Below are 127598 nucleotides of genomic sequence, written 5' to 3'. Positions count from 1 at the left end.
TATATTTTTTTCCTATCAAGCTGTATTAAAAATAATTACACATAGCCGAAAGTTTTAGAAATATTTGTACGTAAAATAGAAAGTTTGATTCTCTTTTCATTTCATTGTCTAATAAAATTATTATTTTGCAGTAGCTAATCCCTCTAGCTAGTATTATTCACCATCTAAAAGAAAAATAGTTTTGGAATTACTTATTCAAAATATTAAAACTGCAATTTACTATATCAACTTAAATTCTTAAGAAGAGTAAAAATAATAAACAAAGTACTCAATCAAGAGTCAAGACTAGACTACATTATTAAAGGAAAATATTAGGTGCTTAAAAGACAAATAAATACATAATACGGTTCAATATGCAAATATGTAAACGTTAGGGACTAATTATTGTAATTACCCTAGCTTATACCGGAAAAGCAGTGGGGCCGTTGTGCAATGTGTATTTCTTTTTATCATGAAATGGTGATGTGTTGATTGTGTTCAGCTTTGATTTTTCTATAAGAAAACAACAAATAAAGTAAATAAAGAAATATATATTTCTTCGTTTTGTTGTTAGATTTTGAATTATCCTTTGCTTGGTGTTCGATTATATTTTTCTTTTATGATTTGATCAAAAAGTATGAACTTGATGTCAAATCTAAGACACTGTTCCATTAGTATATTATTATTCTTTTATCAATAATTTCTGCTTGGTAACTTGGTACTCTTCACTTGGCTAAACCTCAATTTATAATTAGAATTGTTATATTTATATAGACTGATTATGAAATTAAAAATGCAAAATGCATGAAATCAATCTCACCAATTATAGATTATTTTTGAGTAATATGTGTCATAAAATAAAATATTTGAACCATACTTTTAAATATAAGTTAAATTTTTTAAAATATTACAAAATATTTTAAATAACTACAATACATACTATTACATCAAAAATTAAAATTAAGATCATAATAACTACATTTGAATATTAAAAATAGAAAAGGGTACACCTACTTTTATTAGGAGTTTAAAAAACACTCTAAATTTGTAAATCATCTATATATAACATGAAACTTTTCTGTTTATAAGAATTAAATGAAACTTATTCTTTTATAATTTATATTTATATTTATATTTCTGTCATGAAGTATTAATTCATCATTTTATATATATATAGGCTATATTTAGTTAAATCCAGAACTTGGTACGTACCAGAAGCAACTTGGGATAATTCCAATTAATATTATTATAAATACACTGCGCTGCAATAATATATAGCCAATTTGTATTTTATCGTAATTACATCAAATATTATAGAATAGAATAGGGGAGAAAAAATAAAAACCCTTAACATATAAATCGATGAAAACAATAAAAAAGTTGTATATATAATTAGTACGTAGTAGGTATATACATTATTGCTAATTAATAATAATTTTAATAGTTACCAAGCCATAACCCATGATATAAAGTTTTAATAATGTTATAAATGTGAGATTTTATGTATAAAAAATAATAATTTTAATAATTACCAAGCCTAATTTGTCTTGTATAATATCTATATATCTATATTTGTTTATTTATTTGAAAGGTCTTTGTCGACCTTGTTCCCTCTCACACGTTTTCGGGGTGGAATTTTGTTCTTAATTATCAACTCATTTTTGTTTGTTTTCAGTCTTCTTTATTATTTTTTTTTTGTAAGGATTACTTATTTTTTATTATTACTTGTTGCTTTTTTAATTTATAGCTCCGATCACAAAGATATATTTGGTAATTGGTATTGAACTCAGTGATGAGTGATGCATATCGTATTTTTTTTTTTTACTTTCTTTTTTCTTCTTTTCATTTTTTAAAGCTCAAACAATGAAAGATAATTTATTAAAAAAATTATCTATAATTTGTAGATTATTTTTAAGTTAATTTGTTTAAGAATATTTAACTAGTTTATCCTACTTAAAATTACAGTGTATTTCTTTTCTTACGCATCCATGATTTATCCATATAACGAAAATCCTAACAAAAAATTTCAAATATTTAATAATTAATTATAATTAGTTACTTGTTACATAATGTAATTAACTAGTTTCTCACAACTATTTAATATTTATATATTATTTTAATTCTTATTTTAAATTATATCATGTTATTATTATATTACTCATTTTAAATATTGACGGATGATAACTAGTAACTAATTGTAAGTAGTTGCAAGTTATATAAGTTGTAATTAACTAACTAGTTTCTTACAACTAGTAACTAATTATTTGTGTTATGCGTAACACTTTTTCATTTAATATTTATGTATTTTTAGTAAAATTTATTTTAATTCTACTAAAATTTCGGTAGCATAACGACTGTAATAAGACGTTCCTAAAAATTTTAAACATGCCAAAAATAAGAATCAAAACAAATAATTAAAACAATACAAAATAAATTAAACAAAATAACATTAACAATACAAAAATTATTCACCTATTCAACTGCAGTACATGTATTCGCAGAACCTACTTCACTACGGTTAAATATTTAAGATATTCAAATTCATCTACCCATCCGACCGCAATTCAATATATCACAGAACCTACTTCACTACGGATGAATATTTATGATATTCAAACTCCACTAAATATTGGTAATTAATTAATAACAAAAGTTAATGAATGTATATACATGTAGGTAGTTAAAAACTAATCAACATTAAGTTATTCGGAACTTTGAAAATTAGCTCACAAACTACAATATAATAAAATACAAGAAAATTAAAATTTTAATTTTTTATCTACTTACTAGTTATATCATCTATATGTAACTAGTTACTAATGAGTAACTAGTTAGTAAATTAGTAACTAGTTAATAATAAAAATATATGAATATGAATGAAAAAAATAATAATTAGTTACTAGTTAGTAAAAAATATAAAAACACATAAATAAAAATAAAAAAAATTAAATTCAATAAGTAAATAAAAATAAATAAATAAAAGAGCTATTTTTTCTCACCTATTTTTAAAAAAGTTTACATATACATATATAATAAATTATATCTCACACTACCAATATTTTACAAACTTAATTCTAAACTAATTAAAACTCTCTTATCTCATTCTCGTTTATAATATTTAAAAAACCGATTAGTTTAAAATATTCAATATATACATATACAATACTTAAAATATATACAATACAATTACAATATTTTTATAAATACAATGTAACTACAAAATATGTATACACACAATACATACATATATACTATTAAAGTTTGAATTTTTACTTTATTAGCGTAATTCGGCGACCATGCCGACAAAAATCCGATCACCATGCACAACCACAACAACATAATCATAGAAAAATTCCTAAATAAATTCACAAAAAATAAAGTAATGTACATTACTAAAATGAATAAAAAACATAATTATACTTTAATGGACATTGAGATTCAACATTTTTTCTACTAAAATTGGTGGCCGGAGTAATAATCACTACATTACTTCTTGGCTTTAGTTTACACTTAAAATAGGGTAAAAATCTAAACTTTTTGGGTGTATATGTCTAGGTATGGAAAATAGAAGGGTTTTTTTTTTTTTTTTTTTTTTTTTTTTTTTTTTTTTAAATGGATTCAAATGGTGTAAAAAAAGGTGAAGATATGGGTGGCTTTCGTGGTGGTTGACGAGGGTTTCTTTTGTGGTCTCTCTCTGCTGGCTGTTGGTTTGGCTTCGTGATGAAGAAGAAGAAGACAACAAATGGAAAGATGAAGTACTGAGGGTTATTATAAAACCCTACCCGTCAATTATTAAATAACTGATAACATAAGGCACACGTACGTGTCAGTTATTTCATATGCCTATGCCCTCAGTTATTTCTTAATAACTGACGGGATAGGGTTAATAAATAACACTTCAACATTCCAAAACCCCCCAACTAACTCTTTAGGTGTAGTCTAATTCTATACCTACAGTTTTTATAAAATAATAGCCTATAGATGTCAATTTTTTATTAGCAGGTATTATTAGGAGGCTTTAGCTTTCCTTTTTAATTAGTGTTTTGCCTCTATATAGGGTATTTTGTAGCAGTGTACTCATGTTTGTTCAATTGGAACATTTTTTAAATTTACTTTTCAGATTTCATGTTAGGATCATAAATCATGTTAAAGGTGAGAACATGTATTAAAACGAATATGCACAAATCACAAGATTTAAGAAAGAAGAAATGGCAAATCACATTAACTTATGGAATAACATCATTTAACATTCATCATATCCCTAACTTAAAAAATTAGTATAATCTCAATATTCAAATCCATGTTTAAATTAAAGATAGAATAAATATAAAGAAATTAAAAGGAGAAGGAAAGAAACTAGATGGAGAACTCGATCGGATTGCGACGCTTGCTCTAAGAGTCTTCTTTGTTTCTAGGGTTTTTCTCTTAATATCTCATTTCTAATTCGCGACCCCTTTTATATAAAATCAATTTTACAACTCAAAATTGCAAAAAATACAAAATTGCCCACAAATTGATCGCACAACGACATTGTCGCGACACAAATATAGGGCACCACAACACTTAGAGCTTTTTGAAAACTTAAGTCCTTTCTGTAAAATTCACACATCATGACACCTCCAAGGTGCAATTATGTAATGCCCTTACTTACGTAAAATAGATGCCATAAATAAATTGGTGTTAAGATACTAATGTTGCCTTTATTTTAAAAATAAAATAGCAACAATATTCAAAACATGGGTACCCAGTTGAAAATAAAGTATTACTACTTAGGTAAAAGTAATAGAAAATTTAAACGACAACATCCTCGATAAGTTTAATAATTTTTTTTGTTAAAAAAAGACTTTCAGCGAAAGATGGCCAAGACCACACGCAGTTACATGATCTCACGAGATACACCCCATGCTGCCCAGACTCAACTTGTCACCGAAAGCTTACAGGCTTACTTATCTGCACATAGGGGGTAAATAAGGGGTGAGCTGCAAAGCCCAGTAAGAAAAAACAAAATACTATGTACCAGCATTCACACATCATAGCACAAACATATACATCAAACATACAATAAACTAATCATAAGTATAAATAGAGGCACCCACACCAATACTAAAATAACAAACACTCACACTCCAGCTTCCATACAAATCTAGAGCATCTTACGTTCTTAACTAGAATGCAGTACCAATGACCAATGCACCCTTATGTACACTGCCTAACTTACCACATCACCATACATGTGTGGTTTTCAACCACTTCCAAGTACTTGGAACATGATTAAACAGCCATATACACTCCATCGACAAAATACTATTTCACCGAAACTATTACATTCCACAGTTTCAATACAATTTATTCAAGCAGTCATACTAGGTACTCAAACCATATAAAAAGTAAGTATAAAGTATAATTATTTTTCCTCACCTCAACTCCGCTGTAATTAACTCCTACGATACATTCCACAGTTTCAATATATTTATTACTCTTACTGTACAACAAGTTTAGCCTAGAATTTGACTCATAAAACGTTTGAATTAGAAGTCCTACTGTTCACAAAGTTTTTAGTTAATCGAAAGACCTTTCTAACGGTATAAAGATCATCAAAATCGGAGTTATAACCTAGGAGTTATGCATGCTTTCTCAAAATAGTTTCTTTAAAATCCTGGATCATGCCGATTTCTGAATACAGCCCAAAAATAAAAGTTTTAAAAATAGTTACATCCCAATCTAGACAATACTTCCTTCATAAAAAATGTAGCTATTTTCCTAAGCTTTAAAACGAGATAAAGATCTTTTAAAATGGATCAAAAGTGAGAGAGATATTGAATTTTTACTAAAGACACTTTTTCTGAAACAAGACTTAAAATGAAATATCCTAACCGAACAAAGATACTGACTATTTGACTGGTAAGAACTCCGAATTAGGGAAAGGTTTCTTCACAGAAAATATGGATTATTGAATTATCTTTCTAACAGTACAAGAATCGCTGGAAAATAATATATATCAAGAGAGATATCACACTTTTACTAAGGCAATATCGGAAAGAAATTTAAAAAAAAAAAACTGTAATTCGACAGTCAGTGTAAAACATGAATTTTTGACATCGAAATATTCAGAATTAGGAAAGAGTTTCTTCATAAAAAATATAGATCATTAAATTATCTTTAAAACGGTACCTAGATCACTGAAAACGGACCTATAGGGAGAGAGATATGGTAGTTTTATGAAAGCCTATTTCTCTGAAAACGAAAATAAAACACAACTACGAATTTTACCTGAAGATTTCGAAGACACGGAACGATGATCGGTTAATTGCTGACCCCGAAGCTCTTAAGATTAAAACAATTGATTTGGTGCAATAGAAAGGATAAAAAAGAAATTGAGAGATGGTGAGAATAAAGGAATACGATTGTTAGGGTTCTAAGTATATACGTATATAACATATCGTATAATAGGTTTAAATTTAAAAATAAAAATCTAACTAATCAGATAAAATTATGTTAATATAATTTAAATTTTAAATTTTAAACTAACTAAGGTGGCGTTTGGTAACACTTTTTTAATCAGTTTTTTGTTTTTAAAAGTGGAAAAGTAAAAATATTTTTCAAAAACATGTTCTATAAAACTGTTTTTATTTTTCAATTTTAAAATTAGAAATCAAAATTTTAAAAACAAAAAAAAAAATCACTTTCAATATTTTTTTAAACAGTTTTTTTTTCTTAATCAATCTTTTGGATTACGACCAGATCCGGACCCAAATCCCCTCCCCACGACCCGGCTTCTGACTTGAACACGAATCTGACCCCGGACTAAGACCCGACTTAAATAAAATCAAAAAATAAAAATAAAACTGAACTTTATAGAACACACTTTTGTTTTCTGTTTTTAAAATTGAAAAACAAAAGTGGTTACAGAAAGCATTTTTGTTTTTCAAAAACAAATTTTTTAAAAACAAAAATTTTACTTTCATTTTGTAATTAAAAAATTAATAAACATAATTATTGCCAAACGGCACCTAATCTAATGCCTCACTATTTATTTATCTCACTATTTAATATATATATCATCATTTTTCTCACCCACCCACACGCACAACAAAAAAAAGAAACAAAAAAGATATTAATAATAATGATAATAATAATAATAATAATAATAATATAATTGTATCACACTTAATATACCAAATACCAATATATGTATATAAACTGAATATTACAAATTACTGCCACGTACGCTGCTAGTGTTGGGCACCACGTGCGACACTTGGCAAAAAAAAAAATAAAAATACAATTTCATTTCTTTTATTTGATTCTACACTATATTTTAATATTTAATAAATGTATACATTTTAAGTGTAAAAAAAAAAAAAAAAAAAACTTGCGTTGTTATCTTCTAAAAAGTCACCGAAAAGAAGAAAATTTTATGATTAATGATTGTGAATTATATAGAACCGCATATTTGAGTTTTTATTCGAAAAATACGTATTACTATATATTTGCATAATATTATATATGAGTAATTAACCATTGTGGATTGTATAGAGAGCTATATAATTAAGTGTATGTCTTTATATATAAGCAATGCATATTAAATCTTCCTGGAAGACTAGCGAGTAATAATAATAGTACACTCTATTATATCGACCAATATTATTTTTTAAAAGCAAATCGACCCATATTATTGAATTAACTAAATATATATTTAGTTATTATTGATATCGTCATTATTAATTATGACATATGTCGACAAAACAAATTAACTAACTAATTATATATATGATAAAATAATTAATAACTTCCGTCTGGAAAATTTGAAATAAGTGGTAAGTGGTGACTCCTTCCAATAATTTAAAAATAAATAAATAATATTAGTTTTGTTTCCTATATTACATACAGTAATGCATAGACTGGTGGGCACACGTAACATGATGTAATATTGTCGATTTAGCCCTCAAACTTTGATTTGTGAACATATAATAAATGATAGATGAAACTTATGTGTATGCTTAATTGCGCTATAGCTTTTCTTTTAATTTAAAAAGAGAAATGCTAATGGGTAGTAATGGTGTTTAACACTTTCTTACTTGTTAATATTGTTATTAGTCCAACTAAGTATTAAGTCTTATATAATTTAATACAATAATTTTTAGGGAGTATTGCTAATCAATCGCAAAGTGACACATCTAGAAAGTACTAAGCACCACTAGTATCTAATAGCATTACTCTTTAAAAAAAAGTTGTGTATAAATTAACTACTTACTCCAATTATCAAGTTTAGTAAAAATTTAAAAGAGTCAAAAAAGTGCCATGTCATTTTGCGTGTTAGATTTATCACAACTAGTTTTGCGCCGTTGCCGGGGCTATTCTAGTTAATATCAATATAGTTGAATTCTATTCTAATTTGTTTTTTTAATTTAATTTTAACATTAATGTGTTTGACCTAAGGTAAATCTAAATGCAATATCAAGATCAGTACCATGTGAATTTTACCTAATAATGAGTCATTCTATTCTGCTTGTGAGAGATTAAAGGGGTTCGGAGAGAGATGTTATCACTACAAAAAAATCACTTTTTACTGGCAAAATTCCTTTAGTTTTGCTGACAAATGTAGGTGAACTTTTTCTTCCAATTATCAGGTTGAGCACTTATGTCGGCAAGTTGTTTCGTTGGCAAAAAGGAGTTATGTTGGCGAAACAAGTGCATCATATGACACTAAAAGTGTATCAGATGACTGATAACCATCTGCAACATCAGCAACTCCATGCCTTTTGGACTTATGATGATTTTCTCTTTTCAATTTAGCCTTCAAAGCTAAACAATCATATCTAAGGTGGCCCTCCTTCTTCCAGTAATATCATTGCTTTCTTACAGCTCTATTAGAGCTTGGCCCTATTGTAAAGTTTCTAGAATTGGATCTTGAATAACCTTTATAGCCATTTGAGTTATGAATTCCCTTGTATTCTCTCTTGGGGAATTTTTCCTTAACAATGAGTAATCCTTCTCCATTGGTCTCTCCTTTCTCATCCCCGGGGCCCCTTCTTCTAAATTTCTTTAGAATTCAATACAGCCATGACACACATGACACAACTTTATAACCTCTGTCATGGCCAAAGTTTCTTTGCTATACAAGATTGTATCAACAAAGTTCTCATACATCTTGGGAAGTAAACTCAACAAGATTATAGTCTGGTCTTCATCATGATCAATGTTCATCGCCAAATTATTCAGATCAAGAATGATTTTGTTATAATCATCAAGAATGATTTTGTTATAATCATCAAGAATGATTTTGTTATAATCATCTTACAAGAGATTTCTTCATGTAGATTGAAACCAGCTTGTTCTAGAGACCTAAGGCCTTGTCTTCATTTGAAACTTCTCTCAAAACCTCATCACTAAGACTGAGGAGAATGACATTGTGTTTGGCTACAAATCTCAAGTCCCTTGGTGAATTAAAAAAGCCTTCATTTTGATTCTCCATAGGTTGAAATCATTCGAACTAGTGAACTTGTCCACCTCAAACCTTGTTGTAGCCATTTAAATTAATCAGGCTCTTGATTGCTTGAATTCTCAAAATGTTGAAGATGAATCTTGATTGGTTGAATGTGATTCTTGAACTCTAAATTTCGAGCTCTAATACCATTTGTGGTAAACTTAGCTTGAGAATGAATGAATCATAGATCTTTATTTATTGAATAGTTAGTAGTAAATAATGAGATATATGTAAAAGAATACAATTCAACACAATAAACAATTACAAAAAAATGTCTCAAAATGAGAGAAATCACTTCAAGAGTGATACTCCTATTACATTCCTCCACACACATTGTGATATTGGATTCTCTCTAAACTTGACTCTGAAATTTGAAGTATGAGCATTTGAAGATTTCTTGAGAGCTACAGTACAGGCACGTCGATCTATTTATATATGTTGGTGGGGCAATAAAATCATATTGTTATAACTCACAGTAATTTTTTTTTTTAAATTCATATGATAATTTTGACAAATTAAGTGAGTTTAATCTCATCTAATAATAACAATAATCAAAATATAGTCATTTTCGAGCATTAATGTGTTCCCATCACATCCCTAGAATATGTGAAATTATATATCCATCATGCAATTAATTATTATATATTCTCACAATATTATTATAGAAATATTAACAATAAATACATAATCGTGTCCACATATGAAAAAACGACCATGGATCGTTTGTAATCAAAGGAATTACACAATGGTGTCTATCACACATTTCACACTCACATGTATGCCCAACAAATAGCAGCAATTTGCAACTTTGAAAATGAAATAAAAAGAAGAGCGGTATAGATATTCCTACTCCCAATTAATAATAATAAAAACATGGTGTCGATCGTACGTACATGTTAACATCAAATATATGTAATGTAGTATATTTATTTCTCATAATTAACCATGCATTAAATTATTATATATATATATATGATTATCATCATCATCTCAGTCCTCAGATTTATTCAATCATAAATCAGGTACGTCATATTGGCGATTTTTGAGAGAACATTAATACATCAATATATCTATAGCTAGCATCAATTTGATCTTTATTAAATACTTCTTTTTGTTTTTGGTGTGGCAAATTTATTAGATACTTTAATTCGATTTTATATATGAACTTGTTCTTTTGGTTAAATAATTTACAATTAATCGGTGTCGATGATTAATTAAACCAGAAAAATGCAGAAACTATAGGGACCACTCAGAAAGATATATACATAAGAGATTTCGGCCACAAATACATTAGCTAGAATCGATCGGAAAAGGAACAGTGAAAATAGTTTAATAATGCTTGAGTTGCTTGGCTACACAGTTTAATATATTATATAGCTTAGGGGGCACACATTTTCAGTAAATTAAACTCAACTATAATTATTAATGTGATATAGTTTTATTTTATATAAAAAAAAAACTTGCGTTTTTAAGTACTACTGATATATATTTATATGTTAATTGTGATGCATATCACATATATATATTATACATATATAAATAAAGACATGCATATAGTACATTAATTTTTATTCAGTGTACAAAATAAACTATGCCTTAATAATGATTTGTTGATAATTGATATAACATTTATATGGTGGATCGGCCGCGCTGCTTATAACTACATAATATTAATAAATATAATAAAAAGACGAATTATGCATTCATTTATTGAATTTAGGAAGAGAGTTCATTTTTACATATTATAAACGTTGACCTCCTGGAAAAGTTATGAGAGAGCCTGCAAAGACATAAACTAATTATTAATAATGAACTTTTTTTTTCAACAATAAATAATGAACACTTAATATCACACGTTTTCTTAAAAATTGTGTGTCGTGTGCATGGCCTTTCAAAAAATAAAAGCTTTATATAGAATATTGCAGAGACAATTATGTATAATTTTAAGTGGCCGTGGATCAAAAATATATATATATATTTTTTTTTTAAAAAAAAAACTTAATTAATTAAGAATTGACAATGCATATTGGGCGTAATTGACCCGTATACTCACCAATAAATTTTAAAATTTCGACCTTGGAAGACTACAAATGAATATTTGGAAGAAAGAAATTAAGGGGAGCAAGTTGCAATTTGTAGTTTGATATGACAGGTTTGAGATCGATTGAAGTGATTAATTCTTTGTGTTTTGGGGGGCTTTAATTCTAGCGCTGGATTTTGGGTAATTAATTTCCGATCCAAATAAGCTGGCATGGTCATGCATTCTATTTATGAATCATGATAACTATGCATATGTCCATCTCGATGATTGGGTTTGACAAATTGAGTTTAAAATCTCACACACCAACGTCTCTTGGCATGTCAAATTTATAATTTAGGGGTACGTACATACAGTATTTCATGCTCTTCTATATATATATATATTTATTTATTTCTTCAAGTCTACATAAAGGAAACACATTGACCAAACTTCATGCCTAAGCAATCAAAACCATGCAGGCTTCTAAAAGCATGTGCTCAATTGCTGGCTTTCATAATTCTCTGAATAGCATTATTGGACATATATGCCTAAACATATTCAGAAATTAAAATAGATAAATAACACCAATAACAAATATTATATGACTGAAAGTGCAATGTCTTCTCTATATATGTTAACGACGTTATATTATATTAGTTGACAAGAATATACGATTTTAGTTTCAATATAGCTCTTAAATAATGTTGCATAATATATATAATTTTAGCTTGTAGCTAGAAGTGTTCGCAGACTCACGACCATTTTTAAGAGAAATTTTGAGTTAATTTGTTCAGTGGGAAAGAATTGACCCCCAATGAATTCTGCACAAGTTATGATAAAAGAGTGCCTATATATGTGCCAACCATATACATATTGGATTCTTTATTTTTATTTTTATTTTTCAAAATTTTGAGAGAGAGAGTCCCATGGGGGGTTGGAATATAATCTAAGCAAAAGCACATGAGTGGTCCGGGGCCAGCGCCCAGGGCTATAGTTTCGGATATTTGACTTTATGACTTGGCATGTGACAAGTTCTAGATTACATGTTAAAGATTTTCACAGGCTATATGAACCAAGAATATATACATCTAATTGGTGGAATATAAGGGAATGTTTCTTTTGTACATGATTTAGAAAAGAATAAGAAAGCTTTTCAAAAAGAAAAAAAAAAAAGTTTCTGCTGTACATGATGTGATCGATAAGAGTGAAATAATGAATATATGTAGAGTGATTTGCTTAAATCCTTTCGGAACAACAATATGCTTTTTGGGCTAGTATTATGGGCTACAATTACTAATCTCGCTGGTTGAAGAAGCCCAACAAACAGATTACTTTGTGAGCCCACGTCTCAAAATCTGCTGTGGGTTGTGAGCCCATGCCCATGCCTTGTTGCATTGCTTGAAGTTTATATATTTTCACTTTCCTCAAACAAACCATAGTAAGCTGTTTTGTTTGCACTTCGAAATATTAGAAATGTTCTTGATACTCTTGAAATGCATGAAAAAAGAAGTACCATCATTTTCTTGAGATGAAAGTTGATGCATGATTGATTTTTTCCAAAAACATCGATCCTCACTTTATTTATTTAAGTTTTTCATGTCTGCATTGGTAATTTGGGATTCTCAATGCTTACAATAGGAACTTGTGCTCTTGGAAAATCACAATTACATTGACAGTTCAGTCTCAACCATCTATGAATACTACAATGGTTAAGATTAAGGGATTGAACACTCCACCAAAATGAGCCGCTTGCTGCAACAAGAGGAGGCTCTACAAAATTGGCTTGTGCTCTTGGAAAATCACAATTACATTGACAGTTCAGTCTCAACCATCTATGAATACTACAATGGTTAAGATTAAGGGATTGAACACTCCACCAAAATGAGCCGCTTGCTGCAACAAGAGGAGGCTCTACAAAATTGGGCATGAGCAAATACCCATTCAAAGTCTTTATTGTCCTATTTTTACAATCCAAAAAATCTATTAATTGTTTGAGAAACACTTTTAACTCCTAACATATAAGTTCAAAAACCCAAAAAGGGTTTTTAACACTCTTCTCTCTCTTATAAACTATTGTTTTTTATAGATGTTCAACCAAAACATCAACTATCAATTGCTCAAACAGACCTGCCTCAATTTCCAAAGCCAACTCCTCTTGCTCAACCTCAAACTTGCTCCATTTTCCATCTTTATGCATCTCCCTGATATATACCTCCTTATTGTAGTCTAGCCCCCACCCAAGTACCCCCTTTTGTTCCCTATTCAACCAAGATTTGGCCAAATTCACCATCTCCAAATTGTATTCATCATCACTCTCTTTTGCCTTTATTTCATCTCTAAAAAAGTCAAGTAATACTTGGTCTTCTTCACTCATACATTTATGTGATGAACTCATTGTCTCCTTGACATAAACAACCAACTCTCTTGCCATTTCTTCTACCAATAATTCATACTCTTCTTCTTCATCATCTTCGCCATTGTTGTATTCTTCTTCGTAGAGATTATCAAATTGGTTTATATTCTGAACAAGTGTTTGTCTTCTCCCTAATGAAACATAATAATATGACATTAATTAGTATTAAACGAATTGAGATCTTTATCATGATGCTTGTAAGTATTGTGTTGTGAATATAAAATGAAGGAGAATAAAATAGAGAACATACTCTCCACATTGGCAAGACTTTGATCAAAGGTAGTGGAAAAGTATTCTTCATTTTCTCTCAACTCAAAATCAAAAACTGAAACTGGACTGTGCTGTTCGTCATCTTCTTCGTAGAAGAGCATCTCTCTATCCTGGTATTTTAAAAATCATCATCAGTCACAATAATTAGCAAAAATGAAAAATCCTTAAATAATAATGACTCAGCAAGTAAAATGTTCTTCTTAATTAAAATGTTAAAACCAAAGTTAATTTGTTGTTTAACCAATGTGTTATCTCTTTTTTTTTCTCTCTCTCCATATGATATAATTTAACATTACATAAGTATACATTCTTATATTTAATTAAGAAACAGAATTAAAAAAAAACTTGTTTCTTTAAGGAAATAATAAATATCAGTAATATGATTATAATGTTTCTAATCTAAAAAAATATAATAATAAAGACAATGGTTTCCTAGTAATTTCTTTCTTGTCATATTCGATAAACTACAACTAATTTATAATATTACAATATTAATATATGTTTCCAAACTATATACGGTGCACGAACGAAACCAAAAACCGACATGGTCAACCAAACCTCAGACTCTCACAGTAGACAGATTACTATTTTCTAATACTATATTCTAAATCTATTATTATAAAGCTTCCAAAAAATAAATAAATAAAAAATCAACAACAGACACTTCAATAATACAAATATATTTCATTTATACAAAACTCATTAAAATAATAATGATGTAGATATGAGAAGATAATTTTACCTCTGCCGGGTCCACATTTGCTGTATGTGTAATTGCATCCACAGAATCCATGCCGACACAAGATAAGTCTTTTTTACCCATCTTAACTTCATTGATCTCCTCAGAGTTACCACTCCAGCACGGTAAAAGCTCCTCAGTAAAATCACTCTCGCACCAACTTGACCCATTGTCACTACTATTGAAAGAAGAGTCAATTGATCTAGTGGTGGTGGTGTAATGATGAGGTGAAGTAGTGAAATTCAACGGTGAAGATATCTCCTCAACTAAGTCACGGAACGATGTCCACCGTAAGATGTCTTTGACTTTCACTGAAATTTCGGCTTGATGATGATTTTCCTTCTCTTCTTGAACTTCCTGCCTTTTGGACCTGGAGTGGCCTCTCTTTGTTGACAGCTTACGAGAAAGGCTTCTGGGTAAAAATGAGGGAGATTTTACCGTGGTAAATGGGATGTTTTTTACCGCGTTGAACACAGCTTGAATGGCTGACATTGTTGTTGATGATGATGATGATGTTTTCGAACGGGTTTTTCTGCTTGGAAATTTTGTGGTCACTTCTGAGTTTTTGGAATCAATTTGTGTAAGATTGAAGGGTTGGTGTCTTGGAATTGAGTTGAACCCACTTGAAGAGCATGAATTATTGGTGTCGTTGAGGAAATCTTTGAGGAGTTTAGGCCTTCGCTCGATTGAAAAAGGCTTTCTTTGTTGTTGTAGATTATTCATGTGACAAAATGAAATGCTTGAAGAAGCCATTTTTAATTATATTGACTCAAAAGAAAGAACTGAAATGGTGAATTAAGAGAGAGATTGATGAGAAAAGTTAGTGAAGAAAAGAAGTGATCAAGACCAAGAGAGTGTGATGAATGAAGAGAAAAAAAAGTGAAGCTTTATATCTAAAAAATGGTGAAAGGAGAAGAAAGAAAGAGGTAGTTTCTAAGTAGTAAAGATCTCCATATAATAATAATAATAATAATTTTAAATGAAAAAAAAAATGACAGATTAGATGCCAAAGAGTGGATGGTTCTTTTCTCTTGTACAATTATTGAAAGGACTAGCGAGTGAGGCTGTAAGTGAAAGATTGAGATTTGGGGAAGATCTTATGGGGTTTGTGTTGGGACAGAAATCACAAGAAGCATGTCCTTTTGGAAATTCAGTTGACCCTCTCTCTTACTTGCAAGTTACAATTTCGCAGGGTTTAATAATGATGGAGTTTATATGTATTATTGTGGACTAAAAAAGATACCTTGTTAACTATTAGAATGTTTCTATAATTGTCAATACAATTTAACGGTGGTGGTGAATGGTGATATATTTACATTTCAGTTATATCAGCTTAGATATAAATAAAGTTTCTAAGGCCATTGCGAACACCCCATATATTATAAGGGCTTAAGTCACAAATTTCTGCTCATATTAAATTTTATTTATATTCTCATTTTTTAATTATGTACGTCTGTGTCTTTTACACTATATTCGGTAGAGATGAGAAAATGATGGATGGAGAAAAGAGGTGGAGGAAGAAGTAAAAAAATTTAGCATAAGTAAAGAATAGATTCTTCCTTCAAAATTTTAAAATTCAATCTCTTAGTTTTGGAAATAGTAAAAAAAACAAGTAAATTAAAATTTAAAAAGTAATAAATATTTATGAGCAATTACTTCTCTCATTTCAAAAATAATAATTAATTTTCAAAATAATAATAATTAATGGTCATTTTTCTTCACAAGGTGTATCCTCTTTCCAATTCCAAATAAACATAGCAAGTTGAGATACGAATTGATCCTAATAGCAAAAAGGAAAACAATATATTTTTTTTTTGTAAGTATAAATATTTTAATTATAATAATGTTATAAAATAATATAAAGTAGATGAGAAGAAAGAAGAAGAAGATGAAGAGAGAAAGAGAAAGTGAATGAGAATTTCTGAGTTGTTTATTCCAATGGGCTGAACCACTATTTATACAAATACAAGAGTGAGATATTAAGAAACTAAGAAAAAGAGGAATATTGATTACAATTAATGGTAATAAATAAAGATTTGGACATCCACATAATTATTAATATTTATAACACTCCCCCTTGGATGTCCATAATAACTGCCTTATTAAAAATCTTGCTGAAAACTTGATCAAAGGAAAAAGAGTATAGTGTAAACTAACTCCCCCTCATTTAAGCATTTGTGGAGATCTTCTAATCGACGAATTTCGATCTTATCTGCCGTCTTCTCAAATGTTGATGTTGGTAATAACTTTGTGAATAAGTTTGTAAGATTGACACTTGATTGAATATGTTGAACACCAATATGCATTTTCTTGAAGCGTATAAAGAAAAATTTCGTGAAATGTGTTCTAACTCTATCTCCTTCAATGTACCCTCCTTTTAGTTGAGCGATGCAAGCAGTATTATCTTCATTATGAACTGTTTGTGTTGATACTTCTTTATAGAGTGCAATACATATGTTTCCCGAATATGCTATTTCAATGATCTCACTCACACACATTCTCTACTTGCTTCATAAAATGCAAGTATGTTAACATGATTTATAGCTGCCTCGTTAAAAACCTTGCCAGAAAAACCCAGTGGGACAAAATCTGAGCTAGGGAAAAGAGTACAATATATATATTTCATATTCATAATTATTTGCAAGTTGCCTCGTTAAAAACCTTGCCAGAAAAACCCAGTGGGACAAAACCTGAGCTAAGGGAAAAAGAGTGCAACATGAATATGTCTCCCCCTCATGCACATATGATCCATAATTCTTTTGGTGATAATAAATCTCATAAGATTATTGTTATCACTTTTAAAATATCACCATATACAATCTTTGATCATATATTTTCTATAACTCTTCCAGAGTATGTATGGACTTCTAAATTATAGATGAGGGGTTCGTGGAACATTAATCTTTATCCAACTAATTGTATCATTCATGTGTGTACACAACTTTGTTCATACTAAAATTTAAAATTTCAAGTAGATATGAACATAACACATTAATGGTACTATAAATTTTTATTTGTGACAATGATGGTACTCCGAGACCATATATTTGTTCCATCTTGTTGTATGATCAAATGATCATATATCTATAATTCTTAATACATATGAAGTACTTCAGGACTTCAATACTAATGAACAAACTTTATACATTTAATATTTCTCGATATTCAAAAGAAATAAAAGTTTGTTTTGCAATTAATCAAAAACTCTTTAAGAGTCTATCACAACGTATAATTTACGTATTTATATTGCATAGACAACTATACGTATTTTTCAAACAATAATTTACTTACATGTCTTTATTTCATACAAAGATCTTTGTCATATAGTGCGCGTGACTTTGAATTTATATCACTTAAGACATGTATTAAATTCTTCTAGAATTTTTAGATAAGGCTTATTTCAAATTCTCACTATATTAGGAGCTCCAAATAAATAACCTTTTGTTGCAACATTTATGTGACGCTTATAAATCCTCATAAAATATATTCCAGGCTATAATCAAATCATGATTATATTTTCTCAATATTTAAGCCTTACTTCAATCAATCTCATGTCTATGCAAACTTTGTACAACAATTCATTATGTACAAATACATATATGCAAATTTCTCATTAGAAATATTTATTTGCACACCCTACAGGTCTTACTTCACTTTATGTGAGTAAATTTGCCTGGACTGCGTCATAATATTTTGGCCAAAAATCAAAATGTATGTCGATAATTCTCGACAAATCTAATACAATGATCCTTGTTATCTCATGTTGGTTTATTGCATGTGCACACATTCAATATTTATTGTCGACAAAAATTTCAATAAATGATAATTTCCTCCCATATTGACATAACTTATAGAGATCTCTTAAAATTACATATTTTCAAATATGTTTATCATTTATAGGTACCTATAACGAATCACTTCAGGGATTCAATTATGATGAAATGTGTTATGTCTAACTTCTCTTGGGAGTCTCTTCGAGTACCGTTTTCATCACGGTTATCATTTTAATACTTTATAACATTAAGGTATCTCCATGAGTACCTCTAGATTTAACAACTTCAGGGCAAATCAAATGAACATTTACTAATAATTTTTATATTGTTCATTTACGCTTCAGGCGTTTTCAACTCATTCTATCTCAACTTTAAATAATATTGATTTGCAGTTGGTATATATCATTTTGAACTATATTGTTCTTATATACTTTGTGCAAGGATCATTTTTCAAAAATTATCATCGATCCCAACTGCTTCTCTCCACCTGATCGAGAGAATTTTTAAAAATTGTGATATCTAATAATATTAATATACCTGTAGGGATTTCAGTATATCACAATGAATCAATATTTGTTTAAACTCATATATACTATATGACATTGAACTTCAGGTTCAATAAACTTCAGTTTCAAGTTCAATACTTATGAACTTAATTCATTTCTAAGAATGAGTCATACGTGTATAATTAAAAATACATAAAAAATTTACACATTTTGTAAATGCATGATCATATAATCTTATCACATCGATAAGAAACTATGCAATAAAAATCTAACAATGGCTCAAGATTGTTAAAGAAATATAATTTAAATATTTTCTATGTGCAAATATATGCACATTCTTCTTTTGAGCCTTATAAATTAACAATGAGAAGAATCTTTTGGTTCTTCAACAAAATTTAGTCAAATCCTTTGACAATTTATTGCATATGATTTATCATGTCAAAATAATTCAATTAATGAACTTCAGGTTCACTATAATTTGTATTTCAATGAAACTTTCACAAGGTAATGTAAAATCACTACAACATATAAGTAATCATAAAAAGTTTCATTTTTATATACACGAATAATATAATTATATTATTCTCCAAAACATATACACTCTTCAGGAGTCACTATTATGTTCATCAAACTTTATATTTCTTCAGGAATTACTATCATCAATTTAATGATGTGTATAATTTAAAGATACATGACAACTTCATCATGTTATTGTAATGGTCAAATAGATATAACCATAATATATCATTCATTTTTCCTGGTATATTTTTAACAAGTCGTCTAATTTATTAATAGACTATTCATTAGTCTAATTATCATGACTTGATATATTATATATTTAAATGTACAACCAGTACATACAATAAGCTATTTCTTATTACTTTTATAACTAGATAAAAGTTATACATCTAGGTACATACAAATATATTTTACTACTCCAAGTAGCAATTGTATGTAAGACTTCTTCAGGAAGCTTTTCAAATAATCATTTTGTGATTCTTTATCACTTTGATTATATTAGATCACTAACAAATATTAGTAAATTATATATCCACTTTTGGAAATATGCAAACTAAATTATATAGTAACTATATATATATATATACATATCATGTACTAACAATAGTTTGAAACTATTGATTTTAAGAAATAATAAAATATGTATATATTAATTTGCTTCTGGCATTACCAATATATGTGAAATCTATATTCTTTGAAATAGAATTTCATGTCTGTTCATTCTCTTTAGGTAATGATATTTAAATATTCTAAATGTACAATAAGTTTGTACAATTCACATTCTATTAAATAATCAAGTATACTTTTATCTTGATTATAAGTATGTCCGTACTACAGGTACGCGACCACTATTATTCAATTCCACACATGATATATAAATTTCATGCACTTTGATTATGTGTGGTATCTCATCTTTTAGTTGTTTCCACTTTTTCTGGAAATATTTGAGTAGTAAATAATGTCATTGATTATTTAAAATCATTACATTCACTTCGGGGAATGACGTTGAACAAGTAGAACATTATTATAAATTTCTTAAAAATTTATTACTTGTTCATCTATAAAAAATATAAGAAATTATTCAACAATTTCTTTTACGATATTTCAAAGAATATATGAATGTAATTTTTGCATAGTCTCCAAGATGTATGCAAAATTTAATGTTTAACATATGTCAGATTCAATAATTTCCAACATTGCAAGTAATAACAATGTATAATAACATGACTAATACGAGGAATCTTTAAAAGTGATTGTATCATTCTCTGGAGAAAATGATGAACAATAAATACTGCCTCATGTATTTAAATAACATTAGTCATGCTCACTGTTATTCTTATACTTTGATGTTTCAATGTAATTTTCTTAATATTCTTTTTAGGTATTCAAAACCTACTATAAAATTTCATCAATAATAATCATTTTTAATGATTCTTTAGTTGTATTCACATAAATGCAATCATTTTTTTTTTTGACAAATATAAAACATTTACTTCAGGAAATGTTTGTCAAAATCTATATCGATATTAGATTACTTTTCATTGTCCTCAAAGAATATAAGAACATATATATAAATATGTATTCATCTCTTTCATTATATATCCATTAATTATATAATGAATATTACGTTTGCATAATCTTCAGGATATATGCAAGATTTTATTGAGGACGCATAATCTTCAGGATATATGCAATATTTTATCGAGGATGCATAATCTTCAGGATATATGCAATATTTTATCGATGATGCACAATCTTCAAGATATATGCAATATTTTATCGATGATACATAATCTTCTGGATATATGTATAATTTATACCGATTTTCTCTATCATATCATTGACACACATATATTGTAAATATTATAAATGATAAGAACATAATATATATATAAAATCAATAATAAACATATAAAAGTATATACATACATATATAATATAAAGATATATAGATAAAAATAAAATTAAAAAAAGAATTCTTGAAATTATTTCAGTCAGATCAGTATATATATAAATATATATTTAGTGTATCGTGACTTTGAAACAATTCAAGAACTTTAACAAAATACTTACATTGGATTTTAGACAGAGACTCATGCTTGAAGCTTGGGCAGAGACTCGTGCTGATAACGTGTTATAAAATAATATAAAGTAGATGAGAAGAAAGAAGAAGAAGATGAAGAGAGAAAGAGAAAGTGAATGAGAATTTCTGAGTTGTTTATTCTAATGGGCTGAACCACTATTTATACAAATACAAGAGTGAGATATTAAGAAACTAAGAAACAGAGGAATATTGATTACAATTAATGGTAATAAATAAAGATTTAGACATCCACATAATTATTAATATTTATAACAAATAAGAAATATTTTAGTTTTTGAATATAAATAATTTTTTTTCAAAGCTCTAAGTAAAAGGATTATAATCGTTGTCTAGCCGTTTATAATTTAAATGGTCGGATTATGTTTTTATTTTCATTTGTTTGTTATAAAGGAGGAATAAGAATTAGAGAAATTATTAGTGATTGTATTTTTCGGATTTATTTTTTATTTTATTTTTGTAAAACTTTGGCTCATTCCTCCAGTGAGCAGTGAGTGTTTAATAAGCATTTTGCCAAATAATATATAGTGATTGTTTTACATATAATTGGGCCTCTTGTAAAATAAGTAACAATCCAAAATTTTTAAAATTTCCCATAAATAGATGAAAATTGGGCCTTTAATGCCTTGGCAACGGGCCGAAGAAAACGTCTGTCCAATTCTCTCGGTAATGTTTACAACGGTCGAAAGACTAAACGACGTCGTAAGTTTCCTATTTTGGTAGGAAAATTTCTTGCTCAGACAAAACAACCAGGCCAGGCCAACTCTTTTCATAAACCTCAAACTCTTTCTCTTCTTCTTCGTTCTGCCATGGATGCTTTCGATTTTTGATTTTGAAATCCCCTTTGTAGTTTCCTTTTCTTTCCCTTTTTCTTTATCTAAGTCTCTCTAATTATTTGTTCAACTTTCTTTTCGAAACCTAAAAGCAATGGGCGTTGGAGGCAAATTCTGGGATTTGCTTAAACCTTATGTCCGAAACGAAGCCTTCGACTTTTTGAGGAACAAGCGCGTCGCTGTTGACCTCTCCTTCTGGATCGTTCAGCACGAGACCGCAATTAAGGACAGTGTGCGAAACCCACACCTCAGGCTCACTTTCTTCCGTACTATCAACCTCTTTTCTAAGGTTTGCTATTTCACTTTATACATATATATTAACACTTGTGTGTGCTTATGTAGTATTGTATTGCCCGGTTTTCTGTTTGGTTCTTGAGAAAAATAAATCATATTTAGCAGCCCGCTTAAGCCATTATCATTTGTAGCGTTTCTAAACTGGGCAATTTGTAGAACAACTACAGAATGGACATTACATATATGTATTTTTGTAACATAGATTTTTAGTTAGAATATGGATAATGGGTCTACTAAACTTGCAGTTTGGAGCATTCCCGGTCTTTGTAATTGATGGAACTCCATCTCCGTTGAAATCGAAAACCAGAATTGCAAGGTTCTATCGTTCTTCTGGAATTGAGTCGTCGAGCCTGCCTGTGCCTGAAGATGGTGTTTCGTTTGAGAGGAATCGGGCATTTACGAAGTGCATTCAAGAGTGTGTGGTGGGTTACTTTTGACATTATTTATTTTTTGCTGTTATATAAAATATGGTTTACATTTTGACTTTTGAGTTTCAAGTTTCAATTGAATTGTAGCGAAACGATTTGTGTCGTTTCATGTATTGTTTAGCTTTTATTCTAAACTGCCTAATTCTTAAGCTGTTTCAAGCTTCCTAATTTCTTCCATTGTCGTTTATGAAATAGACTATCCCTATTATGAGATGAAAACGGGAATAGAATTTCATGATATGTTATCATAGAACTTCTAAGAGCAATCATATTATTATCTATGCTCTTTTGAAACTAGGATATGCCCGCCTAACTGTACAATTTTGGGGAACCAGGAAACTATAGCAACTGCACAACAGGTGCTTGAATATGCTACTGTATAGTTTTAGAAGAAACGGATTTCAAATTCAATAAGAAAATATCTTTGGTTATTTCAGCTAAAATTTTTACGCAACTCATAAGTAGGCCAACGTATGAGACTGATGCCTTTCTTGTGATCCTTCACACGTTGTGGTGTTGTGATTATCTTATTTATTGGTGATTCTCGATGAATGATTAAACTAGTTAAAAATTTGATTCAACAGGAACTACTTGAGCTCTTGGGGATGCCTATTCTTAAAGCAAATGGAGAAGCTGAAGCACTGTGTGCCCAGTTAAATGCTGAAGGACATGTAGATGCTTGCATCACGTCTGATAGTGATTCATTTCTCTTTGGGGCTAAGTGTGTTATAAAATCCATTAAACCAAACACTAAAGTAAGTGATGTTTCTCTGTAGGTTCTTGCATTTCAGGATTGATTATGACTCTGCTTTCATTTGAGTCGTTGACTGATTCATCATTGTTAAATCTTCAATTTTTAGCTGCTCATATGACTATTAAGTAAAACAAATAAGTGGGACCTTAACCTAGTCTAGTAATTTTTTTAATAAAATGATTTTTTTACTATAGTAGTGGTATGCGTATTCAGTGGTATTGCTCATTTTTTATGGCATTGTAAAAATATTATGATCAAGACATTTTCTTTCTTGTAGTATTTGCATTTCTAATTGCATGTATGTAACAAGCACAGTGATATCTTTTTCCTTACATATAATATTGATGTCTTCCTTGAGTTAATATATGTCATGAATTTAATAAACATAAACTGCTATCCCGACTCCATCACTGCTCTCTTTCACTAACGTACACACATTGAACCAAAAACCAATAGCATATTATTTGAAAAGCACATTGATTGGATAATGAAAGTTGTTGCAGTTAAGGAGAAAAGCTACAAAATTCAATCATCTGAAGATTTCTGCATTTTATCAGAAGTGCATCTTTACTCTTTTGAATCAAATATTTGATTGTATCATTGGTTTTTTTTTTCCATTTCCTTTTTGAGATTTCATTTTCTTGCAACATTAAGCTTTCTCATTTTCTATAGTTCTATTTTCCAAAGCACCACCTTTGCTGCAAGTCTGAAAATTTCATTGTATGCAGGAACCATTTGAATGTTACTATATGTCAGATATTGAAGCTGGTCTTGGTTTAAAGAGGAACCATTTGATAGCAATCTCTCTACTAGTTGGGAATGACCATGATATAAATGGAGTGCAAGGCATTGGGCTTGAGACGGCTCTTCGCTTTGTCCGAAATTTTAGTGAAGATGATATATTGAATAGGTGCGTTTGTATGTTAATTCTATGATGAATTTGGAAATCTTTCTATATTGTAATATTAGGCTCAACATTAGATACTTTGTGAACTAAAGATTATGTTCTGCAGATTACATGAAATTGGCAACAAGGTTACACCTCCGTTTCAGTATAATATTAAACCTGTCGATGATTTTACATCCAATCCGGAAGCAAGCTCACAGAAGGCAAAGTCTACTCATTGTTCTTTCTGTGGGCATCCGGGTAGCAAACAATCTCATGTTGAGAAGTCATGTGAATATTGCTCTGCTCCTGATGGGGGCTGCAAGAAAAAACCTGAAGGGTTTAAATGTGATTGTCTTTCATGTCATGAGGTACATTATCGTCTTGGACTTTTTCATAGATAGTTGTTATAGTTTTTCATTTAAATTCTCGGCAATATTTCCTTTCCCTATATTTAGTAACAGTGTTCTGAATGGCAGGATCGGGAGGAAAAGGAGCGGAAGAAGCAAGAATATTGGTTATCAAAAGTTTGCTCCAAGATTGCTGTGGAACCTAACTTCCCTAATGACGAACTCATTCGTATTTATACGTGTGATAGCCATGGTTCTTTCACAGGTGTGTTGATTTCTTGGGATAAAGTTGCTTTATTTGTTTAAACTGCATAAACATACTTAGTATCCTTTCGAGGTGGGTTAGCACTTAGCACTACTTGCACAAGATCTGTAATTGATTTTTGTAAAGCCCTTGAATCGCTCATGATTAGGTCAATGATTGAGCAAGGCCAAGATTGTATAACTACCCTTAGTTGAGTAAACTTGTGTGCGAATGTTTTTGTTATCATGATCAATGATTTCTTTTTGAAATTTTATATTATTGTTTACAGGAAAGAATGACCAATGTTTAACGTGGGAAAGTCCTAAATTTGAATTGCTGATTGATTTCTTAGTATTTCATCAACACTGGATTCCATCGTATGTTCGTCAAATGTTATTTCCCATGCTGTCCACCATATTCTTGAGAGAAACAGCCAACCATTCAATCAAAAGTTTATTGTATGGGCAGTTTGACTTTGACTCTGTGGATCGTGTGAAGATAAGACAAGGGCATAAATTTTATGTTGTCAAGTGGAGAAAAGATGTATCCCTTATGTGTAGTGCTACACCGAGTTCCGAAGAAGCTAATAGTGATATTATGGGTGTTGATGAATCTATTAGTTTACTAGATGAGTTAGATGCACCAATGATTCGTAATGATGGGGGGTGTCAGTTTTTGTTGACGGACGAAAATATGGAACTTGTTCATGCTGCTTTCCCAGAGGAAGTAAACAGGTTTTTGAGAGGAAAGGTATGATATTAAAGTCACTTGCATTATAATATTAGACTAAGAAGAGAATTTCAGTGAACTGCTATTGGCATTGTTAAATTTAATCCAAACTCATAATAGTGCTTGAAAAACTCACAGGAACTGAAAGAATCAAAAAGAAAGAAGAGTGCGGGAGCTGATGAATTGATATTGGAGACACCAAAGCCTAGGGATGTCCAGCTAAATATTACTGAGTTCTACCGTTCAACCAAAGTCCAATTACAAGCCGGGGACGAAGAAGGTTCAGCGAAGGATTATGATAGTCAGAGTGACGGTAATTCAAAGGGAAGAAGAAGAATGCGAAATCCCAACTTGTCTAAGTCTGTAAGACGTAGACTTTTGTTTGACTAAGGTTACTTTTTCTTCTTTGTTGCCATTTTGGTTCCATATTTTCTTCTACCCGTTGAAGGTGTAAATGATTTGGATGGAATAGCACTATGACGAGGAGGCTTATGTTGGCTGGTGTAAATTATGGTAAACTTAGATGTTAGGCAATAGGCGTATAAATTTAGGATTCAGTTTAGTGCATTACAAACAAGCTTTTAAGTTATGCTCTGTTTTTCCCAATGTATGTAAAGGAAGCTAAAATAGTATTAGTTTCCTAGTTTATATTCTCTATATACGTATATATATTTATGATTGGAATGGAATGCTTTATCTATGATAGCTACATGTGCCAAATCAGTTCTTAATAATTGTTAATAATTTCAGATTTCATCCGGTGAATTAAATTTGATAATGTATTTTTCTGTTGTGGCAAACATACAATTTGAAATCAAACTAGACAATATGAAAGAAAAAAAAAATTATGGAGAACGTAAGCTAATAAATTAATTTAATGAAAAATATCGAACAAACCATAATATTTACAACAAACAGAAAATTTTCACATCTATAAACAGTTACCCTAAAAGTAACCTCTTTACCTACTTAAATATGCATAGAATAGAGTCATATAATCAGGGTGCCGTATGCAATGCTGTATTGTCGTTTTGAAAGGGCTCGACCTTTGGAGAATGAATGACGTCATTGATAAAGAAATGACAATTGACGATGAGATGAATGATTAGAAGGAAGATGATGAGGAAGCAAAACATGAGTGCGAAGAAGGTTACATAATCAAAACTGTTGTCGTTTTTTGTTTGTTGGTTGCTTTTCATATTCCTCAAAGCCTGAACGATGAAATAGATGATACAGCCAGCTAGACATAAATCCAATGTCACCTTTATCACGAACCCAAATACCTTCTTCACCTTCTCGTCGAACTGCCCAACTATTCCTTCACCTCCATTGATATCCATATTATATATTTAACCGCTCTGAAAACCAAATTGAGTGGTGGAAAGTGAAATGGTTGAAATAGTTAAATAGGAGTATGCTGACGAACAAGGTTACATGTTATATTATTATATATAGAGAGAGATGTTAAACTTATATGAGTTTGAACTAGTATACTATAACCGTCTTGCTTTCTTATAGGCTGAAATTTCTACCTCAATCTCTTGAACTTTTATTTAATTAAGAATAATTATATGAATAAAATATATATAATTTATAATTTTATTTATATAGAATTAATAATTTTATTTTAAATTGTAAATATTATATTTTTAAAAAAATAATTCTATTATAATTTAGTAGTAAGAATTGGTTAATGTTATTGTTACATTTGATACTGTTTAATAGTGTATTTTTATATTATTTTCTTAAGATAAATTTCTGGAAAACTATTCCTTTTCAAACAGAAATGTCGTAACTGATTGCACTTCTCTGGTAGAAAACGAAGGTTAATTATGTCTATTGAGAAGGTGCTGTGTGAGTATTTATTTATTTATTTATTTTTGAAATGAAACAACTTCATTATTACATCAACAAACAAAGATCATATAAGAGCTTGACAAGACTAGCCTTTCATAACAATGCAGAAGATTAATTAGTACATCTAGGACTGAAATGAACGTCACAACAATTGGGATCATGAAGTGAGGGCCCGAACAGAGAGAATTGCAGCCTCTCAACGTCAGTAACGGGAGCCATTTCATCAGTCCCACCAGCTTGGCTGCATTATTGATACAGTGGGAAATATTCCCAATGTTTTAGCAGCAAACACCATGGCCAACTGAAGCCATCATTTGCGTTTACTTTACACCAATAATGTTAAGGCAGCCAATTTCGGGGGTTAAGGTAATTCCAACACCATTCTAGTTAAGTCTTCTGGTCTTGGGGAAGGCTCCTCCTCATCAAACAGTTTTATTCCTAACAAACCAGATCTGCCAAGCCATGGGCAAAATATCATTTTTTTTTAAAGCTCTTGATAGTTGATAGCCTTCCAAAATCCACTCTCTTCCATATTTGCTTGGCAGATTTCTAATCTCATAGAGCATGATTAATGTCATTAGCAGCCTTTCCTACACACATGTTACAAGAATGATTACTTATTGCAAACAAAGTGTTCTCGTTTTCCACACATTACATTTACTTGATAACAAGTGTAAGTTGTTGAGTGAACGGGTGTGGCGTGCTGCCCCATAGCACACCCACAACGGGTCATTTTGTAATGTGGCATGTTTTGGTGCTTGATTATTAGTCAAGTTGTGGACCAAGCAGTAGCACCTCATCAGGATAGGGAGACTTTTGTGATTAGCTTTTCTTTTGTAATTTCATTGGCATACGTATAGAAAATTATATATGTTCTTGGAAATTCCTTGAAATCTCCTTAAGCTTTTTAAGGGAGGTAACCTGATGATTTATGAAGTACTCAAGGGTTATACTCTCTTGTCCTTTTAAAGTCATATAATAATAAAATAATGTTTATCTATACTTGATGATTGTTTGTTGTTTTTATTGGTCCATTGTGTGCCATTTGTCTATATGCTTACTTGCGGGCTGTGTGAGATTTGTCTTTGGAGACGACTTATGTTTGCTTGCACTCAACATGTGCGAGACATGTATTATGCCTAACCCTTGAGTTTTTTGGCCTGCAAGCGTGTTTAGGCTGACTTGCTATCTTGGTGTGTCAGCAAGTGTTGCACGTTCTGCTATTTAGAAATGTCCAAATAGTCGGCCTGTGACATTGGGCGAACCTCGAACATGGGTGTGTGCGTAATCAAGTGTTAGGGTTGGTCGGCTTTAAAAATTTAGGCATCGCAAGGAAAAATTATTGAGCGAGAAATTAACCTTATGATACAAAATTTAATGTCAAGACCCACAAATTATGATTTAATAAATAAGAGGGACTTTTTTATTTTTACACTTTAAAACAATTTTGTTTTTGCATTTTTACGGAACTCTACATAGAAATTTTTATTGCAACTAGCAGAGCAACTTAAATCACAACTAAAAATCGTATAGCTTCCCACATAAAAACTACAGGAAAAATTACTTTAGAAACCCAAACCATAAATTAAAAAAAATTAAAAAAATAATATATAAAATAATTTCTTAAATAATAAAGAAAACTACTAACCCGCGCATCCGTATGGGGTTGGGCATAGTAATGCTCATTATTTTACGGTGCACTTTGTGTGTGGATCAGCAGAGCGAAACAACATGACTTCACCACTTCATCTCTTCCAATATCTCCCGCCAATATCTACAGCAACGGGCACAAACCAGAGGCTAAGATCTTCACTACTGCCGCCCAATAACCCCTCTGCCTCTCCCAGAGACTCTTATCCGTACATCAAAGCTTGCTCCGGAACCACAGCCAGAAGTGAGAAGAGGAATGGCCCAGATGACTACCACGCAATTCTCAAAGCTCTCAACTCTAAAGGCCGCTTCCCTAGGAAATCTCTTGGCCAGGTTTCCCTCTTTTATTATATTTTCTCTGTATGCTTCCCGAGAAAACAACTGTCATCTGAATACTGAGTTTGCTTTCTGCTCTTTGGTTTGGTTGCCGCGAAAAGTTAAACTCACGTGAAAACTGAAATGACTTTGTAGTGTTTTCCGAATGATTTAGGAGAATTTTTGCGTCATATGTGGCTCAAAATCACCTTTTCTTTTTGGTTTTGGAAATGGATTTGATTGAATTTGGTTCTAACCCTTCGAAATTGGTTGAGACATTTTGTCGAGCATTGTGTACACGTTTTCTGTAGTAGACTCTGGTATATAATCTTTTTCTGTTGTACTGAGTTTTGGCCTTTTGGTTATGTTTTTGCAGCACTACATGTTGAACTCGGAGGTCAACGAGCAGCTTTCCATGGCAGCTGAGGTTAAAGAAGGTGATTTGGTATTAGAGATTGGACCAGGAACGGGGTCTTTGACTAACGTTTTAATCAATGCAGGTGCTTATGTCCTCGCAATTGAGAAGGTTAGTGCGAAAGTTCATAATCTCTATACTGTGAAGTTGTTTTCAAAGTATGTGAATGATAAATCACACGATTACCTGTTTCTCAGCTTTTCTGAAGTTGTTTTCGTTGTTGTAACTTGTAACTGGAATTAAAATCCCCAACTGTTTTGTTGTACATAAAAATTTTCAAGTTATCCGGATCCTGGTTGATATTGCAGACTGATTTTATGCATGGTTAATGAGTTCAGGATCCTCACATGGCTGCTCTTGTTAGTGAAAGATTTGCAGGCACAAACCGTTTTAAGGTATACAATATTTTGGTGATAAATTAGTGATTATTATATGTTCATTAATTCTAGATTTCTTTCCAGCATTAGTAAATTTATAGCTTTCATTGAAGAGTTGAAAATATTTTGTTGCAAAATGAAATAATAAATTGTTCTACAGGGACCAAATCTTTATAATTGAGGATGTTGGATACATTTGATTTTATGTATTGCAAGTCCCTTTCATTCTGTATTCTTATCAAAGCAATTTCGGTGGTTAATTTGATCAGGCATTCTTATTATCCTTCTCTTTGAAACATAAAGGTTATATCCGAGGACTTTCTCAAATGCCACATCCGATCGCATGTGCTATCGATTATGGAAAGTGCAAAGTCTCTGAACATAAATTCAACATATGCAAAAGTGAGAATAACTCCATCTATTATTACTTCATCTGTAGTACTCTTCCCTTCTTGGAATGATACTCCTGAATTTGTTTTGATTATTATTATCAAATTTTGGAAAAGAAGTTAATGAAGTTGAGGCTAATTTTAGCAAGAGCGGAAAACAATATCCAAAAGTTCAGCAATCTAGTATAATTTTCTTTTACTGCATTAGTTCATAGGAATTAGATTTCTTTTTAGTGACGGCCAATGAGCGGATATATTTGATATTTGCATATGTTGGACCTCACTTGAGATGGTATATTTATATTTATTGAGCTTCAAGATTGAATCTATAGTCTGTTTTTCACTGCATCAAAAGTAATTTTGCCAATGACAATGGCATCGTCATTTTGGAATGCCAAGTCCACGCAGTGGTATTCCAAAAACTTATTGTACATGTATAGAATCTAACAAGGATGACTTAACAAGGAATTCTTTGGGATCATATATTTCCTCACATAATCCATTGAAAACTAATAGTAACAATTACTTGTTTTTCCTCGTGACATTCCATTGTTCAGGTAGTCTCAAATCTTCCATTTAATATAAGTACAGACGTAGTTAAGCAACTTCTTCCAATGGGCGACGTATTCTCAGAAGTTGTTCTCTTACTCCAGGTTGGTATTTTTTTTCCTCGTGGTCCATTTTGGAATCATACATTCTTGTTGAATCTGTATCATGGTCTATTTCTTACAAAAATATTCGTTGCTAAAGTCACTTCACTTATGAATTATGTTATTCTTTCTGTCTTTGTATCTGGGATCAACAACAGGCAACATGATGTTCTATATGTTAATTTTGGATTGTTAATCAGATTAATCAACAAACAGAAACCATATTTGATGGGCTTTAATTATATGTGGTAGTTGGAAGATCATGCATTGTCCATAGTTAAAGACATCACAAGTTGCTTCCATAATTTATAGAAATGATTCTTTTTTTTTTTTTATAATTTATAGAAATGAATTCTGAGTGCCCGAAAGTAAAAAATGCGCTATTTTTTGGTAGGCTTGGAAGATTAAGCTCTATGGTCCCACAGGATCATAAAAGCAAGTATGAAATGAAAAATCCTAATGGACTACTGAACCTGTATCCTTGCATTAATATATCTATATGCTTAAAATTAATTCAGGAGGAGACTGCTGTGCGTTTAGTAGAATCGTCGTTGGGGACACCTGAATACCGACCAATCAATATCTCTGTCAATTTCTATTCAGGTATCTTCTAGATCTGTATACTACTTTGTTGGCCAACTTTGTCCTGCTTCTAAGTTTTATAACTTTGGTTGTAATTCAGAAACTGTAAAAGGCAGAAATTCCTATGGTTGACTTGAGCTTTTCACGGTCCCATATTGTATAAATACCTCACGTCTCATAAAAACTACTAACATTACCTGCAGAATACAGAATACATGGTAATGAAAATAGTTATCAACAGGTGGACATAGACATAACTTAGTAGTATTATCCTTTTCCTAACAAAGAGAAGATCCCAAGTTTAAATTCCCTTGTAAGAAAAAACAGTTGATAGATCCCAAGTTTAAATTCCTCTCGTAAAAAAAACAGTTATCAATGGGCTCTGGATATTTAAGCTTTTCTGTTGTAAATTCCTATTTCAGATCCTGAACTCAATTTTAAGGTGCCAAGGACAAACTTCTTCCCTCAGCCTAATGTAGGTGATCTATCATCTCACGAATACATATTAAATGCTAATTATTGCTATGAACAATTTTTTTAATATGCTTATGGTTGCATTTTATAGTGTTTGTATTGGAAATTCCACCAAATATTCCCATAGATAAGTGGACTAGTCACCCTACGTCCTTAAAAATGAGACATTTATTGGACTTTTTTCTTTCTTTACATAATGCTCATACATGGTAAACAGACATCATCTACATTGGTCTTTTATATGAATCGAGGCTGCACTGATGCTTTTTATGGTGGTGCAGGTTGATGCTGCTGTTGTAACATTTAGGCTGAAGCGAGCTGAAGACTACCCCCCGGTTACCTCCGCTAAAAGCTTCTTCTCCATGGTTATTTACTTTCCAACATGATTAAGTGTGCTACATTATAGAATTTCATTATCCATCTATATTTCTATTCTAGTCTCGATGTAGTTCTTATCATAGCTGAACTGCATTTGGTGCCGTATGCATGAATCATGATACGAGGAAATAGAGCACCAAAATGTGTACTTTACTAGTAGTGAGTGAATGTTTCAGAACTGTTAATTTTTCATCAAATGCTTTTGATTTCTATATTGTTTTAGTTTGCTTTCATTTAAATAGGTATCTATCATGATAACCACTCTGCATTATCTTTGTAATGTCATGTTAACTGTTAAGATAGTCTCTGCATTATCTTTGTAATGTCATGTTAAGTTAGTCTATGCATTCTCTTGTTGCAAGCTATGTCACTCAAAACAGGTGTAAATAGTTACATTTGTTCATGCTTCTTCATTAAATCCACCAAATTTCTCTTTCTGTTTGTTGATTTAGATCAATTCTGCTTTCAATGGGAAACGGAAGATGTTGCGAAAATCACTTCAGCATATATGCTCATCAACTGAGATCGAGAATGCTCTAGATAGCATTGGTCTTCCAGCTACGGTATCCAATCATAGTATTCTCACACGTAAATCAATTTTATGTTCTCATCCTCTAACTTATACCTTAAAATTTCAAACATTTCATGTTACAGTCGAGACCGGGAGAGCTTACTGTGGATGATTTTGTGAAGCTTCATAATTTGATTTTGGAGATCTAATTCTAACTCTGGTTCGTTCTACGAAAGCTAAACTAGAGAAATGACTATGCATACACTCAACTATGGCTAAAGATGGATGGAAAATTAGATTGACAATCCAATCCTGAATTTTCCAGCTGCAGAAGGGATTTGGCACTCGGCTGCATTGCTTGGAATCAAAGAATTTTCTTGCCCCCAAATCAAAGAGGCTCAATTAGTTATGTTGCATCACTTATCTTGTATTGAAATCTTTGGCAAACAGAAATGGAGAAATGCAACTTCTTGTTTGCTGAGACAGACAGTGTAAACATCATCACCATATAAGAAAATAAAATGAAATCAAAAATGCAGTTGATGTATCTGTAAAATTGTTTCGACTCAGTACAAGAAAATAATATTTTATCATTCAAAGGTTGAAGTCAAAAACTTTCCTAGGAAAGTAAAAGAGCAAGTTTCTCATTGTAACGTAGTGTACATTTGTTCAGCTCTGAATCACAATCTTTTTTCTTTCTACAAATCTCTTCTCCATAAACAAAAAATGAATATCAGAAATGACTATGGTTTAGCCACAATGTCTCATCCATGAAACTGATAGACAAGGTTCAAAGCTCTCAACCTCGTGGCATAAGGATCAAAACCCTCAGTGACCCCATAAGACCCATCATCATTTAACCTTCTCTCCTCCGCCAAGGCCACCGCCGAAGGCGAAAGCGGCCGCTTGGTACGCTTATTTTTTATGAAGCAGTCCCTCATCTTCTCCTCCACACTGTCCACGCTGCCTCGGTAACTATCCTGTTCGACATCGTCGTCTTCGTCTTCCTCACCCACTTGCATCGGCTCATTACCATTGACGACGGTGTCTGCGGCGGCGGTGAGGGGTTGGGGGAATTGGGGTTTTGAGAGGAAGGTGGAAAGGTGGGTATGAGCTTGGCGGAGGGAGGAGTATATTTGGAGAAGGTGGGTGGGGTTGGCGGTGACGGGGAGCTGTTTGGCTGCGAGGATAGCTTGCTCCATGGAGAGTATGAGGTCTGGTAAAGATGGTTGGGCTTCTTCCTCCATGATTGAGTCCGATTACGAGTTAGATTGATGGTGATTCGAGTTCGGACATTTAATACATAAATTAAATCAACTTTTTCTTTTTCTTTCTTTTTTTTCATCAGAAAAAAATCAACTTCAACGATTTTTTTTTTCACTTTGATTTTTTTTTTTTTTTTTGATAGAGCAAAAAAATAAAAAATCAACTTTTTTTTATTTTTATTTATTTATTTGTTATGAGTAATGTTGCTTTGCGCACTTGCTTTTTTATATTATTTTTTCCAAGATTATGTTTCGCACAAAAATATTCATGCAAAATATACTGAAAATGATGTTAAAAGTGGAAATGGTAATAAGCTTCATAAAGGTGAAGTTATTTGTAAATTTGGAAATGATTTGTGTGATGTGAGAATTTGTGATGATTTATAATTAAAATGCATTTCGTGTGTGTGTTGGTGTTATATTATGCTTTTAAAAGTAATTAGGTCCAAAGAACTTGGTCAACATTCAGAGTTAAAGTTCTTGGTAGCTTCGGGTTCCCCTTTCTGGGTATCAAAATCCAGCCTCAAACAATATTATATATGACCATAATTAAATATAAATCTAGATCATGATAATCTTTTCAGTTATTATATAAATCTAGATCATGATATTTAAAGTTATTGTAAATAACATTTGAATATTGAGATTCTGTTATAAATATATGAATAATTAGTGGTAAAATAATTTTGTATTAATTTTTTACACATTTAAGTCTCGTGATAAAATCTGTTAAATTTAATTTAATGATATCTAGCTGGTATCTTAAATTTGTAAAAAAGTAAACATAAGAGTTTTATCAAAAAAAAAAAAAAATAAGTCTTAAGTATAAAAAAAATCACACAGTATATCACCCCATATCTATGCTATAGTATCATACCTATATTTTTGAAATTAGTTGCTTAAAATTTTATATGGGTAAACTTTTAATTTTTTATTTAATAAAAAATAATAAAATATTATATATCTATAATAAAATAATAATAAATATCCTTAAGTCAAATATTTGGAATTCCGAATCGATATGAATTAATGGGTCACTTTCAATCCTACTTTCCATGCATATTAATCGAATATCAAAAGCTTATCAAAAAGACATTGTCGATTGATCATTAACAATTTTAAAAGAAATTTGAGCCTTTTAGGCACAAACCCACTTAAAGTTTTATTACTTCAATGTCAAAACCCACAAAAAAAGTTTTCTTCTTTTACGATCTACTTCTTTCAAATTTCCATAATATGTGATTTCAATCTGAGAACTTGTGTGCCGTGGATCGAGAACCATGTGTAGTGGAGCTATTATCTCCAAATACCATCCGGCGAATGCATACATGGAATCACTAAATTGCCTCACCCCAAATAATCCTAAATATATTTATCAAATGGCTGTTTTTTTCGCCATTAAAAACCATTTTTGTTAATCAATTTAACATTTTAACCAAAGGCAATAATGCAACAAAAACAAAGTTCAACCTAACGTAGTTAAATACTAATTTGACAAGCAACATCATATAGATATTAGATACAATATACATTGATATTGTACTTGGTCACCAAAAAAGAAAAAAGAAGAAGAAGAAGGAAAGACTAGGCTTTTAGAATCCGTAGATAGTCATCTATTATGGACATGGCAGAAGAACGATAGCCAGAACCAAAAAGATTGTAATGATTCAAGTAATGATACAACAAATACAGATCCGTTCTCTTCTCAAACCCTGGTTGTTTGGGCATCACCTGGAGAGAGAAAATAGCACACATTATGATGGAACACAGAACAATTGCGAGTTTGTACTTAGAATATTAGGCAAGCTTGAGTTAGCTTTTGCTTGAGATTCCCAATTGTTTTAAGGAAATCCTGAGAGATTTATATCAATATTACGATTTCTCTAGTCTCTACAGACATCAGAAGAAACTGTTTTCTTTTCAGGGTCTGGACTGGAGATTAAAATTACCTCAAAATAGGCACTGTAAAATGATCCTCCAAAGCCAGCACACCATGACATTCCAAACTCGGCTTCATTGTGTCCATCTATAAGGGGAAGAAAAGAACATGAAAGTGAAACTAAGTTTTACTTCTAAAATACCATTACTGATTCATTGGTCATGAACAAACATATTATACGATACAAAACTTAAAAGTAGTGTGTTTTAAAAGTTGTAATCATCAAGTTACACGAGTATTGTCGTTGTGCTTTTAATCTAATGAAGACTCAACTTGTGGAAACGGAATTCCCCTTCCATCAAAATTTGCAGCCTACTAACTGTTAGACTTTGTTAGGAGTTGGCTAGTCTTGTAATGAGAGCTAGCTAATTATACAGAATCCCTTCTTCATATTTTCCTTTCAATAATGACTAACATCATCGTCCTAGTAAAAAGCAGAGGAGCTAGTACGGAAAACACCAGTAGTTTTAAAAATTTAAACTTCAAAGCTTTTAAATGTGTTGTTGATATGTTAGTTTTATAATGTCTTAATAGTTCACTTCCAATGAATTCTGTTCTAGCAAAAGATGAGCAACTGGCATTAGGCTCATTACAACTTACAATAACATGCCGGGTCAAGAATAACAGGCTCTCCATTTTTGTCAGCGCTGATGTTCCCACTCCACAAGTCTCCATGTAACAAGCATGGCTCTATTACGATACCATCAAATAGGGGTCCCATACTTCTCACCAATCTTTGTCCTGAATATATGGATGACAAAAACCCATGGTCAACAAATCATTTATCAGCTATAATTAAAGGGTTCTCAACAATAGCAACAAACTCTATTTAAGGTTTTTAAATATGCATATATTTGTGTGTGTATTCATAATCTAAGAGAACCAGAAACTGACAGAAATTACAGTTCCAGTTTACAGTAATGGCATAGTGTACCAGGCCTGAACAGAGAATTAACAAGGTCACCTTTCTCATAAATGGTCCTGTCACCATACTGGTCTTGTGCTAGCTTCAACTGAAACCCCAATCTATGTTCTCCATAAAACTGAATCCAATCCGAGGTCCAAGTATTTATCTGCGGAGTACTGCAAGACAAGAATAAATCATCAAATCATCTCATTATAAACTATTTAGCATAAACAAGTTAAGCAGTCAGTGAATTCAAGCAACCATGTTTTTTCCATATCCAATAAGACTACCTTCCAATAGTGTTATCAACATCAAAACCAAAGCCTTTGTCTGTTTTTCCAGCTCTATGCATTTCTGCAAGTTTCCTTCCTAAAACAGACTGATGACCAATAAATTCAATAGATTACGACGGCAAGATTTTTAGCAACATTTAACTTATTGAAAGAATTGAAGTAATCCTCACCTGATCGCCTCTAGATGCACCAAATTCTATAAACTCCATGATAATGTAAGAACCGCCCGTAGGTAGGGACCCAACCTACAATGCTTTAGAATACATTCAACTAAGTCTGCCCTCATAGCTAGTAAACTATTACCAGATTAATAGATTCAAATTTGAAGACCTTGTATGGTTTTGGAACATGGATTGAATTGGTTTTGTACATGGCATTTAATCCAAGAGCTTCTCCCTCAAACATTGATGGTCCAATACTCCTGATTCATGTTTCTAAAAGCATAAGTACTTGAATTATTTGAGAATGAATGTTAAGTATTGGAGTAGCATTACAACAATAATGGCCAAAGAGAAGCAAATTTTGCAATACTCTGATCAACGACAATACTAGGTGTGTATACCTGTTTGTTTTGACAAAGAAAGAACCAGCATCAGTGTCATAACGATTGGCACGATTGATGCAACCACCACCTACTGGACTAATTCCTGTTATTTTCGTCGCGTTTCCTTCCGAGAGAATCCATTCACGAATTGGATCATCACTCATGGCATTCACTGTGAGACAACTCATAAACATATGAGTTTAGTTAGCAAAAAGAGAGGTCCTGAAATTTGAAATTTAAGGCTGAAGAATGCAAGCCTAACAGCTAGTGTTAATCAGTTCCATTCAAGTCCTAATTTATAACATTCAATAATTGCCAACCGTTAAGGTCAAAATTCTTCTAAAAACTCCAAAAAATCCATTTACTCAAGTAACACAAAAACAAGATACAACAAATGAAAATCAAATTGATACAGTAAATAAGAACATTAATCTAATCATTATGAAATATGTTAAACCATCTAATTACTGGTTACATTATAGAAAAACAGACTAACTCCAATAGCCAAATGCAAAGTTAAAAAGAGAAAGCACATTCATAATTAATAATTGCGACAAATTAGGAAATGAGTACTCCGAAAAAAAAAAAGAAACAGTGAAAACATTGAGCTCAATTCTTCATGGAAAAGAAAAATTAAAGCTAAATCACCATCTGGGTCCCGGTCCTCTTCATTCTCTATGTTAAATATACCACCCTTTTCATTACATAATCATAAATTTGATGGCATATACTTACTGATAAAAGGTCTATGCTTGTGCTTGGTAGAGGAGAGTCGAGGTAGACGAGTAAGACGACAAGGGAAGCACGAAGAAGGAGCTATGGCTCCCAGGTGAGCCACCATAATCAAGTTTAAGAAAAATCTGTTTTTACAGAACGGAAGACCACTGAACTGAGGTCGGTGATCTGTGACTCGTGTCGTTTTGATTGCTGGGCTTTCATTCGCCTGTTATGAAGCGAGGGAAACAGACAACGACTAGGATGGGATTTCGTCAAACTGTCGTCTACGTGAGACACGTGTCACATAAAACTGGCATCAAAAAATATTCAAAAAAAAAAAAGTTTTTTATTTTGACTTGAGATTTGAGAAGTCTAATTTTTTTTTTGTTAAATTTTCTTCATATCAGTCAACTTATCTTCTTCCAAATTTGCCATTTTCCTTTAACTTTCCTTTGGACTTAAATTAAGGGTTAAAGTGTCTTTTCCATGGCGGCCATTTTCTCACCATTGGATAAGATGAATCCAACGGCTAATCGCACGGGTTCGTTGCAGTACAGTAATTTCTTTCTCTTACGTCTCTTCCTCTCTCTTTCCTGTGACAGTCCTCCATCTCTGCACCCCAAATAAAACACCGAGCTTTGTTAATCAATATATTTTTTTTAATGCGAAATTCGTAAATTGAAACAGGTTATTGGTGATCTCCCTGGGTCTTTTTTATTCTGGTGAGTTTCTGGGTTCTAGTTTATTATCTTTTACATATTATTTTCTTTGGTTTTAATATTATTTGTGTTATTTTATTTTAGGCATACACTTTGGGATCAAAATTTGAGGGTTTCTTTCTCTTCTTCTTCCGCGAAAGGCATGTTTCTTTTTAATTATTATTGTTGTTGTTGTTGTTGTTGTTGTTGTTGTTTATGGGTTTTTGTGGTATTTGTGCTCTAGATTTGGGTTTGGAAACAAATTGAGAAGCGTCAATCTACATTTTGGGCTATGATTATGTGACTTTACTTTCGATTTTTGATTTGTGGGTTTTTATATATATAAATATAAATATTTGATTGGTTCTGGTGGATTAACAAAGAAGATGAAGAATTTGACTCTGTTAAACATGAATTTTGAAAATCATGTCATAAAAACTTCTCTGGTTTTGAAACGTAGCTCGATATCATTCCAATGTTATTGTTCATAGTTGACTAGCTAGCCTGCTTAGTTAGTACTTCGTATCATAACTACTTTTTTTAAAAAAAATATTAGCATAAATACTTATTTCAATCAAGAAAGTAATAAGATCTTCGAGTGACAGCTAAAGTTATAACTCAATTGTGTTTGAGAGGCTATTAAGATGATGAGGGCTTGGTGTTAAATGGTGTGGCATTCATTTGATGATACTGCATTATTATAAAATTTAATGTCAGTTTATATTAATGGGGTTTTTCTTTCCTTTTTAATAGATTGTAATGATACAAAGTTTTTAAATCTGAAGTAGCAAAAGCAGGATCCAAGGATGTTGCAACCAGAAGAAATTTTGAATCAGAAGTCTCGAAAGAAGAAGACACAAAACCGAAAGGCTCCTATGCTTGCTGCTAATGCAGGTCAAGATGTACAAGGTTCTATGCCAATGAAAACAGCGCAAAAGGCTCCTAAAAGAAATGTGATGAATGCAGTTTCTCCATTGGTTCACCAATCAGATAGGTCAAACTCAGATTCTATGCCGGATTCTTCAACGTCTGGGAATGAGTATCGAGCGCTCAGGAGGAAGTATTTGCTGCTTGAGGAAGAGAGTTTCACATTGGGCGGAGACTTGAGAACAATCGAAGAGGAGGTTAACACCCTTGAAAATGAAAAGTTTGCACTCTTGGACAAGCTTGTTGTGTTAGAAGGCCTGGTTGATCCTTCCGAGTTAAAGTCTCAGGGGAAATTATAACTCATTAGTTTCTTACATCATCACAGCTTGTTGTGATTCTATACGAGTATATGTTTGCAGATATGGATCAATGTTGAGCTCGGACAGGTAGTCAGCTCTTCAGAACTTCTTTTATTTTGGGTAGTAAATGTATGATGAATTAGTGAAATGAATATGTCTTCTGATCTTGTAAATAGAGGTGGATTAAACAGACAGCTTGCTCGTTGGTTTTGTTTATTGTTTTTAACTCTTAGATAATATACAATGTACAATTCTGAGATGATCTCGAAATGGGAAATTCATTGATAATCTTCTTAGAGGTCCAGGTTATATAAAAGCTTTGTATTTTATGAGTGGTTGCAAATGGATCTGAGAAAAAACAAAAAATGATATTTTAGTTAGAATCGAGTGCGTGTAATCGTCTTTTAAAGTTAAACTCAGCAGTTTCCATATCCACAGTGAATTTTTCTTTATTTGACATTTTGATCTACTTAATACATATAATTGTAATTATAGATTTAGAATGTGAATGTGAGGATTATTTCACAGTAAATTAGCAAGACTTCAGCCTGTGATATGCTACAAGAAAAAGCTGAGTCCCACCCATCTGTACCCTTACACTGACTCTATTGCGCTGCGCCTATTTGATCCCTAATATCAAGGGACAACATTGTAGTAAAGAATTGCTGTATGAGTGTCATGTTTTCTAGAAAATAAGGACTATGTCTTTGTAAAGCCAAAGAACCTGGAATTGATTACAAATTTAAAACAAGGGTTCGGGAAAATGTCATTCTTTTCTTCTCATCAAGCAATGAAATACGGAACAATTTCCCTTGGGGACTGTTTATGCTGCCCAAGTGGTTCTGAATTGGAAGTTGTCCAATTCTTGGACAAAGCCGCAGAAAGCATACTAGACTTTCTGATTAGTTGAGGAGAAAATATGTACAGCTATTGAAAGCTTTCTGTAAATAAAGGTTTGCTGCCAATGAAAGTAGTGCAAAAGGCTCCTAAAAGAACTGCGAGAAATGTAGAGATGGATAAGACAAACAGCTCATAGGTTTGATTCATTGTGTCTAGCTCATATATCTTGAATTGGGAAATTCATTTTTATTCCTCTTAGAGAAAAAATTGTTGTTTGCATAGATTTCAAGGTTCACTTTCGATATTGGTGATCATCCTCACTCCTTAACAGAGGACACTTTGTTAGACATTAAAGAGATATAAAACTTGGCCCCATCCCAACCTGATGGGGGTAAAATTGGACAACAGCACAATTAAATTGTGAGGATTGTGACAGTAAATTAGCGCGACTTCAGTCTGTGATATGCTACAAAAGAAAAGTGAATCATATGTACAAAAAGTATTGAAAGACTTCCAAATCTAAAGACCTCTCCTGTCCTACCATCGATTTCCTTTACCCCAGTAACTTGGAAAAAGAAAAAAAGAAACAATATAGAAACTAGAAAGTTATCACCACTCGGAAACAAACAACAAAGCTACTTTTTCCTCACCTAACCCAACATTTTCTTTTCCAAGAAAGAAAACAATCCATTATCCATTGGGCCACGTGTCACATTTAGGAACAGTTAAACTTGGGTTATCATCATTGCCTTGTTTCTGAAAGACTAGAGGTAGTAGGTTCAGAGTGGTTTGCTGGGGGAGATTGTTGTAATTCTAAATGACTTTGGTTGCTGATGTTTGCCACTGATGATCGTTCAGAGCCAGGTAATAGCCACAGCTGAGAATGTTCATTTGGGGTACTCTCAGAGTCGTCAAATGACTGAGCCGACGTGAACATTACTGGTCTGCCATGTTTTGTTCCCATAGACTCCTGTAGTGGAAGACGGCAAACTGGACAGGTAGACTGTTTCCTTAACCAGACATCGATGCAAGAGAGATGAAAATTATGGCCACATTTGGGCATGATTCTTAGCACTTCTTTCTCTTGATATTCACCCAAACATATTGAGCATCTGCGTTAGAAAAACAACAATGAAATTTCAGTCTTCACCTATGTTATCCATAAAAAGACCAATAATCTATTTAGTATTTTAATTTTGTCTTAATTTCTAATGCTCAGCATCAAGCAATGACACAAGGTGTTTACAGCTGCTAATGATGTATGTATCCTAATCAGAGTAGGATGACAATACATTCTCATTAGGACTACAAAAAGTACCTCTACATAGTTAAGGTTGAGAATAGACAGTATCAATTGCAGAGATAACAGGTAAGAGAAGGACCTTGATTTACAGTTTAGGGTTACAAAACTATAAGATTGTATTGTCTCAGCAGTAATATTGGCTGATTTGATCCTTGAATACAGGCATTCTGCTACAGAAATTCCTAGTTCTTCTACTTTATCCTTATTGGACCCCATTCAACACATCACTTTATTGCAAAATTTTGGTAAAGATGATAATTTAATGGTTATCTATATAATTAAATAGAGGTAGGCAGGTAGCCAAACTTACTGTGTGTCTTCTATAGAACTGAAGGCCTCATGGTTGAATTTCATAGTAGGGATTGCAGCAACCAAAACAGGTTCAAGACCACTACCCTGGTGCTCTGGCTGCCACCAAACAATGAAAGCTTAAAATCCATACATCTCCAAATTAAAGCACTAACAGATTGAAAGAAAGAAAAAAGAAAAATGCTGAAACGTCAAGATCAACACAAGGAATAGAAAAATGCAACTTTGCATTTATCTCACAAAGCCTCCTACAAGTAGGGTATAAATTTAGATACCAGGAAGTCAACCAATGTCATAATCTATCTATATTTAGTTAATCACAAAAACAGAGCAAGCAATCTTTACAAAGTGAATTTATTTGTCCTAAATATTCGTTAGATATTTCAGCTATCTTCCAACTTCAGCAATGTCTTAACAATTTTCAGCTAAAAAAGTAAATCTTATTTTCTAAGATTCGTTTCTTCACCATTTTAATCTCAGTACAGGAACAGTAGAGGGAAATTATTTCCGTCCATTTCAGAGCTTGACTCAGTATACTAATAGTAAAAAAAACTCATATTAAAACAATATTAACTATATCAGCCATCATATACTCCCATGGGAAAAAAAAATAAGACTTGTAAAATCAAATCTCTCATCTCTGATGAAGCTACGGATATGCAAATTGATATCTAGATCACACCATATGTAGAACAGACTCAAATACGATATACTACTAGATATATATTAATACAGAAGTAAGTGTCTCTAACGAGATTCATATATGCAGAAACCCAATAATATAGTTGAAACTTTCAGGAGATGGAATCAAACATACCTGCTCAAGATCAATCCTGGATTCAATCTCGAACATAGGCCGGGATTCGTTCCTTCTAAGCCGCCCACAAATAATTCTTGTGCAAACAAATACAATAAATGTTGCGCTCATACCAAATCCAATAACAGTAGTAATCAAATTCATGCCTCCACCCACCATATTTCCAAGGTCTCCTACTTCTATACCCGATTTCAAGATGACCAAAACCAAATATATATATATATATAGATAAACAAAATCCCAAAAATGTCAACAGAAAATAAGAAAATAAGAAAGAAAAAAAAAGAAAAATCTTTCTATTCTAATACAGAAACAAAGAATGCCCACGAGCAAATTAATTGCAACAATTTAAGAAATACACAGATCAGAAACAAGAAGATTTGGAAGCCAAATCACAAAAACAAGGGTGCCCATTTGGAATTTTTATCGCTTTGTAATGACTCAAAGATGAGTGAGCAATACTAATTAAGAAGTGAGCTATGAAAGGAAAGAAGAAAAAAAATATATTAATGGTGGGGATGAGAGATTAGACTATAGAGAAGAAGAGAGAGAGAGTGGGGGTGTGGGAGGAAGGAAAAAGGGAAGGAAGAAAAATCATTTTCTTTCTCTTTGGAATGGCATTGCAGTGGGGTCCATTCCCATCAAAGAAGGGACCCACTCTAGACTTGATGAGCTTTAAATAATCCGACGATTGAGGATGGTTGTCAGCTTTGGCGGCAAAAATACTAAACAGTAAAAAAAAAGGAAATTATATAATCTATGGTTTGAGACTGGGATTCTTTCTTCTTTTGTAAATAGTAAGTTAAAGAGTGAGGAAGAGTCAGAGAAAGTGAAGTAGATTTTGCTTTTGTTTTTTTGGTCAGGTTTGTTTGTGAGAATCTAATAATATCTCAACTCAACTCAACTCTTTTTATCTTTTTTTTTCTATACTAATTTGCTTTGCTTTCTGCACTTTCCCCAGTTATCATCTTTCTTTAACCATATTACTTGTGGATAAGGCAAGGCCTAGACTTGAGTCAAACCTTCTCTTTTTTTAAGTTTTGTTTTTATTTTTGCTTTGTGGGCATTTTGGACTTTTTCCTCTTTTTGTTTTTTGTGAAGAAAGAAAAAAAAAATTATATATATAATGTATGCTTCGCCCTCTACCAGAGGGCATCATATACCAATTTTTTAATATGCACTTGTTTATTAATTTAAATTTAATTAATACAATTGATGGAGCTTTGGCTAATTTAATATGTTATAGTAAAGATTCAACGTTAGAATAAAGGAAGAGGAATACTTAGAATACTTGCTCTGCACTGGATGAATATTCTAAGCTGGTAGCTTTCCTTTTGGTTTTACCACATAAGTTAAATTCGCATCTAACTAGGATTTTTCTTTTAATTTTAATCATCATTAGATTAACCTTATCGTTTGTCTGTTCATAATAAAAATGATTGCTTATGTTATTTTGTTGGTATGTTTTGTGATGACTTATGTAGAGTTTATACTAAAACTATATAGTACTCAAGTCTGCGTGAAGAAAAAAAAAAATCATAAAATGTTCTAGTAAGTTTTGATTTAAAACAAGTTTATCTTCATCTTTTGGTCTAAATAATAGGTCTCCAATATGATCATAAAATCAATTGGCTTCTTACAAAATATATATAAAATTTTATCATTTAACTAAATTTAAAAAGAATAATTAAAGTGGTTCACACAAAATTTACAAACTAATTATTTATTAGGAAGTTTAGAATAATATACACTTTTTACATTAAATTTACAATAATAACAATACTACTATTATTGACGTAACACGTCAGCTAAATCTAACATATTTTAACGTTAATTAATGAGGTTACATGTAATATAATAAGTTACCATTTTTATATATCATTTTGTTATTTTGAAAGCTAATTAGTTATTGTATAATATAATTTAATTAACAAAATTATAAAATGAATATTTACTATGATTTTAAAAAAATACAAAACAATAACTAATTATTATATTAATAATTAAATGGTTTTTTTTTCTAGGAATAGCGGAAAAATATATGTTTCCACATTTTTAAATGTTTACGTTGAAGAGTAGATCACAATATTATTTTTTTTAGATTTAATTGAGTTATGACGTAGCTAAAAATTATTTTTAAAGTTGACAAAAAGGAAAAGAAAGAGAGAAAAAAAAAACAATGAAAATTTGCTAAAAGTTAGGCAAACATGGAAAAAAAAAAGAAGACAAAAGCATACTTGTAATTTGTAAATTAAATCCAATAAAAAGTGTCATGTAAATTCTCCTTATTTATTTAACTTTATAATGCAGCAACAAACCCATTTTGCTACTTAAAGTGCAGAATGTTTCCAAGTTAAGCTATAAACTTTTTTTCTTATTTTTATTTTATTTGACAGTGTTCTTTTTTATTTATTATATATATCCATATTTAAATTGAAAACTAAAGCATTATATTCCATTTTTTTTTATGTTAGCTCACGCACATAATCTGAAATCAAATGTTATGAATAATATAGTGAAAAAGAAAGTATTACAAGTAATACGATTTATTTAGCAATTATATTATGATACCATGGAGAAGCTAAATGGTTACATTATAACGTCTCGTTTTAAAGAAGAATCATAATCATAATTAAAAAAATTGAATTCGTCTCATATTAGTGTTTGCAGTGGGTCCGTTGAGCCAAAAGTATCTTCTAAGAAACCTTTAGAGCAAGAGACGTGTGTGTTAGATATACTCACCCTTCTCTATCATATTTTATTTTCAGACCAATAAAAATGTAATTTCTTTTTTTGAAGAGGAAATAAAAATATAATTTAAGAACACACGTAAAAGTAATTTGTCACATCATAGCAAGACTTGTGTCTACATAGTCCACAAAAACAAATCTATGTATGCTCCAACAAAACATTCATCACTCTATAAAAACTCTTAAATTTTATCTACCACTATTCGTGGAAATTAAAATAAAGGGGGTCTCCCAATTCAATATATATAATATATTAAAAAGAAAAGTATGCACTTGTGCCAAATCTAAAGAAAATCTAAAGAACATATAAAAAATTGTAATCATTTGAAGTAAACTTTTATTTTCCTACCTGTTCTTATATAAAATTAATGAGTTTTGCGTTTACCTTGGAATAAACCTATAGTCTTTATCTTTACTCATTCATTTAAAAAAAAATACAGCATTATCAAACCTTTTATATGTAAAAGATACTATAGCATTTTTTTAATAATTAATAATGTTTAGAATCTAATAAATGTTTAAGTGAAAGCAAATGACTTGGAGAAGAATAATCAGATATTGAGTCTCAATTTCTGTGGCCAGATGTCAATTGCCAATCCAAGGCTTATCATCGTTAATCAAAGGCCAATAAATCAATACTGATTTTTTTTTTGTTTTTTTGGTCATGAATAAATCAAGACTGAATTGAAATAGCTTGGATTGACTTCTGGCTTTCAATTTTTGATTCGAGTATTGATTGAAAAAAAAAAAAAAATCTCAAAATGACATGATTAATATGATAGCAATCTAGTAAAAAGAGTAACTTCATATCCGCCCCCACATACCAATCTAGTAATAAAACGTACCATGCAATGGAATGAAAATCACATTCTGTCACTCCAAAAAAGAAATAGAAAAATCTTATAACTGTAGTTTGAAGCTTATTTGGTCATATATCGAACCCCAAGTGCTTGTCCCGTACCATAAAACATAAGAATAAGCTCTTAAAAGTTGTCAATCATGGAGTGCATCATACCACATGGGACTCCACTCCCACACCCCCACACCACCCAACGTCACGTGCATGAATACATGGTTGTTAGCCCTTTTTAACACGTCAAATTCAAGGCACATGGTGGAACCTAGACTAGAACTACTAAGCTCTCACTACAGAATTGGATAATTTACTTTATATTCAAATCACTCGACAGCACACGTGGCACTGCATCATAGTGGTGTTATAAATGTGTGAAGTGAAGCTGTACATTTCATAACGTATTTTTCATGTACTGTGAAAAGTAGTGATAAATGGTCTGCCCATATTAAATCTATAGGGGGGTTAAAATCATTGGATAGTATAGAGAAGGAAAAGCGTAGTAATGTGCTTTAGTTTGCCAAAAAGTTGAGTCATAAAGTAATCAAAAGTTGGAAAGGGAACCAAAAAAAAAACATTGGATTAAAGTAAAACATCATTAGCATTGCCATATACGAAAAGAAATACAAACCAAGATTTTTTTTTAATATTATCTTTTTTATTTAAGGAAAAAAAAAAAGGAAATTAACGATATAGTGGATTCACGTGGTACATGTTTGTGCTCTTGATAATAATATATACATAGTACTAGTAGCCTGTTCACATCAGAGGATTCTCCTTGTAAAAAGCAATGGAAATAAATAAGGTTATATGACACACCCAAGTGTCCAACGATCAACATGGCAACATTTAATCACTCACTGCATCGATTTCTCTTTGTGCTATCAAAAGAAAAAAATATCTAAATCAATCATTTTTAGGTTTTCTGTGTTTTGCTATGATAATTCCCGGAAATCCCCACAGAACAGATTAGATACTGAAACACCAAATATTTATTTCTTATCCCCTCTACTGTACAAAACATCATTGGACAGCATCATGGTGGCCCTCAAGAAAATGCAAATTTATTGGGTCTATAACTCTCATGTTTTTCTAGGAGTAGTAGGAGATTTTCTTTATCACATATAAAATCAAAGAAACAATCATTCAATTAAATCAGCTTTTAAGAAACAGCCACACACATACAAAGATGTATTGAAATTTGAATCTGCAGGTGTGACACAAGCCATGTGTCTATGTCTATAATCATCCCACTAGCTCAGCTCAACTCAGCAATTATAATATTCAACCATATATATGTGCCTCAAAACACCCAGGTCTCATCTGAGTCATCTCATCCACGTTCACAAGTGTTTCCAATCCACAAACTAGACCAAATGATAATCATATAAAACATAAGTTGACAATAATATATTATTGAAGACCACAAATGATCTCCCATTAGGATTAATATATTATTCACATATGTAATCATTTCCTCTCATCCAATCCTTTTGGATGTAATTAAAAAAACCATTAAACATAATTAATTAGAAAGGGAACTTCACCAGCTTAATATAAATTGATGAATCATTCATCACCAAACCTTTGAAATTTGTTCTGTTCCTTGACAAAGCAAACTAACTTTTAGAGCTCAGAATGGAGTAGAAATAATTACACATATATTGCCAAAGACACCATTATAAAAGTCATAATCAAACAATCCAAGATTGATTCAAAAACAAATTATCATCAGAATACTGCAGAGCGAGCTAGTGGTGGTGCCCCCACACTATTTTATAATATGGCATATTTTGTTGATATTTGTAAAATATAATGTCGAATTTATGTACTTAAATTTAAAATAAATTATGTGAATTTGTTTCTTGATTATATGTAAGTTACCTAATTACACCAAACTCATTATAAGTTATGGCTATGCTCTTATCATCAAGAACCACATCTCATCAATTTGCTAAAGACTACCTTTTTTACCAATCTACATTCGGACAGACCAACTTAAATTGTTTTTTATTATTAACAAATAAACACATACCAACAAAACTCAGCAAACCCAATGCTCCTAACTCCCCAACTAATTTCTATTCTGAAAATTCGCCACATAAAGATATTTCCATAGCAAAAACGAATAACCATCATAGTACAAGCAGCCTATATTCAGGGGGAAATGGTGATAGACAACTCACCAAATCAAAAACCCATTATCAGATATCTTCAACAACCACAGTCCCAGCAGGCACATGAATCTCCTTGTAGAGACAATGATAGGGTGCATCGCAGCCCACGCAAGTCCCAGTCCAGCTCCCTTTCGCAATGTAGCTAGCATCCCAAATCGAGGCATATAGAAACATTGGTCTATGAGGAAACCCTAGGCCTTCTTTCCTCTCCTCCGTCCTGATAATTTTCCCATCGATCAGCCACTCGATCGAATCGGGACCCCAATTGATGACGTACAAGTGGAATTTTATCCGAGCAATCGAAACCCAGATGGTGGATCTTTTCTCGGTTACCGGTGCCGGCGTTGTAAAAGTTGGTCTGCACAATGGTACGGTCTTTTCCCAAAAACTCGAAATCGATCTCGTCTTGAGATTTGTCCCCTTCGAGTGACGAGAGATAGAGGTTGAAGTTGAGGCCACTAGTGTTGCCTCCGGGGCAGCGGATTTGGGCGCTGAATGTGCCGTAGCGGAAACGAGTGGTGGTGCGCCACCGAGATCCGGCGCTGATCGTAGGTGGGTGATGGAGTTAGAATCGGCACAGTGAGCGCAGGCTTCTGGGTTGTAGTCTATGGCGATCTCTTTGAGGGGTTGGGTTTGGTGAAGTGATGGAGTCTCTGAGTCGAGAGCTGGGTCCGCCATTGCGGTTGTGCTAAGAAAAAAGATGAATCTTGATCGGATGAATGTGGACCGCTTGATCTGATTACTTTTAAAAACACTAGTCTCTGAAATTTTGTGTTTCTAATCATCTTCTTTAAGCAAAAATTAATAACAAATCAAATTAGTGACAACATGTCGTGACTGATAATTCGTCACTATCATAATAAACATCAACGACGATATTGATAATATCGATTTTTTTTAATTTGTTGGGCTGAGGACTTCCAAAATAGTACAAAATAGACATTAATTTTTATTTTTGTCAAATCAAAATTCAATAATAATTTAAGTTAATATATTGTTTATAAATTATTTTTAAGTTATATTATACCATTTAATAATATACAGGTCTCATTTATCATAATAAAATAAATAATTTAATTGATAATTTTTATAAAATATAAAGCTTAAAATAATATTCACTCATTTGATAATATTAATTGGAGATTATTAGTAAAAAAAATAACATTATAGAGTTCAAATATATTGTACACATAATTAATTATATATAGATGTGGAAAATAATTATTTAGACCATGATTTGAGCACAATAAATTATCCAAAAAGAAAATTTAAATAAAAAAATTGTAATTATAATTATATTGTCATAAAAATATAGAAATACAGTAGAACTTTTATTTAAGAATACTCTATTCAAGAATAACTTCTAATTTGTTATAAAAAAAATGAAGTCTCAATTTGGGCTAGTTATAAATAAGAATAACCTCTATATTGTAATTAGTTATACATTTTTTAAGTCCTGTATTAATAAAATATACCTCTATATAAGAATAATTACATCTTAAAAAAATATATACATATATTTTATAAATTTATTTATGTAGAATTAATAATTTTATTTCAAATTATAATACATGTATAAATATTATATGTATTTGAAAATAATTCTAATATAATATAGTATTAAGAATTGTTTATTGGTAATTTTGTTACATTAATATTTTTTGATATTTTGATTTTTTTTAAGTGTAACCTCTATTTAGTTATAACCTCTCAATTAGAATATTATTTTCTTGGTCCCAAGTATATTCTTGGATAGAGGTTCTACTGTACCTCAATTTGATCATGCTCCACCGTATGAAATATATTGTGTGCCACGCTCCTTATTTTGAGCATTCTTATTTGGCACGAAGTAATATTTATCAATAATTTTTTATAATAATATAGTGTTCACTACACCAAAAATAATTATAATAATAATATTAATAATTTTTTATAATGATTATACTTAATTAAAACAATAATAATATAGTGTTAACTAGACCAAAAATAAGAATTAGTAACAGGTATCCATTAATATTTCTCTTTAAATATATTAAGTCATACATTGTGGGACAAAAAAGAAAAAAAAACTTTGTATTCACTATTTTAGAGAATCATTTAGCGAAAGAAAAATCCATGAACTAGGCAAGTTGAAGATCCATTCAAAGGTGGTGCTCCCAATTAAAGGACACGGGGGACCAAGTCTTTTATTTTGACAGCAAGATTAGATAATTAACATCGATGGTTTTTAAGACAAATTTTACTATACAACACCGATTAACTGACAATCATCACTAAACTTTAGCTACTCCAAAGGAAAACATGTTCCTTTTAAGTAAGTCTATCAATAGAGATGTAGCAAGCTATGTGGAGTCGGGTAATAGTACAATTCTAATGCATTGGATTCTCGAGGCTAATGATCTTAATTATATACAAAACTATAATTAAATTAAAAACCTACTTTATTTTCGGATACCCTTGTTATTAAAATCCACTAGCAACCCTGCCAATTCATTGGCTAGTCCTCATAATGCTAGGACACTAATCGGATTCCACGTGTCATTCCACGTATGTCTTATTGCACAAAATCCTTATAGCAAGTGGACAAGTATCTATTTTTCTTCTATCCCATAGGAATGAAAGTTTTGGGAATCTGGGGCTGCATTAGGACAAAACTTTAGTCCGAAATGATTTATTAAACCTTCATAACCCAAACAAATAATGAATTGATAAAATAATGAGGGTAATTTTTGTGAGAAAATGAAAGCAACGGGTAGTTTTATAAGAAAAAAAATACAACCAGCGGAAACGACACGTTACGGAGCTATGGAGCCCACTATATAAAAATTCCAAATGGTAAATTCAACGTCACTAACCATTAAACTAAACATTTCCCGCCGGATTTTAAAATTCTCATCCAACGTCTCAAATCCGTTAATCATTTACATGCTGACAAATTTGGACCGCCTTATTGTTTGTCCTCTTCTCCATGCACATTTCTGTTAGGTGATCAAGCCCTTTCTTTCTATGGCTCAGGCTCAGCTTAATTTTCTTTTAGGAAGAGCTCCAATCTTCAAGGAAGCTGCTAAGTTTCAAGCTCCACGTTGGCGTAGTAAGTAAATCATTTAGTGCCAAAAAAGATTAAACCAACCTAACTAAATCTACTAAAATAAGCTATATAGTATATGGAGCTTTTAGCATTCAAATATACATAAGAGCGATTTGTACTTTTTTTACTAATCAATAATTAAGTTAATACGGAGCTTTTAATGTGTCTTATGTATATAAATAATATTATTATATGCAAAGCTGAGTTCAAGTTGATCATGATTCATGAGGCAGGCAACTTGAAAGTACATATATCACAATACGTACAAAGTATTGAAAATTTAAAAAGAAAAGTGTTAATATATAAGAAAACAACAAACAATAATAATATAGAGATGGATCGATGGGTATATACCGATGCTACTCATCACTTCTTGGAAAGCAACCTCTTTCCTTACATATAAAGTATACATATACCACCAAAACAACAGCTTATTACGTCATTTAATAATGTCTATATATATATATGATCAGTAATACTATACATCTAAAACCAAATAAAAATAAATAAAACCTAATTGCACATTATAATAGTAATGGCTGGAAGTGAAGCAACCAAAACTAGTACTAGTGCTACAACTACCACTGCCACCACAAATTTGGCTCAACCACGCCGACCAGCCGTCCGGAGATTCGTCGGGGTCCGCCAGAGACCATCGGGGCGATGGGTGGCCGAAATCAAGGACTCCTCGCAACGAGTCAGGCTATGGCTTGGGACTTACGACACACCCGAAGAAGCCGCCAGAGCCTACGACGAAGCTGCCAGAGCCCTCCGAGGCAATAATGCTCGCACCAACTTCGCACCGTCGCCACCTGCCGACGCCAACAGCTCAGTAGTACCTTGTCCAATAGTCCCCTCTCCTTCTGGTGCTGGATCAGCGAGCGGTGGCCCGGAAGGGCGGCAGGGGCTGAGCTTCTCTTCTATTAAGGCCAAATTGAGCAAGAATCTCCAGAGCATCATGGCGAGAAATAGCGAGAACCATAACAACAAGTCGAAAAGTAGGGTTAGCGACCACTTTACCTTTGCTAGTATATTCCATTTCAGGAACAAGTACTATCCAGATCATCAATATCAAAACTCCACGATGATGATGACGAGAAACATGAATATAGATCAGACAGTGGTGCAACCGAGTATTGTGGTTCCTTCTTATCATCATGACCAAACGACGTCGTGTTCATCGTCGACTGCGTCTTGGGAGACTTCGAGCGTTTCGGATTGCAGTCCTGATGAATGGGTAGGGTTTCGGCAAGCGGGTGGCGGGTTCGATTCGGACGGGTCGGAAATCGGAGAAGGGTTTTTGGATCATCAAATAATAATGAATAATGGTAATAATAATAACAATAATTTGGGGTTCTGGATGGATAGCCCGGATGTTATGAGTAGTAGTGGAAGTAATAATAGTAGTAAAAGGTTCAAGGTTTCTTCGTCTGTAGTGGTGCCTCCAACGTTCAATACTACTACTACTACAGCTAATACGTCGCCGTTTTTATATGACAGTCATCCAGAGATTATGAATTGAAATTATGGGGATTAATTAGTGCTTCAACTCCAGTTAATTAGTAATATTAATTTCTTTTGTTGCGTGTATGATCAAAAGTTTCTTATATATATGTATTTGGCTGAGAAGTCAGCCTTTGCTGATATATGGATCTGATCAAATTAAAGATGTAGTCGTCGAACGTTATATATTCAGATCGAATTATAGAACACACAAGTTAAAACATTCCAAGATATATATGTACATAGAAAAATTCAGATTTTGAATATATAAAGGAGAGGTTGACACATATATGAAATTTGGTTGGTATGTATACAAAGACGAAGAGTTTATTATTATTAAAGGATTAACAGAAAAAGTTAATAATATATGCACGCTTGCGCCTTTGGGATGGATGTTTGACGTGATCTAATATTACTACAGACAGTGGCGGAGTAGGGGTGAATATTAGTGGTGGCAAGAATTTTTTTTTACTAAAATATAGCTAATAATAATAATTATTATTATTATTATTATTATTGAGAAATAAATCATAAACTTTTTGAGGACATGTGAGAATAAAAATGAAAATAAATTATAACTTTATAAGGACGAAAATAAAAATATATATGATGGCAAAAATAAAAAAAAATTATGTTTTGGAACAAATATAAATATATATATATATAAAATATATAATGTTGATGTGAAAGGCTATAGTTCTCCTCTCACCCGAAATTAAAGTGCCGGGTAAAAGTGATTTTCTTTTCCACACAAGAAGACCTATATATAAGGGCAAGTTTAATGGAGGAAGGAAAAAATAATTAAAAAAAATATCAGCATGGCTCAAGCTACATTAGTTGTGTTTGACTTTGAAAAGTCAATAATTTGGCTTAGGAGAAGTTACAGTAGCTGTGTTTGACTTTGAAAAGTCAATAACCTTTACTAATTTAGTAGAAACTAGTGTTGGTAATGCTAATATATCTCTCTCTGTTTTTGTTTGATCTTCTCGGTTGAAATTTTTCTTATTAAGACAACTCATAGATTATCTGCGTTTTTTTTTTTTTTTTTGCAAAGTGGAATTTTGTTCAAAGGGCACTAACCTACCACAAAGTGGAATTCATACATATATGATATTAATTTAATTTTTTTTTTTGTGTTTTAAAAAATAATCCTAATTTGTGTTTGAATTTTATTTATTGAATATAAATATATATATTATAAGTATAATTTTATGTTAATCCGAAACAAATTTCTAGTGATGTAGACATCAATGTTTGACACATGACAAGAATGATGATGTCACGAAATTGAGTAGACCCGAGTCATAGCAGTCCACCTAAGGGACTTTAGCCCTGCATGCATTCAGGTTGACTTTTGGGAGCTCTGGAATGGAAGTTCAAACTTCAATAAGTATCAAAACGAGATCCCATGACCTCAAGAATGAGTACCCAATACACAAGCTGACAAATTGTCTGGTGCGCTGGGTTTTGCTTATCCGATTCTAATTCTGTTTCAACCGTCCGTCTAGTTTTTTACAATAACTAAGACCCATGCAGTTAGAGAAGTCAAATTCACAATTTCGCATTCCTCATTCCCAACATGGGAAACTTACCTAAAAGTGATGAGTTTCGAGTCTCTCATTTCGGCAAAACAATAATATCTCCGAGAACTAGTGACCAACTTCATCAGAACATAGAAATAGACTAAGTGATGTCAAAATATAACTTAGGCAACGTAAAGTATATCCCTTAGATATTTTTACACTTACCCAATGTCCAGGTTGATGCCACATGTCAACCTAGGTACTGAGATGCCAACCTGGAAGCTAGGTCATTAATTGCCTTCAGTAAAATAGCCATAACTCACTCAATATTTGACCTGATTATTGCGATTCAACTTGCATTATGAAGATAATTTAATGATCTATCAAGTAATGTCTCACACTTCAGTCGCAATTCTGAAGTTATTGACCTCAAATTTCACCCTAAGGCAATTACAAAAATAAGCTCTAAGTTACATGCAAGGTCATTTTGAACTTTCAGAAAACTACTCATAAGGTCAGAGCTTCTCTCTCTAGAAATTAAAGTTTCTGACACTTAGTCTTTTTCTGTAGTACCATCTTGAGAAATAAAAACTCGAAGTAGATGTAGCTCAATTACTGCCGTGATTCAGGGAGTGAACTACTATAAATTTGTTGTCTCTCTTATAATTACTTAACATCTGTTTCATTCTCGCCAATCTAACAAGCAAGTGTGACTTAGAAGTTTAATCTAAATTTCTGAGTCAACTTTTTATTATCTTAAAATCAATTTATTAATCATGTTGTCTTTAAAAAAAAGTAACGAGTTCGAAGATGATATGTATATGGTGTGAAACACTTATGCACCATTGTTAGTACTACCACTATTTTAGCTTTGTCATTTGACAAAAATTTTACTTTTAAATTATGTAAGAGATATGACTTATTTAAAAATCTCTATAAATTATTGAAATTGTTGCTTTTGAATTTTGACATATATTAAATTATGCATATAAATTTTTTGGCCATTAAAAATTATTTTGAAGTATTGAGATTATTTGGATTTAATAACTTCCATCCAACTCTACTAATGGAAGCCTAATGTGGATGATGGTTCAGGAAGCTTAATTTTGTAAGTGTCAAAATTCAAGAAACACAATTTTGTACATATAAAAAATCTAGAGATCACGCTTTGATATACGGACAATCGACACATTATTAAAACTAAATGGAATTGGACATAAGTCCTTGAACAATCATAGTAGTTTGGGAAGAATTTTTAACGGTCTATAAAGTTCAAAACACGATTTTATACATGTTAAAATTCGAGGGACAAAAATACTAATAATAATGTAAGGGAGTTCTATTTGTACCTAACAAAATGATAAGTACAACTCAATATTAAAAAGAAAAAACAAGCTTAAAATAATTTTTAAAAAGTCACTCTCAATATTTTAAATTTTTTTTCACGTTATTTTATTTTATTTTATTTTCAATACTTATTTTAATTTTATTTTTATAATTTTTTTAAAATAAATTTCATGTAATTTTTTATTTTATTTTTTTTGTTATAATATTTAAAATGTATTTTTTTTTTTTGTATAATATGTATATATATATTTTTTTTAAGAATATGAGTTATGAATTAAACAAACTTGCTGTTGTGAAAATTGTATTGCTTTATAATTGCGCAAGTGTACACAATCACAAACAAGTAATACAATGATAAGTAATCAAAGTTCGTCTCCACAGGGACTTTTTACTAAATAATGCTAAATCAACTAAGAGCAATTCCAAGAATTTCAAATAAAAATAAAATAAAATCACACATTAATTCAAAAGAAAATTTTATAGCCTTGATTCTAAACTTGAGAACTAATTTTTTAAACTAAATAAACTAAAAATAAGAAGCTAAAAGTGATTAAAGTGGTGGTAATTTCAGATTTGGAAAATAGAATTTGGTGATTAATTTCCACTTGTATGTCCCAGTTGATACAGTAATGACCCAACATTGACTCAGCAATCCTGGCAGAGTTAACAGATTTCCAAAAAAAAAAACAGCAAGCTTTTTCCAAAACTTGCAATAAACCATTCACAATCTCACAATGCATTCCTACATCAGTTTAGATCACAAATAGCCTAATAAAGCATCAAATCTTTAGTTATGCATGGTAGCAAAATATTCCTATTTCACTACTAATTAATACCTAAAAGAAAAGGTAAAAATCATGCATCAATTAGAGGGGTTCAACTAGGTCTTGCTTTTCCAAGTAAGATCTAGCTTGATAAATGTTAAAAATGGCCAAAAATTAACATTCATTCAACATTTCATCACAACTAATTGAACTAAGACAAGATTACTTCATCATTGCAAAATCAAAACACTAGTCCATACAAGGGTTTATAACCACCTAAATCCCAAAGAGTTTAGTTCATAGCTGAAATTAAAAACAACAAACCAGAAAATAAATTGTTCATGGAGTTAAAGAGCAAACTAGAGAGAAGAAAATAATACAAAATGAAGTGGAGAGCAAGAGAAATGAGTGGTGAGCTCAAATCCTTTCTTTGGAAGTTGCCTTCTTCTCCTTCTTCTCAATCTTCTTCTTCTCTTCTTTGTACTCTTTCTTTCTCTGTACTTAACTTTCTTTTCTGCTGTGATTTTTCGTACTACTCATTCAAAGTGCAGCCACCATCCTCTAATATCCTCTTCTTTTCTTTTTGCTCCCCAATTAGGGTACCAAAGTTTACCCTAATTGGAAATCCAAGTCATCTCCCACTTGTCCTTCATTTTCCACATGTTTGTTGAGTCAATAGCCAAATTCCGCCACCTCAGCTCCTTTTCTTCTTCATTAAAGCCAGCTGGACTATCTGCCAAAATAAACTTACTGGGCTGACAAATTGCTACGCGATGATTGCTATAGCAATGTCGGTCAGCAATAAGCATTTTTCTGCTCCTTTTTCTCCTTGTCCCAAATATTTCCAAATACCTATTCTTGCATCTTTTCTTAAAACACATAAAAACAATAACATAAGTCTATTTAACACTTACACACACTTCTATTTATTACAAAGACACAACAAACTAAACACAATTACATAGGTTAGACACTAATTGCTCCACAATTCACATTAAATTCAAGCTTAAAGATATGAAAATAACTCTAAATCTTAGAGTTATCACTTGCATAATTACATTTACATGTAATTTATGTAAAATAAAAATTATTAAAATAAAGTGTATAAGATTTTTCCTTTTAAAATTATTACCACATTCAAATTTTGCCCCTTCAATCACATGTGGCTAAAATTATCTATGTGGTACTTTTGGAGTTGAGGTGGCACATCCCATGCCTATAATTTATTAAAAAGCTAATTAGTAATTTTTTCTCTCGAATTTTGACATGTACTAAATTGTGCCCCCTGAATTTTTTTGGCCGTTAGAAATTTCCCCCGAACTATTGAGATTATTAAATTTAAGGACTTTTGTCTAATTTCATTCAATTTTACTATTTCAGTGATTGTTTATGTACTAAACCATGCTCCCCAGACTTTGATACCTACCAAATCATGCCCCTCAAACTTTGATATGTACTAAATCATGCCCCTTGAACTTTCATCCATGTTAGAATTTTTTTACTAAAATTAGACAAAAGTCCTTAAATTTAACAATTTCAATAGTTCGAGGGGAATTTTTAACAGCCAAAAAAGTTCAGGGGGCACGATTTAGTACATACTAATTAGCCTTATTAAAATACTTTTTTTTATTAAATTTAAAATTTTAAAAAATTCTATTTTTAAAATTAAAGTCATGACTTAGTAATATTTTTTAAGGTTTAACATTTATATTTTTAAATCATTTAATATATGCTTTTATAAAATGGAGTTCTATTTATACTCACAAAATAATAAGTACACCCACAAAATTTAAAATTAAACTTACAATAATTTTTAAAAATCACTCTTAAATCTTAATACTTTTTAAAACTTTTTCTCTCACATTATTTTGTATTAGTTTCAATACTTATTTAATTTTATTTTCATATTTTTTTTTAATTAGGTAAATTTTTTTTTTAATAAAAATTAATATAATTTTTTTATTTTAATTTTTTGTAATAATATTTAAAGTATAATTTATTGAAAAATTCTATAATGCATCCTCCTAAAAGGGATGCACCAGTGCTCCCTTATTTATTTCAGCATCCAAAAGAATCTTTTAGTCTATTTTTTTTTATAATCACGTACGTTGTAGTTATTTCAGATGTTTTGCAAAATTTTGAGACCTTTGGAAAACATTAGCACGATGAAATTAGGTTTCAAACAATTTGTTGCACGTGTGATTCTTTTATTTTATACGTGTGTGAAATAGACTCTTTAAACAGTATTTTCTATATTGTAAATTATTCCACATTTCTTAAAATTTTGTATGATGTCTTAAATAATTATAACGTACACGTATAAAAATATTAATCTAAAAAATTCTTCTGAATGTCGAAACAGATAAGAGGCGCAATATGGGTGTGGATTGTATAAGCACCATAATTTGTTTTTGTTCGATAGCTATATTTTTTAAAAATTAAAATATATTCTTTTATGTAAAATAATAATAGAAAATTCTACAATACACTCTATTGAAATAGGTGTACCGATGTACTCTTATCTGTTTCAGTATCTAAAAAAATATTTAGTCTAATTTTTTTATGGTCATATACATTGTAATTATTTAAGATATCTGGCAAAATTTTGAGAAATTCAGAGAAATTTATCACGTCAAAAATGGGGTTTTGAAAGAGTCTATTGCACGCGTGTAAAATAAGAGATTTGAACATTGATTTGTATATTGTAAGTTATTCTGAATTTTTTAAAATTTTGTATGATGTCTTGAATAAGTATAACGTATACGAATATGAATTAAAATTAGACTAAATTTTTTTTCCAAATGCCCAGACAGGTAGAATATGGTGTATCACTACATTCTATTTAGGGACAATTTCATACAAAAAAATTACAAAAATACGATCTATATGGAGTTTTCAACATTACAGTTTTTAAATTTTATTTACATAAATTGGTGTATTTTTATGTTGTGTTCTTGTTATATTATTGTTGATATTTTGTTATTTGTATATTATTTTCTCATGTTGCTTTGTAATTGTTTTGATGTTACTTTCATGTAATTTTTATTTTGTATTTTTATAGAATATTATAAAAATATAAAAAAAAACTTTAAATATAAAAATGTAAATTCTTTACAAAATTTAGTATGTCATGTAATTATCTCTTCTTTCTAATGTTGTGCATTGTTAAAACATCCAATCATAATTATTAAAAAAAGAGTGTATTTATATATTTTTTTTTAATAAAATAACTAATTTTATTGCTGAAAGTCAAACAATACATTAGTTTTTCAAAACCCCAAAAATACCCCTCAAACTCTCACATCATCTCTCTTTCTCTCTCTATCTCGGCATCCCACAACCCCAGGTACAATGGTCGGACCATGGGGTCCGACCATCGGACACAGGGCTTTTTTTTTTTTTTTTTTTTTCATTCGGTTTGAGAGAGACGAAGAGAGAGGGGGGGTCCGATGGTCGAACCATGGGGTCCGATGGGTCCGATTGGTCGGACCCCATCGGACCCCATGGTCCGACCATCGGACCTGGGCCTTTTTTTTTTCTTTTTTTTTGTTTTCGATTTCAGAGAGAGAAAGAGAGAGTGGGGTTGGTCCGAGAGAGGGGGCAGGGTCGGAGGTGGTCGGAGGTGGTGGAGGTGAGCCATGGTGGTGCGTTTGGGTGGTCCGAGAGAGGGGGCTGGGTCGGAGGTGGTGGTGCGGTGATTTGGTGCGGCGTTTGGGTGGTCCGAGAGAGGGGGTGCGGCGTTTGGGTGGTCCGAGAGAGGGGGGCTGGGTCGAGGGTGTTGGTGCGGCGTTTGGGTGATTTGGTGCGGGTGGTCCGAGGTGGTGGTAAGGGTTGGGGGCGATTTGTGGTGGGCGATTGTGGGATGCGAGATAGAGAGAGAGAGATAGATGTAGAGAGAGTTTGAGGGAATGAGAGAGAAAGGGTTTGAATTATGAGAGGAAAATTTGATTTTCTATGCATTTTTTATACCTAAATTTGTTTCCCAAACTAATAGTTATAGCTATTGAAAAAATGGGTATACTTTTCCCTAAACCCTAAAATACCCCTCCCATATTTTTCAACCTCTCTCTCTCTTCCTCCTTTCTCTCTCAAATCAAACCCAAAACCCACGCACCTCCATGCCGAGCCACCTCCTCCACCGCACAAAACCCACGCCGATCCACCTCCTCCACCGCACCGCTCGACCGCCGCAACCACCGCACCGCTGGACGCCATGACCACCACGAAAACCGACCAAAACGAAAACCCACGCGCAGGTCCGATTCAGGCGTGAATGGTTGGGGAAGACGAAGACCCGATGGGTCCGATAGGGCTGGGCTGGGTCCGATGGGGGCTGTGCTTTGATGGGGCTGGGCTGGGTCCGATGGGGGGGGGGCTGTGTCCGATGGGGCTGGGTTCGATAGGGGGGCTGGGTCCGATGGGGGGGGGGCTGGGTCCGATGGGGGGGGCTGGGTCCGATTGGGGGCTGGGTTCATAGTCAAGTGTTGAGTCAGATTTGAATGAGGGGGTAATGTGGGAATTAAGTAAATATTGTCCTATTTTACCAATATAAGGTAGGGGAGTTATATTTGCACCCCTTAAACTTATAAATACACCCCATTATTAAAAAAAAATATAAACTTAAATAATTTTTAAAAATTACTCTTAATATTTTTTTAAAAATTTTTCTTCACATTATTTTATGTTAATTTTAATACTTATTTTGATTTTATTTTCATAATTTTTTCTAACTCATGTGTATTTTTTTTTTTCTTAAAAAAATACCTATCAAACAAAATTAAATTATATTTTAATTTTTTTATCATAATATTTAAAATATACTTTATTTTTGTTTGATAGGTATATTTTTTAAGAATATGAATTGAAAGAAAAAAGTTTAAAAAAATTAGTACAATTAAAAATATAAATTTTATATAAAATAAAAATTATCAAAATGGGGTGCCTTTAGAACTTTTTGGGGGTGTAAATAAAATTTTCCTATAAGGTATTTTAGGTTTAAGGAAAAAAATTTCCCTTAATGTAAGGATAAAAAATCAAATTTCCCTTATGAGAGGGGTATTATTAAGAATAAATTCTTTTACTTTTTTAAGTATATAAAATCAAATTTTTTTTGTAGAATCACTCTAAATTTTATATAAAATAAAAATTAATATTATTTATTTTGAAAAATATAAAATAAAAATTATTAAAATAAGGTGTTTTAAAAATTTGTGGAGTGTAAACAAAATTTTGGTGATAACACGAATATGAAAATAACCGTAATAACCTGGTAAAAAGGAAAATGAAAAGACTGTAATAACCTTGTTAGTTGTCGCGCCGAAACAAACCTGCTTGGCTTTGGATTTCTTTTCTATTCGCAACCTTTGCTCCTGCTTGCGTCTTTAGCTATCTCAAATTTCTGTCTAGGGTTTTCTAGAGCTTTTGGATCGCCGAAAGTCCCAGAAGGTAACCAATCTCCGTTCTTTCTTCGTTTGGATCTGGTTCACTTTCCTTTCCCGCTTTTTATTATGTATCTAGGGTTTAAGTATTCCAATTTACCCTCTTTCTTATGGTGTACTCGTATAAAATAAATAATGGGTCATTCAGGTAATACTTTCTAATTTAAACGACGATATTGATTGTGCGAATGTATGTTATATGTATTTGTTTGTATTTCTATTGAAGGGTTTCTTAAGACTGTGGTTGAAGAAAATGAGGCCTATCTTTTGCGGAAACTTGGAGTTTGACTCGCGCCAGACTGAGGTTGAGCGGCTCTTTAGAAGATATGGCAAGGTTGAGAGGGTTGATCTAAAGTCTGGTAAGAATTTATTTATTTATTCGTGTTTAATAATAAAAATAATAATTTTAAAATATATTTGCTATTACATTGCTTATGATTAAGTAAAGACTTGATTATTTGATGTGGATTCTTGTTTGATTGGCGAAGCCTTATTTGCCGTTGCCAACATGCTATTTGTTCGTTTTTCTAATGCCTGGAGTTATGAGCTGTGATGCTTTGTTTTATTTGTGGTTACTGAATTAATTTGCAAAGCTCCGGTGAAGTCTTAAAAGGACCTGTGTCACTTTGTGGAAACTGATTTATGTTATGCGGATTTGCTTGTTTCTTATTCCTGCTGTCCACGCAAATAGGGAGGATGGATGGTTAAAGTTTACCTGTAATTAAGCATCGGAACAGAGATATTGGTTGCTCACAGATGTTTCACCTGTGATTTTTTCTGATTTGTTGTTGACCTGGCAATTCTCATTGATGAGAGCTTTATCTTATACTTAATCAAGGGCTTCCAGATCCAGTGCCAAAAATAGTGTACAACCATGTAGAATTTGAATTTGTCATTAGAGATATAACTCGTTGACCCAATTTTCACCGTGACGATGCTCTTCTTTCATCTATCATTCTGCAGCTTTCAAATTTGTAAAGTGATTATTTTTTTTGGGGGGTGGGTGGGTGGGGGGTTATGAAGAAGAGTGTCTTTTTGCTTGGAAATGCAATCTTTTTTAATGAATGTTGAGAGATGGGAAAATAGAAATTAGAAACGAAGCACACCATGTGTAAGTGTCTTTTTGCTTGGAAATGCAATCTTTTTTAATGAATGTTGAGAGGTGGGAAAATAGAAATTAGAAATGAAGCACACCATGTGTATGTGTGTGGGGGATAGCACCATTCTGGGCAGTTTAAACTGTAACTTCTGGGTGTTTACTTGGAGGGTATTTGGCAGGCGTATTGCACATTTCCCAATTTTAGCTTGAATCATCATAGAGTTCAGTGTATGAGCTGACCTGGAAAGATATTAGCTTCTGCAAAAAAGGGTCAATAAGATATTCTCTGAACATTTCATTTTTTTAATGGCTGTATACGTTTCTTCCCGTATAAGAGAAACAAGTTTCTATGAAACACATACCCCAGGACTCAAAAATTTCTTTGACGCAGGATTTCCTGGAATGTCCATGCTCTTCTTGGATGGATGTGGTTCTCCGCATTTCTTTTTTAGATGTGACCAGGCTTCATCTTGTTGTATTTTTCCAGAAGAATTAATCTGATCTGCCTTAGCCCTGCCATCCGACATTCCATCAGACACCATTGCTTTTTCATTCCTCATGACTTTTGCTCAGTGTTCAATTTCAGACATGTATCACCAGTTACATAGTAGCATCATGACATTGCAGCCATTGCAGGTTTTCTGTTAATTTCTAACATTGTCTTTTGAGAAGTCTGGATTTCTATAATGTTTAAAATGTCTGAACTTTTTTCTTTTTTTAATCATTTTCTTTTTTGATTGTTTATCAGTATTATAGTTGTTGCTATTTTGTTACTACTATGATTTTTATTGTGGTTTGGAAAATTAACTTGGTCATGAATGTGGTTTAACTTTGGTGTTTCCTAATTATTTGATTTTACAGGGTTTGCTTTTGTTTATATGGAAGATGAGAAAGATGCTGAGTATGCTATTAGAAGACTTGACAGAACAGAATTTGGTAGAAAGGGACGTCGACTGCGTGTGGAATGGACTAAGGTAAGTTAATAATCTTTAATGGTTTGGAATTTTTAAAAATTTCTGCATTACATGGCTCCCCTTTGCCAAACAAACTTATTTGGTTTGAAAAATTCAATACTTGTAAGTTTTACCACTGTACCTCAATTGACAGATTTGTCTATTTGAGTCATTCCAAATTACACACTAGTGTGATAGCTCAATTGTTAGGCACGTGGTTTGCCTTTATAGCTTGAGGTTTGAATCCCTCCCGGGCATCAACATAGCAATTGCTATGGTATTTTGGTTCCCAAATAATGTAGGGGGTAGGCAGGGGAGCTTAGTTTTTTTCCTTTTTTTCGCCCTAATGTTTGCACAGTACAATCATATTGGTTTTTCCATCTTAATCCTCTTGCCTCCATCATTTTATGTCCTTGAGCTCAATTACGTGGAAATTCTTCTAAATAGTAATCTTCTTTTTAGTTTCATTATTAATTTTTAGATTGTGACATTATTACATATGTGTTAGGTGGATTCTTATTTTTTCTTTATCTCAGTAATTATTATTTTTGCTAATCCCATGAAATTTATGGCTTGCAGCAGGAACGTGGGGTCAAGAGATCTGGTGATTCAAAACCTTCAGCCAACACTAAGCCATCAAAAACCCTATTTGTAATTAATTTTGATCCAGTTCATACAAGAACAAGAGATTTGGAGGACCACTTTGAGCAATATGGAAAAATATTGAACATAAGGATAAGAAGGAACTTCGCATTTATTCAGTTTGAATCACAAGAAGATGCTACCAGGGCATTGGATGCAACAAACCTGAGGTTGTACTTTTGTGTTGGAAATTCTTCGGTATAGTTTTTCGAGGGGGTGTCAGTCTAAGACAAGTGGCCCTTTTCTCTTTTCTAAAAAAATTCTTCAGTATAGTTCCCTAATAGATAAATTTTGCCTCAATTTTTGTCTTTTTGTTTGGACAAAAACAATATCTAAATCATTTTAAGACTTGATTCAAACAGTTTTTTCTTGGAAGATTGCATTGTCTCTATTATATATCCCTTGCCTTGCCTTGACTTTGATTTTTCTTTTTGTGAGTTTCAGCAAGTTTATGGATAGGGTGATTTCTGTTGAGTATGCCATTCGTGATGATGATGATAGGAGAAATGGCTACAGTCCTGATAGAAAAGGTCGTGATGCATCTCCTGAAAGAAGCTATGGTCGTGGGAGGTCTCGTAGTCCATATCGTAGAGATAGGGAAAGTCCCGACTATGGCCGTGGATCTCATGGTTCCAGACCTGATTCAAGAAGAAGTCCTGGTTATGATAGAGGAAGAAGTCCTGGTTATGATAGAGGGAGAAGTCCTGGTTACGATAGGGGGAGAAGTCCAGTTAATGACAGATACAACAGGTATAACAAGGTTCTGCATTTGTGTAGTTTTAGAGGTTTACTTTTTCCATTTGTTGTTATATCCTTCTGTTTGGTTCTTTCCTGAAAATTTCAACAAAATAATACAACTGAGAACTGTAGACATATTAATGAAAACTGTAATTATAGAAAAGATTCTGAACTCAGTCATTTTGTTCATCTGAACCGTAGAAACATTAGTGAAAACTGAAATAGATGTTTATACTCGTTATCTTATGAATATACTGAACTTAGATGCTCCAGCCTAATGGTGTTTTTTTTTTCTCCTGAAACGCAGCCGTTCACCACTGCCAAGGGAAAGATCTAGGTCTTAAGAAGTTCCGTGATGATAGTGTTTGGTAGGTTTTTGTACCCGGTTGACATTCTAACTCTTGGAAATTGACTTGTCTGCCGCTCTTGTGATGTGTTTGAACTTTAAACCTTCATGTGCTTTTGAATTCTTAAATTATAGATATTGTTTTAGGCTGTTATGTTTTATGGATTTTTAATCATTTTTATCTGCAAGTTTATATCCACGGTTGCTTGGACTGTCTGCATATATTGGTCATTGGGGAATGGAAATCGGTACCTTGGTTCATTCTAGGAGAAACATGACTCCCTTTGTGGAGTTTTGAGATGTGAGCATCTACTTTTTGGTAATTTCCAGGCACAAAAAAACCGACTTTGTTGGGCACATAATTTCTTTTTTTGTCTACATTATGTCTGTCATGATTTTGAACTTTTCTTGGTTATTATTGATGATTTAAATCTTGATTTGAAATATTTACACGATTATCCATATTATTTTGGCTTTCTTGATTACATATATGTGGAATCACTATTGTATCAGTAAATCTAATACACTCAAAAAAAAAAAAAAATTATGGGAGCAGTACAATGAATGGAAATGTATTAATTTTTATTTTATTCCTTTGTTTAGTTTCATTTTAAAAATTGAAATGTTATTCTAATAGAATGAAGTACTATATGAATGGAAGATGAAATTGATTTATTTATTTATTTTTTTGATTTTTTTTTTAATTCATTCTATTATTTTCATTTGTACTCATTTTTATTTCAATTTTTTTATCCCTTCCTACCAAATTTACCCTAAAGTATTATAATCTCTGTGCTTGGCAAGTGGAACCATGAGATGAGTGAGTAAAAGGATTGATTTTCTCACCTTTATCGTTAACAATTTTTTTTTTTGACAAATTATCGTTAACAATTTTAAATAAATATAGAAGCAATGATCCGTAGTTTTATGTAACATGTCCCTCTTAGACAGTCGTGTGCCTAGGTCATTGTTTTCCCATATTTTTATGCCCAATAGAGATATAACTTGAAATTTCTCCAAATTTAAGGGAACAAAAAAATGGTTTTAAGGTTGGGTGGGGTGGAGTGCACTGAAAAGGGCCACAACTTGAAAAAAGCAAACAAAAAGAGGAAAAGCAGCAAAGACAAGGCATACCGGACAGGTAACAGTGTCACGTCCTTTGCACGCGTCTTGGTTGGCTCCCTTGTTCTGATTCACTCATTCAAACCGAGGCAGCCTCTTCTCTCTCTCTCTCAACTTTACCCAATCACGCAGCCATTTCCACATTTAAGTCTCAAATATATGATGGTTTCTTCTGTTTAGATTTTACTAAACAAAAAGTTAATACATAATACACCAAGCTCCCAAAGTAAAATAGGGAATGAGAAAAAAGAAAAGGGGGACTTGTCCTTTTCTTTTTGTTTTTAATGTCACGTTGTTTGAGGTTGGTTGTAGCAGTATTATAGAGAAGCAGTTTTGAAACTTTTTTTAGATTTAATATTACCGTCAGTTGAGTCAATTGTCTTTTAACTAATGATTAAAGGTACTATATTAAAAAAAATATATATATTAACAGATCAGTGTCTTTGTTTGGCCATTGGATCCTAAAAATTATGGCCATGCATCACTCATCATGATATAATCTATTTATAATTTGAAACTTGTTTGAACCCTTGATGGAATCTTGACATGTTGTGTTTGTGATTATAGTAATATCACGAGAACGAAAGAACCTCATCCCCATGATCAAGATATCTAAGGTTATGACAGGGTTGTGATTACTTGTCTATGTCGTTTTGTTTTTAACACTAAGTCATCTAAACAATAACAGTACTTTGAATCTATTCCTATATAATAATACTATTTTGTAAATTTATTATGACAGAGGTAGAACTGTAGAGGCATCAGTGATCAAAATTAAATGTAAGGTATGTTGTGTTTGTCATTTAACAACGCATTTTACGAAACAATACAAAAATGTCTACTTTAAGGTCATAGTACTGCGCACGCACTAACTATTACTAACATAATTCCCACATTAGGTCTTGTATATTTGAAATGATATTTTCTAGCAAATATTACAAATAAATAATAGTAAATAAAAGCATTATTTATTTACTTTTTTTAAGATGAAGATAAATAAAAGAATTCTTTATTTTTTCCCCTAAAATAAATGAAAGCAATATTCTTAGTATCATTACTTAACTTTGTTTTCGTCTGAAAAGAATAATAATACAAAGACCATTTTAAATTAAATAATATACCAACACCAAAATTAATAGCTCTATTAAATATAAAACTTTAGTACAATCGCGGGCATACCATAAATTTAAGAATAATTAGCTTTTTTAGTCCCTGTACTTATGACACTATACTATGATGCCCCTTAATTTATAAGTGTAGTTAAAAATACCCCCTAAAATATATCAGTTGGAATAGTATAATCCTTCTATCTAATTCTGTTAAAATTGACTAAAGTTGACTGTTAAATTAATAATGTGGGATTATACATAGATAGTAGTTGAAAAATTATATACCATTAGGAAAATAAATTACAAGTCATAAAAATTACAATCACAGGAAAAAAAAAAAATGAAAAATAACATCCCAAAAAATAGAATATCATTACCTTAATTTTCCAAAAATCTCATGTTCTTTCTAGTGATATCCATCTCTTCAAATACTGTAGAATCCTAATTTTACACCTTTTTATAATTTGAACGGCTAAAAAACGATTGGAATTATTTTAATAAAATTACTTTTATTAAATTTTTTAAAAGGTTATGAAATTATTTTTTAATCATCTTTCATTGTCCGTTATTATGCCACCTCATAGTCAATTTTCCCTCTAAAAAGAGATGAAATTACTACTCTATCCTTTGTTATAATACCACATCATCAATACAAACGGTATTTTTAAACAAAATAAACGGAAAATTTAAATGTATGCATATAAAATTATACAAGGACTATTTGTAACAAGCTGAATAGATTAAGGGGCATAATAGTATAGTGTCATAAGTACAGGGGGTAAAAAAGATAATTATTCTAAATTTAAAATCCATTGACTTGGAAATTTATATTTTTCATATAGTTTTTCTATTATGGTTTTCTATTTTTTTCATATTGTTTTGTTTTTTTTTTTTGGTGGGTTCCATTCCTATTGACCTGTTTAGTGGTAGGAATTTTTTTTGTTGGCATCCTTCTTTGTTTGGGTTTAAGTTTCGAATTTCATCGCATCTTTTAAGTTTTCACTTCATGTGGCACTGTCAATGGAATGAAAAGTAAAAACTCTCTAAGTATATACCGATAATTCAACTAATAAAGAAGATGAGGTATTAATTCTCTATATAACTGTCAAATGATTCTCAGGTTTATGCTACTAAACGAGTAAGGAAAAGATTTGTATCACATAATCTATTTTATTTTCAGATAAAAAGAATTAAAGAAATGTAATCTTTATTAGCATATAATGTTCAACAATCAGTTTATGCAACTCAGTAGTTGTTAAAATATATACTAAATAAATTAAATCAACACTAAAAATTGTACTTCGAAGAAGTAACCATTTTTAAAATACACAACTCGTAATTTATTAATTTTCTTTGTTAAAAAAATGTGACACATTTTGATCACAGTGCATATGCATCATAACAAACTTTTCTTAAACTTGCCAAAAAAGAAAAAAAAAAGGACTTTTCTTAAAATTATATGTAATAATAACGATTTTAAAAGCAAGGTGATAAATGATAATATTAATTATTGTTCTTATCATTTTTGTGCATGGATACATGTAATTATTTCTGCCCCTTATTATGATATATAAAATATTATAAAAATTAGTGTTACATGATGATTAATTTCAATATTTATGATTACATTTATTATAATGATAAATGCTGATAAGCTCATGTTGGTGTCAAACCAAATTTTTTGGGGGGACAATTATGTGGATTCTTAAACTTTTATTAAGCATCGAATTTTCACGTTAAAAATAAATAAAAAGGGCACTGGTGGCCTTCTAAAACATCATCATAACGATACCCTTATAAATTTCATAAACATAATTAATGTTGGAACCTTCCTTTCCACCGTATCAATTTTTGAAATTTAGAATTGTAGCCAGTATTTCATAGACACCATTTATTGTTATTTATTTTTCTTCTTTAATATTTCGTAGAATGATGAGCATGGCCACCGATTTGAAATATCAATTATTATGTATGTTGTTGGGTAAGAAAACTTTCAATTATTTAATCTCAACATTTCCATTCCCCATTTAAAATATAGTTCGAAATATAATATTTTTTCCATTAAAAAATTAAAAAAAAAACAAATTCAAAATAGGCCTAAAATGCGCGGCGGCAATGACAATAAAATTAGGATGCTTTTAATAGTTGTAGTTTTATTTACTTTCTTTTGTATTAGTTTTAATTTTATTTATTATTATAGGAGGATGTAGAGTTTAATTACCAGCTTATAAAATACAAAACTAATAATTTTTTTTTTCTAGAGTATTAAAATTTATCATAGTATCCTTCAAAAAAAAATTTATCATAGTAAAAAAAGATTTTTTTTTTTTTATTTTTACATTTTAAAATATTTTCTTTTTACATTTTTTTACCAAAATCTATATAAAAATTCACACAATAACTAATGAACTAACATAACAATTATTGGACCAATCAAAATTATAAATTTAAAAAAATTAAAAAATAATATATAAAATAATTTTTTTAAAAAATTAAATTTGAATACCAAAAAAATATAAGAGATAACATTTACAGCAATCTGTCGCTCTCACACGTGGGAAATATTAGGACCGTTTAAAACTTAAAATAACCTTTAAAAGTGGCAACCCGTCTCCACCTCACTCGTGGCGTAAATTTCCACGTCATCCTCTTGGAAATGTAAAATTTTATATATTTAAAAAGAAAGCATATTCAAAATTTAAACGGTCGGATTTTTTGACATACACGTAATCACAGCCGTTTGATCCTCAATCATGTTCGACGTTTAAAGCTTGCTTTTCTTTACATCTCTTAGCTGTCCAGCTAAAACAGTAAAATAATGGCAATATGTTTTTTTTTTAACAGAGAATCTAAAGGGACAGGGGAAGAGAGAGACTGACATTTTCTTCCATTTGGAGAGAGAAATAGAGAGAGTTTGAAGATTTTTCAAATACAAATTTGATTGTCTCCTTCCCTGCTTGCTCTTTCTGAATCAGTTATTTTTCTATTAGGAGTTCAAATAAGTCAAAGTGGCAAGTGGGGTTTTCATATCTACTACCACTCTCGTGTCCTTTTTTTGTAATAAGAAACTATTTTAGCTTCTGGGTACTCTCTGATTCTGAGAAATTCGCTTGATGAAAGTGAGTGACGATGGTTTTGTGAAGGTCCACATCTGTATTTTCATGGCTGGTTTTGGAATCATTGTGGAGATATGAAAGTGGGTTTTGGAGTTAAGAGAGAGAGGAGAGATTTTTTTTAAGGGGTATTTTCCTTTTAATATTTTGCATAGTTGATACTTAAAGTGAGAGAAAGTGAGTGGAAGAGAGGTTTGAAGATGAAGCTATAGTAAATTCTTGGGATTGCTTTCTTAAAAGAGAAAAAGACAAGTTTCTGGTTTCTGAGTCTTAAAGGTTGGTGCTTGAGGTTGTTTTTACTTTCTTTTCTTACTCTCAGCTTCAGAATACGAAAAAGTCTTTTCCTTTTTTTCTAATCATCCTTAATTAACTGTGTTTCTTATAAATTAGATGCTATGTATATTTATATATGCCTATTTGTATAACTAGGCTATCATTGTTTTTTATTTTTAAGAACTGTTGGGGTACATCAGGAGTAGGAGAGGAAAGAGAATTTTGTTTGACAAGTCTATATCTGATGATTATTAAGGATAGAACCCTTTGAAAGATCTTCAATCTCAAATCAATTTGAGGTAATTTTCTACATTGTTTTGTGTTTTCTTAAGAAATTTATAGTGGGGTTGGTCCATCTTGGAAAATTTTGAGTACACTCTTTATATACAACTGTAGATAGAGACTCCTGTCTTCTCTTCAAAGAAAAGTCTCTCTCCCCTCTTACTCTACCAGATAGCTTAGGTCTTTGGGGGTTATATAAGGCAATAAGGCAAATAATTCTCCTTTCCCATCCTTTTCAAGAAATCTTGACCATAGGATACATACAAAATGCCGATCAAGATCGAGTCAGCAATCCTCCCATTTTCTATATTCAACAGCTCCATCTTTGAAAAGTAAAGATCGTAGCTTTAATTTCTGTTTACCAATTTACCCCAATGAAGTAACTAGAAACGGCTCCTATGTTCAAGGGCATATTTGGTATAGCGTATGCACGTGCCGACGGCTTCTTAATTGTGGCAGCACTTATTTTTTAGCCGTTAAAAGTAACTTCTTTCATTGTCATCAACAAATTTTATATCTTAAACTTTAATTATCATATTAATTAGTTTATGAATATATTTTCTTTCCTTCATTTACTTTTCATTTGGCATTAAATGATCACTTGCAATAAGCTAGAATATTAATAAAGAACTCGTGGGCCATCATTAGGTACTTCGATCTTGTTGGTCGGTTCTTGTTTTTCAGCAAACAAGCATTGTGTGATTTGTACAAGATTCTCGAAGCTCTTGATGTGGTGCTGTTTGTTGTTTAGATTTTTTTAATGCATTCTGTGCTTATTTAATTTCAGCCATATTCTATAGTTAAAATGTTTTATAATAATTGCAACTGCTCCACGGCTCCTAATTTTTTTTAATGTGAAATACTATTTGTTTTTGTCATTTTTTATAACTAATAAAAGGTTTGGTTTTCTTTCCAGTTTTTCAGTTTACCAAATTTAATCAAAGCCAAGATCGAAATCATGGTTGAAGAAAGTGGAAATGAAGAAGTTTTGGTTGATGATAACGTGTCAGCTGAAGACTGGCTGTCACACGCACAAGAGCTTATCCCTGTTGCAATGGCTAAAGCAAGAGAGGTTAAAGGATTCCCAGGTAGATGGAAGATGATCATATCAAAGCTTGAGCAGGTTCCTTCACGTTTATCAGACTTATCAAGCCATCCTTGCTTCTCGAAGAACACTCTTTGCAAGGAGCAATTACAAGCGGTGTCAAGGACATTGAAAGACATAATTGAGTGTGCAGAGCTCTGTATATTGGAGAAATATGAAGGCAAGCTTCGGATGCAGAGTGATCTTGATGCACTTTCTGGGAAGCTTGATTTGAATTTGCGAGATTGTGGGCTTTTAATCAAGACCGGGGTGCTTGGTGAGGCTACTCTGCCCTTATCTGTTGCGTGTTCTTCAACTGACACGGATGTTGCTGCTTATGGCAACATAAGGGAACTCTTTGCTCGTCTTCAGATCGGGCACTTGGAGGCAAAACACAGAGCTCTTGACTGTCTTGTTGAGGTCATGAAAGAGGATGAAAAGAATGTCTTGACTGTTTTAGGTCGTAGCAATATTTGTGCTTTAGTTCAATTGCTTACAGCAACTTCTCCTCGTATACGGGAGAAGACCGTGACTGTGATCTGCTCCCTTGCTGAGTCCGGAGGCTGTGAAAATTGGCTTGTTTCTGAAGGTGTGCTGCCTGCTCTCATAAGGCTTGTGGAGTCTGGTAGCAGTGTTGGTAAAGAGAAGGCTACAATTTCGCTTCAGAGATTGTCAATGTTGGCTGAAACTGCTCGTGAAATCGTTGGCCATGGTGGGGTTCGTCCGCTGATTGAGATATGTCGAACCGGGGACTCAGTTTCACAGGCTGCGGCTGCCTGCACGTTGAAGAATATATCAGCTGTGCCCGAGGTTAGACAAGCTCTAGCTGATGAAGGGATTATAAGGGTCATGATCAATCTCTTGGATTGTGGAATTCTGTTAGGATCAAAAGAGTATGCAGCTGAGTGCTTGCAGAATCTCACTGCAAGCAATGAGAACCTAAGGAGGTCTGTTGTCTCAGAAGGTGGAATTCGAAGCTTGTTGGCATACCTTGATGGCCCTTTACCACAAGAATCAGCTGTTGGGGCATTAAGAAATTTAGTTGGCTCGGTTTCAATGGATGTGTTGGTTTCCCTTGGCTTCTTACCGCGTCTGGTTCATGTTCTGAGGTCTGGATCACTTGGTGCACAGCAGGCTGCTGCCTCTGCAATCTGCCGGGTATGCAGCTCAGCCTCAGCTGAGACAAAGAAGATGGTAGGGGAGGCCGGTTGCATTCCCCTTCTTGTCAAGATGCTGGAGGCCAAATCCAACAGTGCCCGTGAGGTTGCAGCACAGGCGATTTCCAGCTTGGTGACACTTTCACAGAATCGCAGAGAAGTAAAGAAAGATGACAAGAGTGTGCCTAATCTGGTTCAGTTGCTTGAACCAAGTCTTCAAAACACAGCAAAGAAATATGCAGTATTTTGCTTAGGATCTCTTTCTTCAAGCAAGAAATGCAAGAAGCTGATGATTTCTTATGGGGCCATTGGGTATTTGAAGAAGCTTAGTGAGATGGAAATTCCTGGGGCCAAGAAGCTGCTTGAACGTTTGGAAAGAGGGAGGTTGAGAAGTTTGTTCATGAGAAAATAGGAAAAAAAAAAGTTGCAAATAAAATATATTGAGTCTTGTATAATGAGAAAAAGGTCTTAATTTTCAGCATGTTAGCTGTTTCATTGTCTATATGAAACAAAGTAGTTAATCCATGAAATGGGACACTTATCAATCTCAAATGTTCTCCTAGTTATTTATGAAATGTATAATCTCAAATCACTATGTTTCTCTTTTGATTCCTATTTCTACGGAATGTATAATATACCTTCATTTTCTTGGTATCTTATTCTTTTTCTTACCTTTATTCTTATTCAAATAAGTGTGTTTATTGCATGAACAGGAGAACTAGACTGACTTGTATCATTTTTAAAGGTGCTGTTTTTGGTGGAACATTTGGTTTGCTTTTTTAGCCACTACATGTAATTGTATTAATTTATAAAGCTGGTACTTTCTTATTATAATTAGGTTATAATTACTCTTTTGGACTCATAGTCACAAATATACTTCTTTTAGCTTGATCTACTTGCCGACAATGTCATAAAAAAAGATAAAAAATGATTTGATTACAAAGATTTGAGATTTGTGTTTAGCTATAGTGAATTGTGCATCTACCAACTATCAAGGTCGGAAAAAATCAACATGACATCATATGGAAGATATGTTAGTTACAATATCAAGCAAAGCACAAAGAATTCAAGTTAACCCCACCATTATTTTGTCATAAGACTTAATATTTTGGTTGAGCCTCTTGTTAACTATACAAATATTATCAATATATTTTTTTCTTCAAAAGGTCTTTAAAAATAAAAAAGAACAGAATAGGAGAGACAATAAACGATATTCCCACTTCAATCGTGTACATCAAATTGTAAGGGGAACTCTATAAATATAAATCCTACTTTTTTTTAATAATACTAATAATAATAATAAATTCATGTGTCGTGGATAGGAGGGAGGGATTTCATTGGTGTTGGGGGGCGTAATTAGACACTCATGAATGATGAGCACCTCAATCAATTTAGTGATGTTTTTTTTTGGACGTGAAGTTCTTTCAACTTCAAAACCAATGTGGACTCTGAACCACAGGAGTGGTCCTTCCCGCAGGCAATCCTCATTCCTTGCCAAAATAATAAAACTGCAATTACTGATATTGTTCAACTGTGATAAAAAAACATGACCAAAAAAGTAAAGCACAGGTCCAATTTGGTGGAGTTTTTCTCTTCTTCAGTTTTTCAGAGTCTGTCAAAATAGCAAATATTCTTCCAGCTTCTTCTGTTGTCTAAATATATTCACTGCAACCAACCACAGCCAAACCAGCTTGTCCTTATTAGGAAAAGGACTCTCTTGGAATCTTTTGAAGCTTCTCATATTACAAAGGGCTGATTACTTTGGTCAAAACTCCAGCAAAACTTGTATTGGTGTCTGCTTCCCGTACACTAATTGTTCATTTTGATGTAGACAAGACAGCCATGTCTCACTCTCAATAAGAATATGAAAGAAAACTCATTTATCATATTTCTGGCCACCTCTTCTATCAATACTACCAGCATGGTATCACCATTCACCTTTCTTGTCATTAACACTGCTTTTCATCTTGCAGAAAGTCCAAATTTCATCTCAGTGGTAAAGCTTCTGCTAGTACCCTCCACAAAGACATGCCATTTTGCATGTAGATTTTAAGGCAGCCAAATTTTCCTCCAAATCCATTAGTTGTGGCCTTGCAGACCAGAGTATTATTCGAACTTCCAGTCCTAGTAGGGTATCCAATGGAAGTTACAAGAGAGAAGCTACTTTTTTCATAATAGTTCTGGCTTCTAGGATTCCTCTTACTTGGTCGTTGGTCTTAATATTGCTTTGCACTTAGGATTTCAAGTGGGTGTTGCCTAAGTTATAATTAGATTGTTATTTCTTGATTATTCAAAAGGTACGTCTGCTCTCTTTATTCTTTGAGAACCAGTTGATTATTTTTTTTATCTGAATTTCCAAATCATTAGTAATTCTATTATTAGTCCAAGAGAAGTTTGTACATGTCTCATTGTTGTTACTTGTTAGTAATATGGAATTTCACCGTAGACTTGGAAACATGTAGCAAAACAGAATTATTTACAACAAGAATATGAAAAAAAAAAACAAGTGGAAAAGGAACTGAAGAACTGAAGGTTTGAGGATTAAGCGACTAAATTTTTGTCTTGGCTAGTTTAAAGGCAATTTTTAGGACTTCACCATCAGATTTGTTTTTGTTAAACCCAAACACAAATAACACAATATAATTACAAGATAGTGACAAATATTATATGGTTTAGATGAGATTTAATAAAATGGATAACGAATCTAGACAGACATTGCTATTGGTCTTACTCAAGCCAATGGTCTAATTTCTATGGTATCCCATAATAAACACAGAAAAAGAAAATAGAAATGAGAAGAACAAGTATTGGAATTTGGAATGTATCGACTTGTTCGAGGCCATAATCAAAACGAGATTAATTTGATAGGCACGGAGAATCGATATTATTTGATATAGCCAACCTTCAATGCAAACTGCGCCATTTTATACGACGCTTTTGCTCTGCAAATTGGCCTCTATTTTTCAATAACATAAATCATAACTTAACATAAACATAAAACAAATAAGATGTGGAAACCTAACAAAACAAAGAAAAACAAATAGAACAACCCACACAAGGCAAATGACAATTGCAAAACTTATTGTGGAAAAGAGGCACCTTAAGCTTCCAATTTATAAGCTTCTTCCCTAACCCTAATTGTTATGAGCCAGTCACAAAACCCAGCCCATCTTTTACTTGTTGGGCTTTACTAGTTCACAGACCTTCCATCCACTTGTTGGTAGCAAAAGACAACATTTAATTAAAAAAAAAAGAACTTGATAGGTGAAATCATTTTTTATTTTCATCACAAATGAACATTTCCTTTTATCTTTTTAACAACATCATTTTATATTTTATTACTGTGGTACACTTGGCATTTTCTTATGAAATTTGTATATCTCATATTGGTATTTATAAAACTTTAATTTTTTACATAGTAGTAGGGATCCACATTTCTCCAATCGGGATAGCCCCACGAGGACCCGCTCTTAAAGGGGTGGGGTGGGGATTCTCTGTCTAAATGAGAAACAGAGCGGGGATATGAATTACTTTTTGTCCTCGAATGTTAAACGGGGCGGGACAAAGATCACACTCTCCGCCCCGACAAGGACCCGTTTACTATTTTATTCTATATATCTAGTAATATTTTATATTTTATAATTTATGTTTGTATTTTTTAATATATTAGTATTTTTTTTTATGAATTTTAAATTGTGTTTTAGATAATAATTAATTTATTAAATAATAATGTGTAATATTTTAATTATTCTGTAGTTTAATATTTTTATAAACTTTATTTTTTAATTAAGGAATTTTCCGTCCCGTCTCCATTAGATTCCTCGTTCCATCTCTGATGAAAAATAAGAGGGATAGAGATTAAAATAACGGGGATGAAAATTTAAATACTTAACAGGGATAAAGATACCCTACAAAAAAAAAAAAAAAAAAAAAAAAACAGGGATAAAGATAGGAATGGGGAGCACTCCCCGCCTTGTGTGCATCCCTACATAGTAGTATTGCTGAAATTGGAATCTGCGTGATTAGTACGGATAGTTATGAATTGGTACTTTGGGTTGCATATTTAAGAAATTTGTAAATCTGATAGTGGTATGATTATCTATTTTATTTTTTAAGGTGAACTACTGAATTTTATCTATGTTCTCTAAAACACACAAAAATATATTTACACAAATTTTACTTCTTTCTTTCTCTCTTTTTTCTTTTTTTTTTTTAAAAAAATCTGATAATGGTATTTATGCATTTTATTTTTTAGGGTGAACTACTGAACTTTATCCATGTTCTTTGAAACACAAAAAGATAATATACACAAATTTTACTTATTAATGCTGCTGATATTCAAATTCACATATATATATATGTAATTAATGAACTTATTTATGCTCTCAGACAAACATATATATTACATACACTTGACAAATTAATGATGATGACTTTAAAATTCACATAGTTTGAAAAAATAAAGAGCACATTTTTCCAGTTGGTGTGGATACTATGATGACGCACGGTTTATTATCACTTGTTGTGCTTCTCTGAGATCTTGATGTGCAAACCGTTAGGATACGTCAAACCAGGTTTTCTGACGATCTCTCCTCCTTTGATTACACTCCACCTAATAAAAATTAGTTTCCAGTTATTAATTACACATATACAATGCATATTAATTGTTGTTAAAAAATCAAGAGCACTTCCAATTGCTTTTTTACCATATTTTTTTAAATATATCACCAAAATTTTATTTTTGATATTTTACCCTACATTTTTACATTACATAATATTCCAAATTCTTTATATTTTTCTTTATAATCATTTAAATAATATATTTTAATGTTTTTAATAAATAAAATATTATATATATTATATTATATATATTTATGGGTAAGTGAAAAGTGAGAAAGTATTAAAATAATATTATATATTGAGAAAGAAAGAAAGAAATAAATTAGAAAACTAATATGTAATCTTTAGCTACATTTAGCTATTTTATTTAAGTTAGAATAGTGGATATGTAAGAGCATTCTCTCAATTCTATTTTTTTTTTTTCAAATAAATCATTAAATTTTTATTTTCTGTATTTCACCTCAAATTTTTACATTAGAGCACTCTCATCAGTTTTTCTATTTATCTTTTAAAATACATCACTAAAAACTTATTTTTTCTATTTTACCTTAAATTTTTACATTACACTATATACATTACCAAAATTCAGCTTTTTTCAAATTTTAATATATTATATTCATTTCAAACATATAACAACCCTATTTACACATATCCTCACATAAAAGGTAAAACTAAAACCCCAAATAATTAATAAAATCTTTTTAAAGCAATGAATATTATTTTATAAATAGAGCATGAATAATAAATTTTAAAAAAGTTTTAAAATAAATAAAGAGTTTAAAGCAAACTTCTCTATTTTATATTATTAGAATTATATTTTAATATTTTTTATTTATTTTAAATATTATCTTACCATTAATATAATATTTATATGTATTTATTATAATATAAAAAGATGGAGAGAAACAAATAATAAAATATAATTTAGCTCATAAATAGTATATGAGCTAAATCTAGATGTGATTTGAGATGAAATATATGTATTTTAAAGTACCTCATTGAAGAGCTTTTTTTAAGTTTTTTGCTATATTTTATAAATTTAACTATTATACCTTCATATATATGTGGATGCTTAAATGAATTTGTGAAGAATGCATGGCTAATTAAGTGAAATATAGAATTAAGTGAATTAATTAATTAATTATTACTACCTGTATCTTGAAACCAATTGAAAAAGGAAAATGGCCATTTCGAGCTTTGCAAAGTCAGCTCCCACACAAAGCCTGGCACCGCCACCAAAGGCCATGAAAGTCTTGGATCCTACGTGTAAATCTTTTCCCTGTGTGTGTTATTTTCCAACAAATATTAATTTTTATTAATTAATTTGAACAAATATTAGTTTATAAAAAAAAAAATTAATTATATTATTATATAGGTAACCTGCCATCGCCAGGGATTAAATTTAAGAGGGTCATCATAAATATCGCCACTCAAATGAGCCACTGATGGAACAACCATAACTAACCAATTTGCTGGAATTGTATATCCTGTAAATTAACTTTCTGATCAATATCACTCTCAACCAATTTAATACAAACATAATAATCTTTTATAATTGTTACACATTTATAAATTCCGTATAAATAAATTGAAAATAATATAAAACGGTCAACGGCCACCAAAAATTTATTCATTTCCTCTTTAATTTATTTAGGGTTTTCATTAAATTGGAATATATCATATTTTTATATAATACAATGTTAAATTTTAATTTATACTAAAATATTATATATTTAGGTGTACATAAAAAATATCACACGTAGTTTTACATAAAAATATCGCATAAAATATAATATAATACAATATTACTTAATACGGCGTTCTAAGCCCTTAAGGAATAATTTTTCAGAAATTAATTGATTGACTTGCCTTTTATCTGAACATCATTCACAACTTTTCTAAAGATTCCTGGAACAATATTTGCTAGCCTGACTAGTTCATTGATAACCTGTACAAATGAATAACCCATAAATACCCAGAATCACTGGATGGGTGTGCTTTAAATAAATTAAATATTCATAATAAAAAAACTAATTTACTCACCATATGTGTAAATGTCATCGCTTTGTATTCTTCCCACGTGAGCTCAGAGTTTTCATGAAAATCAGTACTGCCAAACGACTTTTTATTATTGTCTCGTACTCTTTCTGCAATTTTTTTTTTAAATATTATATATATGCATGTTATAATTTACTAACACACGTCACTAACTATATATATGACAAAAAGCTAGAAAGAAATAGTTCTAGTCCTAGGAGCTAGCGAGAGAGCTAAACAAAACGAATAACAACCAGTGTAGTACTAAAAGGTATGAATAAGAACATCACAAATTACAACAGTGTGAAAAGAGACAAAATCTTTCATGGTATAGTGTGAAAGTGATCATATTTTCAAAACATAACTTAACTACCAGAAAAAAGATCACACATAAATACCGTAAGTTGTGCTAGCACTTGAGGGTGATCAGAAACCAACTTAATTGCTAATGTAATTGCTGATGAAGTGGTCTCAAAGGAAGCAAACAAAATAGAAAAGACCATGTCTACAACAATCGCTTCATTTAGAAATTTCTCTTCTCTGTTCTCCATTTCTTCAAGTAAATGGTCCAAGAAATCACCCTCAACTTTCTTTGATGCTTTCTTCCTTGTGTTTATAGTATCTTTTATTACTTTAATCACATTCTGTCGTCCCTGTCATATATATTATCATGAATATTAATTAGTATATATATAGTTTTTTTAGTTCATTATATAAATAACAAAACAAAAATAAAAGCAGTACCTTTATACATGCATGAAAAGCAGTTCCTGGGACGTTTAATGGAAAAGATATAAGGCCATCCATGAATTTGTTGAAGTTATCTTTCAATTTCTTTCCTTCCTTCAGTTCCTCATAACTTAGGAGCTTCTTAACAATAAATTCAAATACCATCTGCCAATTTTTATAAACCGAACATATTTTTAAATTTATAGATCAATTTTGATATGCATGCATAGCATCACGATAACTAATAATAGTTATAAAAATATGTTTATATTTATAAATATTTTACGTTTAAGGCTCCTTGTTTTACGTCTACAATGCCACCATGATGAGTAAGCCATGAAAGGATGTGGGTTCGAGTGGATTCACCCATCTCAAGAATAAGACGTTCCTTCAAGCTTTGAGGGCCAAGAAGGTGTAAAATCAAGTTCTTAAGGTACTTGTGAAACGTTCCTTGATAAACTAGCATGCTTTGATTATCACCCACAATCTTGTTGAAAGTCTCCAAGTACCAAACCCGGAAATCCTTTCCTTCTTGTTGAAATATTTGGTAATTGAATTCATGGTCAGTTGACACTATCACTTTCTGCCCAACTATGCTAGTGCGAAACAACGATCCATACCTGAAATATAATCAAAAATATATCTTTTTACTTTAGAATAGTAATTTATTAATAAATTAGTATTTTTTTCCTATTTGTTCTCCTTATAGAATACTGCTTGTTAAGCAAAAAATAAAATAAAATTATGACATGGAATCAACAAAAACGGTACTTACTTTGACATTCTAGTTTTGATGAATGGTGGAATGTCATAGGTTGAAGTTGGAGAAAAGAAATGGAGAGTCTCACCAATAAGAGGAAAGGCCATTGAACCAGGTGGTAGCTTTCCTTGGCTCTTTGGGTTCTGCCATCTGTAACACCAATGACTTATCATTATAACAATCAAAGTTCCCATGCACAAACCAACTACATCCCACATTTTGATGATTAACTCGATCGATGGACCTAGAAGACAATTAATGTATAGGCCTAGACTGAGTTGTATTATTTTTAAAGGTGCTGTTTTTGGTGGAACATTTGGATTTGCTTTTCTTAGCCACTACATGTAATTGTATTAATTTATAAAGCTGGTACTTTCTTATTATAATTAGATTTTATTTTTTTTTTAAGGAAAATCGATACAAGTTAAAATAATAAAAGTAATAAAATTACGCAATCAGAGCAGAATTTTCTTCCATCTATAACAATTCATTGTCTATCCTAAGGGCATGCAGAGATACCCTACGAGCACTAGACAATAAAACCATAATATCAGAAAAGAAAATCTCAAAACTGAGAGTTGTCACTTCCAATGCACTAGTAGAACACTTACAAAATAAAGAGAAAAAAAAATCAATAAAATTTCCCTTAAAATAAAATAAAACAAAATATGAAATTTTATATAAATAGTCGCATAGAATTCTTTATGTAAATACTAGAATTTATTTATTTTCATCTTTATTGTTGACGGTGACCACTACATTTGGGGCCCGTTTGGCACAGCTTTTGGAAAAGCTTAAGCTGCTTTTCAAAAAAGCTGTGACAAAAAGGTGTTTGGTAAGCAGTTAAAAAACAGCTTATTGAAGAAATTATGGAAAAGCTACAGCTAAAAGCTAAAGCTGGTACAACCCAACTTTTAGAAAAAGCTGTTTTGATTAAAAGACTTTATAATAAATTATTTTTACTAAAAAAATATTTAATTATTTATTATATATTATAAAAAATAAAAATATTTTTTAAATGAAAAAATATTTAAAAATAAATAATATTTAAATTTCTAATTTTTTATTTTATTTTAAAAAATATTTATATTTATATTTTTATTATTAACAAATAATATCAATTTATGTTTCTTATAAACTACAATTTTATCTTTTGCAAGTGATAAAAATATAATTAAAAAATATTAAAAATTATTTTTATCAAATGCATATAAATTTATACTATAGAAAAAAATAATTAAAAATATATAAAAAAATAAAAAATTTATATAACATATTTTTTTATATATATTTGTAATTATAATGAACTAGATTAAAATATTATCATTATTGTAATAGAATCTTAATAACTCACAGCACTTTAAAAATTATAATTTACCAAACACTCAACTCAGCTTTTTTCCACAGTTCTGCTACAGCTGCTTTTTCCCACAGCACAGCTACAGCTGCTTTTCCCCACAGCACAGCTGTGCCAAACTGGCCCTTGATGTGTTATTATTAGATCATACTAATTTTATAAAATTAAAACTAGCCATATAATAACTTTATAAAATCAAAACTAGTGATGTTAGTCTTATTACAATTAAATTATAATTACTGTTTTGGACTGATATATAGTCACAAATTAACTTCTTTTAGCTTGATCTATACTTGCGGACAATGTCATAAAATAAGATAAAAAAAATGATTTGATTACATACAAAGATTTGAGATTTGGGTGTAGCTATAGCAAATTGTGCATCTACCTACCATCAAGGTCGGAAAAAGTCAACATGACATCATGGAAGATATGTTAGTTACAATATCAAGCAAAGCACAAAGGATTCAAGTTAACCCCACCATTATTTTGTCATATATGACTTAATATTTTGGTTGAGCCTCTTGTCAACTATATAAATATTATCCTAATTATTATTGATTAATTATATTTTTTCTTCAAAATGTCTTGATCATGAGACAAATTAAGAACATATATATAAAAATAGAAAATTGCTATATTATTGCAGTTTTTTCTTAGTAAAATTTGATAAACGCCGGGCCAGCTCAATAAACGAAATTCCCACTTCAATCAAATTGTGAGAGGAACTCTATAAATATAAAGGGAAATTTGATTTTCTATACTTAGAAAATCAAAAATTTTTTTCCCTAAACCAAAAATTTAAAACATAAAAAAACTATTCCTTTTTTCTCAAAACCCCAAAAATACCCCCTCACAATATTCTCTCTCTGCATCATCTCTCTCTCCCTCTATCTCACCCCAACCGCCCACCCTCACCCGAACCACCCTCACCCACCCACGTCAACCCCAACGCCGATCACCACCCTCACCCCCGTCGACCACGACCCCAACCCCTCCGACCCCAACCCCAACCCGAAAGAGCAACCCCGCCCCTCGAAACTTTTTTTTTTTTTTCCTGCGATTTGAGAGAGGGAAGAAGACAGAGGTCCGATGGTCGGACCTAGGGGGTCCGATGGGTCCGACCATCGGACCCCCAAGGTCCGACCGTCTTTTTAATTTTTTTTTTTTTTTCGCGATTTTGGAGAGAGAGGAAGAAAGAGGTCCGATGGTCGGACCTTCGGGTCCGATGGGTCCGACCATCGGACCCATCGGACCCGAAGGTCCGACCGGCTTTTATTTATTTATTTTTTTTTATTTTTTTTTCCCGCGATTTGAGAGAGAGGGGAAGAGAGAGGTCCGATGGTCGGACTTTGGGGTCCGATGGGTCCGATTGGTCGGACCCCATCGGACCCCATGGTCCGACCATCGGACCTGGGGTGTGGGATTCTTGGGACCGGCTAGATAGAGAGAGAAAGAGAGATAGTTTTAGTTTGGGGGTATTTTTGGGGTTTTGAAAAAAAAGGTATAGTTTTTTTAGGGTTTAAATTATTGGTTTAGAAATCAAATTTTTTGATTTTCTAAGTATAGAAAATCAAATTTCCCAATATAAATTCGTACTTTCTTTTTAAAATAATAATAATTGAAAAACTGTGATTTTATATATGCTAATTGATTAAAGTTTAAATTATTATATTCTAACTTCTAAGTGTTTAAGTGAGTACATAAAATTGATTTAATTAAATATTTTTATAATTATAAGATTATTTTAATCCAAAATATTTGACTTTTTTTAATTTTATATCCTTGTTCACATTTGAGCAAAGTTGAATAAATGAAAATAGAATTTTATGGCGAATTAGAAGTTGAATAAAATGCTCAACATTCATCATTTATATTATAATGACAATATTGATATGTTGGGAAGTGTTTGTTGCCTTCACGTGATAGTTCAATCCCAAGCCTATGTTGATAATTAGGCAAGCCCATCAAGCTCGCTCACCCATTTCACTCCAATCAAATTTGTGTACGAAAACATCTCTCAACTGCTATCTAACATGTTGGCTATTGTAGACATTGTCCCACATAGAATAAATGGTAGAGAATTGAGCTATATATAAAAACATAGACTATTCCACTCATTACCAATTGGTTTACGTTACATTTTATTCATTGTATTTACATGAACACTTACTACTTCTGGTAGGAATAATTCCATTACTTACTTAGCCCACACAAAAAAAAAATTGATAAAGAAAGACAGAGAATCTCAAATCAAGATATTAATTATATTTTGGTTTATTATTGCATTTACGTGTTTCCTTCAAATTACCATTGAGTGTCAAATTAAACTTGATACTCATTAAAAATTTTGGTAATAAGGACATGAAAATATTAAGGTGGTGTTTGGTTGGAGATAATGAAATAGAATTAAATGGAAAGGAAACAATTTTCATTCCATTTCTTTGTTTGGTTACATTTAAAATTATTAGAATGACCATTCTATCATTTTGGTAGAATGACTATTCCATTTTGAAATGGAAGGAAAAACCATTCCAATGCAAGATTTGAAAAAAATTAATAATTTTTTTTATCAATTTTTTTTATGCATTTTAAATTTTATTCCATTCTATTCCTATTCTTATATTTTCATTTCTCAAAACCAAACGACACCTAATAATATAAGGACAACTTCTAGTTCTAGTACATGAGGCTAAGATAAAGAGGTGGAATTTGTTGGAGTGCATACTCTTAAACAAAGCACACTACATTTTCTATGTTAGTTCTCTGTTTTGTTGAAACTTGTTTCATGTTTTGTTTGGATTCATCCTAACCAATTACCTACCTGAAAAGGATTAATTTAGCTTCTGATCTCGCCCCTCACAGCAAACTGTAGCTCAAAATCTAATATTTCAGCTCTTACAAAAAAGAAATATGAAATAAGAACATCACAAATTACAAGTGTGAGGAGATTAGAGCCAAAATCTTTCATTATATAGTCGGAAAGTGATCATGTTTTCAAAACTCAAGAACTTAACTACCAAAAAAAAAGCTCACATAAATACCGTAAGTTGTGCTAGCACTTGAGGGTGATCAGAAACCAACTTAATTGCTAATGTAATTACTGATGAAGTGGTCTCAAAGGAAGCAAACAAAATCATAAAGACCATGTCTACAACAATCGCTTCATTTAAAAATTTCTCATCTCTGTTCTTCATTTCTTCAAGTAAATGGTCCAAGAAATCACCCTCAACTTGCTTTGATGCTTTCCTTTTGCTTATAGTATCTTTTATTACTTTAATCACATTCTGTCGTCCCTGTTATATATGATTATTAGTTAGTATATATATATATATAGTTTTTTTAATTCATTATAAAAATATCAACACAAAAATATATAAAAGTACCTTTATACATGCATGAAAAGCGCAGTTCCTGGGATGTCTAATGGAAAAGATATAAGGCCATCCATGAATTTGTTGAAGCTATCTTTCAATTTCTTTCCTTCCTTCAGTTCCTCATAACTTAGGAGCTTCTTAACAATAAATTCAGATACCATCTGCCAATTTTTATAAACCGAACATATTTTTAAACTTAATCAATTTTGACATGCATCTATTAATTTAATAGCACTAATAATAGTAGTAAAATTATATATGTTATACGTTTAAGGCTCCTTCTTTTACGTCTACAATGCCACACCATGATGAGTAACCCATGAAAATATGTGAGTGCGAGTGGATTCACCCATCTCAAGAATAAGACCTTCCTTCAAGTTTTGAGGGCTATGAAGGTGTAAAATCAAGTTCTTAAGATACTTATGAAACGATCCTTGATAAGCTAGCAGGCTTTGATTTTCACCCACAATCTTGTTGAAAGAGTCCAAGTACCAAATCTGGAAATCCTTTCCTTCTGGTTGAAATATTTGATAATTGAATTCATGGTCAGTCGACACTATAACCTTCTGCCCACTATGCTAGTGCGAAACAACGATCCATATCTGAAATATATAATTAATCCAAAATATATCTTTTACTTTAGAATAGTAATTTATTAATATAAAAACGTTAACGGTACTTACTTTGACATTCTAGTTTTGATGAATGGTGGAATGTCATAGGTTGAAGTTGGAGAAAAGAAATGGAGGGTCTCACCAATAAGAGGAAAGCCCATTGATCGGGTGGTAGCTTTCCTTGGCACTATTGGGTTCTGCCATCTGTAACACCGATGACTTATCATTATAACAAACAATATTCCCATATGCACAAACCAATACATCCCACATTTTGATGATTAACTCGATCGATGGACCTAGAAGGCAATTAATATATATATATCTATTCTATATAAAGTGTGCATATATAACTGAAATTCTTGGTTTATGAGAAATTTATGGGTGATTTTTTATTTTTTTTTGAATAGAAGGTGGAACTTCATTAACTTATAATAGCCAAATCAGCCATTATAGCAGAATGTACAGCATTAGGAACATTGCTGACATTGAAGATGCGATCAGACCAATAACAAGAACCCCGAGCCAAACAATGGGCGGTTCTGTTAGCAGATCGCGGAACAAAAGACACACAAACATTAACCAAACAATTTAACAAACTTTTACAATCCGAAATTAACAAGCCAAAAATTGAAGGCATAACAAGAGAACTAGAAAGTGCTTGAACTGACACAATTGAATCAGTTTCAACAATAACATTAGACCATCCCTTAGACTTGATCCAACTCAAAGCCTCCTTAATTCCAAAGGCTTCAACAGTGGCTGGTTGAACAACTCCACATTTCAGAGTAGTGAAAGCTTCAATCAATTGTCCATCACTATCCCGAGCCACTGCTCCAATACCATGAGAACCGTTGCTGTGAAAAATTGCACCATCCACGTTTACCTTGATTTTATTAATTTCTGGTTTAAACCAATGCTCTTCCTTGTGTTTCGTGGCAGCAGGTACCAACAAGGGATCAAATCGATGAGATTGAGCGTAACTCCATTGATCAAGGGTTGAACGTGCATCAATGACAACATCCGCAGCAGTTCGAATTTTGTTGTTCCATAGCAACTCGTTTCTTGCTTTCCATATAGCCCAAGCCACCATTAATCCTTCCTCAACCATGCCTGACCGTCCACGGTGCAAAAGACTCTCAAACCAGAGAGAAAAATCAAAACCAGCAGCAGCAGCCGTGATGTTCACTCCTGCCCGATTCCAACAGCTTTGTGCATAGGTGCATTCAAGCAAAACATGACTTATTGATTCATCATGAATATTGCAGAAAACACACAAGCAAGGGACATCAACATGCTTAGTTAGGAGTTGCACTCGAGTAGGTAAGCATCCAGTAAGCGCTTTCCACATAAAATGCAGAACCTTGGCAGGAACCTTAATTTTCCACAACTTTTTCCAAACTTCATCTTCCATATCAGCACTCCAATTGCCTTTACTTAGTTGTATATGCTTGTATGCACTTTTTACTGTGTAAACTCCTGAGTTTTCATGCTTCCAGTAGTAGTTATCACCTCTGTTCGAGTTTATTGGAGTGTTCAAAATTATAGCTGCATCTCTGTTGTTAAAAAGATCTGCTATCAATTCCCCATCCCAACTTGCACCATTCGGGTTCATTAATTGCCTAACTCTGCAATGCTCAAGAGCAGGATGTGTAGAAGTTACATACGGATTAACCTCATCTGCTAGCCAAGGTGATCCAAGGACATCCACTGCCCCTACGCCAATTCTGATATGTGCCCCAGTAAGAATCAGGGACTGAGTTTCATGGATGCTCCTCCATATGTAGCTCGGGTTGGCTCCAAGAGTTGCATTCAACATTGAACCATGAGGAAAATATCGTGCTTTGTACACACGGCTTACCAGAGAGTCATCTTCTTGCAATAACCGCCATGCTTGTTTTCCAAGTAGTGAAATATTGTAATCTCTAAGGTTTCGAAAGCCAAGGCCCCCACTACTTTTATGTCGACTTAAGCGGTTCCATTTCATCCATGTAATTCCTCGAGATTGTTGTGAAGAATTCCCCCACCAATACTTAGACATTAACCTTTCAAGTAACGTACAAGTTTCAATGGGAAGGAGAAAGACTGACATAGCATATGACGGAATAGCTTGAGCAACCGTTTTAAGGAGTATTTCTCGACCCGCTTTTGAAAGATATCTGCCCTCCCAACTGAGTATTCTTTTTTCCATTTTTTCTTGAAGGAAATTTTGAATTGCCTTTTTGCTTCTACCCAAAATGCAAGGCAGTCCCAAGTAGAAACTTTGGTCACTTGCAGGGGCCATTCCCATTCGATTACAAAGCCTATCCCGAAGATCAGAAGGGGTGTTTGCACTGAAGAAAATGGAAGATTTGGCTCTATTAACTTGTTGGCCTGAAGCCATCTCGAACAAATGTAGCAGCCGAAGAACATGATCAGCTTCAACCTCTGTGGCTCGACAATAAACATAACTATCGTCGGCGAAGAGCATGTGAGAAATAGTAGGTGCACCATTAGCAACTTTGCATCCTCTAATAAGCCCGCTACTTTCAAATCTCTTAATCAACGAAGAAAGGCCTTCCGCACAAAGGAGGAACAAGTATGGGGACAAAGAATCCCCTTGTCTAATGCCCCTACTAGGAGTGATAGGACCAATCGCATGCCCACCATGAACAACCGTATATTGAACCGTGGAGATAGTAGCAACAATCAAGTCAATAAACCGGTTGTGAAATCCCATTCTGAACATCATAGTCTTCAAGAAATCCCACTCAATTCGATCATAAGCTTTGCTAAGGTCGAGCTTCAAAGCCATATAACCAACCTTCCCTTGCCGTTTTCGTTTGAAATAGTGCATAACTTCATAGGAGACCATGATATTATCGGAGATGAGACGACCCGGAATGAACGCCGATTGGTTTTCAGAGATGAGTTGAGGGAGCAACGGCTTTAATCTATTAGCTAGCACTTTTGAAATAATCTTATACAAGACATTACACAAAGAGATAGGTCTCAAATCCCCCATGTTACTAATATTTTTCTTCTTTGGAATGAGAGTAATATTAGTACAGTTGAGACTAGTGGGTAGCACACCTGAATCAAAGAAGCTCCTGACTTGGTTCACCACATCATGCCCAACCACATCCCAACATTTCTGATAGAACCCCGGGGTCATACCATCAGGTCCTGGCGACTTATCCGGGTGCATTTGGAACAATGCACTCTTTACTTCCTCTTCAAGAACAGGCCGAAGTAGTTCCATATTCTGAGCCTCAGTAATCGAAGGAATAATATCAGCAACAACCACATCAGTGAATGCACTTGTTGAAGTGAAGAGATCGGAAAAATAGGAATAAATAACATCTTCTAATCCAGAATTCCAATCCACCCAATTGCCCACATGATTCCGAAGCCTTGTAATAGCATTATTTTTCTTCCTAGAAGTGGCCTTGGCATGAAAAAACTTACTATTCGAATCTCCTTCACGAAGCCAAAGTTGCTTTGACCGTTGTTTCCAAAAAACTTCTCGCTGAGTAAGTACCTCTGCCAATCTTTTCTCAGCTTTTTTAAATTCAGCAACCGACTCATCATCTCGTAGTCTCTTCAATCTCTTAATCTCACTTTTACACTGCTTAATTCTATTCTTGAAATTTCCAGTAAATTCATTACCCCAGATTGAAAGGCTCTCTCCACATCTCTTGATCTTCTCTAAGATTGATACACCATCATCAACTTCCCATGAGTCTCGAACCACTTGCACACAAAGAGGCTCTCGGAGCCAAGCGTTCTCAAATCTGAAATGTCGAGGAGCTGTATGCAAACTCTGATTTATCAATTCTAGTAGCAAAGGGCAGTGGTCCGAACTAGATACTTCCATATTAGTAAGTCTAGCTGAACTAAAGAGATTAATCCAAGAGGGATTAGCCATAGCACGATCAAGACGCACTTCGACCCAGTTATCTGTCCCGCGACCTCGTTCCCAAGTAAAAGGGTATCCATGGAGTTCTAAATCCACCAAATTGCAATCGGTAAGAGCTTTTTGGAACCCATCAATTAAGCCATTCGGGTATCGGTTGCCTCCTCTTTTATCGGAATGAGTAACAATATTATTCATATCCCCAATTACACACCACGGTAGAGACGATTCATCCACAATTGTTCGAAGCAGGTTCCAAGTTTTAAATCTTTGAGAACGGTTAGGCTCCCCATACATTCCAGTTAATCGCCAAGGTCCCTTATCAGCATTAAAAATTTTAACATCAATATGACTTCCTGAATATCCCAATACTTCCAATTCATTTTGATTTCTCCAAAGAATACTAACACCACCACTATGTCCCCTAGCGTCCACTGTAAAAACACCTTCGAAACCAAGCATCACACGCATTCTTTCAAGCGTTTCCTTAAGACTCAAAGTCTCACAAAGGAAAATAAAATCGGGCTTCTTTTGATACACAAGATCTTTTAGGAATTGAACAGTCCCCAGGTTCCCAAGCCCACGACAATTCCAGCTTAATACACTCATAATGGACGGTGGGCCTGGACACCAGAACCCACCACAACATCGTTTTTTGAATCCAAAGGCCCAATAATACTATTATTATTCTCCTTCATCAACACATCTTGCCCATGAGTCATTAAATTACTAACAACAGGTGGCCCACTTATTCTTTCCTTATTTGGCTCAAGCCCTTTACTGACTTCCTCTTCCATACGTCTTCTTTTGGAATCAACAACATTAAGTTGATATTGATTCTCTTCCCCAATCACAGCCCCCATTATCTCTTTGTCCACTGTACCATTTCCAACCTTATTAGTATCTTGTTGATCATCCCCACAATCCTGGTAAATGGGATTGATAACAACATTATTACCATATCGAATCAAGCTTTGATTGCCTCCCGTATTTTCAGCATTTTGACGGTATTTTGGTTGGAATCTTGTGCCTCGCATCATCGTGTCATCGGAAAAAATGGCGTCTCTTTTCCTTTGCCATCACGTAGCCACCGGGAACCAATTTGATAATTCCTTCTTCTCGGGAGCACGAAGGAAGGAACCATACGGCTTGGTGATCCGATCGGTAGTGTCGAAAAGAGTTTCGGGCAGAATCGTTCAGTGTGACCAATGATTCCACAGATGAAGCAGAAAGTTGGCACATATTCATATTTAAAATTTGCCCAGAACCATTCACTCCCTGTTTTACGTAGTTTCATTCGTCGCTTCAGAGGTAAAGTGATGTCAATGGTAACTCTTACCCTCAGGTATTCCCTCCATATACCCTGAAAGTTCTTAGGGTCTGTTTCCACAAAGGTGCCTATATAATTCGCAAGATCACGTAATACCTGGGCAGATTTAAAGCCCGACTGAAGATCATGCACCTGGACCCAAATATCCAAGTGTTTGATTGCTACATTCCGTGGGATATCTCCATTTTTCAATCGAGTAAAAACAAATTGCAACTTATTGAAAGTCCATGGACTTCCCTCAATAACACGATTTATATCAAGATCATGATAAAATTGAAACAAAAAACGGTTAGGCTCCAATTCCTTAACATACATACCTTTCCCCGGTTGCCACAAAGACGCCATCACATGACGCATGACATCAAAATCAATGGCTCGTTTTGTTATGAATGTACCAACTAGTGCCCATCGGTAATCCACATCCTCCTCATTCTGTTCCACAACATCATAGGACAACTCAACTTCCTCCTCATCTTCAATTGTTACTTGAGCATATAAGTCCTCCAACTGTTTTACAGTACCACTTGATGAAGCCATTCGAAAAAACAATCTCAACACAAAGCAAAGAATCAGAAAACACAGAACAAAACTCAGAGAATTCTCTCAGACAATGTCATTCGACATACTTTACATATTCTACATAAAATAATAAAATATTATTTATATATAATAAAATAATAATAAAACAAATCCTATTAATATTTGAATTGATATTTAGCATATTTAAACTCTATATATAATCACAACTATAACTCTAGAAATTAAAAATATATATATAAAATAATCGTCCATTTTATTTATATTATTTAGAATAATTCATTGTGGTTCAAGATCACAATGAACAGAAAAAGTGGCAAAAACACAAATATAGTTCAAAATCATAGTAAACTAAGAAAGAATGAAAAGAGATTATTAAGCATTAAATATTCTCAGTAAACACACTCAAAGAATCGCATTGAGAGAGAAAAAAAAAGAATACCAATTGTGATATATATAAATAAATAAAAGCGAAGAATATTATATAATTATTTATATTCTATATAAAGTGTGCCTATATAACATAATTCTTAGTTTATGAGAAATTCATGGGTGACTTTTTATTTATATTAAAAATAAAATGGTTTATTAATAAAAATAAAATGGTTTATTAATTTTGAAAAATACAATTTTAAAAATTAAAAAGTAAAAACAAAACCAAACCAAATAGATTTTTTAAAACTACCAACCAATCAAAAATTTTCGTGTGGACTCATCTTTTAAATTTTCAGAAACATAAAACTTTTTTTGAATTTTAAACTAATCAAGCCTTTGTATACATGTACAGTTTGATAATATATATATATGGGGTGGATTTTTAAATAAATTTAATTTTGTAGGTGAAAAAAATGACAAAATTGGTTGTAAATCACAAAGAGATAATTGAGGTTGAAAGGATGAGTAGGGAACCGAATATAGTTTATGATCGTAGATGTATATTTATATTAAAAATAAAATGATTCATTAATAAAAATAAAATGGTTTATGAGAAATTCATGGTTTAAAATATTTAATTTGATATCTTAATTATTAATAAACAATACCATAAATATACATCTACGATCATATAAGAATTTTATTCTAAAACTATACGATCATAGATTAAGTGGTCAAGGTCCAAAGAAAAATAACAATTTCTTATAATCTGAAATCAAGACACGAAAAATAGAAACTAATTGAATAGGACTCTATTCAATTGAGGTGTCGACTATGCATGGTAAGTAAAAAGCTATATATTAAATTTGATGCCATGATACAATTAAAAATTAAATAAGAATTTACTACTATTTATATATTATATATATATATTGCTAAAGATGCAAAAGTATTGCATTTATATATCCCACGATGTTTCAAATATACTTTGAAAAGTTCATCTTGAATTAATTATTAATATGTAATAAAAAATATTAGTTATTATACTATTATTTCAAAAAATGAAAGTTCTAGCGGTGCTTCTACTTTCTAATCATAAACCTCAATTTTGGCTTCTTTAACCAGCTGCCACACACAACTTACTTACTCTGAATTTATAACCATTTACAATGTTTTAACACTCAAAAAGTTACTGAGTTTGTTTTCTATAGCTCTACTTATTAAGGTAGAAAAATATTTTTAGATTGACTCCATTCTGTTTATTAAATGAATTATTTTCAAGTTGACACATTAACTTAAAAATGACACAATAATGACCTACTACAAAGTATACACTTATATTAATATTTGGACATAAACACAGGACACAATATTATAACTCAAACTCAGAAACACTTAGTCGAAACTTGAATGAATAATGCCACTCTTTTAAGTTTTAAGACTGTATATGACTAGGCAATTATGGTTATTGTATTATTATTCCTGCTACATAGTTGATCATTTTTAGATTTTTGATGTGAAATTTCGTATTGTGAGCTTTTTAGAGTTTCTTATAGACTTCAATGAGTAATAGATTTATATAATTATACCTGGAATAAATTTTCATAATGTTGTTTGGTGGATTCCTATTTTGTTATTAGGTAACATAATATTATTATTCGTTAGGTGTGTCACAATTATTATTAAGTGAGAATGAATCAATTTAAAAACATTTTACTATATTGAAAGGTGAGATTGATTTTAATATGAGCTTAGTTATATTTAATTTTATTTTGTATATCTATTGTTTTATTTGAAAACAAGTGAATAACTGACTACACTATATACAACAATTAAGGACATCACTCCAACTACAGAAAGTTGGAAGAATAAAATGAGAGTGTTAAAAAAATTTGAAAAACGGACAAATAAGAGTTCACCACTCAAATATCAAAAGCTTAATGTTAGCAGACAAAAAAGTATACAATCAGTTAATTTACTGTTGAAATTGTCAATACTCTACTAATAAATACTATATTTTCTGAATTTTGCCTGTACTCGCGTTGCAACAAATTATTATTTCGTAAATATTTTTTTTCCTTAAAAATGAACACAGGGTAATGATGTTGAACCTAATAATTAATAATATATTTTTTTAAATTTTTAATTGTATCACTTTTTAATAACGTAGAAAAAAACTAGCATAAAATTTAGTATTCGTGCCTCGCACGTAACTTTTTACTAGTATATATATATATAGGGCTATAGACTGACTTGTATCATTTTTAAATATGTCTTTCCTTACATAGATATTCAATCTCATTTCAACAACATATCCAATAATTCTCAAACACAATAATAATTGAGACACTTCAAATTACACACTTCTTAAATTTTATGATTCGTAATTTCAATCACTTAATTAAAAATGATATCATACTTAACAATATATAAATGAATAATATAACTTTTTTTTAACCGATATAAATTAAAATAACAAAAAGTAGAAGATTTAATTTTCTTTCATCTATAAAAGTTCATTCTCTATCCTAAGGGCATGCAGAGATACCCTAAGAGAACTAGGCAATAAAATCTTAATATAAAGAAAAAATCTCTAAACTCAACTTCCAATACACCAATAAAACACCTACAAAATAAATATCAAATATTTAATAAAATATAAAATTTTATATAAATACTGTCACTCATATTTCTCTAATGTAAAGACTAGGACTTATCTGTTATCTTCTCTATGGCTGAAGGTGGCTACAATACATCTGATGTATTTATATTAGACTGACCTTACAAAATTAAAACTAAACATATATACTAGTTTTACAAAACTAATACTAGTTTTACAAAACTAAAACTAGTTTTACAAAACTAAAACTAATTTTACTGGCCTCACAAAACCAAAAACTAATTATACTGACCTTACAAAACTAAAAACTAGTTATACTGGCATTACAAAACTAAAAAAAACTAAAAATAACCTGTAATATCCAGTTTATCTACATATATTGGTATTTGGTATATTAAGTGTGATACAATTATATTGTTATTATTATTATTATTATTATTATTATTATTATTGTTGTTGTTGTTGTTGTTGTTGTTGTTGTTGTTGTTGTGCGTGTGTGACTAGAAAAAAATGATATATATTAAATAGTGAGATAAATAAATAGTGAAGCATTAGATTAGTTAGTTAGTTTAAAATTTAAAATTTAAATTTAAATCAGCATAATTTTATCTGATTAGTTAGATATTTATTTTTAAATTTAAACCTATTATACGATATGTTATATACGTATATACTCTATAACCCTAGCAGCCAGATAGTATCGTATTCCCTTATTCTCACCATCTCTCAATTTCTTTTTTTTTATTCTCTCTATTGAACCAAATCAATTGTTTTAATCTTAAGAGCTTCGGGGTTAGCAATCAACCGATCATCGTTCCGTGTCTTCGAAATCTTCAGGTAAAATTCGTACTTGTTTTTATTTTCGTTTTCAGAGAAATAGGCTTTCATAAAACTATCATATCTCTCTCCCCATAGGTCCGTTTTCAGTGATCTAGGTACCGTTTTAAAGATAATTTAATGTTCTACATTTTTCATGAAGAAACTATTTCCTAATTTTGATTATTTCGATGTCAAAAAATTCATGTTTTACACTGACTTTCGAATTACAGTTTTTTTTAAATTTCTTTTCGATATTGCCTTAGTAAAAGTGTCATATCTCTCTCGATATCTATTATTTTCAGCGATTCTTATACTGTTAGAAAGATAATTCAATAATTTATATTTTCTTTGAAGAAACCTTTCCCTAGTTCGGAGTTCTTACCAGTCAAAAGTTAGGATCTTTACTCGGTTATGGTATTTCGTTTTAAGTTTTGTTTCAGAAAAAGTATCTTCAGTAAAAATTCAATATCTCTCTCACTTTTGATCCATTTTAAAAGATCTTTATCTTGTTTTAAAGCTTAGAAAAATAGCTACATTTTTTATGAAGAAAGTATTATCTAGATCGAGGTGTAACTATTTTTAAAACTTTTATTTTTGGACTGTATTCAGAAATCGGCATGATCCAGGATTTTGAAGAAACTGTTTTGAGAAAACATGCATAACTCCTAGATTATAGCTCCGATTTTGATGATCTTTATACCGTTAGAAAGGTCTTTCAATTAACTAAAAACTTTGTGAACAGTAGGACTTCTAATTCAAACGTTTTATATGTCAAATTCTAGGTTAAACTTGCTGTACAGTAAGAGTAATAAATATATTGAGTTTATCGGTGGACTAAGGGTTTCACTAATTGTTATAGGGCCTAGAAGGTATCGTAAGAGTTAATTACAGCGGAGTTGAGGTAAGGAAAAATAATGATACTTTATACTTGCTTTTTATATGGTTTGAGTATCTAGTATGACTGCTTGAATAAATTGTATTGAAACTGTGGAATGTGATAGTTTCGGTGAAATAGTGTTTTATCGATGAATTGTATATGGTTGTTTAATCATGTTCCAGGTACTTGGAAGTGGTTGGAAACCACACATGTATGGTGATGTGGTAAGTGAGGCAGTGTATGTAAGGGTGCACTGGTTATTGGTACTGCGTTCTGGTTAAGAACGTAAGACACTCCAGATTTGTATGGAAGCTGGAGTGTGATTGTGAGTGTGAGTGTGTGGTATTTCAGTATTTGTGTGGCTGCCTCTATTTATACTTATGATTAGGTTGTTGTATGTTTGATGTATATGTTTGTGCTATGATGTGTGAATGCTGGTACATAGTATTGTGTTTTTCCTTGCGGGCTTTGCGGCTCACCCCTTATTTACCCCCTATGTGCGGATAAGTAAGCACCGTAAGCTTTCGGTGACAAGTTGAGTCTGGGCAGCATGGGGTGTATCTCGTGTGATCATGTAACTGCGTGTGGTCTTGGCCATCTTCCGCTGAAAGTTTTTTTTTAATTTATTAAACTTATCGAGGATGTTGTCGTTTAAATTTTCTATTACTTTTCCCTAAGTGGTAATACTTTATTTTCAACTGGGTACCCATGTTTTGAAAAGTGTTTTTTTTTTAAAATAAAGGCAACATTAGTATCTTAACGCCAGTTTATTTATGGCATCTTATTTTACGTAAGTAAGGGCGTTACAAATGGTATCAGAGCCACAGTTACATTGATCTTGAATTCACGCGACATACACACCATCGCTGCAAAGGATCAACTTGTCATCAAGTATGTATGCTTTATATATGTTATGTCTTATATGTTAAATTTGGTTTAGTCTTTATCTTTTAATTTTCCTTTAGTTAGCTAGAAGTTTAGGGTATGGTTAATCGAAACAATTAACTGATTCTTCGGAGTTAGAATTTTAGTATAACTCAAACAATTTTCTTATTAGTGTAATTTTTTTATGAGTGAAGATTATTTATTTATTTATTTATTTTACATGGTGAATTGTTGCTTGATGATTTACGTTTTTTTTTTAGTTTATATAATTTAGTGTATAGATATTTCCTTTTTGAGCGAGATACATCTTTGGTTATTTTTCTTATCGATACCATCTCCTTTCTTTTGAAGAACAAGTTAAGGGATTTGATGGAAAACGGTGAACCCAGAAGATCAACCCGCTTGAATGAAAGAGCGGCTGTAAGAGACCGAGCTAGAGGTCGAGGGCGAGGATGTGCTCGCGGTCGAGGCAGGGGAAACCAGCATGTCCCTGCCGAGGCGGTGATCCAGGAGAATCAAAATGCCCCTGTAAATGGACAGCAACCAGGTCAAGGTGGGGGTAACCACGAAGTCCCTGCTGGGGTAGTTGGTCAAGAACACCAAAATGCCCCTGTAGTGGTGCCACCACAACAAGAAGATTTGGCGCAAGAAGTTGCTCGTCTCAAGGAAGAAATTAGGAAGCGAGATGAAGAGGCTCTCAACCGTCAGGAACAACCCAATCAAGGACAACATCAATTTTTGCCGGTGCAATACATGCCTGTGCCGGAGGGTCGATGGGAACCAATATATGAAAGGTTCCGCAAGCAACACCCACCAAATTTTGAAGGGGGCTCAGATCCAATGGAAGCTGAGGAATGGTTAAGAACAGTGGAAGGTATTGTTGAGTACATGCGGCTCGGTAACGGAGATAGTGTAGCTTGTGCTGCTAGTTTATTGAAAAAGGATGCCCGCATCTGGTGGGATGTTATTAAACAAACACGGGATGTGGCCGCAATGACCTGGGCTGACTTTGTACAAGTTTTTAACAAAAAATACTACAGTGAAGCAATACGCTCAGCTAGAGTTAATGAGTTCACAAACTTGAGGCAGGGTAAGTCTACAGTTACAGAGTATGCTCGCCAATTTGACAGATTAGCAAAGTTTGCCACAGATCTGGTTCCTACTGAGTTTCTGAGGATTCATCGTTTTACTGAAGGGCTCGACTCCCGAATAAGTCGGGACATAGCGATGTCAGGAGTAAGGGCAACCACGTATGCTGAGGTACTAGAAAAAGCCCTAGAAGCTGAGTTGTGTGAAAGTCGTATACAGAAAGACAATACAGCAAGGTGGGAGGCCAGAAAGGCCAGTAATGGAGGTGGTGATAACAAAAGAAAACTGCCAACTAACCAACACAACGAAGCCGACAAGAGAAACAAGATAGGGTCCAATAACTACAAAGGGAAGAAGCCATATGTGGAGTACCCGCTATGCCCAACATGTGGTCGTAAGCATCCGGGAGAATGTCGACTGAAAGGCAAGACTTGTTACAAGTGTGGGCAACCAGGCCACTATAAGAAGGACTGTCCACAAAAAGGTGATCAACTCAAGGATGACAAACTTGTCCCAGCTCGAGTATTTGCACTAACCAGAGGGGAGGCTGAGACTAGTAACACTGTGGTTGCAGGTCAGATTTCTATCTCTGAAAAACTATGTACTGTTTTATTTGATTCTGGAGCTACGCACTCATTTATTGCTTTAAAGATGATAGATAAGTTAGAACTACCGTATGTAAACTTTAGTTATAAGTTCATGACGGAGTTGCCCTCGGGCGAGGTTATGATATCATCTAGAGGAGTGCGGGATGCGCCAATAAGGATTGCAGACAAGGAACTTAGTGGAGATCTGATAGAGCTGGAGATGAGGGATTACGATCTTATCTTGGGTATGGATTGGCTATCACGACATGGAGCAACAATAGGCTAGAAAGAGGACAGTGACTTTCACCCCTGAATCTGGAGAGGCATTCATATTTGAAGGAATCAAAGTCAAGTCAAGCTTACCGCTAGTTACAGCCCTGAAGGCACAAAAGATGATACGTGCGGGATGTCAAGCATACTTGGCCAGCATAGTAGACAAGTCAAGAGAAACCACCCTCAAGCCAGAGAATGTCCACATAGTATGTGAATTCCAAGAAGTTTTTCCGGAAGACCTACCAGGGCTACCCCCAGATAGAGAGATAGAATTTGTGATTGAGTTAGCGCCAGGCACAGCACCAATCTCGAGGGCTCCATACCGCATGGCTCCCAATGAATTGAAGGAATTGAAGGCTCAACTACAAGATCTTTTAGACAAGGGGTTCATTAGACCAAGTTACTCACCTTGGGGTGCGCCAGTGTTGTTCGTCAAGAAGAAGGACGGTAGTATGCGGATGTGTATAGACTATCGAGAGCTGAACAAAGTGACTATAAAGAACAAGTATCCCTTGCCTCGCATCGATGATTTGTTTGATCAGTTACAAGGGGCGATCGTCTTTTCAAAGATCGACTTGAGATCTGGGTACCACCAATTGAAAGTCCGAGAGGAAGATATAGCAAAGACGGCATTTCGAACACCTGCATGGGCATTATGAATTTCTAGCGATGTCATTTGGGTTAACCAATGCCCCAGCAGCCTTCATGGATTTAATGAATAGAGTATTCAAGGAATATCTTGACAAGTTTATGGTGGTATTCATTGATGACATACTCATTTATTCAAGGACAATGGAAGAGCATGAGGAGCACTTAAGGCTAACTCTAAGTAGACTCAAAGAGCACCAATTGTACGCCAAATTCAAAAACTGTGAGTTCTGGTTGGAGAAAGTGGCGTTTCTAGGCCATATAGTGTCCAAAGATGGGGTAGAGGTGGACCCTGCGAAAATTGAAGCAGTGAAGAGCTGGCCAAAACCAAAAACCGCAAGTGAGGTTCGGAGTTTCCTCGGACTAGCTGGATATTATAGGAGATTCGTTGAAGGGTTCTCAAAAATAGCCACACCATTGACGAATCTGACTCGAAAGCAACAAAAATTTGCATGGACAGATAAATGTGAGGAAAGCTTTCAGACATTGAAAGATAAACTCATAACAAAGACTGTCCCCGTGTGTTCCAACTAACAAAGACAAATTTGTAGTATATTGCGATGCATCAAAGCAAGGGCTCGGCTGTGTGTTGATGCAGAATGAGAAGGTGGTAGCCTATGCCTCTAGGCAGCTAAAGGAGTATGAGACAAGGTACCCAACTCATGACTTAGAGTTGGCAGCAGTGGTCTTTGCATTGAAAATCTGGAGGCACTACCTCTATGGAGAGAAGTGTGAAATATACACAGATCACAAAAGCCTAAAATACTTCTTTACGCAGAAAGAGCTCAACATGAGACAGAGGCGGTGGTTGGAACTAGTAAAAGATTACGATTGTGAGATACTGTACCATCCTAGAAAGGCTAATGTAGTGGCGGATGCACTTAGCAGACGCAACTATGCAAGCTTATCAATGTTAAGGGCATTAAAAGTGCCGTTGCAACAGGAAATCGAGAGATCTGGAATAGAGTTAGTAACAGGAAAGCTAGCTAACCTCACAATTGAATCAAATTTATTAGAGAATATCAAAGAAGAACAAGCCCAAGATGAGTTTTTAATCAAGAAGCGGGTCGAACTACAAAATGGGAAAGCCGGGGATTTCTCAGTTACTGAAGAGGGTATTCTACTATACAAGGCAAGGGTGTGTGTACCTAAGAAAGCGGAGTTGCAATCAAAAATCTTACAAGAGGCGCACACTACACCCTATTCTTTACACCCAGGATCAACCAAAATGTACAACGATCTGAAAGGTAGGTATTGGTGGCCGGGTATGAAAAATGATATAGCAGAATTTGTAGCAAAATGTCTTACCTGCCAGCAAGTTAAGGCCGAACACCAGAGACCTGCAGGGCTGTTGCAATCTCTTGATATTCCTGAGTGGAAATGGGAAGATATTGCTATGGATTTTGTGACAGGGTTACCGAAGAACAGCAAACAACAGGATTCCATCTGGGTAATTATCGACAGACTCACTAAATCAGCACATTTTCTGCCTGTGCGCACTAATTACAATGCTGAGCAATATGCTGAACTGTATGTAAAAGAAATTGTAAGGCTACACGGAGTCCCAAAGACCATTGTATCTGATAGAGGTTCAGTTTTTACTTCTAAGTTTTGGGAAAGTGTGCAAAGTGCTTTGGGCACAAAACTGAAGTTGAGTACAGCATTCCATCCTCAAACTGATGGACAATCGGAACGATTATTCAAATACTAGAAGACATGCTACGAGCTTGTGCGTTGGATTTCCCAAGTAACTGGAGCAACTATTTGCCACTAATGGAGTTCTCGTACAACAATAGCTATCAAACTACAATAGGGATGGCACCCTATGAAATGTTGTATGGGAGGAAGTGTCGATCACCACTACACTGGGATGAGGTTGGCGAAAAGCGATACTTAGGCCCAGACCTAGTAAGAGAGGCCACTGAAGCGGTAGAAAAGATTCGAAATAGAATGGTAACTGCACAAAGCCGCCAGAAAAGTTATGCCGACGCAAAGAGACGGAATGTGGAATTTGCAGTGGGTGATAAAGTGTTCCTTCGAGTGTCACCTATGAAAGGGGTTATGCGTTTTGGAAAGCGAGGAAAGCTAAGTCCAAGATTTATAGGTCCTTTTGAGATATTGGACAGAGTGGGACAGTAGCTTATCGACCGGCATTGCCACCGCATTAGCTGAGACGCATAATGTGTTCCATATTTCTATGCTACGAAAATACGTGTCGGATCCATCACACGTGCTGAACTATGAAAGAATGGAGCTAAAGCAGGACTTGAGTTATGAAGTGCGACCAGTTCGCATTATAGAGAGAGGAACGAAGGAGTTAAGGTCCAAAAGTATTCCTCTAGTAAAAGTTCTGTGGAGCAACCGTTCAGAAAGGGAGGCAACGTGGGAAATGGAGGGAGACATGAAAGAACAGTACCCCGAACTTTTTGGTAAGTCTAATTTCGAGGACGAAATTTCCTTTAAGGAGGGTAGAATGTAATATCCAGTTTATCTACATATATTGGTATTTGGTATATTAAGTGTGATACAATTATATTGTTATTATTATTATTATTATTATTATTATTATTGTTGTTGTTGTTGTTGTTGTTGTTGTTGTTGTTGTTGTGCGTGTGTGACTAGAAAAAAATGATATATATTAAATAGTGAGATAAATAAATAGTGAAGCATTAGATTAGTTAGTTAGTTTAAAATTTAAAATTTAAATTTAAATCAGCATAATTTTATCTGATTAGTTAGATATTTATTTTTAAATTTAAACCTATTATACGATATGTTATATACGTATATACTCTATAACCCTAGCAGCCAGATAGTATCGTATTCCCTTATTCTCACCATCTCTCAATTTCTTTTTTTTTATTCTCTCTATTGAACCAAATCAATTGTTTTAATCTTAAGAGCTTCGGGGTTAGCAATCAACCGATCATCGTTCCGTGTCTTCGAAATCTTCAGGTAAAATTCGTACTTGTTTTTATTTTCGTTTTCAGAGAAATAGGCTTTCATAAAACTATCATATCTCTCTCCCCATAGGTCCGTTTTCAGTGATCTAGGTACCGTTTTAAAGATAATTTAATGTTCTACATTTTTCATGAAGAAACTATTTCCTAATTTTGATTATTTCGATGTCAAAAAATTCATGTTTTACACTGACTTTCGAATTACAGTTTTTTTTAAATTTCTTTTCGATATTGCCTTAGTAAAAGTGTCATATCTCTCTCGATATCTATTATTTTCAGCGATTCTTATACTGTTAGAAAGATAATTCAATAATTTATATTTTCTTTGAAGAAACCTTTCCCTAGTTCGGAGTTCTTACCAGTCAAAAGTTAGGATCTTTACTCGGTTATGGTATTTCGTTTTAAGTTTTGTTTCAGAAAAAGTATCTTCAGTAAAAATTCAATATCTCTCTCACTTTTGATCCATTTTAAAAGATCTTTATCTTGTTTTAAAGCTTAGAAAAATAGCTACATTTTTTATGAAGAAAGTATTATCTAGATCGAGGTGTAACTATTTTTAAAACTTTTATTTTTGGACTGTATTCAGAAATCGGCATGATCCAGGATTTTGAAGAAACTGTTTTGAGAAAACATGCATAACTCCTAGATTATAGCTCCGATTTTGATGATCTTTATACCGTTAGAAAGGTCTTTCAATTAACTAAAAACTTTGTGAACAGTAGGACTTCTAATTCAAACGTTTTATATGTCAAATTCTAGGTTAAACTTGCTGTACAGTAAGAGTAATAAATATATTGAGTTTATCGGTGGACTAAGGGTTTCACTAATTGTTATAGGGCCTAGAAGGTATCGTAAGAGTTAATTACAGCGGAGTTGAGGTAAGGAAAAATAATGATACTTTATACTTGCTTTTTATATGGTTTGAGTATCTAGTATGACTGCTTGAATAAATTGTATTGAAACTGTGGAATGTGATAGTTTCGGTGAAATAGTGTTTTATCGATGAATTGTATATGGTTGTTTAATCATGTTCCAGGTACTTGGAAGTGGTTGGAAACCACACATGTATGGTGATGTGGTAAGTGAGGCAGTGTATGTAAGGGTGCACTGGTTATTGGTACTGCGTTCTGGTTAAGAACGTAAGACACTCCAGATTTGTATGGAAGCTGGAGTGTGATTGTGAGTGTGAGTGTGTGGTATTTCAGTATTTGTGTGGCTGCCTCTATTTATACTTATGATTAGGTTGTTGTATGTTTGATGTATATGTTTGTGCTATGATGTGTGAATGCTGGTACATAGTATTGTGTTTTTCCTTACTGGGCTTTGCAGCTCACCCCTTATTTACCCCCTATGTGCAGATAAGTAAGCCTGTAAGCTTTCGGTGACAAGTTGAGTCTGGGCAGCATGGGGTGTATCTCGTGTGATCATGTAACTGCGTGTGGTCTTGGCCATCTTCCGCTGAAAGTTTTTTTTTAATTTATTAAACTTATCGAGGATGTTGTCGTTTAAATTTTCTATTACTTTTCCCTAAGTGGTAATACTTTATTTTCAACTGGGTACCCATGTTTTGAAAAGTGTTTTTTTTTTTTTTAAAATAAAGGCAACATTAGTATCTTAACGCCAGTTTATTTATGGCATCTTATTTTACGTAAGTAAGGGCGTTACATAACCATACTAGCTAACAAAAATCAAAACTAGTCACATTAACCGTACAAAAAAAAAAGCCACGTTAGCCGTACAAAACAAAACAAGCCACAATGGCCTTACAAAATCAAAACAAACCAAAATCTAGCTATACCTTTATTAGTTTGTCATACTTTTATAAACATGTCATTAATTCGTTTGAAATTTTTATACCTCATATTGGTATTTATAAAACTTTTAATTTTTTTTGTTACATAGTACTTTCTTATTATAATTAAATTATAATAACTCTTTCGGACTCATAGTCACAAATATACTTCTTTTAGCTTGATCTACTTTTGCCGACAATGTCATAAAAAAAGATAAAAAAAAGAATGATTTGATTACAAAGATTTGAGATTTGTGTTTGGCTATAGTAAATTGTGCATCTACCAACTATAAAGGTCGGAAAAAATCAACATGACATCATATGGAAGATATGTTACTTACAATCAAGCAAAGCACAGGATTCAAGTTAACCCCACCATTATTTTGTCATATATATGACTTAATATTTTGGTTGAGCCTCTTGTTAACTGTATAAATATTACCCTAGTTATTATTGATTAATTATATTTTTTCTTCAAAATGTCTTGATAAGACAAATTGAGCACATATATAAAAATAAAAAAGAAAAGAATAAATTGAGCGTCTTCCCATATTATTGCAGTTTTTTCCTAGTAAATTTTTATTAAATACGTACTAAAAAACTACCTGAGGTCGATCCGTTAGTCTCTATTTCTAACTAATCTGTTAAATACTAATAATAACATGCCACCTGTCAATTTTTTTTTATCCAAATCATAAATTTTATAGAAAAATTATAATATAGAAAAAAAAAACAAAAAAACAAATTTAAAATATCACAAAACTATTTTTTCTCTCTTTTTCTTCTTCTTCGTCTTCTTCGACTCATCCCAGCTACAACCCTCACAAATGAACATTTCCTTTTATCTTTTTAACAACATTTTATATTTTACTAGTGTGTAGTACTTTTATAAACATGTGAAAAACCGTGTTTTTGCAAATGTCAGTTGTATATAAGAAAATATAAAAACTGGAAGCGTTTGCAGAAGCAGAAAGTAATTCGTACAAAGAAACGAACGAGCAAAATATAAAATATTTGCAGAAAAATAAATAACTTGGCACAAGAGATTTATACGTGGTATCAGTGTTCTCACGAACACTCCTAGTCCACAGGGCCACGCCCAAAGAATGAAATCAATTAATAAAGTATCAAAATTACAAAGACAATTGACTTAAACAAGTTTAGACTCCCTCTAAAGTATTGCCGCAATCCTTTGTAATCCACTTTATGAATCTGACTTCTTGAAACACCTTCAAGCCCGAACTCCCTTCGTCTTTGAAGTGTGAGTGCTTACTTCCTCCCGAAGTAAGGCTTCAACAAGTCTTCTCCCGAAGACCAAGTGCTTACTTCCTCCCGAAGTAAGGCTTTATCAAGTCTTCTCCCTCAGTCAAGTAGTTCTTCACAACCTCTAGGATAGAGTAAGAACAGAAATAGACAACTAGAACCTAGATGAACAACTAGGCTCTCATAAAACAAAGAAACACTCTCTTCTCTCAAAAGATAAATGCAAAAAATGAATAATGGAAGAGGTAATTCGAATGGTTGCTCTCTAGGCTCTATTTATAGAACATGGAAACCAAAGAGGCAACCACAAGTTCGAATTAACAGCTGTACAAAAACTTTCCTAAGAAAACACGATTTGCTCCATCAGATTCGGATGCTGACGCAGCAGATCTGACCAGATACGGGAAACTTGCTAAAAACGGGACCGATCCTCTATCAATGCTTGACTCCTGCCAAAAACAGACTAGATATTCTGATTGTATCAAAATACAATCGAAATTAATAAGGAAAATGCAATAATCAAGGTTTCCCTAAAAAATACAACTTTCCAAAAGAGAATTCCTTCTCTTTTGAGAAGTTTTCAACAAAAGAAAGTTCAGCTGAAAGTGCAACTTTCCAAACAAGGAAAAGAGCAACTAAAAACCGAATTTATAAGGTAAGAATCCGAATATAAATGCTCAACAATCTTACCATAAATGGAAAAATTATTTTGTCAACTAACTTGCAAAAAAAGGACTTTACAACATGGAATTAATTATTTTGAAATTTTTATAGCTCATGTTGGTATTTATAAAACTTTTTTTTTTGTTACACAGTAATATTGCTGAAACTGGAATCTGCCTGATTAGTACGGATATTAATTTATGAAATTGTTACTTTAGGTTACATATTAATGAAGTTTGTGTTAGACTTTTATTTGGGCTTACATTAAATTTTATTGGTTTTATTAAAACTTGGGTTGATTGGATAGTTCTTTGCTGTGTTAGCCCATGTTGTTGGTGATCAATTGTTAATGGGCTTAGCATCTGTGAGTAAAGTCTAGGTGAAGCAGAAGTGTGGGCTTTTTTAGTTGACTGAAGCCTTTGATGAGCAGGCCCAGCCCAACTAGGGTTTTGTAGCTAAGTCCCCTCCCTAACTCTATAAATACATATTGTCTCATCACAATTGTATACCTTTTGATAATCAGAGAAAATAAACTGCTTCTGATTTAGAGATCTAGGGAGGAAGACTTAGTTGATAGTATTGCACTATCAAATTGGAGTAACTGCTGTGGATCAATCAGAGATAATTGCTATGGATCAATCAGGTACACATACTCAATTATCATATACTACTATTGTGTTCTATGTTATATACAAATAGATCTTGGGTTAAATGTTAATTTATCTAACATGTGGTATCAGATTGCCTATTGTATATGATTTAGAACCTATAATTAGTATAATTAATTTGTATATATTAATTATCCATAATTTCATATTAATTTCGTTATTATTTTATGTGTAATTTTTTGTTTATAAATCTTAAAACTTTAGGGATTTTATTGATTATTAAATTCTCGTTCTATTGATATATTATATGCATGAAATCATTGTGTATATTAAGAGAATTTTAAATTTAAAGTTTTAGGGTTTATATGATTATAATATGAAATTATATTTTGTGTATTTTGATTTTATTGTTTTTGATCTACAATTGATAATAGATTTCTCATAATTAATTGTTTATCAATGTTCCTACATAATTAATTTCGGATTTAACTAAGGTTAGCATTACAATTTTTTTTCTTTTGTGTTCTTCAATTTTGGGAGTGATTTTAGCCATAGATCTACCCATTTATTTTTTAATACACGAAATCAATAGTGTAAATCAACTAGAAATTGATTCCCGATCGAAACCCATCAATTTCCCCATCTTTTAGTCAATTTTTGGCCGGAAAAACCGAGCAGACCCGACTGGAGGAGATCCGGGTCGCGTACCCGGTTTCAGACCCGGCTGGAGGAAGAAGATGGACGCCAGCCAGCAACGCCCACTCGCGCAGGCGGCGCGTGGGGGCGCGTGGGACCCCCTCGGAGGTCGTTTTTCGACGATTTTTTTTTCCAGCGTGCTTAGAATTAAATTTCTGATTTTTCTATGATTTTTAATTAATTTTTTGACTCCGTTTAATAATTATTATTATTTTAATGATAATTATGTAGTTAAAAAATTATTAAAAATATTTTTTGACAATTTTTCGAAATTTGTCAATCATAGAAAATTTTTTGAGTTTCTTCTCGTTCCATAAAACATAGTCACTCTCTTATTTAATTTGTTTTGACTATGTAGTCTCCACCAATTTTCTTATATTCACATCTTTTAATTATTTGTTGTTCTAAAGTTATAAAACTTGATTATTTGATATAAAAATAATGTGTTATGGTGGACACTTTATTTTTTTATTATCAATATAATAAAAGCAATTATATATCTCTTTTGGAAATTTGGTTGAAAATTATTAATTTTCAATGATTGTTTTATCACCAAATTTCACATGTTGAAGAAAATATTATATTTTTGGTTGACTATATGTGTAATTACTTGCCCAAAGGTAGTATTTACATATATTAGTTCACATTCCATGAAGTGAGTTAATATTAAATGTATATATTTTAATTATTTGCCCAAAGGTAATAATTTAAATATATAAATTTATTATTATTTTTTGCTTGAATTAATACATATTTTTAAGAAATTTATTTGCCCAAAGGTAATAAAATTCTTAAATGATATGTATTTTTTTCTTTGTTGTTAACTTCATGAAGGTAGATCATGTGTGTGTTATATTCTCACCCCAAAGGGGAGTTTATAATGACCAGTTGATTCTACAATATTTTCTAATACATTGCTCATATTGCTTATTCAAGTTTTAATTTTTGAATTTTTCAGTCTCCTTTTCTGTGAACAACAATAATGCTTCCATCCATATTTTGAATGCTTCCAACTACAAGACATGGAAACGAGATGTGGAATTTACTTTAGGCATAATGGATATGGACTTGTGCCTACGAGAAGAAAAACCTGCTGAACTTACTGACTCCAGTACAGCTGCCGAGAGAACTCATCATGCACAATGGGAAAAGTCAAGTCGACTTAGTCTTCTTACTATGAAAAGATCCATTCCTGAACATCTATTGAGTGGTTTGCCAGACACTACAAATGCCAAAGAGTTTTTCAATGCTGTAGAAAAATTATACGACACTGGTGAAAACGCTGAAGCTGGACATCTTATGGATGAAATGACAACCATTAAGTATGATGAATTAAAAGGAGTGCGAGATTTTATTCTGAAATTGGTGAATGTTCAGTCCAAGTTAAAAGATCATAATATTCCTCTTCCTGACTCTTTCATTATTCATCGAGCTCTTCATGCTCTTCCTGCCTCTTTCAGCCTTATCAAGACAAAATTTCTACAACACATACAATCAAACATGGACTATCGCCGACCTAATTTCTCGATGTGTATTTGAAGAAAGCAAGCTTAAAAGGGAGAAGAATGAATCTGCTAACTATGTTTCTCACCTCAAGCCCAACAAAGGAAAAGGAAAATTCAAGAATAAAAATGATGGTGCTACAAAACAGAATGGTAATGGTAAGGAGCATAAGAATAAACAGAAGAATCACAACGGAAAGTCCAAATACTCTAATGTGAAGTGTTACTTTTGTGAAAAATTGGGGCATCGGAGAACAGACTGTCACAAATTTAAGACTTGGTTAGAAAAGAAGCAAGCACAATCAGGTAATCCATTGGCATGTGTTTGTTTTGAATCTAATCTAGTTGATGTTCCTATTGATTCTTGGTGGTTAGACAGTGGTGCTACTGTTCATGTTTCTGCTTCCTTACAGGGGCTAAGGGATCTCAGGAAGCCAAGTGAGAGGGAGTCCAAGCTTAAAGTTGGCAATGATGTTGGAGTTGACGTTATCTATGTTGGAACATTTATTCTTGAATTACAGTCTCGTGATAAGATTATTCTGAACAATACTTTTTATGTTCCTACTTTTAAAAGGAATTTAGTTTCGCTTCCGCTTTTGGTTAAACAAGGATATTCTTTTCATTTTGCAAATGATAATGTTGACATTATGCTTCGACTCTCGAATTATTGGAAATTGCTTTTATTCGATGGTCTTTACAAGTTGTTATTGGCTCCTTTAGATTCCTCTTTTAATGTCAGTGGAATACCGTGGGTAAAAGACCTCATATTAAGGAAACATCCTTATTGTTATGGCACAAAAGATTGGGTCATATTTCCAGAGAAAGGGTTGATCGTTTAATTAAATCTGAAATACTTCCTCCTCTTGATGCTTCTGATTGGGATACTTGTGTTGATTGTACTCGTGGAAAACTGACTAAAACAAGAAAGAAGACTGCAAACCGCAGTCAATCTTTATTGGAAATTATCCACACGGACATCGTTGGTCCTTATTCCACCACGTTGTGCAGAAACAAGTATTTTATCACTTTTATCGATGATTTTTCTCGTTATGGATTCACCTATTTAATTAAAGAAAAATCTGACGCCCTTGATAAACTCAAAATTTTTCGAAATGAGGTTGAGAAACAATTAGGAAGAGTCATCAAAGTTGTTCATTCTGATCGTGGAGGAGAATATTATGGTCGTTATACAGAATCTGGACAACACATGGGGCTTTTTGCAGAGTACTTACAAGCAAATGGTATAGTTGCTCAATACACTATGCCTGGTTCACCTGAGCAAAATGGCGTTGCTGAAAGGAGAAATCGCACTCTCATGGATATGGTTAGAAGTATGATGAGTAGAACAAATCTTCCAGAGTTTTTATGGGGTGAAGCACTTATGACTGCAACTTATATTTTAAATCGTGTTCCCAGTAAATCTGTTCCCAAGACCCCTTTTGAGTTGTGGACTGGGCGGAAGCCTAGTCTTAATCATCTTCGAGTATGGGGTTGTCCAGCTGAAGTAAAGATTTATGATCCTAATTTGAAAAAGTTAGATCCGAGAACAAATCGCTGTTATTTCATTGGTTATCCAATGCGCTCAAAAGGCTATCGCTTTTACTGTCCTACTCGTGGTACGCGAATTGTTGAATCTCAGACTGCTAAATTTCTGGAATTTGATGTTGCTGAAAAAATTCCTTCAACATCTCTTGAAATGGGGGAGTCCTCTAAAGGAATTTGTATTCCTATGTCATTTTCAAGAGATGATTATAGTAGTCTCCATCCTACTCCAGTTGGTAATGCTCCCATTGTTGATGAATACGTTGCTCCCGATATCGAAGATGATGAAGGTCCTATTATTGATGAAGGGCCTATTAATGATGAAGCTCCTATTGTTAATGAGAATCCTGTTATTGAAGAAATTCCAGTTGTGGAATATGTTATTCAAAACAATGATCAACAAAGAGAAGTTATTCCAGAAGTACCTCCTCTAAGAAGATCTCAGAGACAAAAGAAGTCAACAAAGTGTCATGATAATTTTGTTTATCTTGGAGAAGGAGAATATGATATTGATCATTTTGTGGATCCTGTCACTTTTAGTGAAGCTCTTAATAGTCCACAATCTTCAAAATGGTTAGCAGCTACGGATGATGAGATCGACTCCATGAAGAAAAATGGTGTATGGGAGCTAGTGTTATTACCTGATGGTTTTAAACCAATAGGTTGTAAGTGGATTTTAAAGGCTAAAAGGGATAAAAAGGGACAGATTGAAAGGTTTAAAGCGCGTTTAGTGGCTAAAGGCTTTACTCAAAGAGAAGGTATTGATTACACTGAAACTTTCTCACCTGTTTCCACTAAAGATTCATTCAGAATTATTATGGCCTTAGTTGCGCATTTTGATTTAGAGTTGCATCAAATGGATGTTAAAACTGCTTTTCTGAATGGAGAATTGAATGAGGAAGTCTATATGTCTCAACCTGAAGGCTACAAGGAGAAAGGAAAAGAACACTTAGTTTGCAAGTTGAAACGATCCATTTATGGTCTCAAACAGGCATCTCGCCAGTGGTACTTGAAGTTTGACCAGGTTGTGACATCGTTTGGTTTCGTAGAGAACAAGTTTGATCAGTGTATTTATATGAAGATCAGTGGGAGTCGTTATATTTTTCTTGTTCTTTATGTAGATGACATTTTACTTGCCAGCAGTGATTTGTCATTACTAAATGAGACCAAAAATTTTCTGTCTTCCAATTTTGATATGAAAGATCTTGGAGAGGCATCCTATGTTTTGGGGATTGAGATCCATCGTGACAGGAATCGAAAAGTTCTTGGCTTATCTCAAGAAGCTTACATTAATCGTGTGCTCAAAAGGTTCAACATGGATTTGTGTAAAGCTGGTTCTGTTCCTATTCTGAAAGGGGACAAGTTCACTAAGCAGCAATGTCCTAAGAACGACTTGGAAAGAGGAGCAATGAAGAACATCCCTTATGCAAGTGTAGTAGGGAGTTTGATGTATGCTCAGGTTTGCACTCGACCTGACATAGCTTTCGTAGTCAATGTTCTTGGGAGATATTTATCTGATCCTGGCCTTGATCATTGGGTTGCAGCCAAGAAAGTTTTGAGATATTTGCAAAGAACGAAGAGTTTTATGCTTCGTGTATAAGCAGGTTGACAATCTTCGAGTTGTTGGTTATTCAGATTCAGATTTTGGTGGTTGTGTAGATGATTTAAAGTCAACTTCTGGCTATATTTTCACCTTGGCAGGTGCTGCTATTTCTTGGAAGAGTGTTAAACAGACTTTGATCACATCATCTACTATGTATGCTGAGTTTGTTGCATGTTATGGGGCATCTTTGCAAGCTTTGTGGCTGAAGAATTTTATTTCGGAGATACGAGTGGTTGATTCTATTTCCACACCTATGCTAATCTATTGTGATAATAATGCTGCTGTTTTCTTTTCAAAGAATAACAAGATTAGTAGTGCTTCTAAACACATGGAAATAAAGTATCTCACTGTCAGAGACTTGGTCAAGAAAGGAGACATTGTCATTGAAAATTGCAAGACCGAGTCGATGTTAGCTGATCCTCTAACCAAAGGGTTAAGTGCCGTGCTGTTTAATAAACATGTTGTTAATATGGGCATTTTAGAATCTTTTGATCTTTTGGGTTAGTGGGAGTTTTGTTTTTTTGTTTGTTTTTAGAAATTATTATTTATAATTTTCTGAATAAAGTTATGAACTACATTTTATGTTTCAATATTTTTTATTATTGAATGGATATGTTTTCAATTATGTTTTGTTATATTCTCGAGAATGATTGAATTGAAAGCATGTGGTTCATATTGTTGTGATCATTGTCTATTAAATTTATTTGCTTATTGACAATGATATGTTGTTGGCTTAATTATTTAAGCAAGTTTAGTGACACTTATTTATTTTAAGTGGTGTATGTTTAATTTCACTGGCTTATTTATTAAGCATCACGGTATCAGTGAAATTGAGGACTGATAAGGATATTATGTTATTTTAAATTGATCACATGTTGAACATAATTCCTTACCACACTACTAGACTTATTGACCATGTCGATTTAATACTTTGGTATTTGTGATTATGAATGTCTTTTGTTGAGCTAAAAACAATATGACTGTCATAGTTCATTATCAAAGGTTAAATTGGACCGGTATGTTGAGATGCTATCAGAGAACTATCAGTTTTTAAAGTGGCCACAAATATTTTTCTGTTGTTCAACCCATGAGTCGTTTTCAAATAAAATTATTTTGATATATAATATATATGTATTAAAATCAATGTAGCCCAAGTGGGAGAATGTTAGACTTTTATTTGGGCTTACATTAAATTTTATTGGTTTTATTAAAACTTGGGTTGATTGGATAGTTCTTTGCTGTGTTAGCCCATGTTGTTGGTGATCAATTGTTAATGGGCTTAGCATCTGTGAGTAAAGTCTAGGTGAAGCAGAAGTGTGGGCTTTTCTAGTTGACTGAAGCCTTTGATGAGCAGGCCCAGCCCAACTAGGGTTTTGTAGCTAAGTCCCCTCCCTAACTCTATAAATACATATTGTCTCATCACAATTGTATACCTTTTGATAATCAGAGAAAATAAACTGCTTCTGATTTAGAGATCTAGGGAGGAAGACTTAGTTGATAGTATTGCACTATCAAATTGGAGTAACTGCTGTGGATCAATCAGAGATAATTGTTATGGATCAATCAGGTACACATACTCAATTATCATATACTACTATTGTGTTTTATGTTATATACAAATAGATCTTGGGTTAAATGTTAATTTATCTAACAGTTTGTAAATCTGATAATGGTATTTATGCATTTTATTTTTTAGGGTGAACTACTGAACTTTATCCATGCATGTTCTTTGAAACACAAAAACATAATATACACGACTTTTACTTATTAAAGCTGCTGATTCAAATTCACATATATATGTAATTAATGAACTTATTTATGCTCTCAGACTAACATATATATTACATACACTTGACAAATTAATGATATGATGACTTTAAAATTCACATAGTTTGAAAAAATAAAGAGCACATTTTTCCAGTTGGTGTGGATACTATGATGACGCACGGTTTATCATCACTTGTTGTGCTTCTCTGAGATCTTGATGTGCAAACCGTTGGGATACGTCAAACCAGGTTTTCTGACGATCTCTCCTCCTTTGACTACACTCCACCTAAAAATTAGTTTCCAGTTATTAATTACACATATACAATGCATATCAATTGTTGTTCAAAAATACACAACTACAATGCATATCACATATATGATGTGTAAACTAAAATCTTTTTCTAATTTTCACTATTTATTTTTTATTCATTTTAAATATTATCTTACCATTAATAATATTTATATATGTATTTATTATAAAATGATGAGAGAGAGAAACAAATAATAAAATATAATTTAGCTCATAAATAGTATGAGCACCAAGAGTGATTTGAGATAAAATATATGTACTTTAAAGTACATAATGGAATTAGAATTTTTTTTTTAAAAAAAATATTACCATCAATAAATAGTCTTGGTAAGCACTCATCACATCAAGCGATGAGTTATTTTATCTCTATTTTACATTACTAAAATTCTATACATTAGCTTTTCTGTTTTATATTATCAAAATTATATTTTATTTTTTTTATTCATTTTAAATATTATCATATCATTAATAATATTTATACTATTTATTATAAAATGATGAGAGAGAGAAACAAATAGTAAAATATAATTTAGCTCATAAATAGTATGAGTTAAAAATCTAAAGCACATTTGGGATAAAATATATGTATTTTAAAGTACATGATGGAAAAGCTTTTTTTTAGCTATATTTTATACATTTAGCTATTATATACCTCCAGATGTGGATACTTAAATGAATTAGTTAGTTTGCGCTGTTCAAATTAAGATTTCAGAATATATATATTATATAAATCATTTCACTTAATATATAATTTTGTAGCTAATTTGTGATGAATTAATGCTTCACTAGGTGAAATATATAATAAAATTTAGAGCTTCTTCGTAGGTTGTATAAGGATCGTATTGTATTAAATAATAAATAATACTATGTTTAGATAAATTAATGTATTATATTAATTATTACGAACAAATTTTTTAATCAGTGTAAGTTATATTATTTAATACATAGCAAATGTTCCGTATTAACTTGTATTATAATATTTACAGGTCAACCCCAATTTCCGACCCGGAATCGGACCTGAACCCGAGACCCAGACCTAGACCCGAACTCGAGACTCAGACTCGAACTCGAGACTTTGGACCTGGACCTGGGACCGAACGCGGACACAGACCTAGACGTGAAACCTGACCGGTTGGGACCCGAACCCAGACTAGGAACCTGGACCCAGGAGCCGGACTCGGACTCAGGAACGGATCGAGACTCGAGAGCCGGAATCGGTCCTGGGACCCCGGACCCAAGAACCGGACCTGGACACGGGACCTGGACCCCAGGACCTACCCAGAAGCGGACGCAGACCCATGATCCACCCGGACCCGGACGCGGACCCAGGACCCGAACTCGGGACATGGATCATGTATATCCTACTCAAGAATTTTGTAACTAACTTGTGAAGAATGCATGGCTAATTAAGTGAAATATAGAATTAAGTGAATTAATTAATTAATTATTACTACCTGTATCTTGAAACCAATTGAAAAAGGAAAATGGCCATTTCGAGCTTTGCAAAGTCAGCTCCCACACAAAGCCTGGCACCGCCACCAAAGGCCATGAAAGTCTTGGATCCTACGTGTAAATCTTTTCCCTGTGTGTGTTATTTTCCAACAAATATTAATTTTTATTAATTAATTTGAACAAATTTTAGTGTATAAAAATAAATTAATTATATTATTATATAGGTAACCTGCCATCGCCAGGGATTAAATTTAAGAGGGTCACCATAAATATCGCCACTCAAATGAGCCACTGATGGAACAACCATAACTAACCAATTTGCCGGAATTGTATATCCTGTAAATTAACTTTCTGATCAATATCACTCTCAAACAATTTAATACAAACATAATAATCTTTTATAATTGTTACACATTTATAAATTCCGTATAAATAAATTGAAAATAATATAAAACAGTCAACGGCCACCAAAAATTTATGCATGTTGTTTAATAAGTACATGCACATGACAATATAATTCATAATATAAATTTAATTATACGTGATTAATTTTGCATCTCCTCTTTAATTTATTTAAGGAATAATTTTTCAGAAATTAATTGATCGACTTGCCTTTTATCTGAACATCATTCACAACTTTTCTAAAGATTCCTGGCACAATATTTGCTAGCCTGACTACTTCATTGATAACCTGTACAAATGAATAACCCATAAATGAATGATTCACCCAGAATCACTGTGTGGGTATTTTAAATAAATTAAATGTTCATAATATAATAAAACTCACCATATGTGTAAAAGTCATCGCTTTGTATTCTTCCCATGTGAGCTCAGAGTTTACATGAAAATCAGTACTGCCACGACTTTTTATTATTGTCTCGTACTCTTTCTGCAATTATTTTTTTTATTATTTTATAATTTACTGACACACATAATGTCACTAACTATATGACAAAAAGCTAGAAAGAAAATAGTTTCTAGTCCTAGGAGCTAGCGAGAGAGCTAAACAAAACAAACAACCAGTACGTAGTATATACTAAAAGATATGAAATAAGAACATCACAAATTAACATTGTGAGGAATAAAGAGACAAAATCTTTCATGGTAGTTTGAAAGTGATCATATATTTTTGAAACTCAAGAATTTAATTACCAAAAAAAAAAGCTCACATATTACTGAATTGCATGAGCAAAGTAAAACTTAATTGAAGAATATCTATGTTAAAAACCTCTTAAAAAAGTGCACTAGTTTTCAGTAGTAATTAATGATAGTACAAAGGAAGAATTAATTTATAAAATAATACTTAGGTGAACTAGAAAAAATTAGAAAAAGCTAGTGAAGTGAGTGAGTTTGGAGAAAGAAAAAAGAAAGTAGTTGAGGAGGAGTAGAAGAAGAAGATAGTACCGTAAGCTGTGCTAGCACTTGAGGATGATCAGAAACCAACTTAATTGCTAAAGTAATTGCTGATGAACTGGTCTCAAAGGAAGCAAAGAGAATCAAAAAGATCATGTCTACAACAATCGCTTCATTTAGAAATTTCTCATCTCTGTTCTCCATTTCTTCAAGTAAATGGTCCAAGAAATCACCCTCAACTTTCTTTGATGCTTTCCTTTTTTTAAAAGTATCTTTTATTACTTTAATCACATTCTGTCGTCCCTGTTATATATGATATCATGATTATTAATTAGTATATATAGTTTATTTAATTCATTATAAAAATAACAAAACAAAAATATATAAAAGTACCTTTATACATGCATGAAAAGCAGTTCCTGGGATGTTTAATGGAAAAGATATAAGCCCATCCATGAATTTGTTGAAGTTATCTTTCAATTTCTTTCCTTCCTTCAATTCCTCATAACTTAGGAGCTTCTTAACAACAAATTCAAATACCATCTGCCAATTTTTATAAACCGAACATATTTTTAAATTTATATATAGATCAATTTTGACATGCATGCATCTATTAATATAAAATGTATAGTTGTAAAAATATATATGTTATACGTTTAAGGCTCCTTCTTTTACGTCTACAATGCCACCATGATGAGTAACCCATGAAAAGATGTGAGTGCGAGTGGATTCACCCATCTCAAGAATAAGACGTTCCTTCAAGCTTTGAGGGCCAAGAAGGTGTAAAATCAAGTTCTTAAGGTACTTGTGAAACGTTCCTTGATAAGCTAGCATGCTTTGGTTATCACCCACAATCTTGTTGAAAGTCTCCAAGTACCAAATGTGGAAATCCTTTCCTTCTTGTTGAAATATTTGGTAATTGAATTCATGGTCAGTCGACACTATAACTTTCTGCCCAACTATGCTAGTGCGAAACAACGATCCATATCTGAAATATATAATTAATTAAAAATATATATCTTATATTTAAAATAGTAGTTTATTAACGAATTAACATTTTTTGGTTTGAATTTTTTACACTACCAAATTAGGTCTCTTATAGTATATTGTATTCTTTTTGTAAGGTCTTATAGTATATATTGTTTGTCAATATTACCCTCTAAATTTTATTCATTTTTATTGTGAAATAAATAAAACATATTTTTCATAGTAATTTATATATTTAGTTTTTACTTTTTTAATTATTAAAGTAAAAATGATGAAAGATATTTAATTTGTATTTATTTAAGAATTTTTACACCACATACTGAAATTTTTAATTTTTTTACTATTTTACCGTGGGTGGAATTTTTTTTTCAAAAATACTGTATATTTTTTATACTGTGTACTGTAGTAAGTTTTTACTGTTTTTCCACCATTATTTTTTAGTTGTTCCACTATTGTATTAATTGTTTTGTTTTGTTGTTTTACAGTTATTTTATAAAAAGACAGTATTTTTATAAAAAAAAATCCGTGTGACAGTAAAATTGTAAACCGTTACTTAAAATTCAGTATTTTATTTATCAACTATTATGGATTGTGTGTCACTCATTTCATAATAAAATTGAATAGAATATAATAGAAAGATTACGTGTTACTGTAATAATTATATTTCGAGAAGTATTATTAACGAGTCTTGATGTTGTATACTATAAACAATTTGATAGCATACAAATTTTAAGAACAAAAATACTAATTATTCTTTATTAATTACTAAAAATATTAATTAATTATGATATGGAATTAATAAAAACAGTACTTACTTTGACATTCTAGTTTTGATGAATGGTGGAATGTCATAGGTTGAAGTTGGAGAAAAGAAATGGAGAGTCTCACCAATAAGAGGGAAGCCCATTGAACCAGGTGGCAGCTTTCCATGGCACTTTGGGTTCTGCCATCTGTAACACCAATGACTTATCATTATAACAATCAAAGTTCCCATGCACAAACCAACTACATCCCACATTTTGATGATAAACTCGATCGATGAACCTAGAAAACAGTTCAAATATAGGCTTAGTTATAGTAACACTGAGGCGAATTATACATATTTATAGCTATTTTTTAATTAATTAAAAAGTATATATAATTACTGCGTATACCAGCTAGAGACGGGATTTCATGTACTAGATATACAAGAGAATAATTTGATCAGTTTTCTCTTGTTTTTAATGATGATATGTGTGTGAATTGGGCAGTTAAAAAATATGAGAAATGCTAAAGGGTACCAGTGGTGCCTAGCAGCCTCTTATGTGTTAATATCGCTATTGGTCTAACTAAGTATCGGGTCTCATATAATTTACTATAATAGTTTTTAAAAAGTATCGCTAACCAATCGCAACGCAACATATCGAGAAAGTGCTAAACACCGCTGACACCTAATACCAATGCTCAAAAAATATAATGTAGTCTTTTTGTTTCTTAATTTTTAGAATGTGGTGTATTAATATTAAATATATAGTGAATCACGCCTTTAACTTCATTATGTACGAAAAAAACAATGAGGAATTTAGGAAAAAGAAGAGATAAGACAATAGTTGCCGTCTAATGGGTACTGCGCTGCACGCGGTGCTCACGGTATACATTCCTATATTTCTTTTTCGTCGGATATCTATAATTAATTAGGATTCCATATAAGATATAATTAATATTAACAACAAAACAAAAACAATTCCTCAAACATATAAAAGAGAACAAACCCCACTCATGGTGCTTTACTTATGGTGGTTAGCATTCTTATAAGAAGACAAATAAATAATACAAATATAAAATATAATTAATTTCGTAAATAATCTACTTTAATGATATATTAAGTTATGATGTAAATTTGTCAGATAATAAAAAATAATTCAAATCAGCATGATGCAAAATATGCATCACACTAAATGTTAATGTTATGTATTTATATTTACTATTATCTATTACATTTTAGTTAATATGTTCATTTACATTAAATGACTTGTATTATTATTATTATTATTTTATTATTAAATTTTATATTTACTTTTGTATTATTTTATTTTATTTTATTTTTGAATAAAAGTAAACTTTCATTAACCGGTAAAATAACTAGCTGTACAATGTTACGCAATTCAGGACTTAACTGATAATCTTGAAAAGTATGACTTGGGAAAAAACAAGAGCTACGCGCCAAAAGATGGACGGTTTTGTTCACAGATCGTTCAACAAACTGAATAGTAACATGACTCAAAGAAGATAAAGCAAATCTACAATCATTAACCAATGAACCAAACTCAGACTGCATATGCAACTCACTCTAGATAGCCTGAACACAAACCAAACAATCAATTTCCATCAGAACATTTTACTTTTTTTTTTATATATATATATTTTACTTTTACATTATTATCATGTTATATTTTTACTTTTTCATTATTATTATATATATTTTTAATAAATTATTACATGAGCATAAAATGACATGTTTAATTTTACATCAAGATTTACAATTATGTATTGGAGTACAATAGTAAACTTAATGTAAAAATATTACAAAATTATTTTTTGTACTAAATATAGCTCAATTTTTATATTTTTCATTAAAAATAGTTTAAGGTGTAATTCAATATTAAGTCTTATTTATTTTACTTTAACAAATATTATAAATTACTGCTATCTAATTATAGGACACGATTTTATATTGGTGTCTTAGTGTTTCTTAGCAATACTCTATAAAAAATTAAAAAAATAAATAAATAAAATAAAAAAACTAATTATATCCTTTTTGGTTTTGTTTTTAATAAACTAACATAGTATCAAAAAATTAGAGAAGAAACCTCAAGCTACGTACGTACTACTATTCAAAAGTTTTCCCTACATATCAATACTTGAAATATATAAAATCATAACTATAGTAGCATGATGACAATATGGAAAGCCCTTAGACGGCATCCAAGAAGAATACATATCCCAAAATAATATTACAAGTTCAATAACAAGTAACAACATTAATTTTTTGTTAAAAACAAAAAGTGTTAATATAAAAATATATTAGTTTTATCATCAATCCAATTATAAAGAGACAATATCATTTTCTTTTAATCTTCTACTTCATCTCATTTGAGTCCATTTGTAACAAACATCTCTAGTATGTATGAATTAAGAGATGCTAACCTTCTCACTTATTGTTTAGCTAGCTTATTACATGGCTTTTTATACTAAAGCATCTTCTAGGTAGAATGTGAATATTTCCTCTTAATTAACTTGCCAAAAGTAACTTGCCTATTCAGTTATAATTGTTTGTTGGTGCTGAATGGATTTTCCTTTTAAAAAAAATATCATGCATGAATTAAGAGCTTTCTTATTATATTATTAACCTTTTTTTATGTTTTTTATTTATTTATGGAAGCTTATTAATATTTACTAACATTAAATTTTTAAAATGGTTGAACTGGAGACGCAAGATATTACTGATTTTTCTTTCCCCATTAAATAATGTACAAATGACTAATTTTGTTGCCTTATCAAGTAGTAGTATCTATATACTCCGTAGCATTTTGAAGAATGCTTGATGAGGTGAACAATTTAAGTACAAAATATAGAGATGTTATACCATTGAGAAAAAAAAAATGCTAGTATTGAAATTTGTATTGATATCACATTGCGGCATTGATCTTATATTTTTATATATATATATATTATTAGTGTACAATAAAAATAACATAATTACAAAAAAATATGTAAGAAAAAACTATTTTAAAAATGTATACATTGGAGGGCATATTTACAACATAAAAAATCATACAAACTCATCATTAAATAATATTATGTACTAATAAGCAAAGTTACTATAAAAAAATATTCATATATATATATATATAACAATATCTTAAATAACAAACGTTATTATAATTTAAATTACTACATAATAATGTTCACATTGATATAATAACAAAAAACATAAGTGATATTCAAATTGATTTTAACATTAATATATACTATGTTCACATTGACATACTATAATAATGGAACATGCATGATCCATAGTGATATTCAAATTAATTTTTACATAACAAAATTTTTACCAATTATCAATTAAAACTAGATTCAATATAAAAGCACAATATAAAGAAAATTTAAACAAAAACAACCTTAAAATATAAACAAGAAAACAAAACAAAACAAATAGAATCAATTACAAGTAAACAAATAAAAATATTATTTTCGGGACTATGAAAAATAATATAAAGATTTAAACACAATATTTTAAATAAAAACAATAAAATAATAAATAAAAAATTAAAATAAACATAATTTATACGATAAATAAATTTATATATACAACACTTAAAATATACACATGAAAAAACTAAAAAAAAAAAATAAACAAATTAAAAAAAAAATATTGATTTTGGGAATATGAAAAATAATATACAGTTTTAAACCTAATATTTTATAAATAATAAAAGAATAAATAAACAATTGAAAATAAATATAATTTATATGATAAATAAATTCAAATATACAACGCTTAAAATATAAATATGAAAAAAAAAAACACTAAATAAATAACAAAAATTTTGGAACTATGAAAATAATATACAATTTAAATATAAATAATAAAATAATAATAAACAATCGAAAATAATATACAATTTTAAAAATTAATATGGATTTGCTTTTCACTACTATCAATTTCATCAGACTCAAGAGACCCATTTTTAGCGGAATGAGTTTGGAAAAACTTTGAAACAAAAAACAAAAATATTATGAAAAAATAGTGAATTAAAATGTTAAACATATATATACATGTATATCACTAGCTAATAGAAAAATTAATATTAATTAATAGAATATTATAATATAAAAATATAATTTGATATGATCATATCATATCTTTTTATTAAAATTTGCTCACAAGATATTATTTCATCATTCAAATTATACAATGGAAATAAATTATTAATTAAATATTCAATTAATTATGATATGATTATGTCAAAAGCTGAAATTATAGTATTATAAAAACAAGATATTATATTTACATAATTAGATTAGTTAGTTATTAATTGAATTACTACTATATATATTTTATATTTAAAAGTGAAAATATGTTTCTAACCCTTAACAAAATATATACCAAAATATAAATAAGTTTTTTTTCTCCTATAATGTAATTAATTCATAAAATGTATATAAACTTGTAAATTTCTCATACATATGCATATATATAATAATTTAATAAAAATATTTATATATATCATATCTTTTTATTTTCTTTTTTTTTTAAAATTTTTTTTTTTAATAAACTGTAACATATATACATAATTTTAATTTTTTGACGTAAGAAGTTTAGAATTTTTTATATATTTTTTTCTTTGTTTTTTTTTACTCAAATTCTTCTTCTATATATTTGTTGACGAATAATTTAATAAAAATATTTATATATGTCATCTCTTTTTTTTTTTCTTTTTATTTTAAATTTTTTTTTTTAATAAACTGTAACATATATACATA

The 127598-nt window shown here is 31.9% G+C and overlaps 15 protein-coding genes, 1 non-coding gene and 1 pseudogene across 30 annotated transcripts; 8 read left to right on the top strand and 9 right to left on the bottom strand.

Moving 5' to 3' along the window:
- Nucleotides 1–13277: 13277 nt before the first annotated feature.
- Nucleotides 13278–16151, bottom strand: LOC115706616 (uncharacterized). Its single transcript, XM_030634327.2, has 3 exons — nt 14912–16151; nt 14150–14279; nt 13278–14030 (listed from the first exon to the last, which is right to left on the bottom strand). Exons 1-3 carry the CDS (start codon nt 15659–15661, stop codon nt 13567–13569), a joined length of 1344 nt encoding a protein of 447 aa, XP_030490187.2. The 5' UTR covers nt 15662–16151; the 3' UTR covers nt 13278–13566.
- Nucleotides 16152–22439: 6288 nt separating this feature from the next.
- LOC115707878 (flap endonuclease GEN-like 1) lies at nt 22440–27030 on the top strand. The gene is made up of 8 exons (XM_030635969.2): nt 22440–22929; nt 23180–23356; nt 23947–24117; nt 24845–25026; nt 25130–25373; nt 25482–25617; nt 25886–26346; nt 26464–27030. The coding sequence occupies exons 1-8, from the start codon at nt 22735–22737 to the stop codon at nt 26713–26715; spliced, it is 1818 nt and encodes a 605-aa protein (XP_030491829.2). The 5' UTR covers nt 22440–22734; the 3' UTR covers nt 26716–27030.
- Nucleotides 27031–29837: 2807 nt separating this feature from the next.
- LOC115706614 (ribosomal RNA small subunit methyltransferase, chloroplastic) lies at nt 29838–34537 on the top strand. Its single transcript, XM_030634324.2, has 10 exons — nt 29838–30165; nt 30524–30673; nt 30901–30957; nt 31243–31341; nt 31886–31981; nt 32497–32581; nt 32983–33035; nt 33316–33399; nt 33865–33975; nt 34067–34537. Exons 1-10 carry the CDS (start codon nt 29914–29916, stop codon nt 34130–34132), a joined length of 1053 nt encoding a protein of 350 aa, XP_030490184.2. The 5' UTR covers nt 29838–29913; the 3' UTR covers nt 34133–34537.
- LOC115706615 (uncharacterized) lies at nt 34494–35170 on the bottom strand. The gene has a single exon (XM_030634326.2). The coding sequence runs from the start codon at nt 35168–35170 to the stop codon at nt 34688–34690; it is 483 nt and encodes a 160-aa protein (XP_030490186.1). The 3' UTR covers nt 34494–34687.
- Nucleotides 35171–36648: 1478 nt separating this feature from the next.
- Nucleotides 36649–39958, bottom strand: LOC115703728 (protein-ribulosamine 3-kinase, chloroplastic). Of its 2 annotated transcripts, none has more exons than XM_030630960.2 (9): nt 39607–39958; nt 38890–39043; nt 38658–38748; nt 38498–38572; nt 38325–38413; nt 38092–38210; nt 37728–37868; nt 37138–37214; nt 36649–36919 (listed from the first exon to the last, which is right to left on the bottom strand). In XM_030630960.2, exons 1-9 carry the CDS (start codon nt 39710–39712, stop codon nt 36773–36775), a joined length of 999 nt encoding a protein of 332 aa, XP_030486820.2. In that variant the 5' UTR covers nt 39713–39958; the 3' UTR covers nt 36649–36772. The 2 variants fall into 2 exon arrangements, with proteins under 2 accessions (XP_030486820.2, XP_060970304.1); XM_061114321.1 differs by having other exon boundaries at nt 38890–39093; nt 39607–39732.
- A 174-nt stretch (nt 39959–40132) lies between these two features.
- LOC115707376 (uncharacterized) lies at nt 40133–41810 on the top strand. Of its 3 annotated transcripts, none has more exons than XM_061114353.1 (2): nt 40133–40310; nt 40392–41810. In XM_061114353.1, exon 2 carries the CDS (start codon nt 41093–41095, stop codon nt 41510–41512), a length of 420 nt encoding a protein of 139 aa, XP_060970336.1. In that variant the 5' UTR covers nt 40133–40310; nt 40392–41092; the 3' UTR covers nt 41513–41810. The 3 variants fall into 3 exon arrangements, with proteins under 3 accessions (XP_060970336.1, XP_030491186.2, XP_030491188.2); XM_030635326.2 differs by having other exon boundaries at nt 40139–40310; nt 41040–41810; XM_030635328.2 differs by having other exon boundaries at nt 40147–40310; nt 41072–41810.
- A 960-nt stretch (nt 41811–42770) lies between these two features.
- Nucleotides 42771–45794, bottom strand: LOC115706610 (RING-H2 finger protein ATL5). Its single transcript, XM_030634319.2, has 3 exons — nt 44782–45794; nt 43966–44063; nt 42771–43464 (listed from the first exon to the last, which is right to left on the bottom strand). The coding sequence occupies exons 1-3, from the start codon at nt 44938–44940 to the stop codon at nt 43095–43097; spliced, it is 627 nt and encodes a 208-aa protein (XP_030490179.2). The 5' UTR covers nt 44941–45794; the 3' UTR covers nt 42771–43094.
- An 8116-nt stretch (nt 45795–53910) lies between these two features.
- On the top strand, nt 53911–55439 carry LOC115707190 (ethylene-responsive transcription factor ERF012-like). The gene has a single exon (XM_030635068.2). It carries the CDS (start codon nt 54185–54187, stop codon nt 55169–55171), a length of 987 nt encoding a protein of 328 aa, XP_030490928.2. The 5' UTR covers nt 53911–54184; the 3' UTR covers nt 55172–55439.
- An 8638-nt stretch (nt 55440–64077) lies between these two features.
- On the top strand, nt 64078–68190 carry LOC115706600 (serine/arginine-rich splicing factor RS41). Of its 7 annotated transcripts, none has more exons than XM_061114283.1 (6): nt 64079–64231; nt 64451–64583; nt 66185–66297; nt 66859–67088; nt 67363–67668; nt 67964–68190. In XM_061114283.1, exons 2-6 carry the CDS (start codon nt 64478–64480, stop codon nt 67998–68000), a joined length of 792 nt encoding a protein of 263 aa, XP_060970266.1. In that variant the 5' UTR covers nt 64079–64231; nt 64451–64477; the 3' UTR covers nt 68001–68190. The 7 variants fall into 7 exon arrangements, with proteins under 7 accessions (XP_060970261.1, XP_060970266.1, XP_030490167.2 ...); XM_030634307.2 differs by having other exon boundaries at nt 66856–67088; XM_061114278.1 differs by lacking the exon at nt 67964–68190 and having other exon boundaries at nt 64078–64231; nt 67363–67830.
- Nucleotides 68191–72711: 4521 nt separating this feature from the next.
- On the top strand, nt 72712–76796 carry LOC115706599 (uncharacterized). 6 transcript variants are annotated; one of them, XM_030634303.2, is made up of 3 exons: nt 72712–73622; nt 73801–73918; nt 74818–76796. In XM_030634303.2, exon 3 carries the CDS (start codon nt 74860–74862, stop codon nt 76552–76554), a length of 1695 nt encoding a protein of 564 aa, XP_030490163.2. In that variant the 5' UTR covers nt 72712–73622; nt 73801–73918; nt 74818–74859; the 3' UTR covers nt 76555–76796. The 6 variants fall into 6 exon arrangements, with proteins under 6 accessions (XP_030490163.2, XP_060970247.1, XP_030490159.2 ...); XM_061114264.1 differs by having other exon boundaries at nt 73801–74383; XM_030634299.2 differs by lacking the exon at nt 73801–73918.
- Nucleotides 76797–78960: 2164 nt separating this feature from the next.
- LOC115708488 (small nucleolar RNA snoR86) lies at nt 78961–79085 on the bottom strand. Its single transcript, XR_004009986.1, has one exon. It is a non-coding gene; the product is annotated as a small nucleolar RNA snoR86 (small nucleolar RNA).
- A 1450-nt stretch (nt 79086–80535) lies between these two features.
- LOC115703624 (cytochrome P450 87A3) lies at nt 80536–84618 on the bottom strand. Its single transcript, XM_061108339.1, is given in 10 exon segments — nt 80536–80754; nt 81914–82041; nt 82143–82249; nt 82632–82710; nt 82806–82877; nt 82880–82909; nt 83198–83452; nt 83544–83693; nt 83815–84148; nt 84304–84618. Coding segments are annotated over 10 exon segments (1455 nt in total). The 5' UTR covers nt 84507–84618; the 3' UTR covers nt 80536–80657.
- A 3925-nt stretch (nt 84619–88543) lies between these two features.
- On the bottom strand, nt 88544–89929 carry LOC133034423 (cytochrome P450 87A3-like; annotated as a pseudogene).
- A 4638-nt stretch (nt 89930–94567) lies between these two features.
- LOC133034418 (uncharacterized) lies at nt 94568–95398 on the bottom strand. Its single transcript, XM_061109503.1, has one exon. It carries the CDS (start codon nt 95396–95398, stop codon nt 94568–94570), a length of 831 nt encoding a protein of 276 aa, XP_060965486.1.
- Nucleotides 95399–100611: 5213 nt separating this feature from the next.
- LOC133037279 (uncharacterized) lies at nt 100612–108146 on the top strand. The gene is made up of 2 exons (XM_061114246.1): nt 100612–102637; nt 107890–108146. Exons 1-2 carry the CDS (start codon nt 101344–101346, stop codon nt 107895–107897), a joined length of 1302 nt encoding a protein of 433 aa, XP_060970229.1. The 5' UTR covers nt 100612–101343; the 3' UTR covers nt 107898–108146.
- Nucleotides 108147–110501: 2355 nt separating this feature from the next.
- On the top strand, nt 110502–113092 carry LOC133034412 (uncharacterized). The gene is made up of 2 exons (XM_061109496.1): nt 110502–110892; nt 112512–113092. The coding sequence occupies exons 1-2, from the start codon at nt 110880–110882 to the stop codon at nt 113090–113092; spliced, it is 594 nt and encodes a 197-aa protein (XP_060965479.1). The 5' UTR covers nt 110502–110879.
- Nucleotides 113093–117967: 4875 nt separating this feature from the next.
- LOC115704495 (cytochrome P450 87A3-like) lies at nt 117968–123157 on the bottom strand. Its single transcript, XM_061108338.1, has 9 exons — nt 122885–123157; nt 121737–122070; nt 121476–121625; nt 121134–121385; nt 120517–120618; nt 120342–120420; nt 119959–120065; nt 119732–119859; nt 117968–118253 (listed from the first exon to the last, which is right to left on the bottom strand). The coding sequence occupies exons 1-9, from the start codon at nt 123085–123087 to the stop codon at nt 118157–118159; spliced, it is 1452 nt and encodes a 483-aa protein (XP_060964321.1). The 5' UTR covers nt 123088–123157; the 3' UTR covers nt 117968–118156.
- Between the last annotated feature and the right edge of the window lie 4441 nt (nt 123158–127598).

Source organism: Cannabis sativa, chromosome 1, assembly GCF_029168945.1.
Source record: "Cannabis sativa cultivar Pink pepper isolate KNU-18-1 chromosome 1, ASM2916894v1, whole genome shotgun sequence".
NCBI lineage: Eukaryota > Viridiplantae > Streptophyta > Magnoliopsida > Rosales > Cannabaceae > Cannabis > Cannabis sativa.
The sequence above is the reverse complement of the archived record's forward strand: the minus strand, read 5'-3'. Positions and strand labels throughout refer to the sequence as shown.

Excerpts from the sequence above, each read along its gene's own strand:
- LOC133037279 (XM_061114246.1), top strand. The coding sequence starts at position 101,344 with ATGGAAAACGGTGAACCCAGAAGATCAACCCGCTTGAATGAAAGAGCG.
- LOC115706615 (XM_030634326.2), bottom strand. The coding sequence starts at position 35,170 with ATGGAGGAAGAAGCCCAACCATCTTTACCAGACCTCATACTCTCCATG.
- LOC115706616 (XM_030634327.2), bottom strand. The coding sequence starts at position 15,661 with ATGGCTTCTTCAAGCATTTCATTTTGTCACATGAATAATCTACAACAA. Across the intron at positions 14,280-14,911 it reads CAAATGTGGACCCGGCAGAG|GATAGAGAGATGCTCTTCTA; the intron begins GTAAAATTATCT and ends TTAAAATACCAG. Across the intron at positions 14,031-14,149 it reads AAGTCTTGCCAATGTGGAGA|GGAGAAGACAAACACTTGTT; the intron begins GTATGTTCTCTA and ends ATGTTTCATTAG.
- LOC115707190 (XM_030635068.2), top strand. The coding sequence starts at position 54,185 with ATGGCTGGAAGTGAAGCAACCAAAACTAGTACTAGTGCTACAACTACC.
- LOC133034418 (XM_061109503.1), bottom strand. The coding sequence starts at position 95,398 with ATGGCTTCATCAAGTGGTACTGTAAAACAGTTGGAGGACTTATATGCT.
- LOC115706610 (XM_030634319.2), bottom strand. The coding sequence starts at position 44,940 with ATGGTGGGTGGAGGCATGAATTTGATTACTACTGTTATTGGATTTGGT. Across the intron at positions 44,064-44,781 it reads CCAGGATTGATCTTGAGCAG|CCAGAGCACCAGGGTAGTGG; the intron begins GTATGTTTGATT and ends GTTTGGTGGCAG. Across the intron at positions 43,465-43,965 it reads AGTTCTATAGAAGACACACA|ATGCTCAATATGTTTGGGTG; the intron begins GTAAGTTTGGCT and ends TTTCTAACGCAG.
- LOC115707376 (XM_061114353.1), top strand. The coding sequence starts at position 41,093 with ATGTTGCAACCAGAAGAAATTTTGAATCAGAAGTCTCGAAAGAAGAAG.
- LOC115704495 (XM_061108338.1), bottom strand. The coding sequence starts at position 123,087 with ATGTGGGATGTAGTTGGTTTGTGCATGGGAACTTTGATTGTTATAATG. Across the intron at positions 122,071-122,884 it reads ATCAAAACTAGAATGTCAAA|ATATGGATCGTTGTTTCGCA; the intron begins GTAAGTACTGTT and ends TATATATTTCAG. Across the intron at positions 120,619-121,133 it reads AAGTGCTAGCACAGCTTACG|AAAGAGTACGAGACAATAAT; the intron begins GTACTATCTTCT and ends AAATAATTGCAG.
- LOC115706614 (XM_030634324.2), top strand. The coding sequence starts at position 29,914 with ATGACTTCACCACTTCATCTCTTCCAATATCTCCCGCCAATATCTACA. Across the intron at positions 30,958-31,242 it reads CAGGCACAAACCGTTTTAAG|GTTATATCCGAGGACTTTCT; the intron begins GTATACAATATT and ends TGAAACATAAAG. Across the intron at positions 33,036-33,315 it reads ACTTCTTCCCTCAGCCTAAT|GTTGATGCTGCTGTTGTAAC; the intron begins GTAGGTGATCTA and ends ATGGTGGTGCAG.
- LOC115707878 (XM_030635969.2), top strand. The coding sequence starts at position 22,735 with ATGGGCGTTGGAGGCAAATTCTGGGATTTGCTTAAACCTTATGTCCGA. Across the intron at positions 25,374-25,481 it reads ATTGTCTTTCATGTCATGAG|GATCGGGAGGAAAAGGAGCG; the intron begins GTACATTATCGT and ends TCTGAATGGCAG. Across the intron at positions 26,347-26,463 it reads ACAGGTTTTTGAGAGGAAAG|GAACTGAAAGAATCAAAAAG; the intron begins GTATGATATTAA and ends AAAAACTCACAG.
- LOC115703728 (XM_030630960.2), bottom strand. The coding sequence starts at position 39,712 with ATGGTGGCTCACCTGGGAGCCATAGCTCCTTCTTCGTGCTTCCCTTGT. Across the intron at positions 38,749-38,889 it reads TTCTTTGTCAAAACAAACAG|GAGTATTGGACCATCAATGT; the intron begins GTATACACACCT and ends AACATGAATCAG. Across the intron at positions 38,573-38,657 it reads ATGTTCCAAAACCATACAAG|GTTGGGTCCCTACCTACGGG; the intron begins GTCTTCAAATTT and ends AAAGCATTGTAG.
- LOC115706600 (XM_061114272.1), top strand. The coding sequence starts at position 64,478 with ATGAGGCCTATCTTTTGCGGAAACTTGGAGTTTGACTCGCGCCAGACT. Across the intron at positions 66,298-66,855 it reads TGCGTGTGGAATGGACTAAG|CAGGAACGTGGGGTCAAGAG; the intron begins GTAAGTTAATAA and ends TATGGCTTGCAG. Across the intron at positions 67,089-67,362 it reads TTGGATGCAACAAACCTGAG|CAAGTTTATGGATAGGGTGA; the intron begins GTTGTACTTTTG and ends TGTGAGTTTCAG.
- LOC115706599 (XM_030634299.2), top strand. The coding sequence starts at position 74,860 with ATGGTTGAAGAAAGTGGAAATGAAGAAGTTTTGGTTGATGATAACGTG.